Source organism: Dermacentor andersoni, chromosome 7 (assembly GCF_023375885.2).
Source record: "Dermacentor andersoni chromosome 7, qqDerAnde1_hic_scaffold, whole genome shotgun sequence".
NCBI classification, from domain to species: domain Eukaryota; kingdom Metazoa; phylum Arthropoda; class Arachnida; order Ixodida; family Ixodidae; genus Dermacentor; species Dermacentor andersoni.
This window is the reverse complement of record NC_092820.1, coordinates 63,259,653-63,381,820: the sequence shown is the minus strand read 5'-3', so window position 1 is coordinate 63,381,820 and position 122,168 is coordinate 63,259,653. Positions and strand designations below refer to the sequence as shown.

The following is a 122,168-nucleotide window of genomic DNA, read 5'->3' as shown; positions in this document are numbered from 1 at the left end:
CATTAACAGTTTCAACCGCAGCTGGTGCAATTAAAGCCTCTCCGTAGACGCGAAAGTAAACAACGCTAAAAAAACATAGGGTCAATTCCACTCGGAACAGGAAGCTGAAGCTACGTAAGTTCCGCTTGACGCCGAAAGCTGAGGAGGTGAGTGGGAGAGGAGCGTGGAGGAGGAGGGCAGGTTGGCGGTACTTAACCTGGCCGGCGGTGACGCGTGGATGTAGGGGCTTTATCCCAAACAAGTCTCTGTTCGTCACTGCCATTGCTACTGACAAAATTGGCGCCGTAACTAGCAACAAAACACACATACACAGCTCACAACGCCATGTTTGCAACTACTTCCCGTCATTCAATGCTAGAACTATATACGGAAACGCGGAGAGATGACATAAAAACATGGCCGCTGCTTCTGTACTGAAGTACAGTAACTGACGCACGATTCGGACATTCTGATCCGGCTGCACATATTCAAACGAAAACAGGTTCGTTGAGGGTAAAACAAAAACACAAACTTATGGACATAGTGCGCTCTTGGAAACAATGCTGCTGCATTGAACAGAACTATTCTTTATAGCTATCATGGTGGTAGAACTTCAGCCAACTGTACTTTTCATCTGTCTACACGGCTCCGTGGTAATGGAGCGGCTGTATGCGGCTTTTCCGTGCTCGGTTTGCTGCGCTGACATGCATTGGCGCGTTGCATCAACCGTGTTGCTGCTGTACAATATAGGGAAATGTGGCCTGTTGCAGACGTTGACTCGTACCGTTGCTGAGTGCACAAAAAGTATTGGGAGAAACGTGCCAAGCGTTTTAATGATTGCGTTTTGTTTGCTCCGAATTCGCATCTCGGCTGCAGAGATTGTTTGCTAAAATGCTCAGTTAATATATCTTCCGTTGGGGCAACACTCATTAAATTCTTTGGACGCTTTCTAGGCAACGACGGATTGCGCTGGATGGCTGTAATATGAGGAAAATGTTCGTACATCAGTCTGCGATTGAGCTTGATCCATGAATGCAACCAACCAAATTCGCACTGAGTAAACACGGCAAAAGGCCCTTCCTTGTTCCTACCATATAATAATAATAACCGTGCTTCTTATTTCTTGCCTCATGAAGAAGGCAGAAGTTCCAGAGGAGCATTATTTTATCATGTTATAAGCTAAACGTATGTCAAAACGGCTCCCCAATCCGTGAATGTGAGACCCATAAGAAACAACAAAAACACTTGCGGCGGCATGTGTCGGCAGCGGCATGCGACGGCAACGAGGTATATTTCTGCAGGACACATCTAGAGTCTGCGAAAAGCGCTAATTGTATATAATACTTGCTCAGTCGATGGTTGTACTTCCGGCAAGAATCGTCATTTTGCAGAACGTTCTTTTCCCGCGGCCTACTTCCGATATGCGGCTCTGCCGGCTCAATGAGTAATTTGCTCTCAGTCAAAATATGCGACTGAACACCCGTACAAGTGCTTATCAAGTGGATCAACCATGTGTGCACGCAGGTAACTTATCCTGCGCTTTGTTAATGTGTAAATTGCGAACTTCCCCTCCCTATATAATGTCTCCGTGGGGTCTCGATTAAAGGTTACTAAAATTCTATAGGTTACAATATAGAGGTTACATGCTGGCAGCAGATCAATGTAACTAATAAGCAGCACCCGTCTCACTCAGTTTCGTCATTGTAACCCTTAGCATGAGCAATATAATGAAAACATCAAAAGGACGGGCGAAGTAACCGTTATTTTATTCGTTACTCATGTTTATAGGTATACTTATAGGTCACCAATATTACAGTGTAGCGCGACAGCGGTGTCCCCGACGGCAACGACGCAAACGCGCCTCGAGCGTCCGTGTAATTTCTGTCGTAATAAAACAACATAGCTAGCCATCCAGCGGCGCCGTCCAGCATCGAGACAGGCGAGGCGAAGACGCGGTAGTCACGTGTTGAAATTTCGGAGGCAACAGCGTAAATACGAAAACTAGCTTATCTAATTCCCCCAGCAGAATTTTCCGGAGCTAGCCCGCGAACTTGAAACGTCCGTCGCTTTTGCGTGTTTTTGTGGCCTTGACCATATTCCGCTTTCAGTAAGACTGACGAGAAGTGTAATTTTCCAGTCTAACAAGCATTGCCTTTGTACGTTAGTGTTGCACTCGGCACGTGAGTTCGTTTTCTGCGCTGCGCTCCCATGGCGATGCGGCATTCTAGACCCTGGACGCCAGCATGGGACGTCGTGCTAGGCCACTGTTGGAATCTCAGCGCTGACGCCCGTTGTTGCAATCGGACCGCTGGCACGAGTTGTTGCAACTGGGTCGCAAGCCCCAAGGGTAGCGTTGGCCTGGCGGCCTGGGGCACAACTGGAAGCATCCGAAGGTCCTGGCAAAGCATGAGTCGACAGCTAACAGAACAACTTGTTTATTCTAGCATCGCAAAAGATCGGCCGGTCAGGTCGACCGAAGTGGAGAGATGGGAGAGCACGTTACTCAACAGAAGAAATCGGAGCCTCTCTCGGCGTCCGGGAGCAGCTGCTCTTATACTCTCGGAGTCGAGGGGAAGAAGGAACGCCTCGTCAGAGGCGCACTTGATGCGCGGCACGGACAGGCTGAGAGACACGTTGGGACGAGTGTAGCGACGTATCCGCCGGGCCGGCGCCGGTCATACCTCCTCGCTTCACACTTGGGGAGCTCCTATCGCCGGCTGCCGCGCTTTGACAAGCGTGGGCACCAACATGCACAAACACGCACACGCACACTTGAAGACACGTGGCATTGAAACATGCCTGGACGCGCTTGGCGGGGAGGCGTATCGGCGGCGCTGAACGGGCCAAAATGTCCGCCGCTTTGAACGAAGCCCCGGCGTCCGTTGCATCCGCGCCGGCTATACCGCGCGTTGTAGGCGAAACGTAACAGACCGCCCCGCCGGGGGAAGGAGATCCCGATGGTCAGGGGACTGCATCCGCTGTCCGGAGGGATGTCGCTCGATGATGCTCATAACCGAAGTCGGGCGTCCTTCGGCGTTTCTTGAGCGCAGCGCACAGAGAAGGCCTCGTTCTCTCGTTCAGTTTCCCACAGGACACTGCAAAGTGACTTCGGGAGAGTTGACATTTTTGTTCTCGTTCCCGGCAAGCGTTAGAACTACGCCGAAACTCAACCGCTCAGTCAGCAAGCACGAAACAACCCTCACCAAGTCCTGCCAGGCTCTTTCCCCTTTTATACCACTGCCTAGTTCCTTTCAGTAGTCTAGCAGCACTCAGAACGCGTCCACAAATTGGAAAATTGCACTAGAAAGCACATCATCACTTTGAAACACTAAACAAAAGCAATATGTTAAAGATCCTGCCTCAGGAAGAAAAACATCAGTAACAAACAACTCTGAGGCTGATTCCTACGTTAGGGGCTTCGACTTAAGCCATCGGCGTTACCGTTGGGACTCCCCTTTTTGTAACGCACTTCAAAGGAATATTGTTGCAAAGCGAGGCTCCAGCGCAGGAGGCGGCCATTTATGGAAGAGATGGTCTGCAGCCATTGGAGAGGGCAGTGATCCGTCTCGAAGCATGCGAAGCGGAGATCGCAGCGAGCGACCGTACACCAGCTCAGCTGGCGAAAACCCCGTAGCCGCATGCGGCGCGGTCTTTAATGCAAACCTCACCCCAGGCAGACACAGCTCCCAGTCAGTTTGCTGTTCAAACCACAATGCTCTCAACACGCGCTTCATGACGGAGTGGAGCTTCTCAACGGAATTCGACTGTGGGTGGTGCACTGAGCTGTGTAACAGCTTTACCCCGCACCTTTCGAGAAAGGCTGTCGTCAAAGCGCTCGTAAACACCGTGCCCTGATCTGACTGGATTTCCGCAGGAAAACCAACTCGCGCAAATATGGACAGTAGTGCATTGACTATCTCAACTGAGCTGAGTTCTTTAAGCGGCACTGCTTCAGGGAGCTTTGTCGCTGGGCAGATCACAGTCAAAATGTGTCTGTACCCCGTGGCTGTTACCGGCAGAGGTCCCACTATATCAATAACGAGCCGTCTGAAAGGCTCCGTAATGATAGGTACCAACTTCAACGGCGCCCTCGATTTGTCCCCTGGTTTGCCCACCCGCTGACAGGTGTCACATGTCCTCACAAAGTGGTCTGCGTCCCGAAAACACCCTGGCCAATAGTACTCTTGCAAGAAACGGTCCTTAGTTTTCTTAACTCCTAGGTGTCCGGACCACGAACCCCCATGCGACAAGCGCAACAGATCCTGACGGTAGCACTGAGGCACGGTCAGCTGATCGAACTCCACTCCCCTGCGGTCTAGATACTTCCGGTACAGGACCCCACCTCTTTCCACAAAACGAGAATTTTTCTTGGCGATACCTTCCTTGACAATGCAGCGTATGTTTTCTAGGCTGCCATCTTTTTTTTGCTCGGCTATCAAAGCCGACCGGCTGACTTTTAGCAACCTATCAAGTCCGTCTGACGTAGGCGCGATGAGCAAATCTGCAGATAGCTCTTCTAACTTTGCCTTATCGGGCATTTCCTCTCCGGTATCTGGTGCCTTCAACGCTACAGGCTCAATTTTATTCAGTTCGGACGTGCTCTGAATATCAGCTTGCTGCGCCTCTGATCCTTTCTCATTGTTCGACAACGTCGGCCCCGCAACTACCGCCTTTGCAGCGAGCTCCAGAACCTTCGATCTGGTTAAGGCCTGAACGCTAGCCTCACCAAACAAAAGCCCCTTCTCGCGCAGGAGGTGATCGGACCTGTTCGAAAATAGGTACGGGTACCGGGGGGGCAGCATAGATGACACTGCCGCCTCCGTCTCAAGTGCTCCGAAAGGTCCTTCAATAAGCACTTTTACGACGGGCAGACACACGCTATGAGCTTCCACGGCTTGCTTGATCCATGCGCACTCGCCCGTGAACATATCGGGTTCTACGTAAGAGGGGTGAACTACATCCATCGTAGCTGCGGAATCGCGAAGCACTCGGCACTCTTTCCCGTTCACGAGGAGGTCTCGCATGTAAGGCTCGAGAAGCTTCATGTTCTCGTCAGTGCTGCATAATGACAAAAACACGACTTTTGTTTTTGTTTCTGGACACTGCGCCGAAAAGTGACCCGGCTTCTGGCACGTATAACAAACGCGCGCTTGTCTCGTCTCGAACCGTTTTCTGCGTTCGGCTTCGGCTGCCGCCGTCTCCTTACGTTCGGTCGGACACTACGCCGAAAAGTGACCCGGCTTCTGGCACGTATAACACACGCGCGCTTGCCTCGCCTCGTACCGCTTTCTGCGTTCGGCTTCGGCTGCCGCCGTCTCCTTGCGTTCGGTCGGACTGCTTTCACTCGCATCCGCACTACGTGTGTCCCCCTTTGCTCTCATGGGCGTGAACTTCGGCCTCTCAAATTTGGAGCCAAATTCACCCTTCTGACCGTCCTTAGCTCCGCGAGCCCGACGCGTCACAAACTGCTCGGCTAGCTCAGCGGCTCTAGCCACCGTACTAACGTCTGGCCTATCCAAGACCCAGTACCGCACGTTCTCAGGTAACCGACTATAAAACTGTTCCAACCCGAAACACTGCAGAACTTTCTCGTGGTCACCAAACGCTTTCTCTTCTTTGAGCCACTCCTGCATGTTGGACATTAGCCTGTAGGCAAACTCTGTATATGACTCACTTCTGCCTTTCTCATTTTCCTGAAACTTCCGACGGAAAGCCTCCGCTGACAGCCTGTACTTTTTTAGCAGACTCGATTTCACTTGGTCGAAATCCTCTGCCTCCTCTCTCTTCAAGCGAGCGACTACGTCGGCCGCCTCGCCGGGTAACAAAGTGAGCAAGCGCTGTGGCCACGTTTCCCGAGAGAACCCCTGCTTCTCGCACGTTCGCTCAAAGTTAACCAGGAACAAACCAATGTCCTCTCCAAGTTTAAACGGCCGCATCAGGTCAGTCATTTTGAACGATACTCGTTCTCCTGCACCGTGTGCCTGACTTCCATTACGAGCGCGTTCCATCTCTATCTCGAGACGCTTCATTTCCAAAGCGTGTTGACGGTCGCGCTCTTCTTTTTCTTTCTGCTCTTTAAGTTCGCGCTCCTGTTTCTCTTTTTGCTCTCTAAGTTCGCGCTCCTGTCTCTCTTTTTGCTCTCTAAGTTCGCGCTCCTGTCTCTCTTTTTGCTCTTTAAGTTCGCGCTCATGTCTTTTTGCCCTCTCCTCAATGGTCTCAAGGCATTCCGACAGCTCGTCATCCTCAGCTTCTAACTCAAGAATAGCCCTTAGGAGTTCTGGTTTTCTGAGTTTGTCTGAGACATCCAGACCCAACTCTCTTGCAAGCTCCAGCAATGTCGGTTTGCGCAACGACTTCAAATCCATGGCTGCTCTGAATGCTGCTTTCTCTACTGCCTACTATTGTCTTGCCGCAAACTAACCCGGCAGCAACGACAACCACAATTACCAGCTCTGTTTCTGACACTAACAAAAGCCTGGCAAAACTCAGAAGAAGAAAGTCCCGCACTCACCAAACCTCGCAGCCAAGAATTCAGCGCAGTCGTTCCGCTGCAGGCAACCAATCATCACACAGGGCTCATTGCACTGCTCCCGGATGGTCGTTGTGCTGCTCAGCATACAGTCAACGGCATATCTTCGCTGCTGGCCTCCGTTGTCGCGATCTCACCGCTGGCGGACAGTTGTTGGAATCTCAGCGCTGACGCCCGTTGTTGCAATCGGACCGCTGGCACGAGTTGTTGCAACTGGGTCGCAAGCCCCAAGGGTAGCGTTGGCATGGCGGCCTGGGGCACAACTGGAAGCATCCGAAGGTCCTGGAAAAGCATGAGTCGACTGCTAACAGAACAACTTGTTTATTCTAGCATCGCAAAAGAGCGGCCGGTCAGGTCGACCGAAGTGGAGAGATGGGAGAGCACGTTACTCAACAGAAGAAATCGGAGCCTCTCTCGGCGTCCGGGAGCAGCTGCTCTTATACTCTCGGAGTCGAGGGGAAGAAGGAACGCCTCGTCAGAGGCGCACGTGATGCGCGGCACGGACAGGCTGAGAGACACGTTGGGACGAGTGTAGTGACGCATCCGCCGGGCCGGCGCCGGTCAGACCTCCTCGCTTCACACTTGGGGAGCTCCTCTCCCCGGCTGCCGCGCTTTGACAAGCGTGGGCACCAACATGCACACACACACACACGCACACTTGAAGACACGTGGCATTGAAACATGCCTGGACGCGCTTGGCGGGGAGGCGTATCGGCGGCGCTGAACGGGCCAAAATGTCCGCCGCTTTGAACGAAGCCCCGGCGTCCGTTGCTTCCGCGCCGGCTATACCGCGCGTTGTAGGTGAAACGTAACACCACACACCGCCGTAGGCGATTATACCGAGGCGGTTTGATCGGCGAACGTGAAACGATGGCCTAAGATTACGATACCATCTGCTTTAATGGGCGCAGGCAAATAAACAGCGACAAGCAGAACAACACCATACCAACAGTGATGCCAGCAAAAAATGGGACAGCGGCAAAGAAAGTAATATTGCGAACCAGCATTGATACCGGCAGCAAATGTCAGTAGACTCACTGTCACCAGACAAGTGTGAACTCGCCACAAGACACATAGATGCCGATGCATATCTTACTTGCAACATCGGCTCGGTGTATTCGCATTATGATTAACGAATCAAATGCTTTCAATTGAAGCTTTCTTGGCCTCTTCCTTCGACCTTTCCACTGCTGTCAATTGCTTTCTTGTCGGGAGGTTGTTAAGAGCACACGGCAGCGGAGGGAGAGGGAGTTAGAAAATTATGCGGATGCCACGGCACTGCGGCAATCTATGTAAGTGAAGCTTTATGTCCTGTTTGCTTTGATTGACGACAATTCGCGGTGATGTTGACAATATGCGAGATCCGTGAGGTGATGTTGCGAGCACCATTTGTCTTCGTCGTCGTAACTAAGTAAACAGGGCACACAGCGAGACATATTTGCTGTAGGCTTTGATGTGCGCTATTGGTCGCAGCCTGCGAATAGGTTAGCACTGTCATTTTTTTCTCACGCGGCACATCGGTGGCGCTTTTATGCGGCTTTGCATCTGCACGTCCGGCGTCACTTGTCCGCGTAGACAAACTTATACATGTTTATTTTTCAGAAGTAGCACGAACGTTCCGTAGCGCCACCTTGAATTTACATTTCCCCAATTTATCGGCAATGGTTGCCATACCTGGAAGTATCTTTTCCCTTATCGATGAAACCCCGAACGAGGCATGCTTTCTGACTGCGCCTCTCCCCTCTCTACCGCGCTCCTCCCTAGGTATGCAAGCTGCTACGAGTGACGAGGTCACGGCACTGCTGTCGAGGACGCGTCGGTTCTACCGATTCTCTGCTTCCTCTCGTTCCCTTCCGTCTACTATTTTACTTGCCTCCTCTCATGGAAGTCGTGCGTAGGTACAAATGTGAGCGCTGCAGCTTCTGCAATGCATCTTCGAAGGGGGGGGGGGGGGGGGGGGGCTAGCGCACGCGTAGTTACAGCCTTTCAGATGGCATTGTGGCGAATCCCGGGTAGTTGCGAACTGCATTGTCGTGACGGTCAGGGGGCTCCAGAAAGCATTGTTGCGGCGCGGAGAGAGCTCGTGGGAAAGGTCTAATAGACCCCAAGCGAGGCACGCTTTCTGACATCGCCTCTACCTCTGTCGCGCTCCTGCCAAGTAGATAAACGCGTTCACCAGCCGATGCGGCGTGCAGGACAGCACCAGCAGTGGACAAGTCGAAGGAAGAGGCAAAGAAAGCTTTACTTTAAAAGCGTGCCTCGTTCAAGGGGGAGCGTGGTTACAACGTCTTCTGGAGCTGCCTGGGAGTCGCCACATTTCCCTCTCCCCGCAAAAGCATTGTCGAAGCTGCAGCGGTTGCATTTGTGTTCACGTGCAACAGCGCGGAAAGGGAGTAGAGAGAGGAGGCAGAGAATCGGTCGAACTGGATGCCCTACTGAAACAGTCACCGACGCTGTCGCCAAACGAGCGAGCAACTTCGAAGTTCTATGGGATAGTTGTGATGCCGTTGCTGCTGTTACGGTAAGTGCACGGACCCGATTCTTCTGAACTAGTGCATAAATTGCAAGAAAAGGAGTGTCGAACTTAGCTCACAAGAGTGAACGTGTAGCAACAGAACTGTCGGAAACTCTCTGGCATTAGCCCATCGCGGGAAGAATAAAAAAAAAAAAAAAAAAAGCGAGAAAGTGTAATGTGTGAGTCTAGCGTTACTTCGAGACATTAATTGCTTATCTCAAGCTCTACAGGCGAATTTCTGATACTGTATATGGAGAAAAAAAAGCATATTATATGCCCCATATCTAACAATCCCACATGAACGTATGCGTGTCTAATATAAACACCTGCATCTTCCCATATGATTATATGAACGTATGTGGATTCCATATGAAAACATGGATATTCAGATATGTCTTATGACTGGCCCCATATGATATACGCGAACATAAGGGTTCTTATATGGGACCCCATACGTTCATATAGGGTTATTTGTTATTGCGCATACGGTTATTTTAGGTAGAGGTGCTTGGGCTTTAATGCTACGCGAACGTTACCTTTTGCTATATATCAAACGCTTAAATTGACCCTGCAATGCTTTTTGAGGTCCACCATCTACACTTATCCTTACGTGTGAAGAAACTAGGCGTTGTGTAATAATTAATGCAGACAAGCCAAAGTTATCGGTCGCGGAAACTTCAAAATTTGAGCAAAGTAACTCGACTAAAATTTTTGCGGCTCTGGACGTAGAACTGCGGTGCCAAATAGCAGCATGGCACTGATGTTACGTAGCGGAAGTAGAGGTGCCATGGTCGCCAAGCCTACTCGGCTTGTCGATGGCATCACGATAGCTTGCGAGATGTGGAGCCGAGCGGACACTTCTCGGAGGCCATGGCTTCCAAGATTACGCGCGCACAGGTTTTGCTCCGACTGTCTGCGACACCTCGTGCGAAGTAAAAAGAAAAAAAAAAGACTCGGTGCCCTTTTGTGAAGAAGGATGACCAGTGAAGCTGTGTATGTGGGCCCCTTAATGGCGAACTGCACCTTCGCCGCGGGTCGGCCCGCGGGATCTTCGGGATCGGCGCACGTATGGAGAGTGCTTAAGCACGCTTTACCTCTGCCGCGGGTCGGTTCGGCATTGCACTACCTTCAGGATTTTTTTCTATACGCGAATGCGATAGTGGGGAAGGTCGCACTTAACAGCTTCTCTCCAAGAACGCTCGTGTACTTAGGTTTAGGTACATGGTAAAAGAACCCCGGGTGGTAAAAATTATTCGGGGGCCCCTTTGCTACAGCGTCTCCCTTGGCTAGTGTTGTTTCGGGACCTTAAGCTCCACGTATGAATCAGCCAAGACGTCCACAGGCCATACTGCTATCAATAAAGTTCACCCCATAGCTTGGAGAATGAGCAATGAGTTAAGCACAACTGTGGGGCAAATCGCAGAGATACACCAACTGACAATCCCCTAAGGGGTAGATTGTGGCGGGCGAACCAAAAATGAAAGGCTGAGCCGAGTTTGTCGTAAGCTTTATTCTTCTTTTCCTCAGCACGATGTTTCGTAAAATTTGGTCCCTGCGAATCAGGCGGCCGCGGTGTTCCGCGGACAGGTGTCGTGCGAGACGACGCTGTTGAGAAGCAAACCGTGGAGCATAGCGTTGCGGAAGCACAGGGTTTCGCCGCCTCTTCGCAGTTGAGATTGCTGCGCAGAGAATGTGAAAAAAACAACAACACTTCATTTCTAATGTGGTCAAACATTTTTGTGCGCAAAGCCAGAGAGGCGTGTGTAGGCGTGCAGGTTGGATGATACAGACAACGGTATCGTACTGGGCGTTCATTATTCTGGTATTTTGCAGTATACCGATGCCTCCGATAATTTGTACATAGCGTTGATGGGAAAGTTAGCGCTTCTCAATGGTCAGTGGTGCCGCTCTATGAACACAACGACAGAGCTCATCCAGATATAGCATACGTACATAGGGGCTCTATATATTAAACGTGTTCACACGATAAACGACTTAATATATAGCGAATAGGCTTGCTGAATAAATTCAAAAATTTGCAGGCGTAAGGTGCGGGCAGTTAGCGTAAGGCAGGGTAACTGAAGATCGCTGGAACAGGCATTGCTTCCGCTGTGGACATAAATAGAATGATCATTATTATGGTGCGTGTAGGCCACACCAAGGCGAAAGCGGAAAAACTATCGCACACATTGTGTAAAATGCCAGCTTAGGCGACCCAAGATTTGTGCACGCAGAAAGAAGTCAGAACGGGGCATTGGGAGACGCGTATCGTCAGCGAGGAAAAGGAGTCCCGAGTGGCGCTCTTCGACCATGCACGGCTGGCTGTTAAGGCCAGTAGAGCCCAGGACTAGGGGCCCCACCCGCCTGCTTCCCCAATACAGTAGAGGGAGAGGGGGATACAAATAAAGGCGATAGAGTGCATTAGCACTCATTAGCAGTGCAAAATCATGGATAAGAGAGGGTTTGTCAGGGTGCTGAAGAAGTGAAATTCATGGGTTCGGATCAAAAGGAAGCTTGTGGTTCAACGACGAAAATAGAAATTTGATTCAGAGTCTATGTCGTGTGGTCTGCAGCTTGCAAAATCCGTCAGCGCGCATACATTTCAAGAAAACATGTCCAAAATTAGTGGCAAGTTATCGGTAATATGTAGGCAATGTTCAAAGTGTGTGGATTAATTACGACGTTAACAGTAAATTACGTATGCAAAGCCTCCGAAGCCTCATTAGTGTGTTTTACTTAATCCCGCTGCCCTTGCAAAAAGTTTGAACGCGACCGAGATCAAATTTGGCAAAAGTTCGGGTCAACATTGTATAGAGAATATTCTGGTGAAGTAAAACGTGTGAAGATGAATTCATGTTTTTATAAAGAAAATATTCACAAGTACGCGAATGCGTTATATAAGGGCAGATTTCAGACTGGCTAATCATATATGCGGCCAAAAGTTTAAAGTAGGTAATTTATTTACCGGCTACTGATATTGTTATTACAACCGGTCGAAACAAACAGCTTTGCTGGAAATTAGGTTGCGATTCGGCAAAGTTGCAGAATTTTTTCTTTTTTCATGAAAATACTCGTAAAACGAATAGCTCTAAATTCTTTAGTGGTTATCTTTATTGTTCTTTTGAGCGCTCTGCTCCGTGGAATGTTAAGGAAACAAAAATTCAGCAGGCTTGCTCTACCTCGAAGAATCACAGCTTAATTTCCAGAGAAGCTGTTTCTTTCGAGTAGTTGCAATAAGATATTCACTTGACAGTAATTAACCCCGTAATTTAAGTCGTTGCCCACATATGACAAGACGAATGGGAAGGAATGCAAACTGTTTAAGTAGGCATGAATGAGTAGCCTATTTGAAACCTTGCAGGAGTGCAACGCTTTCGAGCGCTTGTTAAAGAACTTCTTACAAAACCAGAAATCCAGCCGCATACATTTTCCTTCTCGAGAACACAGGTCATAGTGTCCCCACCACTCCTCAATTTTATTTAAATCTGAACTCAGTTTTGCGCTAATCGTTTTCTTAAGGCAGCAGGCTTAATTCTGCATTGCTGGTAATTAAAAAACATTTAAAACACTCCAGATTGCTTTGAGACGTATGTTGCGGCTGCAACCTTAAGTACAGACATCTTCAACTTCGCCTACACATTACCCACAACTGCCTCTAATTTTAAACAAACACGAACAACTGCCTTGTTTAGTTCGCCGAGGAAAACGGGGAAAGCAGCAACGAACGACGCTGAAATTAACGCATGATAAAAAAAAAGAAAGAGAAGAACTAGTGTTTAGTGACTATTTACAACGTTTTCAGTCAAGCCAGGAACGTGAATGTTTGGCCACACGTTACGATTAAACTGTCCCCCAATTTTTACTGAACTTGAAATTGGTGTCCTGCGTAGGGTAACAGTAGTATGATACCCTACAACGGTTGAACAAGAATTTTTTTGCAAAGGCTGTGATGAACCAGCACGGCAACATGCTTCACTAGCATCAACACGCTTCCTACTTGAACAAGATAACCTGCCTCGAATAGTTCACCGAAGATACCGGAAAATGAGAAGAAAATGAGTATTCAGGATTTATTGAAAAGATACAGAACTAAATTCTACACACTTCCAATTTTCGGTACCCGTCACGCATAGAGCGGCCCCGATTTCTTCTAAATATGAAATATATAGAGAAAATCGGGTCGGGGGCAGGTAAACTGTACAAACGTTTCACATGACGACTTTAAACAGACTGAAAACGAGTGTTTGGCAATCTTCAGTGAAACCCCTAAATAGCCGACACATTTGAATGTTTGCCTGCTTGTCACCCTTAATAACTGCTACAGTTCCTCAAAACATAAAGTTTGTTGGTGATTTAGTTTTTTAAAATTTTTATTCAGAAACCCACGAAAATAGTCATATTGTAGTGAAGAGGAGGACGGAGAAAACGCTCTTGTGTCGGCGATGCGCGCGATCAGCGTTTGTGTGCTGCCGGTGCAACTAGACTGTGCCTAGTGCCTTATAATAAATCCTCATATTACGATATAAAGTTTTCGAGCGCTTATATTTGCACTAAAAGGTTCGCTGTAAAAGAACTAAGGTCGAATTCACAAAGGTATTATTGCTATTTGCCATTGATCGGTCGCCTTCGCTTATATGTACAGCATCAGCTGGACTGATTTTTTTCGCTTACGAACATTTCTAGCGTAAGATGTTTTTGTGAGTACGGGCTTCTTTAAAGTAAAGAAGCATGCGTATTCGCAAATTGCGGGGTTCTGATGGTGAAGTTCACCATTGAAATCGGAGCGAAGCCCTGGCGGGGGTATTCTGTAAGAGTCCACCTAGTGGACTGTCCATTTCGGCCGCTGCTGATTGGCTAGGGCCGCTCGTCTCCTCCTCGCTCGTACCGCTGCGTCCAATCAGCAGCGGCCGAAATGGACAGTCCACTAGGTGGACTCTTACAGAATACCCCCACTGGTGTTACTGCAGCCTCGCATACCGGCAAAGCGGACCGCGAGGTCACCAGAGGTCACGACTTGATGAGGCGCGCGCGTACCATTCTGTTGAGCGAGCCCACGCACACGTAGCCCGCGTCGTCGTTCTCCGCCCTCTCCGGCGCCTGCTCCTTGTCGTGGGCCCACTTCTTGCCCGGCAGGGAGGCGGCCCACTTGCTGTGGTCCTCGGTGTTGTCGAAGGCCAGCGAGGCGTTGCTGGACGCCTGGTCGAAGCGCATCTGCAGCACGTCCAGCACCCGCGGTCCGCCGGCGCCGTTGCAGGCCGGCGGCAGCTTGCCGCCACGACCGTTGCGCCACGTCGAGGCCAGCACGTCCGTGCGCAGGGCGACGCCCACGGCCGCCTCGTAGACGTCTGCGAGCGGCCCAGGTCGCTACTGGTAGTGGTGACGCGTCGTCGAGCGGCTGTGGCACGCCGCTGTCTGAGTATCGCGGCGGTGGCTACGCGTGTATGCGTTGGCGGACTTGAGCGTCGATAACAAGTGTGGATCGCCGTCTGCGTGTCTCGCATTCTCCCAAGGAATCTTATAACGGCGCGCCTTTTACGCTTTTTCTGAGTAAGCTGTCATTTAAGAGAACAAAATTGAATTGCACCTGTAATGTGCTTCGAAAGTAACCAGTTAATTATTGAGGATATTTTGCATTATCTTTACTGATTTTGTCAGAAACAATGAGAATCCGCAATGCACGCTGTCAAAAGCCTCCAGACGACGTCTTTCTAGCGATGCTTTCTTTTTTATCCTACGCGCTTAACGGGTATAAACCGTTTGCATCCCCAGTCCAACAAAAAGTGCCCTAAAGTGCATAAAGCGCGTTTTAAACTTTACTGCTTCCGTTGGTGCTTGTGATTCTGAGGTGGTATCTTGGAGAGTGCAATGATAGGCGTGGTGTCACAAGTGGTTATGACACGCCACATTATTATGTTCCTGCATATGACCGCCAGGTTAACCAAGGACAACCCTGTTAGGACTCGCTTGTTGCTGGCCTTGATCGCTATGGTAAACATGCACGCAGCTACAACACACCAGCGTTGTCACCATGACGCGCTTTATCAATGACTGGGCTCTTTCAAGAGGTGAACATGACGTCAAGTGGGGCACGCCACGATGCCTACTTAACCCCCCCCCCCCCCTCCGACCCCTAATGCAAGCCCCCATTTTGAGTCCTTGAGTCCATACTACAGAACACCCCCAGAGTACGTCGTCTGTAGGCCTGTTTACAACCAGGTTACATGCCTCTATCTTTCGCACTCGTTCCTACCTTCGACGGTGGTGTACACTGTCATGCTTTTTGTCGCTTTTTTGACCGCCCTTCCGCCGTATCACGTCGTGCCGCACCGCCACCCACCCTGTTCGTAGTGGGCGTGCTTGGCGAAGCTGACGAACGTGGCGTTCCCCTGCGTGGTCAGCTTGGAGGTGAGCAGCCACGGCTGCGTGCGGATGAAGCTCTTCTGCAGCAGCAGCGCCAGCGGAGGGTGCGCGGCGAGGAGGCTCTGCGGGGCGTAGCTGTCGTAGATGTCCGGGTGCTGGAGCCGGAGGTGCGTGGCTGCGAAGCGAAAGAAAAAAAAAAAAAAGAAGAAACGTGCCTCGAAGGTGGCGCCTACACTTGTAGCAGGCGGCCAACTGGGCCTCGTAGGACAACTGTTAAACTCTTAGAGGCCAGGAGAAGTATAAATACGAATATATATACAGGGCGACCTCTTTTCTTTTTTGGGGTTATTAGAATTAAAAGAAAATAACCTTGGCATGCAGCACAATTCCCCCATTCCCCAGCATGTCCCCCATTTCCACCGAATGTAAACGCGGTAAATGATTTGTTATCGGAGGACACTTAAAACACGTATATGAGATGTTTGAGAGCACCTATAGTCGCATTAACAGCTTCACTGTAAAATAGCGCGTCTTCATGCAGATATGGCACAGAGGTGTACAAGTGAACTTGTTGACATGAAAAAAAAAAATAAAGAAAGAAAGATCGTTCGAGTGTTGGTTACGTGCAGCTTCCTCGTCTTGTAGTTTGGAGAGGAAACATGCAAAGAAAGAAAAAGAAAATCTCATGTCCCGGCTCATGAATTCATGCGACAAGTTCACCGGTGTTGTTGTACCCTCCGGGGATGTGCGGCCCTGCTCGCTTGCGAACGCGACGTATGTGCTGCTTGAAGGCTTTAAACGGACGATAAACAAGCCTAAGCTTCAACGCCAACTGTACATTTATGGCAAATACAGGCTAGCCTGTTATTGGCAGAACAAATGAAATCCGAAGATTCGCTTCTCCAATATTGCGCCATAACGACAGTATCCAAAATTACGAGGCTGACGTCACGAATCATGGCTTACTTTCGCATAATAGGGTCAGAAATATTTCCATATTTGGGAAAACAAAAAATTCAGTAAGTGGCTATGTTCAGTTATCGCTTGCTTTCGAAAACAGTTCGCTCATCTGTGTAGTGGTGATTGATGAAGTGACGCCGAATAGGCGCTGCTATAATTTACAACGTCACGGAAGAGTACTCAAAAGTGGCGTCGCTATGCCTGATTTTTTTTTGTGCTTGCGCCTTTTCTGCTTCGCCAAGCCACAGTTTAGTAACAGTTCTGATTTTACCACGGAGGAAGGAAACTCAGGAGAGGCCCTGATGTCACTCTTTGTGAAGCTAAAGTGAAGCCGGAAGTTGGCGTTGGTCATGGCGTTGCTCCGCCTATTGGGCCAGCTCTCCTCTCTTGTTTACATTTCTCGCGAAACCACGCCGCGCTGCGCGCAACCGGGCTGCTCGGACGCGCGTGCTCCGCAGCAATACTAAACAATCGTTAGCACGTTAGCATGATTCCGCCAAAGAGGGCAAAATTTCCCGCGGATATTCCTTCGTCCGTAGCCATTGCCGCGGCGCGGTACATTGCGTACAGCGTTGCATGCGCGTTCATTTCACGAACTTTAGTTCCTCCTGTCCCACCTGGCCACAGCAACATCCGGTGGAGCACGGTCCAGATTACGCAGCGCAACAAAACACGAGACCAACCCGAACCTGGCCGCACGGCACCTTTGCCACGGTACGAAACCTACGGAGCAACACGTGTGAGCGCACAGAACAATAACAAAGCCATCATTGTGGCCCGAAAGGCGTGGCCACTAGAGCAAAGAAAAAAAAAAACAGCAAGAAATGGACATCCTACTACGTCATTTCCTCCACACTTTTCTCCTAGCGCGCGGAGGGGGTAGGGCCTCTCCTCAGTTTCCTTCCTCCATGTATTTTATAGATCTGTTAACATCAGCATAGATAGATACGTGAACTGTACGGAAATTTTCAAGGCGTGCAAGAAAAAGAAAGGCCGAGATATAAAAGAAAAGGTGTTTTCCAGAGACATTCAAAAAAGAACATCCTAAGCTATTTTGGTCTGGCGATGTAAACATAGCAGCTGGCGAGATATGTGTCCTCCTGTGTGGCCATCTTGCGTGTCTTACAACCTCCGGAGGCAACACGTACCTATTGTGTCCAGCTGACTGGTCGGGAACGTGACGCACAGCGCCGTCTGGCCGTACTCGCGTCCGGTGTCGGGGAACACGTAGCGTCCGCTGTGCAAGGAGCCGGGAAACTCGGGCACGCTGTGGACCAGCCACACGCCCTGCTGCTCGTCGAACAGGATCACGCCTGCGGAGGAGCAAGGGAGACGCAGACTGGTCACGCGATCCTCGTCACACTTCCCGGCATTTTGACGAGCGGTGAAAGATACAAGGCTTTCGCATCTCGTCATGCACTTATTCACGTGCGGCGCAACATTTAGCTTGCCGCTCGGGCATAAGCCCAGATGGCACCGAAGTTAAATTTTGCCGGCATGTGAGGAGAGTTAAGGCAAATATTTGCGCATAACTAAATGCGTGTATATCACATGCAGCTTTTGGAAATATTTTGTTAATCAAGCGTTCGAAAGTGTCGGCCATTTTCAGCTATGCTTGCCAATGTGCCGAAATAACTCTACGTAACACACCGTGTCTATAAGTCATGCAAATCGGGATCGTGGTAAGTGTATCATGGGGCAAAACGTTTGCGCCCTTGGCTTAATTAAACGTGCTGTAATTAATTACTGAATTTTCGTTTCTTTCTTTCCCTATGCCTTAAACGGGGTTGTCGGTTTCCCCGTTGTCCTCAGTGAACTAAATGAGATACCTAGCTTTTATTGGTTTAATATTAGGGGCACGTTAGGGGTGACGTGTAGGCGAAGTTCGAAGTGGTTGGAAAAGTTACGGCCTTTGCAGTAGATCACGTATGCAAGCCATCGGAAGCGGTATAAGCGTGTTTCACGAACAACGCAGAGCTTATTCCGCTGCCCTGCGGGAACTTGGTATGTAACCGAGATCAAATTTAGTGAAAAGGAGGTAGGGGCGGGGGACCTTTGGCCATTGTTCAGGCGAAGTGAAATGTGTGTGGATGAACTATTGCCTTTGTGCTCGAAAGCGTTATATGCGGCCAGTGTTTGAAACATACCAGTCACGTACGGGCAACCTCTTAAAGTATGTGATATAATTACAGGCAACTGATATTCTTATTGCAGTTAATAAAAAAAAAAAAAATCAGCTTCGCAGAAAAATTGGGTTGTGATTCCGCAAGATCGCAGAATTGGTTGCATTTTTTACGCGTACTTTTTATTATATTTGATTCATTCTTAATCTAAGTGTAGACATTATTTCGCCTTTCGTAGGCATATGAAAAGTAATTAGGAGACCGTGAAAATTTGAGAAAACACGACAGTTTAGCTATCGCGAGCTTGCAAATGAGAGCAGGTTCCTATAACGTCATTTAAAGAAAGAAGTAGAACTAAATGACCGATGATTATAATTTTTAACCTGCCGCTCTCTGTAATACTAAATATACTACAGGACATCTTGGAAAGTTTTTTTTTTTCAGTGCAAGTAGCCCGCCAGAGCCTGAAACAGTACCAAGCTTCTTCGATAGCGCTACTACGTGTCACAATTATTTAGCTTCAGTTTATTCAAAATCATTGCATGATGTCAGGAGCACGGACAAAAAAAAAAAATCAATTTTGATGAATGGCTTGGAGAAGTGTGTGCCCTCGGTGGCATAAACTATGGTGCAACGTTTACGTGCATGCAAATTTACAACCTATGCAAACCGCTTATGTAAACCCAAGGCGAGCACAGTGTAACCGTTGCTATGAACGTGCGCGTAGGAAAGAAGAAAAAAATATAAACAAGCTACAATAGCATAAATCACGCTATATCATACATTGATGCAATGTTGCATCCTTTAGTGTCCACTTTAAATTTATTTTTTCGGTGCACCAACTGGGATGGCGTTGCCTCTCTGCAACTGCATGCTTCGGTTGCTCTCTATAGAAATTTCGCGCAGGTTATAATTCTCAAAGAGCGAGTCATTCTGCTACACGCTGTTGCCTCTAGAGTTCAATGCGCTGAGCCTATACTTTATCACACCTAATCTTGCCCAATCGGAAATAACTACTGCGCTTTTCTACGATGCATCCGAGTGGCAGCACCAAGCGCCACTAGTGGGATAGCTGGTTGCGCTGCTTATTTAAGAACCATGTCTCTAAAAATACGCCCTCGTTCTCTCACCAGTAACATTGCTACATTAGGGTCAGATACGTTTCGGCCGGCGATTGCGAATATATTTTCTCTCTGTTGTCATTTCATCGCTGACTAAGAGCGAGGAGAGCTTGATTCGTCGTCCTCGTTATTATTGAATTAAATGGCGAAAGGAGAATAGTTTAATTATGTGGTCCCTCACATTATTTAAATCTCGGTGGATATAAAGAAGCCTTGCTTCAGGTCAGTGTTGCGAAGCAAGCCGCCTTGCGTGCAGAGACAAAATTATTTCGCGGAGCGACTGCCCATGCACCGGCCTTAGCAACGGGTTGCCGCCATTGGCACATGCCAAGGCCGGGCGTTGGGCTAGCTGGCGCACCTTAAAGGATGTTTTTTTTTCTGTCGGCGCATTGGACACGGGTAACAGAATGGACGCACACAGCGATGTGTGTGTCCATTTTGTTGTTCTTCGTCTAATGCACTGAGAAAGGAACATCGATTACGGCATAGACGAGTTGCTGTGACGCGGCTTCACCTTTCGTGTGGCCATGGCTGTCGACCCTGGCGCCGTCAGTGCCAGTCGGAGGCTGGTCGTTGTACGTCGCGTATGCCAGGTTCTGCAGAAATGGGCATCAGCGAGGGAATGGTTACACATAAAAAACAACGCAATTATCATGGCTATGTCCGGCAGGCATTTCTTCTACATAGAGGGTGCTTCAGCACATACTTAAGTAGGCGTTAAAAGCAATGCAGTAGAACTGTTTTTTTTTTTTTCTGCGACACATTATGTGCGCTAGCAGAAGGGATTCAACGGTGAAATGTAATACAGAAATGAACTTTTACACCGAAGCCTTCAGTGAGACTAGAAGTGTCCGAAAACCTTATGGGCCAGTTTCGAGTGTCCTGAAAGAACTAAATCGTTTACCAAGCTTATAGTTGAAGTAGATAGGGGGCGTGCTAAGCGTCATGTACAGACAAATTTGGAAGAGCATGCGTCAATTTGGGGTTCAAATTTGTTATTAGCGGTTTTTTCCTGTCTGGAGGTGTTACATGAAACGGTTGCAAAGTTTCCGTGCTGTCCTGAGAGAACTAAACCCAGTAGCAATCTTATATTTGCAGAGAACGTAGGGGGTGACCTGCGTCGAAACTGTGAACTGCCTAACTTAATTACACCTTTTGAAGGAAGTTACTTGTACGAGCGTTCCAAAACTTTACATGCGCATGTTATCGACTGCGCAGGAAGCTTGCCCAATGTCTTAAAAGAACTCAATCAGCCACAAAGTTCACATTTTCAGGGAATGCGGAATATCTTGTGCATGACGCCTGCGCAAAGAGTGTCAGTTAATCACTACTTTTGCGAAACATTTGTTTAGCAAGCGTTTGAAAGTGCCACACGGCTGGTATCAGCTGTATTTTCCAATGTCCCGAGAGAGCGCTACGTCACACCAAGTTTACATTTCATGGACATGGGGCGCACGATAAGTGCAACGGCTAGAACAACTTTGACGTTTTAGGCTTAATTAGAAGCACTGTAATTACTGAACCCTCGGTTTTTTTTCCTATTTTCGTGTGTTATACAAGTTTGTTTAGTGGATTTCTCTGCTGCTCTCGGTGTACTGACGAGGCACTTTGTTTATATTTTGTGAGAAAAGGGGGCTTGTTAAGAGTAATGAGTGCGAAAAGTTCGAAGTGTTTGGGTTAATTGCAGCCTGGCAATAAATTGTGAATTTAAGCTATTCGGAGCGTTATGAGGCCGTTTTACGAGCGGCAGAAAGTTTAGCTCGCTGCCTTGAAATAACTACTAATGCCACCAAGATGGAACCTAGAAGAAGCAGAAGAAGAAGAAGAAGAATAAGAAGTGATAGATAGATAGATAGATAGATAGATAGATAGATAGATAGATAGATAGATAGATAGATAGATAGATAGATAGAGAGAGAGAGAGAGAGAGAGAGAGAGAGAGAGGAGAGAGAGGGAGCAGGGTCATATGGCTAATCGGTATGTGATGTTAAATACGTGTTGAATAAATACAACCTGAGTAAACAACTCCTTCGACAAGTGTTCGAAAACGTTATACGGCCATTTTATGATATACGTTTTCCAGTGCACCGTAAGAATGCCATGTTGCATCGCGCTTATATTTAGTAGAAATGGTGCGGACCTTAATTATGTGTAATCTATGACGAAACTGTAACCTTTCTGGCTTAATTAGCATAGTTGTAAATAATTACTGAACCCCCGTGTTTTCCTTAGTTTCATGCGTCATACGAGGGCCATATTAGGTTTCTCTGTTACCTTTCGTGAACTAAAACTGGCGCCTTATTTATACAGTGCGTCCTTTTGTCACCTCGAACGCTTAAACGAATAAACGAAATTGAATCGAGTTACACCACCACAGATAAATTATCTACCCAGGCGGACATCATTTGCGAGAAAAACCAAAGCAACCCATTTTCTAAGTAAACATACCACATCAAATAACTTCCTAGCTACCAACTTTACGGAACATGTTCATATTGAAAGTTGAAGAAAATTGTCACGAAAGTATAGTTCCGCTTTTCTGCATTGTCATGTAGACCGAAATAACGGGCGTAAAATTGTTCGTTCATTTTACGTGTTTACGTAGGTGGTATGGCGAAGCGCGGCTTACGGTACAACCCTCCTGTGACGGCGAAGGGTAGCGTAAAATGAGGCTGTCTCTTCACACGCGCTGATCTTCAATGACGCATTACGCGACTCCCGGTTGAGTCACTTCAGCTGCAGGAGCGAGGTGGACTGCCTTATCGCGTGATAAGGAGGAGCTTCATTTTACGCCGCCCCGTGTTACGTCACAGCGGGGTTGGAGAGAGAGCCCAGCTTCGCAGTCCCGTATGCATAGTGAGGGGGACTAACAAAAATTTACGCCAGTCATTTCGGTCTACGTATTCATTTCGAAATGTAGAAGCATCGAATGGGCCTTTTATGGGCCTTCCACTTTCCAGTGTAAGCAAGTACCATGAATTTTTCTAATTAAGTAGTAAGTAAATAAACTAATTATTCTAACGAATGAAGAAATTTATTTGCTTTTTCTTGCAAATGATGGGCTAATAATTCGTATGTAATGGTGTAATTTGAGTAAATATTGTAGGATTTAAAAATAAGCCTTCGAAGTAGAAAAGAACACACTGTATTTAATTAAATTTAGGGGCAGGTTATGGGCAATGTGTTGGCGGAGTTCAAAATGTGTGGATTGATTACAGTCTTAGCAATAAACTACGTATGCAAGTAATCCGGAGCGATGTAAGTGTGTTTTACGAACGGCTCAGAATTTAACCCGTTGCCTTGGGAAAACTACCAGAGCCACCGCGATGAAAGATAGGGAAAATGAGAGGGAACATTTCGGCAGGTCCGTATGCGAGGTCGAATGCGTGTGGATGAAATACAGCCTAAATTGTTCAAATGCGTTATATGCAGATATCATTTTACATGGGCGACTCATATGCGAGCAGTGTTTTAGAGTACGTAGTTTAATTTCAAGCAAATGAAATTTTTAATGCAACTGCTTGAAAAAAAAAGAGAAAGAACATTTTTCCTGGAGATCGGGTTGTAATTCTGCAAGGTCGCATAGGTCTGTTATCGTTTTTCCATTGACTACTGAATGGGTGCTGAAAGCATGTCTATTTGGTAGGCTTCTCTAGTCTAGGCTAATTGGTTGATTGATTGATTGATTGATTGTTTGATTGATTGATTATAACTGTGGAACAGGTACATTATGCCGCTGGCGTCTCCACAACGTTAAATTCTGATGAAGTATCAGGAGCTGGCAAAGTGAAATATTGGATCGAGTTAAATGTTTAGCATTTCGGCAAGCAAACGCTCCCTTGCAGATATGGCAGATATGGCGGCAAGCAAACGCTCCCACTCCCTTGAGATATGCGAAAAAAAAATATACCGAAGGTATAATAAGTATCACATTCTTTATTGTTTGTTTACACTTTTGTAAAAACTTTTGAACAACAACGAATCATCATAAGACATATTGTGGGGGTTTTTGATTCTTTTAACTAAGTTATTTTTGTATTTGGTATCGCAAATTTCCTCAAAAGGTGCATTGGAACACGATTTCGTGGACGCACGCGGCTACACTCGTCCTGGAATCAAATTCCTTTGTTGAAAGGAAGCGCAGCGCGTGTCTCTCGTCCCTTTTTTGTGTCTTCATGTGCTCGTCTATGTCTGACCAGCAAGCCGACATCGCCAGCGTCCCCGAATTTATAAAGTAATGTTAGGTGGATTTGGGGCGACGACCGATTAAGAACGTTAAGAGTTACTAGGTGGTTAAGAGCGATTAAAACTCTTTAAGAGAAGGCTGTCTGGATAATGCCGTAACCAGAAGTTTGCCCTCGTCTTTGTTTGCAGTGGAAATTAAATACGATTCAGTTGTGTTCGGACGAGGCTCTCCGAGAGGTTTGCTGACCGCGGATGCTGCAATGTTTAAATCTATTTCGTCAACTCTCCTCACCAGCGCGGACTTGTTGGTCGCGTAGAGCGGCGCCAGGGTGTTGGCCAGCGCTCCGGCGGCCTCGGCCACCGAGTGCTCGGAGCGCGGCCACCGAGACGTGGACGCCGGCGTCCGCGCGTCCACGTAGAAGTACTCCTCGCCGCCCCGCGGTGAGGTGGACGCCTTGTTGAAGGCCACCGAGGCGGCCCGGGACGCCTCCTTGGGCATTTTGTACATGAAGAACCTGTAGCCCAGCGGTGGAAGAGTAAGAAAAGAAGCACGGGCAGAATTTAGGCACAGTTAATTGTCAAAGCACGCCATGGTGCACTTGTAAGGTCGATAAGTGCATATTCTTAATGTAGGTATAGGGCCTCTGCGGAGAGAGAGAGCGAGAGAGAGAGAAACTTTATTTGGTTCCTTCAAGGATTTAGCGTCTCGAGGTCTCGGTCGTCTTGGGCGCCGGCGACTTGGAGCCTCTTCCGGCAAGGGTGGGCCCCTATTCCAGGGCTCCACTAAGCCTAGCTACCTCACTAGCGTGCTGCACTAAGGCCCTTTGGGCCGTGAGCTCGCAGCTGGTAAGCCGACTCTCCCATTGCTCCGCACTCGGGTTATTGTGTTGGTGGAATGATTTATTGTGTTTACATTCCCATGTGACATGATATAGTGTGGAAAAAGATTCGCACAAGTGACTGGCAGCCAGAGCGGCTAAATCTTTTTGGACGGCCAGCCCTGTTTTTTTTTTTTCGCTGAGACCTATAATTGCGTCAGATTCAACGCACATGCAGGAATTATACTGTATACAAGCAAGAATGTTCGCTTATTTTCCAGACGGCGAGCGGTATGGCGTGCTTAAAAAAAGGCTGTCTTCTTCGTACATATTTGCTTTATGTCATATGTTTAAGGATGAAACATGAATGTCTAGGGCAAATTTTATGGGCGATCCTGATATAATGGCTCAGCCAAAGATAATAGTTTAGATTCAAGTAACGAGACCTCTATTTTCAACCTAGCCCAGCATTTAATTTAGCGCGGCAATGTCATTTAGCTACGAGATGACTACGACTACCCCAGCTTTATTTCAGGGGTGATTGGGCAGGTACACTGCGTTTTTGTAGGTGGAGCTTGTTTTTATTTCTTACGTTGTCACCGACTGTAGTGTGCCTCAATTTATGGCGAAACCACAATGGTGCTGAGCGGAGTTCACTCATCGTCGACGGAAGTTCCCTCCAATCTCGAAGCTAGAAAACTGCTGTTGCTGTTGGTTATCTTGATTGATCAATTGCGTTTGTTTGGGGAAGGGCAGTTTCCGCTTTGACGGTCAGTTCCGGCAGAAACGCCTAATAAGATAGGATTTAGCTAAGTTGCAATTTTTTGACCAATGCGCCGTTGACAGGTTGCTCGTCTCATGCGTCGTGCTTCTCTCCCAGGCTGACAAAGCAGCCTTCGTTGTTGAATTTTGTGTACGCTGGTAATCATCATCATATCCTATCTTTATGTGCCTTGCAAGACGAAGGCTCCTCCCTGCGATCGCCAATAATTCCTGTCTTGCGCTAGTTGATTCGAACTTGCGCCTGCAAATTTCCTAATTTCATCACCCAACTTAGTTTTCTACCGTCCTCGGTTGAGCTTACCTTCTCTTGGTACCGATTCTATAACTCTAATGGTCCACCGGTTATCCACCCTACTCAGTACATAGGCTGCCCAGCAGCTTCATTTTTTGTTTCTCCTAATGTCAACTAGAATATCGGCTATCCGTGTTTTCTCTGTGATCCACACCACTCACTTCCTGTCTCTTACCGTTACGCCTAACCTTTTTCCTTCCATTACACTTTGCGCGGTCCTTGACTTGTTCTCGAGCATTTTTTTTACTTCCATGTTTCGGCGCCATATGTTAGCACCGGTAGAATCCAATGATGGTACACTTTCCTTTTCAACGACAGTAGTAAGCTCCCAGTCAGGATTCGGTAATGCCCGCTATATGCACTTCAACTCATTTGTATTCTGTATATTTCATTCGCATGATCAGGGTACCATATGAGTAATATACCTAGATAAATGTACTCCTGTACAGATTTTAGAGGCTAAATGTCGGTCTTGAATTCTTGTTCCCTCGCCCGGCTATAGGACAGTCATGATGTAAAGTGTTTAATTGCGCAAAGGGGGGATATGCGCAAAGAGAACCAGGAAATAGTATTGAGGTATCGATAGATAGATGAATTTCGGTTAGTAGATGTAACGTGGCTGTATAGAGGCCTAAAACCGATCGCTGTATAAATGCGTAAAAATATACTTACAGTAAAACTATGACACTGACTACAGGGAGGTAGGTGTTCTTTGTGTAGAGACGACATATACGCGTAAAAGATTCAATTAATGATTATTTTCACGCAGCACTGCTGCCTCACCGGGAGGTTATAGAACATTATGTTTGTCTTCTGCATATTAATCTTCAACCGCACTCTTACGCTTTTTCGGTTAAGGGGTTCAGTCGTTTGTTATAATTTGTCCCCAGTGTTGCTGCACAGGACAATGTCATCTTCAACCCGAAAGTTGCTGAGATATTCGCCGTTAGGCGTGAGATATCTCCTCACGCCTAAGCCTTCCCAGTCTAATAGTTTGGATACTTCTTCTAAGCATGTACTGAATAGCATCGGAGAGATTGTGTTTCCTTGCCTGACCCCTTCCTTATAGGTGACCTTTTGCTTTTCTTGTGGAGAACCAAGGTAGCTATGGAATCATTGTAAATATTTCCCAGTTATTCGCGTACGCGTCCGGTACTCCTTCATTACGCAATGCCTGTATGGCTGCTGGTATCTTAACTAAATCAAATGCCTCTTCATATTCTATTAAAATCGTGTAGAGAGGTTGATTGTACTCGACGGATTTCTCAGTTACCTGATTGATGACATGATTGTGATCCATTGTGGAATATCCGTTCCTGAAGCCATGCAGCGTGTTGGTTGATTGGAGCCGTTTTGCCTTAAGTCTGTTGGATATTATCTTCGTGATTATTTTATACAATATTGAAAGCAATGTAATGGGCCTATAATTTTCCAATTCTTTAACGTCTCACTTCTTATGTACTAGTATAATGTTCCCATTTTTACCAGTTCTCTGGCACACTAGAAGTCACGAGGCAGTGCGTATATAGGGCTACAAGATTTTCAAGCATGATCTCTCCCCACCTTTCATTCAATCGACTATTATTCCGTCTTCTACTGCCTTTTTCCTCCGTGTCATGTCTTGCAAGGACATTCTAACTTCATCGCTAGGTATAGAAGCAGCCTCTTCATCTTGTTCATCCCTACTTCCAATGAAGGTAGTCTGGCTCTTTTGGGTACTGCACAGGTCAGTATACAGGGTGTTCAAAATTAAGCTTTATGGTTTTCTTAAGATTAGTCATTGGGAGGCACACGAAGACCACCTGTGCAAATAAGTTATGTGACCAGGGGGACATAAAGCGAGATGATAATTATCGCTGGCGCGTGTGGTGTGGAGGGTGAAGGCATAGGCAAGGATGATAACTGTTCCCCTTCCCTTCTCCGCTGGCGAAATAAAAAATCGAAGAACTCGGAACCGCTGTCGTAACACGCGATCGCGCACCCTGTAACGATGGCGGCAGCTGGCATGCCGAGATAATGGCGCGAGCGGAGAAGTCGAAGGGCACAGTGCGCGTGCATAATGGTGACTAGACGAGCGGCATGGTCATTGCCTGGGCTACGCAAAAAGAAATGACTGCTGTTTTCCGAGTATTGCAAGTTTTATTGAAATCGAGAGCAACAACTGCACGGCACACCACGCTGTCATATCTTGATATCAGGCGGGAGGGGAAGGGGAACAGTTTTCATGGATGCCTATGCATTCACCCCGTTGTCAGACTACACGTCGCACGCAACAGCCGTGTCACATCAGGGAGGAGCTTTGCGCCGATCGTCACACTCTTGCGCGCGTAATCATGCGAACGACAGTGAAAAATTGGAGTCGGATATCTCGGAGCACAGACACGCTAGAAGAATTCTTCCAACTGATACTGTGTAGTAACACGGCTGCGTCTAAATGTTTAGTACGAACATACCCACCTTCTACAGTCAACAAAAAGATAATTAATAAATTTTTGTTAATTGTGCTGCTGAGAGCGATAATTATCATCTCATTTTGTGTCCCCCTGGCCACATAACTTATTTGCGGAGGCGGTGTTCGCGTGCCTCGGAGTGCCTAAATTTAAGAAAACCATAAAGGTTAATTTAGAACACCCGGTAGAATTCTTCAGCTGCTTTACTATATCATGGAAATTGTTGAGGACATTAGCCTGCTTTCAGTGCATACATCTTGCCTTGTCCTAGCCAAGTTATATTCTCTCTGATTTGATGAGTGTGGGCTGGTTATCTTGTGTTATTGGTTTTTCATCGGTGACATGGCTAATGACCACACGTTTTCAGTCTTCATCTTTAGTTTTGCGGAGGTCCGTGTGCCCAGGAGATAAATATCTGGCATAACGTAAGTATTCAAATCTCTAAATAGCCATGATTACATAAGCGAGGCACGTCATTTGGGCAATGAGCCACTTTCATGCGCACCAAAAACAGTGTGTGACATAATATAAAGCCTGCTCTGAGCCTTGACGTTTCATTTCCGTAATGTGAAGTGGTGGAGTGTAGGAATTATCGCGAATTATAAGCCATATGTTAAAGGGCGTTGCTAGCATCACGTTGCTTATTGAAAATGCTTGGCATATTTCCTCTCTCTTCTCTTTGAATATATTGAACTGGGGGGAAACATGGTTACACTTCCCCTCTCATAATTACATCGCCATGCCTGTCACGTTTGGAGTGGTTTATGCAAAATGCCGCGGCAAAATGGTCTGCTTTGCTTCGAGCAGCTTGCTCGTCGCACACGCATGGGCGAAAAAAAAAAGCCCCTTTTCCCCGATGGCGAAGCGTTGAAAGCGAGAGGAAAGTTTAATGGTTTCACTAAAGCGTCTTAGAACGCTGGCGTGATGAGGTGGGTGTCAGTGGCGTTGCAGGCGTCGCATCTCCGTGGTCCACGCGATGAAATCTAAGAAAGACCGTTGGATTTCGCCAGCGCTCAAAGAAAGGATTACACAAGTTTGAGCTCACCACCGTGCGCACGGATACTCAGCAGGAACGCTGATTTGTAAGCGCACAGCGCTCATGCCGGAGCCATTGCAGCCGGAACGCTGCCCTGTCTCCGGCTTAGCCGATTGAGCGGAGCCTGATGGTGCGCCCGCGTCACGTCGTCGCTTTTAATGCGTTGCCATTAGGAGTGCCAAAGTGGAAGAGAGGCAGTGAATGTCTGGAGGTGACGTGGTATATATATATATATATATATATATATATATATATATATATATATATATATATATATATATATATATATATATATATATATATATATATATATATTATATATATATATATATATTGCGCTGTGCGGTTGCGCTTTAAAACCACAGCGCTGCAAGTTTGCTTCAGAGACTTTCCTTTCCTTCCCACTTCTCCGCCCTTAAACTGGCTCTCTCAACTACTACACGCAGAGACAAAGCAACAGCGCGCGCATTAGATCCCATAGATGAGATGAATATTTACAATTATTATTAGGGTTATAATTATATTCGAGTGCTGATTGCCGTGCTATCGTTTGCTAACGAAGCTTTCCCTCAAGTCTAAATATTTTAAGGCAGTTTGTCGTGTGCGTATCATGGCTACGCACGCTTATATCGCATTCCGTTTCTCTACCACGGGTGCGCTTTAAAACCACGGCGCTGCAGTTTTTGCTTTCCTTTCCTTCCTTCTTCTCCGCCCTTAAACTGGCTCTCTTAACTACTACACGCAGAGACAAAGCAACAGCGCGCGCATGCGATCCCATTGATGAGATGAATATATATATATATATATACATATATATATATATATATATATATATATATATATATATATATATATATATATATATATATAGAAAACTATAAGTCATAGCTCTCGTAGTATAGCCCTCTGGGCCGTTTCCTTTTTTTTTTCTTTCGAAAGTAGTCCTATTAGGGTTATTATAATTACACGAAGGTATTTCGCCCTCGTCAGCAGCAGTCCTTGGGATAGTTATTCCGGCGGCTAGCTTCCCACGCTATGCGTGCCGCCATCGCACCTGGTTAAGCTTTTCCGAGACGCTAGAGTTATGCTTTGTCCGCGCAACCTTGAGCGATCGGAAAGCGCGTTTTCCCCTCTTGGCCGGCGGAGAGGGGAGGCTTTGTGTCCGGCCCGCAGAGCGCTCCCCATCTCAGTAAGGTGCCTGGTGGTGGTCCCGTGCAGACGATGCCCTCTCGGTGAGCGCATATTTCCCCCTCATCTTTTAAGAGGTTCAAAACTTACAAGCATTTGTCTCGCAAACCATATTTATTTCAAGGAAATTTTCCACGTCTCAATAATTTCTCTCGTCGTATTCGAGTGCTGATTGCCGTGTTATAGTCTGTTAACGAAGCTTTCCCTCAAGTCTAAATATTTTAAGGCAGTTTTCCTAGCCTCTAAAGCCGCTCGAATTCGCTCTTCTCCTCGAGCGGCCATTTTTCCTATCGACTATCGCGGACAACATGAGTCCCTTTCCACGTAAGTGTGAGGCTCGGTGCAGGAGCTGTGGCGCTTGAAAGTAGCCTGGGGCCTGACGAACCAACCGACTGAGCTATCTTTCCGGGCAACATCGAAGGCTCACGAGTTCAAATCACCTGTTATGTTCCTTTTTTTATCACCCCTTTTTCTTTCCTTTTTCTTTCTTTTAATGTCTTTTCCTTTATTTTATCACTGTACGGGAACCCTCCTAAAATAAAAAAAAAAGAAAGAAAGATATATATCTTCAAATATGTATGGCCTCACATGTGCAGGTCATAAATACCAGGTTCTCTAGCCGAGTGCCATCCATGCGGTATAACCGAGCTCAGATTAGTCCACCTTGACTGATCAAATAGGGCACCACTGTAGGTTAAATGAGGCGTACAACTCCTGCGGGACCCGCCGTGGTTGCTCAGTGGTTATGGTGTTAGACTGCTGAGCACGAGGTCGCGGGATCGGACCCCGACCACGGCGGCCGCATTTCGATGGGGGCGAAATGCGAAAACACCCGTGTACTTAGAATTAGGTGCACGTTAAAGAACCCCAGGTGGTCGAAATTTTCGGAGTCCTCCACTACGGCGTGCATAATCAGAAAGTGGTTTTGTCACGTAAAACCCCATAAATTAATTTTTAATTTAACTCCTACGGGGACGGTCTCCAGTGCAAGAGGACCGTGATTCAAATCCCGGTGCCGCGCAATTCTCCACCGGAAAATACAAAAAAAAACCGTGTGTTGAGAAAATTGCACAAACAGGCCTGGAGTGCGGCCTGATCCCGGTGACCAGAACCGGTAACGCACTCTCTCACCAGAGCAGGATTGGCCACCCTGGTGCAGTACTTGGCCACAACCTCCTATATGAATACAACAATCGAACCCCGGCCCTCAGTCCCCAGCAGCCGCGAAGCAACTGACCACGGCGGCGGTCAGATCTGTGACGCTGCAGAGGGTGCTAAGAATACCTGGCTCCGGACAGGCCGCCATTGGAATCTGAACCTGGCAACGTTTAACGTTAGAACGCTATCTAGTGAGGCGAGTCTAGCAGTGGTATTGGAGGAATTAGAGGGTAGTAAATGGGATATAATAGGGCTCAGTGAGGTTAGGAGGACAAAAGAAGCATATACAGTGCTAAAAAGCGGGCATGTACTGTGTTACCGGGGCTTAGCGGAGAGACGAGAACTAGGAGTCGGATTCCTGATTAATAAGGAAATAGCTGGTAACATACAGGAATTCTATAGCATTAACGAGAGGGTGGCATGTCTTGTTGTGAAACTTAATAAGAGGTACAAAATGAAGGTTGTACAGGTCTACGCTCCTACATCTAGTCATGATGACCAGGAAGTCGAAAGCTTTTATGAAGACGTAGAATCGGCGATGGGTAAAGTCAAAACAAAATACACTATACTGATGGGCGACTTCAATGCCAGGGTAGGCAAGAAGCAGGCTGGAGACAAGTCAGTGGGGGAATATGGCATAGGCTCTAGGAATAGCAGAGGAGAATTATTAGTAGAGTTTGCAGAACAGAATAATATGCGGATAATGAATACCTTTTTCCGCAAGCGGGTTAGTCGAAAGTGGACGTGGAGGAGCCCGAATGGTGCGACTAGAAATGAAATCGACTTCATACTCTGCGCGAACCCTGGCATCATTCAAGATGTAGACGTGCTCGGCAAGGTACGCTGCAGTGACCACAGGATGGTAAGAACTCGAATTAGCCTAGACTTGAGGAGGGAACGAAAGAAACTGGTACACAAGAAGCCAATCAATGAGTTAGCGGTAAGAGGGAAACTAGAGGAATTCCGGATCAAACTACAGAACAGGTATTCGGCTTTAACTCAGGAAGAGGACCTTACTGTTGAAGCAATGAACGGCAATCTCATGGGCATCATTAAGGAGTGCGCAATAGAAGTCGGTGGTAACGCCGTTAGACAGGAAACCAGTAAGCTATCGCAGGAGACGAAAGATCTGATCAAGAAACGTCAATGTATGAAAGCCTCTAATCCTACAGCTAGAATAGAACTGGCATAACTTTCTAAGTTAATCAACAAGCGTAAGACAGCGGACATCAGGAACTATAATATGGATAGAATTGAACAGGCTCTCAGGAACGGAGGAAGCCTAAAAACAGTGAAGAAGAAACTAGAAATAGGCAAGAATCAGATGTGTGCGTTAAGAGACAAAGCCGGCAATATCGTTACTAATATGGATGAGATAGTTCAAGTGGCTGAGGAGTTCTATAGAGATTTATACAGTACCAGTGGCACCGACGACGATAGTGGAAGAGAGAATAGCCTAGAGGAATTCCAAATCCCACAGGTAACGCCAGAAGAAGTAAAGAAAGCCTTAGGAGCTATGCAAAGGGGGAAGGCAGCTGGGGAGGATCAGGTAACAGCAGAATTGTTGAAGGATGGTGGTCAGATTGTTCTAGAGAAACTGGCCACCCTGTATACGCAATGCCTCATAACCTCGAGCGTACCGGAATCTTGGAAGAACGCTAACATAATCCTAATCCATAAAAAAGGGGACGCCAAAGACTTGAAAAATTATAGAGCGATCAGCTTACTGTCCGTTGCCTACAAAGTATTTACTAAGGTAATCGCAAATAGAATCAGGAACACCTTAGACTTCTGTCAACCAAAGGACCAGGCAGGATTCCGTAAAGGCTACTCAACAATAGACCATATTCACACTATCAATCAAGTGATAGAGAAATGTGCAGAATATAACCAACCCTTATATGTAGCTTTCATTGATTACGAGAAAGCGTTTGATTCAGTCGAAACCTCAGCAGTCATGGAGGCATTATGGAATCAGGGTGTAGATGAGCCATATGTAAAAATACTGGAAGATATCTATAGCGGCTCCACAGCCACCGTAGTCCTCCACAAAGAAAGCAACAAAATCCCTATAAAGAAAGGCGTCAGACAGGGAGATACGATATCTCCAATGCTATTCACAGCATGTTTACAGGAGGTATTCAGAGGCCTGGAGTGGGAAGAATTGGGGATAAAAGTTGATGGAGAATACCTTAGCAACTTGCGATTCGCTGATGATATTGCCTTGCTTAGTAACTCAGGAGACCAATTGCAATGCATGCTCACTGACCTGGAGAGGCAAAGCAGTAGGGTGGGTCTGAAAATTAATCTGCAGAAAACTAAAGTATTGTTTAACAGTCGCGGAAGAGAACAGCAGTTTACGATAGGTAGCGAAGCACTGGAAGTGGTAAGGGAATACATCTACTTAGGGCAGGTAGTGACCGCGGATCCGGATCATGAGACGGAAATAACCAGAAGAATAAGAATGGGTTGGGGTGCGTTTGGCAGGCATTCTCAAATCATGAACAGCAGGTTGCCACTATCCCTCAAAAGGAAAGTGTACAACAGCTGTGTTTTACCAGTACTCACATGCATATGGGGCAGAAACCTGGAGGCTTACGAAAAGGGTTCTGCTGAAATTGAGGACGACGCAACGAGCTATGGAAAGAAGAATGATGGGTGTAACGTTAAGGGATAAGAAAAGAGCAGATTGGGTGAGGCAACAAACGCGGGTAAACGACATCTTAGTTGAAATCAAGAAAAAGAAATGGGCATGGGCCGGACATGTAATGAGGAGGGAAGATAACCGATGGTCACTAAGAGTTACGGACTGGATTCCAAGGGAAGGGAAGCGTAGCAGGGGGCGGCAGAAAGTTAGGTGGGCGGATGACATTAAGACGTTTGCAGGGACAACATGGCCACAATTAGTACATGACCGGGGTAGTTGGAGAAGTATGGGAGAGGCCTTTGCCCTGCAGTGGGCGTAACTAGGCTGATGATGATGATGATGATATATATATATATATATATATATATATAGTCCAACGGACAGCGGTCTGCTCCGGATCACCGTCAGTTTCACTTGGCTCCTCGAAGAGGCAAGCCGTGTGTCGAGTGTGCTCCTGAACAACACTTTGGAATGTGGCAAACGCGTTCAAGTCATGGATGCGTCACCTCAAAGCGGCGCGACGTAATGATGACGAGATTTCTCTCGCATGTACTGCTAAATTACCACTGAAATTATTTAGCCAAAAGTACTTCGCGTCTCTGGTGGCCTTCCAAAGCTTTACGCGCGGCCTACGGATGCGTCGTCGACAGGACAGCACGACAACGCCGACGCGAACGGCGATGCTGCAGATGCGCCTCGAATGTCCCCATAGTAACTGCCGTAACAAAACGCACGCGAGCATTTGCATGTCTACTAAAAGTTGGACATGGCAGATTCAGTTAATGTTCACGCAATATGTGCGATTTCCTTTGTGCTAAAAAAAAAAGAAAACGTGTTGAGAGCATGCACTTGTCCCTCCAGGTGTCTTTCACGTCAGTGTCAGTTTTTTGGTCTTTTTCTGAAGGTAGGTAGGTAATTATTAAAAATTTGACATTGTGATTGCGCATCAGTGACGCATTATTAAAGTAGAAAATTAACGAAGAACAGACGGATTGTATTGTACGGTATAAGACGCAGAACTCTTTTTGCCCTGGTTTTAACTATCTTGCCCTTAGCGACAACACTAAATGTTTGATTGTGGCACTTCGGAGCGTTCAACCCTCTCTTCTTTCTTGCTTGTTTTTACTGGGCGCATCAGTTTCGTAGCTTTCTAGGACACGGTCAACGTTAACACTGAAGATGTCTCTGCTTTCGCCAGCAGATTTCCAGTACGCGCCTGGCGTCCAGCCAAGTCACTGAAGAAGCTTACTAGGCACACTTCCTTGATTTAAAGTAACGACACAGTATATAGACCAGCGGGTATGTCCTCACTTAATTATCCATGCCATAACAAGGTTGAGAATGAGCAGATTAAGACCGAACGCCTTTGTCGCATGGCTTTATTCTGCTTAACGATCTTGACTACTTATACCTGGAAATGGGCCGACAGGTTTTCAGAGGACGAGGGCCAAGTGTCTACTGCAAGTTGAGCGTGGACGCGAATTCCACTGCTCTTTGTTGTTCAGGTGTTCGGGGTGTTCGGCAATAAAGCCAAGCTGTCTTTGCCTACTCCTGCGGGGTTTTATGCCAGTATGCACGTAAGTGACGTTTTTCGCCGAACTTGGGGCCACTGCGTATGTGGCACTGTGTATGGGACCATGCGTGGCAGGTACCTAAGGATGGACACGTGCCATTGTGACGCTAAGGGAATGACAGGATTAAACGTTATTCAGATATGTTTCGTAGTGCTCTGTGCCCCATAAACCTCTCATGAACATTTTTTTGCCCCCACAGGCGTCTTACATCGCCTTCGTTCTCGTAACGCAGACCGCCAACAGCCACAGCCAACGAGGCCACACGCGTGGCATCCGCTACTGCTGCTGCCTCGCCAACACGAGCGAAAAAAAAATTAAATTACGGGGTTTTACGTGCCAAAACCACTTTCTGATTATGAGGCACGCCGTAGTGGGGGACTCCGGAAATTTGGACCGCCTGGGGTTCTTTAACGTGCACCTAAATCTAAGTACACGGGTGTTTTCGCATTTCGCCCCCATCGAAATGCGGCCGCCGTGGCCGGGATTCCATCCCGCGACCTCGTGCTCAGCAGCCCAACACCATAGCCGCTGAGTAACCACGCCGGGTCAACACGAGCGAGCTTCCCCTCATTTACATTCCATGATTGCGTTGGATATGCGTGGTCTTAATACTGGTTATTAAATTTCATCTCCAAAGGTCACCTCTCGCTGAAAAACACCGCCGAACTCGCGGGACACATTCCCCAAACCTGACGGGCGACTGCACCCTTTGGGAAATAATTAGGAGATCAAATTTTGCACGTAAACATTCTTTTTTTTATTCACACTATGGGTGGTTCTCGCGGTAATTGCAGCTCTTAAACTTTCTTTTAGTTTCCGGTCAACACGAGATTATGCTCAACACGACAAACGGGCGGTTTGCTAAAGCAAAAGTGACATTTGAGTCAAGTTGGGTTGCTTGAACTTTGGTGAACAGCGCCACACGGACGCGCACAAGAGCTGAAGGAGTGACGGGGCCGACGCTCGGATTGCTGTGCGTGTAGCTGCGGATCCCCGCTTTGAGTAGTCTTTCATCATGCACCGTCGCAGTAATTGAACTGTGAAGGAAATAGTCGAGGCTTACTATATATGGAAAGAAAAATAAATGCAAAAGGCCATCCTTCGGTGTCAATACCATGCAATGAAATACATTTTCTGGACAACGCTTTGAATGAACCGTTTTAACTATCGCGTTCTTTGCTTCTTTTTGTGTCCCTGTGTTGCATTGTTATATTTTTCTGACCTTTGTTTTTATTGTCTACCTTGTATACGCTCCCCCCTTATGTAATACCGCGACAGGGGCCTTTAAGGGACAATAAATGATGATGATGATGGTCCGGCCTTATCTTTGCGCGCGCTATCTTGGCATGAAGGTTGTAAGAGCAAGCGGCCAAAAATGGTTTCACACTTGCATCGCGCCCACAGAGCTTGTATGACTTGCTTGTGTTTAAAAGTTCGTTTTCATTTCAATAAAGTTCTGAGCTGCGAGTTCAGCGCCTGTCCCGCCACTTCCTTTGCTCTTGTTCGTGTCTGTATTGGGCTGTTTAGCCAAGATGTACATAAAGTCTTGTTCGTATTCATTCACTTGCGGCACGGTTTCTGCATTCCATGCGTCGGTTGCCAAAATAAGACGGGATAGCTGCCAAAATTTGGCATGATTCTCTTGTGGCCATTCCTAGAAGCGTTCTAGTGCGCTCTGTTCGTCGTATTTTCCTGTGAATTGTTGCTTCACAATTCGCACCTCTAGCACAAATCACCAGACACCCATTCAGACGGAGCGCGTTCGTCAAAGACATCGACAACCTTGCGACTGTACTGGCATAGTTCCTAGCTTGTATCAGATGTTGCGAATGACCTTGCTACTAATTCCTGCACGAATGTTGGGAAAAATGTTTAACAAGATAGGAAGGCGGCTTGCTTTGTGTGGAACTTCTGCGTATTTTGTTTATGTATGTTCTTAAAGCGTGAATAGTTTTGAGGTTAACCGTGCTCGTGTTTTGTTGTTTTCGTGTTATCGTGTACATATATTATGTATTTTCACGTAGTTCTTTATTGAAATATATTCCTGAGGTAGCATACTGCATTGAAAGGCTTTGTATAGTTTTCTTGCTCCAGGCAAGTAGGACTCGGGTGGCGGTGGTGGTGTTGTTGTCAACGCACCAGGTGGGGTTAGCCTTGCATACATAGCCGGCAATTGTTCCACCTGAGCCTAACCACGAGTTGAGATCAGGGATGTGTCACAAGGTGTCGAGGAGCGCCGTGTCTCGCAGGAAAGCAATCAGCAATTGTTGCACTCTCTTCCCGATTGCCGCAGGCCCCCGGGGGAAGATGACGTCTTCAAAGGTCCTGTGTGTAAGACCGCTCTTTTGCAGGCTGTCTACCATCAGTTTTATTTCTGTGTCGGACTGCGAGCATAATCAAATTAAATGTTCTATGTCGCCCATATCACCACAGAAAGTACAGAGCGGGCAAGCGCAACGTCCAGCATCAAATAACCAAGCCGGGGTGGGGTGTACGTGGAGTCAGTTCTAATGAGGTACAACTGTTTCGTTTCCTCGCGAGTAAGTCCATCGATCACACAGGCTTGGTGAAAAGTCTCGTGGATCGCCCTAAAGTGATTGCGGATTGCGTCCCTAGAGTTCTGAAAAAATCTTTGGCACCCTCACTTTTGGGACGCATGTCAGCGCTAGGTGTGCAAGAGCGTCAGCTTTTTTTTTTGTTCCCTTCGTCGTGCAAGTAGTGTTTATTTTCCTGGGCGTCGCCATCGGCAGCATGCTACCGTGGCGATGCGCGATTGATAGTGTTGTAGCTGCATCAGCGCAAAGAGTCAACGCACTTCGTCGCATCATGACAGGTGCTGTAAGCAGGACTTAGTCAGGTGTCCATACACGCTGCTTGCCTGACCTATTTTGTTTGGGATTTACCGTGAACTAGAATTAAAAAAATTCAGGGGATGCTTAGTTATCCATTCGTAGATGAAAGCGAAAGCATTGCGACCACCGCGTGATGCCTATGATTTTTCAGTCGTCTTAATTTAGCTTCGCCTTAGTTAACACCAGAGGTCGTGGGTTCGACTCCCACCAAAAGTCGAGGATTTGACTCGAACCAAAGTCGTGGATTCAAGTGTCTTAACACTTAATTAAATGTTTCTTAATCAACTTCACCTTAATTAACAATACAATTTTTGGTTTCGACTTTTACCAGTAGTCGTGAATTAGAGTGCCGTAATGAACTATACATTAATTGAACCTGCCTTAATTCGCCTTACTTGATGTCATGAACTGTCTCGATTGGCTCACTTGACTTCTTGGACCATTGTGACGAGGCCAGCGCTAACAACGCCAGCTTTCCCGTCTCATGAGCCATATAATTATTTCTATTTCGCATTAATAAGCAAACAACAAACAAACGACCCGAACCTTTTTTTTTTCGACCGCGTGAGTACAGTACTTACGCTGAAATTAAACTTCTTTGGTCGATTGGGGCATAGACCTGTCTCACTTCATGTAAACTTAACATCACGAAATGTAAATCGTAAAATGTACGAGCTCTTTACTCAAATTCTTAACAACGGTATGATCAAAACATCATTTAAGAAAAAGAAAGGTTTTCATGTCCTGCTGAAAATTGCGAACGTTCAACTCACTGTTAGTGCTTTATTTTAGGCGTAGTCGTATCGTTTATTCGCCTCTTCCTTTTCTTCATGCAGCAAGGACTACGTTCTCTTTGTGCGAAACTCCTGTCGACTGTCGCGGGAGCAGAAATAAAAAAAAAACGCAATGTTTCTGAAATATACGTTCACTGAAAAGAATGCAGGGCGTGCGTCTGTACAGCCCTACGCTCTTGTTCCGGCGATAGATTTCACCCGTTACTCTGTCTACGCCTGCAGGTAATAGATTATTCAATCATTGGCCTTATCGCTCAACATAGGGTGTAATATGAAGTCGGACAGCCGTGAGGCGTTGCCTTAGAAACAGCTGTGTGCGATAATGTTTTTGTAGCACCATCCCGCCCCGACAGACGATGCCAGCACCAAAAATTCCAAAGGAAAATTTAAATGGAAGAACACTGAACGCGGACATGCGCCTTGTATTGTACACAGATATGATCGCGACAATGGTAGATAAAATTTCACGCGGTAATGACGACGGGAAGGGAGATTATCTGCTCTGTTGGAAGTCAGAGCTCCAACAGAGCAGTTAATCGCCCCCTCACGTCGCCTAGGCCCCATCCACGAAAAAAAGGAGCCTGCAAAGACACGTCAATCGGCTGACACACAACGCTACCTAAAAAAAACGAAGACTAAGCCCACTTCTCGAAACGCTGGCTCCCGCTTTTACCTTGTTCTCGTTTTGCTCATAGTCTTGAATTTTCATCTTCCGCCATCGTGTTTTCCCTGAATTCGTGTTTTCGGTCATATTATTTGAAAATGCCAGTGCGTCTGTAGCCTAATGCAATACAACCTCCAGGCCACTTCACAGTGATGAATTCGAAATTTCAGTGTCTCCTCAATTGGGCCACGCGGAGATGAGCGGTGTATTAAGCCGATAAGATATGGTAATCGAATAGCCACTTCAGTATTGCGTTCTGCGTGGAATAAAAACAAGATAGAAGAAAACTATACAAAACGAAGCGTTATTTGTTCGACTCCTAGCACGCAAGGCAATATCATCAGGCTACGCTGAGGTTAACTAAGGTACACCTAATGCGTAATGACTGTTGAGGCTGTAGAAAAACTACGAAGAATATAGAGCTGCTGTTACCGGCGGATTGCTACGTATAGTTGTCGGGGCAAACCGTTTTCATTCACTGCACACGCATCGCTTGTGTACGTTTAGCACACGTTGAGTATGTTTTTCCTGATTTCCTCTTGTCTGCGTTTCTATACTCGTCTCCGAGTGCTCCGGGAGAGCCGTTAGCTATCAGGAAGTTTGTTCGGCACAGATAACGCCGTTGGCACTACTGCAAGCGTCACGAGATAGAACTGTCGATAAGAAGGCGTCACGCGGGTCAAACGGAGGAAGCTGAACCGCCACCCGTAGTCACTTAGCGTATATGTATATTTATAGACAATGGCCTGATGGAATATAGAAAAAGAAGAGTTTTCATTCATATGGTATATATATATATATATATATATATATATATATATATGGCAACGCCCCAGCTCATGCGCGAAGAAGTCGAAGAACATGGAAGGTGATGATTGCTATGTACAAATGAAAACGACGAAGTGCGTTAATAGGGCTTACAATATATATATATATATATATGTATATATATATATATATATATATATATATATAGCCATCATCACCTTCCATGTTCTTCGACTTCTTCGCGCATGAGCTGGGGCGTTGCCTTTTTTGGGAATAAAGCGCTGGGCCACTTGATCGGTCTCGGTATTATAAAGTGGTGGAAGTACGTCAAGACCCCGACGTCCTCTCGCGTTCCCGTTCTCCCTGGAGCTCCGTTCCGGTCGCCGCCTGCGCCCGGCTACCCCTGCAACGATGGACACTTCCAACCCCGGCCCTTCCGGTGCCTGTAACCCTACCACACAGACGACCTCGCCTGCGGCGCCCTCTTGGACTGTGACGAGCCCTCAGCGCGATACCCCGGTCCTTGCGGGACTCCGCGGTGATGACGTCGACGATTGGATCGACCACTACGACCGCGTGAGTACTTGCAGCAAGTGGAACGAGTGAGTGAGTGAGTAAATAAACTTTATCGTAGGTCCGGCGAGGACGCAAACTCGTCGCGCACACCCAGAAATTGAGGCACGTCGCATTCTACTTGACCGGTGTTGCCAAGACGTGGTATTTCAACCGCGAATCCGACATCGCGGATTGGTCCACGTTTACGTCCAAGCTGCGGCAGATCTTCGCTTCCTCGTCTGGCCGTGCAGAAGTCGCCAAACAGAAGCTGGAAACGCGCCTCCAACTTCCACAAGAGTCTTACACCTCATACATAGAGGATGTCTTGGCTCTGTGCCGCCGTGCGAATCCTACCATGACGGAAGCCGAACGCGTTCGCCACATCTTAAAAGGCATTGGGTCTGTCGCGTTCAGCGCCTTAATTGTGAAAAATCCGGCTTCTGTCCATGACATCACTTCCACGTGTCAACGCCTAGACGAGCTGCAGTCTATTCGTCGTCCACATGACAGCAGCGATCCTCAGGTTCCCCATTCTACAGATCTACGTGCTCTTATCCGCACCATCATCCGCGAAGAGCTTCAACTACAAGACCTAAGGCGTCCACCTGCTGCCTGCGCCCCAACCACCACCTTCAACTTGCGCGAGGTCGTCAAGCAAGAGTTGACAGCGATGACTACACCCACGACGCATCTTGCTCCGGCAGCGCGCCCCACACCTACCTACGCGGATGTTGCTTCGCTACCCACCCCTTGTAGCAAGTTGTAGCAAGTAGGTGACGCCCCCTCGGCCATAATCTTGGTTCACCCGCCAAGCTCGGCGGCCTGCTATAGCTCGGCAGGCAACAGTGGTCACCCGAGCCACAATAAACACCGACGAGCACGGCAGCTCGCCGGTCAGTAATCTTTCAGCACCACCACGCTGAGAAGCCCTCCTTTGTTAACGCCCCGGGTGGATCGTGACACTGCCGACGAAGGTGGGACCCTCGTGACTCTAGCGACGAAGCTGGCGACGAGTACCTACGGAGCGTCGCACGCCGCCGCGAGCGGCGAAACACCGCCCCCCGTTGCTGTCGCCATGCCGCTGTACGGAAGGCTCGAGCCGTTCGAGGGAGATGGGTCCGCCTGGCAAATTTACGAGGAGCAAGTCCACGTGTTCTTCCGGGCAAACGACACACCCGAGGCCAAACAGCGGGACATTTTCCTGGCCAGCTGCGGGACCCGCGTCTTCAGCCTCTTGCTCGACCTTCTGAAGCCAGCCACGCCGCACGTTAAGACGCTGGGTGAGCTGCTTGCCATACTGCGCTCGCATTTTAACCCAGCACCGTCCACACTAATGGAGCGTTTCCGCTTCAACAACCGGAGCCGCCGGGAAGGAGAGACCCTCGGGCAATTCGTTGCTGCGCTACGAGGGTTAGCGAGTGCCTGCGCCTTCGGGGACCAACTGGGCTCGCTGCTCCGGGACCGTTTCGTCTGCGGAATCAACAACCCCGCCATGCAGACGCGACTCCTGGAGCTTCCCGACCCGTCGCTGGACGACGCCGTGAAGGCAGCGCTGGCAATGGAAGCTGCCGCCAAGGACGCCGGCAAGCTTTCCCGTGCGACTGGCTCACCGTCGGCGGAAGCGGCGGTCAACAAATTCGCGACAAAGGGCAGTACCTGCGGTCGCTGTGGTGGTGCCCACTCCCCTTCACAGTGGCAGTTCTCTCAAGCACAATGCTTTACGTGCGGGAAAACTGTGCACCTGGCACGTGTATGCCGAAGTGGGAGGACGAACAGCAAGCAGCAGCCTGATTCAAGCCCAGGTACAACACAAGCCCGCGGCCAGGGTAGCCGTCGCAAGGGTACGCGGCGGAGGCATGCGGCAGCAAGCTCAAGCTCTTCCGCGGCCAGGCTCCACGTCGTGGCCGAGGACCCGCCGATTTTCGACATGTGGCACACAGGCTTTGTACCGTCGTCTGTGCCGCCATACATGCTGACCGTCGAAATCTGCGGGCACCCCATTTCCATGGAGCTGGACACGGGGGCCAGCGTGTCTGTAATGGCCGGGAAGCTCTTCAAGCGGACTTTCCCCGGCGTGTCCGTTGAGGCTTCGGGCGTGATGCTGCGCAGCTATTCCGGGCAACTCTCCCAGGTCCAGGGTCAGGCACAGGTCAGCGTTCGCTTTGGCGACAGGGAGGCAACCCTTCCCCTTTACTTAACGAAGGGGTCGTCGCCGACGCTGCTGGGCCGAAACTGGATTCATGCATTGGGCGTTCGTCTGCCACAGTACCAGAAAGCCAGCCTGCATGTGGTGCAAGACGTCCCCAGCCTCCTGACCCAGTTCAAGTCCCTGTTCCAGCCAGGGGTGGGCACATTTGCCGGCACGACGGCTGGCATCTATGTACCTGAGGGAGCCCGGCCACGTTTTTTCAAGCCTCGCGCACTGCCGTTCGCCCTGAAGGACGGGGTTACCCAGGAGCTGCAACGGTTGCAGCGAGAGGGCATCCTGGTGCCCGTAAAGACATATGAATGGGCCGCTCCCATCGTGCCAGTCCTCAAGCGAGATGGCAGTGTCAGAATCTGCGGGGATTTCAAAGTTACCATCAACCCCGTCGCTACCGTCGAGAAGTACCCGCTGCCCCGAATTGAAGATCTCTGGTCAGCATTGTCCGGTGGACAGAAGTTTACCAAGCTCGACCTAACAGTTGTTTACCAGCAGCTGGTGCTCCAGGATGCCTCCCGGAAGTATGTCACTATATCAACAACTTTGGGACTCTTTCAGTACACGCGCTTACCGTTTGGCGTGGCCTCAGCCCCAGCCATATTCCAGAGGGAGATGGACAACCTCTTCAGGGGCATGAGGCACGTGGCGGTGTACTTGGACGACATCCTGGTTACTGGCAGCGACGGCGGGGACCACCTGCAGCACCTGCACAACGTCTTGGCACGACTACAGGACGCCGGCCTCAAGCTCAAGCTGGAAAAGTGTGTTTTCCTGGCCCCCAGCGTTGAGTACTTGGGACATATAATTTCCCAGGCAGGCCTAGCCCCGGCTCCCCGCAAAGTTGATGCGGTGCTCAAGGCACCTAAGCCCCAGAACAAGAAGGAGCTTCAGAGCTACCTGGGCCTCATCAACTTCTACAGGAGTTTTCTGCCGAACCTGTCGCAGCATCTACAGCCGCTCCATCTTCTGCTTCGAGATGGTCAGCAATGGGTCTGGAAGAAGGAGCAGGACCAGGCCTTCCAGCGCAGCAAGGAGCTAATCACCAAGGCTCCAGTGCTGGTGCATTTCGATCCTGCTAAGCCTGTAGTCCTTACCGTAGATGCGTCGCCGTACGGTGTGGGAGCCGTCCTGGCACACCGGGACAAAGATGGCCAGGAACACCCTGTGTCGTTTGCTTCCCGACGGCTTCATGCTGCAGAACAACGTTACAGCCAGCTGGACAAGGAAGGTTTGGCCCTCATGTTCGGTGTCGAACGCTTCCACCAGTACCTTTGGGGCCGGAAGTTCGAGGCGGTCACAGACCACAAGCCGCTGTTGGGGCTGCTGGGGCCTGACAAGGCAGTTCCTGTGCAGGCATCGCCTCGAGTGGTACGCTGGGCCTTGAGGCTGGCAGCTTACAGCTACCAGCTGGTTTACCGTCCGGGAAAGGACCTGGGACCTGCTGATGCCCTGAGCCGCCTGCCCCTGCCAGAAGTGCCTGATGCTGTTCCAGAACCTGCTGAAGTGTTCATGCTGGAACACGCGTACCCGGAGGTGCTCTCCAGATCTGCGGTATCTCAAGCGACCAGCCGGGACCCAGTCCTGTCTCAGGTGGTCAAGGCGGTGTCCCGTGGAGAGGAATTGGTGCAGCAGGCCTATAGCCACAAAGCCGCTGAGCTGAGCTTGCAGCAGGGCTGCCTACTGTTGGGTTCGAGGGTGGTGATCCCACAAAGTCTCCGGTCCAGGGTTCTGCAGTTGCTGCACGCGGGTCATCCAGGGATAGAAAAGACTAAGATGGTGGCCCGGTCCCATGTTTGGTGGCCTGGCCTGGACCAAAACATCGCGCAGATTCGTCGAGAGTATGAGAATCTACGCACTGAGTTTGAGGCGTCGTCGGTGTCCAGCGAGCAGGCTCAGCCAATCAACCGGGAGATGCAGCACATTATAACGAGCCTGCAGAGCCGCAACAGGCAGCTCAAGAGCGAGGTCTCCCGCAGTAAGCGCAAGCTGCGCAAGGCTCAATCAGAGAAGCAGAAGCTGGCTGCTGACCAAGGGTGCCGTCCCGGGCCTTTGCCAGAGTCGGGAGCTCCAGTTGTCGCCAGGAACTTCCGTCCTGGCCCACCCTGGTCTGCCGGACAGGTGGTGTCTCCTGCCAGCGCCTCATCGCTGCTCGTCCGCATGCCAGATGGGGCCATGTGGCATAGACACGCCGACCATGTCAGACCTCGCCTCGGGACCTGGCTAGCACCCTCAACTGCCACCGAGTTCCAGCCCGCAGGAGGACTAGCGGCAGCACCAGTCGCTTCTAGCGGAGTACCACCTACCTCGGAGGCGGCAACCGTAGCCAGTGGTGCGGCACCCGTGGGACCGGTGTCAAGCCCGGCACCACTCGCAAGGCCGACCACTACGGATCCCCCGGATGGAGCAAGGCTGGCTCAGGCAGCACCCGGCGTTGCCACAGCCGACCCGTCAACACCGGTGCCCAGGCGGAGTACTCGACGGCGGAGGCCACCAGATTGTTACTCGCCTGGGTAGCAGGCACCGTCGACCCAGCTAGGGTAGAGGCAGAGCCTCATAGTGTGAACTTGGACATTTGTTTGAACTTGGACGTTTGTTTTTTTATTTAACAAACAAACTGGGGGTGAGGGGTTGTAGCAAGTAGGTGACGCCCCCTCGGCCATAATCTTGGTTCACCCGCCAAGCTCGGCGGCCTGCTATAGCTCGGCAGGCAACAGTGGTCACCCGAGCCACAATAAACACCGACGAGCACGGCAGCTCGCCGGTCAATAATCTTTCAGCACCACCACGTTGAGAAGCCCTCCTTTGTTCACGACCCGGGGTGGATCGTGACACCCCTACCGTGACTTCTGTGCCTATTGACGTTTCCTATGACCATTTGGCTTCGATGGGAACCAGAGCACTTGCTGCGCCATCGTACCCTCAGTGGCGTCCACCTCGTCCTGTTTGTCTTTACTGTGGTATACGCGGCCATATATCTTGCTTCTGCCGCCGTCGCCAACAGGATGAAAGACGAGGCTATGCAGAGCACGAGAGAGACCGCACTCGCCGACCAGATATCCCGAATCGTACTCGTTCCCTCAACGCCGTTCTCCGTCTCCTCCAGCTGCTCCCAATCTGCCTCATAGTTCCCGTTCGGCCAGACGTCGTTCTCCATCGCCTTACCGGCGCTCTACATCACCGCTTCGCCCCACTTCCCATCTTGTCGACCAGCACTCGGAGAACTAACTGTTGCAGTTTTTGGAGGGGAAACTGCTTCTTATCGGTCTTCAAGAATTCCTCCTGTTTGCCCGGCTAACGTGCTTTCTGTAACTGTCGAAGGTGTTCCCGCATCAGCTCTCATCGATACCGGTGCCGCCGTTTCTGTTCTTCGTAGTGATCTGTGTTCCCGGCTCCGGAAAGTCAAAACGCCTTTTCTTGGACCTATTTTGCGTGGTGCTAATAATGCATTCATACACCCCGACGGATAGTGTACTGCTCGTGTTCTCATCGATGGCATACGCCACCATATTGAGTTTCTCATCCTTCCAACATGTATCCATGAACTTATACTGGGTTGGGACTTCCTACATTCTGCTTCAGCCGTCATTTCATGTTGAGACGAAGTTGTCCATATCACGGATACAGCGCTTGCACCTGTTACGGACTCTTCACCTTCATGCGTGAACTTGGCCATTGCTGCAGACTACGTCCTGCGTCCTGGTCACGAAGACGTTGTAGCCGTAACATCTAGTCAGGTCGCCGACGGAGACGCGCAATCGCCCCTTCTTCCCGCTGTACTTTCCGCGGAATTCTCATTGCCACCTGTCTCGTCCGGTTTTCACGTGGCCGCGCCCTTCTGTCTGCTTGCAAGACGACCCCAGATCCAGTGATGCTGCCCAAAGGGATGACTGTGGCAACCCTCGCTGACACTCAACCTATCTCTATAGTTACGCTTTGCCCTTCCTCATCGCCAGCACCAACATCAGGTTTGGAGGCTTCTTTCCCTCCTCCAGCCGTTCTTGGTTCTGACCTAACAGCCGCGCAGTCCGAGGCCTTAATGGTGGTCTTGGCAAAGCACAAAGCCTGTTTCGATAGCTGTTGCCCTGTGTTGAGCCAAACTTCTGCGGCTACACACCGCATCGAAATCGATGGTTCCGCTGTAATACGACGATGCCCCTATCGTGTATCGCCGTCCGAACGCAAGATGATTGAACAACAGGTTGCTGACATGCTTGCGCGGAACATACGACCTTCATCTAGCCCATCGGCTTCTCCGGTGGTTATGGTAAAGAAAAAAGATGGCTCCATTCGCTTTTGCGTCGATTATCGAGCGCTCAATAAGATCACACGCAAGGACGTATATCCAATACCTCGAATTGACGACGCTTTGGACACACTACAAGGGGCGGAGTATTTCTCCAGCATTGATCTTCGATCAGGATATTGGCAAATTCCGATGAACGAGACTCAGAAAGAAAACACCGCATTCGCTACACCAGACGGACTTTATGAATTTAACGTGATGCCTTTTGGCCTTTGTAACGCTCCTGCAACATTGGAACGCATGATAGACAACGTACTTCGTGGTCTAAAATGGAAGACCTGCCTCTGTTATCTGGACGATATTGTCATCTTTTCGTCTGATTTCAGCCAACATCTTCATCGATTCGACGAGGTTCTCAGGTGCCTTGCAAATGCTGGTCTCCAGATCAATACAGAAAATGCAAATTTGCAAGCAAGACCATAAATGTATTGGGCCACGTCATCTCAAAAAATGGCATCCAGCCAGACCCTGAAAATATTATTGCTGTTCTTTAGTTTCCTCGCCCCCAGCAACAGAAAGATTACGCAGTTTCCTCGGCTTGGCGTCGTATTTTCGTCAGTTTATAAGCAACTTCGCTGTAATAGCAGCTCCTCTACACAAGCTACTGGTTACCGGTGCCTCTTTCACATGCACTAGCGACTGCGAGTCGGCTTTTCAAGCTCTTAAGTGACATCTTACTTCCGGACCAGTGCTTCGCCACTTCGATAATCGAGCCCCCACCATACTCCATACTGATGCAAGCGCACAAGGTATTGGCGCAGTACTTCTGCAACGTAATGCAGCCTCTAAAGAGCGAATCATAGCATATGCCAGCCGAACACTTTCTCCAGCTGAGCGGAACTACACCATTACAGAGCAAGAGTGCCTTGCTATCGTTTGGTCGATTCAGAAATTTCGCCCATACCTTTACGGCCGCCACTTCACCATCGTCACCGACCATCATGCTCTGTGTTGGTTGTCATCAATGAAAAACATGTCAGGACACTTAGGACGCTGGATACTCCGCTTGCAGGAATGACTTTACAATAACGTACAAGTCTGGAAAAAGTCATGATGCAGACGCATTGTCTCGCTGCCCACTCTCGCTCTCTCCCGGTAACGCGCCGGCGTCTTCCGCACCACGTCGTTCCGATGCTACGCCTGCCTCACACCAGCTCTCGATAACGCCCCTGGACCAAGTTACGCTTCCATCACGGTCTGATTTCGTGTCGCTTCAGTGGGCCGACTCCTACTGTCGAACCACCCAACAGCCGCTTGCGACGCCAACTTCAACAATTCCGCCTTCAGGATGGCGTGCTGCATCGCTACGTTTACCACCCAACAGGTCACCGGTGGGTCCTAGTTCTACCTCGCTGCCTTCGCCTGCGAGTATTAGATGCACTTCACGACGACGTATCGGCTGGCCACTTAGGCTTCCACAAGACATACGACCGCATCAAGACCCGCTGTTTCTGGCCTGGCCTATCCACAACGGTGGCCAAATACATTGCCTCTTGTGCGTCTTGTCAGCACCGCAAACGCTCGACATCCCCTCCTGCCGGTTTATTACAACCTCTCCGTTGCCCGGACGCACCTTTTGAATTTGTTGGCATTGATTTGTATGGTCCCTTGCCGTTGACATCCTCCGGTCACCGTTGGATTGTGACCTCGGTTGACCATTTAACAAGATATGCCGAGACTGCCCCTCTGCGATCCGGTACCGCTTCTGAGGTCGCCGACTTTTTCTTGCGCTCCATCGTCTTGCGCCACGGGGCTCCTCGCGTTCTTCTCAGTGACCGTGACAAGGCGTTCATTTCCCAAGTTCTCGAGGAAGTTCTTCGGGCCGCTAATACCGTCCACAAATTTACTTCTAGCTATCATCCGCAAAGCAACGGCCTTGCTGAGCGCTTTCACCGTACGCTGTCTGACATGATTTCCATGTACATCCGTCCTGACCACACTGACTGGGATAAAATTCTTCCTTTTGTGACATTCGCATGTAATACTGCTATTCAACGGACTACCGGCTACAGCCCTTTCTTCCTTGTATATGGACGATCTCCTTCCACCATATTCGACAGATAACTCTTTTTCGCACCTTCTTCGCCTAACGCGTCGCTTCCAGAAGATTTTGCTGCCCGAGTTGCACAATCGCCCAGCAAAGCACAGGAGCTACCCAAGCTGAGCGCAAACGTCACTGCGAAAAGAAACGCCGTGACGTACGTTTTCACCCTGGAGACCAAGTCCTGCTTTGCATTCCAGTCCGCACTCCAGGCCTCTGTGAGAAGTTGCTTCAACGCTACGTTGGTCCATACACCGTTGTGCAACAAACATCTGCAGTGAACTATCTCGTTCGCCCAGTACACTCCGTCACTGACCGGCGCCGCCGGAATGCCGAAATTGTTCATGTCTCGCGGATGAAGCCCTTCACTCCCCGTTTAGATAACCTCTAATCTGCGGCCAGGCTGGCCGCTTTCATGACGGGGGGAAGTTAGTATAAGCACTATTAACGTACTTCGTCGTTTTCATTTGTACATAGCCATCATCATCTTCCCTGTTCTTCGAGTTCTTCGCGCATTAGCTGGGTCTTTGCCTTTTTTGGGAATAACCAGCGCTGGACAACTTGTTCGGTCTCGGTATTCTGTGTATATATATATATATATATATATATATATATATATATATATATATATATATATATATACTCCGAAATTTCAGTTTGACCACACCCAAATTTCAGTGGGTCCACTCCCAAATTTAACTTGGCCCACCCCCAGATTTCAAGTTAGCTCACCTCCAAATTTAAGTTAACCCACGTCCAAATTTCAAGTTGGCCGGCTCCGATATTTTAGTTCGCCCACCAGCAAAGTTCGAGTTAGCCCACGCCAAGTTTTCAGTGGCCCACCCTACATTTAAAGTAGGCCCAACCCTAAATTTAATTAGTAAATAATTCAGGGGTTTTACGTGCCATAACCATGATTTAATTATGAGGCACGCCTTTGTGGGGGACTCCGGATTAATTTTGGTCACCAAGGGATCTTTAACATGCTCCCGATGCATCGGGTACGGGCGTTTTTCCATTTTGCTTCCATCGAAATGCGGCCGTCGCTGCCGGGATTCGATCCCGCGATCTCGTGGTTAGCGGCGCAACACCATAGCCAGCCAAATTTAAGTTGCCCGACTTCCAAATTACTAGTAGGCCCACCCCCAAATTTCAAGTTGCCCCAACAAAAAATGTCAAGTTCACCCATCCCAAATTTCAAGTTGGCCCAGGCCCAAATTTAAATTGGCCCGCTTCCTAATTTAATTTTGCCCACCCCCAAATTTTAGTTGGCCCACCACACATTTAAAATTGGCCAACCCCAAAATTTCAGCTGGCCCATCTTCAAATTTCAAGCTTACCCAACCCAGAATTTCAAGTTGCCCACCCCCGAGTTTAAATTGGCCCAAGTCAGCGCAGTGTAGGCAGTCTCTCGCAGTCCTTGTCCTTCGCACTGTACATCTTTTACCCTACTATAAGCTTTTCCATGCATTTTCTAAGGAGCGCTGTGCATCTCTATGGATATTGTTCTTTATCGCTTATAATGCTATCAGTCATATACATTTACACCGTTATAACTATTAAATGTTTTAACTTTGCAAATTACGTATCTTTGTGCACATACCAGGCATTACAATTTCCGCGGGACGCTGCTGGGGTACTCGCCAATGAATGCTCACGCATTAACGCAATGCTTTAATGCATTGCGTTAATTTCGAGGGATACTCTACAAAGCTACACGTGAAGAAATAAACCTTGTCAATCTGTTGCTTTGGGATGTTATATCAATTCATCGAAGAGTTTCAGTTGCTCGATTTTTAAGTACGTATTTGTTCCTTTTTTTCTTTTTTTCCTGTTGTGATTGTGTGTGAGTGTTTTCAGCTGCACCCTTTTTTATTTGCGCAATTCCTACGCCTAGAAGTATAAAAACGGGAGATTGTCCAGGAGGCGTGCTTCTTTGGACTTCTCCATGTGAGCCCCAGTTGACTTTACCCTGCCGTAGTGTGCGAGTGGGGATCGATACTTTTTAACGGATGGGATGCGTGTTTAATGACCGCTGCAAGGTATCCCGAATGTAGACAATGTACAGCTCTGGTGTTAAATCAAGCGATTGTATAACCCTGCTTCTCCTGCAAACACGATATACTGTGACCTCGATACTCATGCCAACTACGCTGCATGTCATGGCAACAAAACAAATTCATATGACCATTTTATCGACTTAAGGAACAAAGCTTGACCAGATGTCTTAATTACAGCAAGCACATTATTATTGCCGCGGAGTGAGTGTATGCGAGCATGAGCTATGAACGAGTCCGGTAACATCCTAGTCCTTCTAAATGCGGCATTAGGGCGGCCTGTTTGATTTTCTTGTATTATTTGCATCAGGTGAATGAACATTGAATTGCACTTTTGGACCTGACTGGCCAGCCTATCACCACAACTGACAGAGCTTCGAGGTTGGAGTATACCCCAGCGTGGAACGTAGATGGAAGAAAACACAAGGGATTTCTGAGAAGCCTGTTCCACCTCTACGATTTGTCGATCAATTCATCTTGACTTTGCCATGCACTAGCCTCCTGGGTAGTTCAGTATATGTAGATTTATGATTTCAGAAATGTAGTGGCGCCAGGTTTTACCTCCGAACCAGGAGAAATTTTCCATGAACTGCGAAGCACTCTGTTGCAGAATCCAAATGGGTTTAAGTACATGCTGCGCTAAGATACTTATAGTAGTGACGTGTGAAGTAGCTGGTACATTGTTAAAATAATTATAATAGCGCCTGTGGTGTGTCTTCATGTCCTTGTTATTTTCGCGCCATTGCATCTATTATACTATGTGATGTATGACATTCCTTCCGAGCACATTTATGTTTGTTTATTTGAAGTCGTAAAAAGAAAGAACGTCAGCGCGGCCGCAGACGTCTACTGAACATGTGGACTCCACGTAGCAACCCAGAAATTTAGTTGACAAGCAGTTGGCGAACAAGGAAAACGTCAAAGGGGAGCCAAGAGAAATTTGACAGTACTTGCCTTCATTGAGGCAAATCGGCCTGTCCCAATGTTAGCCGCGAGCTTATGCTTCCATTATTCGAACAGTGCTGATAAAGTGAGCTTCGTCCTGCGACCATTTTGTGTTCCTTAGATTAACACGAGCTCAGCTGTTTTAGAAGTAGTCCTCCCCACGACTTTAAAGGAAAATCATGCTGATTACACAATCAGCTCGCCGTTTGTAATGGTAAACACTGTCATCCTTTGGTGGGTTACCTGGGTACACATCGTGCGACTCGATGAAATTTCTTTTTTCATGTAGCAACTTCTCTTGGTTGTGTTTACTTTTGTCCATCTTCAGTCGCCTAACCGCACTATGCGGTGCTGCGGGCTTTCTTATGTGGATAATTACATTCTCTAGATGTGAACATTGGATATAAAGACATGTTTTATTTGACTGCAGTTGATAGTCATCAGACAGACGGTCTCTAATGGCTTCGTTGGAACTGTATATACCACGACTCTAGCTTGAAACTGCGCGACATTTGTGGCCCGAGCAATACCGCTAATTGCGCGTTGCATGCCAACGAAAGCGATTCTAAATTTCTTTTAGAACTACGGTTCTTAATGAGACTTTGTGAGTAGAATGAGTGCGTGTGGACGTATGTGCAGTTTGTGTGCTTGTATTTAAACTTGCGTACCATAACTTTCACCAAACAGCTGGAGTACCACGCCGAGCCGTTAGCTAGGCGAATATCTCCAGCACTGAATCAAGATGGCATCTCTAGGTGTCGCAAGTGAGCTGGATATGTAATATTCAAAGGAAAGACGCAACTGGTATTCAAAATGGGGCAACAAGTCAAGACGCAGCTTAGAAACTCTGACACAAAGCCGCCTGTAACGCAGTGGGGCGCTGCGCTGCTAGTGTAACATTTTGGGGGCATTTTAAAGTCGCACAGGAAGCTTGCTCTCCCGTACGCACGAACAATGAAAGACGCTGCTCGGAGAGGGTAATGCGCTCACCACTCAACATCCTCGTTTCGCTCATCCTTGCAGGACGCGGCGTCCACGGCGGTTTTCGAGAGATACACCAGCAGCAGGGCAGCGAGCACCGGCACCGAAATCCGCGCGCCAACCACGAAGGAGGCAGTGCTTCTGGGCCGGCCCGTGGCGTCCATCGCGTAGCTGCCCGCACAGGGATGGGTGCGCGCGGATGCGTTCGCCTCGCCTTTGCAGAGGAGCCCGTTTATCGTGCGGCGACTTCGTGCGGTCGACTCGCGATAGAAAATCGAGTGTCCCCGCGCCGAAACCGTGCCCGACACCCAGCGTCAGATAACGGTGAGATAAGCGCTCTACGAGGAAGGGGGGTTTCCCTAGTTACCATCCGAAGGGTCGACGGTACGCGAAGACGTTGGAGCTGACGTGTCGTCACCGAATGTTTACGGGAATGGCCCTTCCGGTCAAGTAAGCGTCTCTATTGCTAGCCCTTAAGATACGCGCACCCAAGTGCGGTCAAAGACCCACGGAAGCGGGACGCTTTCACCCTTCTCGCTGACATCTTAGATTAAAGAAGTGCGATGCACGAACCGTTACACGCCTCGTACAAGTCGCGAAGGCCAAGGTCTCGGGAGCGTCTCGAGCGAAACAAATTCCGGGCCGACACTCACGAGGCCGTCCGCTCTTAAGTACTAGAATACGGTAATCGTGACAGACAAAGGAAAGGTGTCGAAGGCGGCGACCAGTAGCAAGAAGTCCTTGCAAAGGATTTCCTTTGACAACAAGCTTTTCGCTCGGAGTCTAAGCTGGCACTCTCAAGTTGTGCAAAAATTACGCTCGAAACTGGCCGGTTAAAAAGCTTCTGCGGTTTCCTCGCGGGTGGAAAGTAAAGGGCAACACGTCGTGGTAGCTCAGTGGCTAAGCGTTCTGCATTTCAGCACGAGATCACTGGTTCGAGGCCCGACTGCGGGGCCACATTCAGATGCGCAAGAAATACATGGACGCACGTGTACTGAGCTTTTGCGGCACGTTAGAAAGCCTCAGGTTGTCAAAATTATGTAGGCCACTACTGCGCGTGTCGCTCCTAGTCACCGTTTTGCTTTGAGAAGATAACGCTCACGAATAATCTTAGGATAAAGTAAAGGGCAGGACAAGGAAAGAGTGAAAAGAATACTATGGCTCTATTTCGGTGTCTTCTGCGTTTCTTTGCGTTGCTTGACAGCCTTCTCCATACTTAAATCGCCCATTATTTATTGTAAGTGAGGGATCTCTTTTCGCACATGATTGGCGCTGATCATAGGTCGGTGAAATAGGTGGATGCTCACTCACCCCAGTATTTTCTCACGCTCTGTACTCAGTTACATTGACGTGTGCTCATACCCGCCGGTATTCGTTCACGTTTCTGCTCACGCCCACTTGCACTCACCAATACCCACTCGTGCTCATAATCTCTTCCATTACCACTTACCTGCTGCACACCCTCTCTCTCATAGTAGAGTCCCCTTCCACTCACCCGCACTCACTCACATACATACCCATGTGCGCTCACACTCGCCTGTAGTAACTCACGTCGTCTACCTACATCGACTTAAAATCACCGTCAGTGACTTGCTTTCGCATTCACGGTAACCGACTCTCACTCCTTGTCGTACACACTCGCTTTCATACACCCGTCCACTCGCGCCTTTCTTCACTCACTGATGCTGTAGCTAAAGCCCTGTGAAATGAGTGGGGAGAGCGCGTGAGTCAAGGGAGTGCCGTGAGCGAGTATGGCGACGTAAGTACGTGCGCAAACCACAAACAGGAAAGAAAATACATCCACACGGGTAGATGTTTACGTTACAAGGCGTGTTGGTGTACGCCCCCTCGTAGCAAAGCTATAAATCACTTGAGCAGTCACTAAGTATCCGAGTTTAGGACACTTAGAGTAGAAATGCTAGGGCTGCTGCAGTTCTCATCCGCCGCGGCGACTTAGTTGCTGTGCCGTTGTACTGCTAAGCTGAAGGCCGCGTGTTCGATGTCCGACCGCGGTGGTGACATTTGAATATGGGACAGAAACACAACTACGAGCGTTAACGTTAAGGAGCCCCAAGTGATCAAAGTTCGTTTCGGGGTTGCTCACTACGGCTTCCCTCGTGTTCCTCTGTACAGTTCCCCGAAGCATAGCCCCACGATTCACTTTAATTTCAATTGTTGCTGTTCTGTTTCTCGGTAACTACGAAGATTCGAGCACAAGGTTTTTTTTACCTGCATTTGAGTATAACCTCGTGCGGAGCAAACAAAGTTGCGTCAGAGTGAGAAACATAGAAGCGCATAGTTCTTTTCTCGTTTATTCAGTGAACGGCGTTAGCCATGTAGTTTTCGCAAAAATTACGAGAGTCCGGTTCTAATGTATACGAGGACTGCATGTATACATATGGGGGTTTATCCGACGTGAGAGCGGCGGGCAGTACGTGGATTTGACTAAACATCGTCCTTATGACATTTCACGAGTTTGTGACTTTGCAAATTGATCACCTTAAGCGAACTATCCTGCTTTAAGTGCAGCACTTTGTAATAAATCTGCCCGTGCGCAGTGATCACCTTCATGCGATAGAAATTTGAAAGCTGAAGCTTGTTAGACAACGGAGTTCGAAGCCAGAAGTACGAAGAATAAACAAATTCATGTGCTGAAACATCATAAACGTGACAGGTGAACAACAGCAGCGCTATATTTCCCTGTTGTGACGTTAGCAATAAATTCTGTGGTTTTGGTAAATCATGGAACGATGAGTGCATTTTTGTCAACCTTTACATAGCCGCCTATGCCCTTTCTGAACGAGTGTTGCACAGCTGACGTAGCAGAAGTGTTTTTTTCTGAGTTTTGGTTTTGAGTAGGGAACTGATGGCTAAATCACTTCGGAGGGGCAACACTCAATTACAGGTAGCAACTGCTCTTTGGTGGATTAAATCAGTAAGAGCGGACGAGGAAGAAGTTTGGTACGTCACTGACTTTCTGATGAAAACACGATCAGAGGAGAAATACCGATACAAGGTTCCCGGCTTTACTCTTGTATCGCAGAGTTGATGTATAGGTTAATGCAATGTACACGTCTGTTTCACGTTCGACGACAATTGTTTGTACCGCACGACATTCTTAAAATGAGAGTGGGACAAGTTAACGCGTGACATCATAGAGACATTCCTTTATTGAAAACGAGGGAGCTAAATGTGCTAACACTCCATCAATTCATTTGTCGCAGAGCGAATTTGGTTTCCTAAAAGGGTATGTTTATTAACAAAAAAGAAAATATTGCCACAAGCTATGCGTAGCAAGCCACGTGCTAATGGTTATCGGCAACGGTAATTTTCACGCTATTGGGTGGATTTCGAACATATGTGTGGGCCACTTCCCATGTGAACTTAGCTGGAAGTTGGTGTTCGTGGTGTGCCTTTCATATGCCTTCGTGTCCTCATCCTTCTCGAGCCATAACATTTGAGGGCACTACGTACCTACTAGCCCAAGCATCAGTACTACTTGGAAAGATTCTTTTTTATTTTCGTGTAATCCTTTTTTTTTCTGAGCGTAGTTTGGACATGTCGATGAAAAATAAGCATTTCCTTCCGGCATTTTGATTTCTGGTGCTTAAAGAGTTTAAAGCGCTGAGATTTGCACGGAAGACCAATAGACAGGGCTTGTTGGAAATTTCCTTGAAACTGAGAAGCAGCATTCCATGCCGCAGATCGATAGTACTTTATTTCACACATTAACATCGATACTAAAGTTTGTCGCCAGTTTATGTGCGCGCCTTCAGCACGCCTGCTGAGCCACCATAGGTAGCAGTGCGAAGTACATTGATGTGCCTGAACTTTGTATTTGTGGATTCCAATTCCTTTCTGGTGGTGAGTAGCTTATTGCTGATCGCAATAGTCGTTTCGAACAGATCGAGACTAAGAGCGGCATCAATTAAACTGAGCGACGCACAAAGTCAGAACAGCCATGGTGTCCTCTTCCGCTGGTAATTGCGTAATGGAATGAATTTCTTCACCAATGACTTACTCTGCTCAAAGTAAACATTCCGAGTTTATTGAGCAGCACAGTTGCACCCGCCCCTCAAAAAAAAAAAAAAAAAAAGAACAGAAAATTGATTTGTGGAGGGTTGTACTGCCGATAATTTCCAGATGATTTTCGCATGAATGCTGAAGCAACAACTTTGCCGCTAGTAATGTCAGCATGAAACGCTTTACGTAAGCGCTTTCTAGATCGCGCTATTGCCTTTCAAAGCAGTGAAGTGAGATATCGTAGTTTTGGGGCGTCAAGGTATTGTGCTGCACTAACGACGTTAATATGGATCGTTTTCGTAAGTTGATCCCAGTAATGATAATCTTCATGTGGTTATCACGATGGTTGTTTACCTATAAATTGAGTTTTAAAAATGGATGGTGCGTAAAGTGGTTCCGAACCTGGTATTCTCACTTCAGAAAATAACATTTTTTAGCGAAGCGTACCACCGTATTATATTGTTTTACTTGCTTTAGTATGATAGAGGAAGTAAATAACTAGGAGTGCGCATGGCTCAGCGCGATTGAAGCCATATGAGGCGGTCCAACACGTGATTTGACAACCTGCTCGGTTGTAAAAGCTACGATTGGCAGACGAGCCAAACAATTGAGTGCAATGATTAAAAACTTCTAGGAACGAAACATTTTCAGCGAATACGCTGAGTCTCGGAGGTCTCGTGTTGGGCTGACTATTCGAGGGAGGAATTGATGGAAATGACGGTGGCTTGCCAAGGCTGGCTGCGTAATGTGATGCTCCTTCCTAAATTATTTCCTCCCTCCATAGTCAGCACCTATAGATAAGAATACCAACAAGGATAGATATAAGCTGTGACCTTTGAATGCACCATGCAACACTTTTGGAACATGGTATATAAATCATACTAGATGCGAGACACTGCTGCCGGGAGCAGCTTCGCCAAATATTACTATCTTGCACTCAGCAGAGAACGTACCATATCTCTGTAAAAATGACAGGCGGTGTCCTACAGTTTGTTCTAACCTCCGCCATCCTAACTGAATCCTACGTCTTCTGTAACGACATTAACACACTTAGCGCACAAACGGTTTCACTGATACTCTGGTTAAAAGCCGGCTATCGGCAGCGGATCCGCACCCTATGTCTCTGACAGAGCGAGGACGTCCCTTATTATTATTTTTTTTCATCACGTGATTTGCTTTGATGTCATGAGCGTAAATGTGATGTAAATGTGATATATACCATGTATAGGTATATATGGGACCCTATGGAGGTATATTTTGGAATACCTTATGACTGCATATTGCTACTGATATTTATGATTATCGTTATAAATAATTGGTAATATTGTGTATAAATTGGGGATAAGGGTTAATGGAGAATACCTTAGTAACTTGCGATTCTCCGATGATATTGCCTTGCTTAGTAACTCAGGCGACCAATTGCACTGCATAATCACTGGCTTGGACAGGCAAAGCAGAAGGGTGGGTCTAAAAATTAATGTGCAGAAATCTAATGTTTAACAGTCTCGGAAGAGACCAGCAGTTTACGATAGGTAGCGAGGCACTGGAAGTCGTAAGGCAATACATCTACTTAGGGCAGGTAGTAACCGCAGATCCGGATCATGAGACTGAAATAATCAGAAGAATAAGAATGGGGCTAGGGTGCGTTTGGCAGGCATTCTCGGATCATGAACAGCAGGTTGCCATTATCCCTCAAGAGAAAAGTGTATAACAGCTGTGTCTTACCAGTACTCACTTACGGGGCAGAAACCTGGAGGCTTACGAAAAGTGTTCTACTTAAATTGAGGACGACGCAACGATGATGGGTGTAACGTTAAGGGATAAGAAGAAAGCGTATTGGGTGAGGGAACAAACGCGAGGTAATGACATCTTAATTGAAATCGAGAAAAAGAAATGGACATGGGCACGACATGTGATGAGGAGGGAAGATAACTGATTGTCATTAAGGTTTACGGACTGGATTCCAAGAGAAGGGAAGCGTAGCAAGGGGCGGGAGAAAGTTAGGCGAGCGGAGGAAATTAAGAAGTTTGCAGGGACAACATGGCCACAATTAGCGCATGACCGGGGTAGTTGGAGAAGTATGGGAGAGGCCTTTGCCCCGCAGTGGGCGCAGCCAGCCAGGCTGATGATGATGATGATATATAATTGGTACTGAAGAGGTGTAAGAGTAAATAAGGTTAAAAAAAGTCCAATGAGAATACTTGCGATGAAATTACATCTTGTTAATCATCAATACAATTAATTGAAGGTAATTAAGAATAATGAGGCTCATTAAACCTAATTTATGCTAAATTATTTGGCTAATCAGATTAAGGTTAAATCAATAAAGCCTAACAAGAATAAGGACACTTGATTTTATTTCTATCTAATTAAGTAAGAGTTCGACGTAATAGTTCTGCGGAAATCAGCAAGGTGGAGAAAAGTAAATAATAAAGGGAAAACGAGACATCCATTCAATCATGGCAATTCCTATAAGCTCGACTTCGCCCTGTCATCTGCTAGCCACCTAGTTAGCTCAGATGGTAAGATGGCTGCCCAGTAAAGGCGGTAGTCCCTAGTTTGAGTCCCAGACCAGGACGATTTTTTCTTGAACTGCAAGACTTTTTCTATCGAGGAACCCGTATATCAGTTTTCTTTGTAGCAATTGCTACGATTAGGTGGACGTCTTGTTTAGCCTTTATTAAATAAGCTCAATAGTTAATCACTATACAAGGATATCCATCACATCCTTAACTTTAGTAATAAACGGCACCTATACATAGTGCCGTTGTTCCTTGTTCCCCTTGTTCCCTTCCGTACTTCCTTGTTTACACCAAAGCGATCATATTTATGGTCTACTCAGCAGTATGAACAGACTAGCCCAGCAACATGTACTTATGTTTAAATAATCAAGCCTAATTAACGTATTAATGAGGCTTATATAGTTACCACAGCCAAAGTTCGACCTGTGTGCATTGCTATCTCCCAGACCGCTCCGAATCAGGTGAGGTTTATTTCACGCTACGTAGGAAGCTGGGAGCCAGAGCTGCGTGCTGCAAAAGGTATGCATAAACTCCACTGGAGTTAGAATCTAAGAATGCATAAGCATACGCCACATTTCAGTTGGCCCACCCACAATTTTAAGTTGACCCACACCGAAATTTCAAGTTGACTCACCCCTAACTTTCAGTCGGCTCGCCCCAGATTTTCAGTCGGTTCACCCCCAAACTTATGTTGACCCAAGCCCCAAATTTAGTTTGGCCCACACCCGCCAACAAATTTAAGTTGACCCACCTCTGCTATTAGCTTCCCAGGCATTTTCTATGGAACCGTAGGTATCCGTGTGGGCTTTCTAATCAATTTTGTTTCGTATTTGTTGTTCATTATTGTTTATGAAGCTACCGATCTACATTTACACTGTTATAACGATTAAATGTATTCGCAAATTACGCATTCTTATACAGATGCAAGGCATTACACTTTTCGCGCCACTGACAGATTTTTCGGGGTACTCTCTAGAAAATTCTTACGCACTAAAATACGCTGAAAGTACCTATCACCTAGCACATCCACGTTAGTTTCCAGTGCGATAGCATACCGAGTGCGGATTGCCAACAGACAACGCTGCGCTGCAGGCCCCGCCACTTGCGCATCCATCTGGCGTAGGAATCCAGCAGGCGCTTGCCCGTCACCCGTGCCTGTTTATTCTGGTCGCCAAAAGAAGACGCCACAAGCGGATGTGGTTCCTCTTGCTGCCACTTTACGGCGCTCTAAGCAGCCTCCGCACAGCACAGGCCACGAGCTATATAGCGTGTTCCCTTTCATAAAGGACCCTGCTGCAATTCGTGCTGCAATTCCACAAGAACGATATGCAAAGATTATACGCCCGCCGCAGCACATAAAAGTATGTTTGACCATGCAGTTGACCTTCATTAACTTCTGTTTTGCCAATAGGGCAATATTTTTAATGAACTTTTGTCATTGGTTGAACGAATGAGCTGCATGTCCTTCCGTACAATATTTAACGCAGGAGACAAATGATCTCCCGGTCATTCCAGCGAGTACGGATTATGTTCGACAAATGTACGCGAAATAATCAGGGGAGCTGGATATGAGAAAATTGTATCTAACCACGACATAAAGCAGGAAAGAAAAACAGAACAAGAAGGCGTGAACTCGTAAAGTTGGCAATTTGGTACTCGAAGGTAATCGATCGGTGTGGAAGGCAGGAGACATTTTCTACAGTGGAACGTGGTGAAATGGGTGGTGGTTGATGAAAAAGCGCGCGGAATGTCAATACATAAGATAACGAGGCATGAAGTGTTTCTATGGCAGACTTAACAAAATTTGACAAATACAGTTACGAATAAGAACGCGGTAGTAAGCGCTTTCTTTTCTCAGCAACCACAGGTAAACGCTCACTGCGTGCTGGCTAACACTAGAAAGCACCGGTGTCGTAATTCACGTGCGTCCGTTTTACACGAACTTCGCCAGACGAAGCGCCATCGGGTCCTCAAATTTCAGAAGGAAAAGAACACATCAAAACATAAAATGAAATAAAAGGCCACCAGCGTGGAGTACACGCACAGGAGGTCGCGATGGTTCCTTTGGGTCCTGCGCAAATGCCACCGAGCTGAGTCCGTATTCTTCGATGCGACATTGCCGGGACCCAAGGGAGAGCGACCAGTCTAGCGGTAGACGTTCCCGCGCGCTTCAGTTCTTTGCGGCGGCGTTGTCGGCTGTTGAGGGGGCCTGCTGGCTTGTGCCCGGCGGCATACTGTCGACGCTCACTGCCGGGAGCATTGGTTCTTTGGACGGCGACGAAGCCTGATGCTGCAATCCCTGCGCGAGCACTTCTCCCTGCACTTCGGGCAGTTCGACGTCCTTGGTCTCGGGCAGCCAGTGGATGGCCAGCCCGCAGACCAGGAGGCCTACTGCCACAGCCACGAGGGCCGAGGTGACGTGAGCGACTTGCGCGCGGTCCACCAGGAACTGGGCGGCGCCCTGTCCGAGGCATCCCGTTGCGGCCGCCGTGTGCACGGCAGTGGCCCTGACGGCGCTCGGGAAGCACTCGTACGTCTGCAGCTTGGCCACCAGCAAGCACAGCTGGATCACAGCTAACAGCAGGTCCACCAGGTACTGCACAAACGCGTGTCAAGACGTTTTATGACAGAGAAATGGAAGATCACGTCCTCGTGACGCCTGCGGCAGAAAGGATGTGCCACATCCGCCGCCAAAGTCTGTGAGTGCTGGCGCTGGCTAACACTCCCAGGGTTGTACTAGGAAAACAAGGAATCGAGAAAGTGGATGGGGAAACGACGCCGCGGTAGCTGAATTGGTGGAGCATCGCACGCGAAATGCGAAGGTTGTGGGATCGTTCCCCACCTGCGGCAAGTTGTTTTTGTCATACACATTCATTTCCATTAATTTATCGTGTCTTTATTTCATTTATTAAGCACATTTCCCCTATGTTGTCCTTGGTGTCAGTGTTTGTTGGCTTCTCGTGTACAGCATAGAATTTATATACGGACGGTTATACAAATTCAGTCACGGGAGCTTCTTTTTCCTGTTTTGATAATGATTTTTTAAAGAAGTACCTGAAAGAACGCTAACGCTGTGCCATGACGACTCCGAATGTATCGCGTGCGCCACAGTTCATCATCCGCCTGTTTTATGCGACCTCGAATTACCCATGTCCTGCGCCAATCAATTACAACTATCGTCCGCGAATTTCCTAATTCCATCGCTCCACCTAGTCTTCGGCCGTCCTCGACTGCGTTTCCCTTCTCTTGGTATACATTCTGTGACCATAATGGTCCAACGCTTATCTAACCGGCGCATTACATGACCTGCCCAGCTCCATTTTTTTCTATCGATGCCAATTAGAATATCGTCTATACCCGTTTACTCTCTGATCCAAACCGCTCTCTTTCTGTCTGTTAAGGTTATGCCTAGCATTCTTCGTTCCATCGCTTTTTTCGCGGTCCTTAACTTGTTCTCAAACTTCTATGTGAGTCTCCGAGTCTGTGTCCCATATGTCAGCACAGGTAAAATGCACTGATTGTATACCTTCCTTTTTAATGATAACTGTAAGCTTCTAGTCAGGAGCTCACGATGTCTGCTGTATGCGATTCAACCTATTTCTATTACTCTGTGAATTTCCTTCTCTTGGTCAGGGTTTCCTGTGATTAGTTGACCTAGGTAAACGTACTCCTTCACAGACTCTAGAGGCTGACTTGCGATCCTGAACTCTTGTTCCCTTGCCCGGTTGTTCATCATTATCTTCTGCATATTATTCTTAAACCCCACTCTTACACTTTCCCCATTAATGTCCTCAATCATTTGTTGTAACTCGTCTACAGTGTTGCTGAATAGAACAATGTCATCGGCAAACCGAAGGTTGCTGAGGTATTCGCCGTCGATTCTTATTCCTAAACCTTCCCAGTTTCATAGTTTGAATACTTCTTCCAAGCACGCAGTGAATAGCATGGGAGAGATTGTGTCTCTATGTCTGGCACCTTTCTTTATAGGTATCTTCCTGCTTTTCTTGAGTAGAATTAATGTAGCTGTAGAATCTCTGTAGATATTTTGCAAGGTATTTACGTTAGTGTTCTGTACTCATTGATTACACAATGCCGCTATGACTGCTGGTAGCTCTACTGAATCAAATGCTTTTTCGTAATCTATGAAAGCCATATAGAGAGGCGTATTGAACCTGCGAATTCTCGATAACCTGATTAATGACATGGAAGTGATCCATTGTAGAGTATCCCTTCCTGAAGCCAGCCTGTTCCCTTGGCTGACTAAGTGCAGTGTTGCCCTTATTCTATTGAATATTATTTTGGTAAATATTTTATATAATACTGGGAGTAAGTTAATGGGCCTATGAATTTTCAATTCTTTAACGTCTCCCTTTTTGTGTATTAGTATAATATTTGCATTATTCCAGTTTTCTGGGACCCTTGCAGGCGATAGACACTTCGTATAGAGAGCCGCCAGTTCTAGCATTATGTCTCCTCCATCTTTGATCAAATCGACTGTTATTCCATCTTCTCCTGCCACTTTTCCCCGTTTCATGTCTTGCAAGGCCCTTCTGACCTCATCTATATTTACAGGAGGAGTTTCTGTATCCTGTTCATTATTGTTTCGAATGGAGTACTCCCGAGTCTTCTGGGTGCTGTACAGGTCAGTATAGAATTCTTCCGCTGCTTTTATTACACCTTCGAGATTGCTGATGATATTACCCTGTTTATCTTTCAGTTCATACACCTTGGTTTGTCCTATACCAAGTTTCTTTCTCACCGATTTCAGGCTGCGTCCATTTTTTACGGCTTCTTCAGTCTTTCTCACACTATAATTTCGAATTTCACTTACTTTCGCGTTGTTGATCAGTTTTGACAGTTTAGCGAATTCTATCTTAACGCTTGAGTTGTACGCTTTCTTTCTTAATCGTTTCTTTATTAACCCCTTTGCTACTTGGCAGAGCTTGCCTACTGGTTGCCTTCGTGCCTTGCCTCCCACTTCAATTGCTGCCTGTGAAGCCAGCCTCGTTACGGCTTCATTCATTACCTCTATGTCATCATGATCATCTCTCTGTTCTAAGGGTGCTTATTTGTTTGCAAGTACCAGCCTACATTTGTCGGCTTTTACATTTACTGCCTCTAAGTTCACCTGTTTCTTCTTGACCAATTTTACTCTTTCTCTGTTCAAATTTAGGTCAATCCTAGCCCTCACTGACCTATGATCACTGCGCTTTACCTTACTCATCACTTCTACATCCTCCTCTATGCTGGGATCGGCTGAAAGTATGAAATCAACCTCATTTCTTGTTTCACCATTAGGGCTTTTCCAGGTCCACTTTCTGTTGCTGCGTTTCCTGAAAAAGGTGGTCATTATTCTCAGCTTATTCGTTTCTGCGAATTCTACCAGCATCTCTCCTCTAGAGTTTCTAGAATCGACGCCGTAGTTGCCATTTGCCTGTTCACCCGCCTACTTTTCGCACACTTTTTCATTGAAGTCGCCCATTACTTCTGTACACTGAGTTTGCACTTTTCTTATTGCTAATTCAACATCTTCGTAAAACTGATCTACCTCCTCATCGTAGTGACTTGATGTTGGAGCGTAGGCTTGTACTACTTTTAATCTATACTTCTTATTAGGTTTGGTTACGACTACTGCTACCCTATCTCTAATGCTGTAGAATTCGTCAATGTTGCCCGCTATGTCCTTATGAATTAAAAATCCTACCCCGTATGCTTCTTATCAGGGAGACTTCTGTAGCAGAGGGCATGGCCGTTATTTAGCAATGTATAAGCTTCACCAGTTCTTCTAATCTCACTAAGGCCGATGATATCTCAAACAATGCCTGATAGTTCCTCAAAGAGTCCTGCTAAGCTCGCCTCACTCGACAGAGTTCGGCTGTGAAAGGTTGACTGGGTCAGTTTCCATTGGCGGCCTGTCCGCGGGTCCAGAGATTCTTAGCACCCTCTGCTGCGTTACATGTCTGGCCGCCGCCTTGGTCACGTGCTCCGCATCTGCTGGGGACTGAGGGCCATTGCTTAATTCTAAATATAATCAGGGAGGTTTTGGCCGAATACTGCACCAGGGAGGCCAATTCCTGTTCTGGTGAGGGAGTTTCTTTGTTCAAGCTAGTGGGCCTTCCTAATTTGATGGCACCTGGATTAGTATAGCCCCAATCGCTCTCAACATCGTTCGCCGGCGTCAGGCGTCACTCCAAGCCTGCAGATGTAGTACACTGGAGATGTCAAATTCAGATACACCATAGCCCCCCCTCCCCCTAAAAAAAGAAGAAAATACGGGGGGGGGGGGGATTTGAACTTCCGACTACCGCAACCGAGCATTCGACATAGCGCAGTAAGATAATTCCGCAGGCTGCTAGGCTACCTTGTCGCCGAAAAGTGTGGTCCAGAGGGCCCTAAGTGCCTAAGAGATCCGCTGATTTGTCCAGCCTTTGCGGGTGTTGCTATAGGTTGCACGCTATAGTCTCAATTCTCGATGGTCCTTACCTCTTGTTTCCCGAATCTGACGCATGCATGCGGCCTTGAACGCTCCTAGGTACATGAGATATTTTTATACTACCTCTCTCTTCATACTATTTGAGTCGTATGAAGAGATAAAGAAAAATGTGCTGTCATATTACAGTCTGCAATGTGTGAATAATTACTTTGCAAGTTTGTCAACTTATGTTATTAGTCCAATAAAAATAACCTGTTGTTACTCTTAATAACTTGTTGCCTTTGCAGTGGCTATGAATTCGGCCCCACAAGGCTCCAAGAACCAGCCCTCATGCTCTGCTGCCACCAGCCGTTGCTCATCCATGTCCTCGTACGAAATAAATTTGATCTAGAAGCTCGTGCATCTTGAATCTTTTTCCACTTGCAGATTTGCTGCTATGAAGCAGCTGTTAAGTTTGCGGTATGAATCGTAAAAATAAGCTTTGCATAAAACGTGCGCATGTGAGCATTTGAAATGCGTTTAAATTTACGTGTCTGCACCGCATATATCGAAAACGTGCAACTGCTGTAAACGACGTTTAGTGATGAATGACGGTCATGGCTACCGGTCACTGACATAAGTGCTGGCTCAATAGTTTTCTTGGCGACATTCATTATTCGTTTCGTTTCGGCAGCCAAAATGTGCTCACATAATTGTCCACCACACGTGTGTGAAGTTTTCTTTAAATACCCTTTGAAACATTTCTTCCCTTCCGCCTCCGCGAGAAAACTTCATATGCATGCTGAAAAACATTGCGCCGCTTTTTGTTGCAAGGTAATGCGCGTTTGCACGCGAACTTTTGAGCTGTTCGAGCCACGGGCGTAGTCAGGACATTAATTCGAGGGATCGAGGGAGGTCCTATTCCTTATATGTACATTCATGCGTGTGTTTCTATATGTACGCACAAACTGAAAATTTCGGAGCGTTGGCACCTCTCCTGCTACGCCAAGCGTTTGAGCTTGGCCTGCATTGAAAAGTGTCATCTTGCTCAGCGCTTGCGAACAGTTGCCGCATGTAGCTCGCGACCAGCAGACAAACAACAAATGGAACTCCGCGCGACATTAGCCTCCTGCAAGCGCGAGGAGTGGCTCCGCTGCAGAGCTGGAACATAAAGCGAACCTATGCGCAACTCTGCTCCCTGCGGGAGTGTATACAGGGACACTACTTCGCACTGGCGAACAGCACAGCGAACGGCAGAAGTCAGAGCACTGGCATGTGAAGCAGACGACGGAACGAAAGCGCTTGCGGTGCTTACAGTGATTTTGCACTTCAGGTCTTAAGGCCTGACATACCGGAAAACGAATTTTCGTGTCTGCTTTTGAGGAGGGTACGAGGTAGACTTGTACGAGGTAGGCCACATTGCTGGCACCGGGTACTATATAAAACAAAATGCTAGTGTAAATTGCGATGCAAATACACCCCGCCTACAGAGCTCGGCGCGGTAAGCTAAGGCGTGGAGGTCCAGAATTTATATTCCAGATATTATTTGCTGTGCGCGATGAGATTGTCGCCTACTTAACCGTGTAAATTAAGTAAGAGCACAAAAATTTCACCGACGAGGTATGAAAAATGAATGAAATACATACCATTGAGTATGTATCATGCGGCCGCTATGTGTGTGACACTGGATATATGCCCCAGGAGACAGCGGGCATCTGCTGCTTATCAATGAACCTTTTTTGACGTCAACTTGGGTCACTGCAAGTATGACGACTTCGCACTTACACGGTGACATTCACGTAATGCGATTTTTCTTCCAAATGAGGGTTGACGTTGACGTCGACGTCGTGGTTTGTTTTTTTCGACTCTCAAAAGGCGCCTTATTGCGAAATGTTACCTTCAGCATGGAATTTGTGCTCTTTAAGGGCTTTGCATGGGAGATACTGAGATAAAAGGCTTTCGCTGCTGCAGAACCGGTGCACTAGGACTGCTGTGATTTTCTCGTTAATCAGGCTGTGACGAAGTATTTCTAGAAAACTACATAGATTACCAGAGTGACTGCAGTCGTTATGAGCGATAACACATAGGCTTGCGCGTGTTTCACTTAGCTCCAATGGCCATGTGAGAACTTTCCCGATCTCTTCCATAGACGGTGTGTTCGAACCGCCAACGCAACACACACAGCAGCGAGATGTTCAAACTGTACGCATGTTTCTGGGAGGCCGACCCCAACTACAGTCGAGCACCTAGAATGGAATGACCCCTAAGGAATAACTCTGCCCTGTTCTTGTGTGAGCTGTACGATGCACGACCTTTACAATTAGGTGACCTGCATGATAATAATAACAACTATATTATGGTGTTTTACGTGCCAAAACCACGATCTTATTATGAGGCACACCGTATAGTGGGGGTCTCCGGGAACTTGGACCACCTGGGGTTCTTCCATGTTCACCCAAACCTAAGTACCACGAGTGTTTTCGCATTTCGTCCCCATCGAAGTGCGGCCGCCGTGGCAACGATTCGATCCCGCAACGCCGTGATTAGCAGCCCAACACCACAGCCACTAAGCGACCGCGGCGGGTTGACCTGTGTAACGAAGGATTTCGGACGCCCCAAGCACTTGGTCCTAAAGGCGTTCTTCTTCGTTGACACGGCTGGCACGTATACGTCAAGTCCCACACAACACGAGCTAGAGCACTTGTGTGCGCCCGAGCTTCCATTCGGCCACTAGAATTAATGACTTTCTTCCTTGTGTCACGATAGGGAACGTGTCAGTTTGTCCCGCTCTCGCCTCGTGGCAGCTAGCGCTCTGGGACACTGTGTTAGCCTGCACCCCCCGCCCTTCGGGGTCCGCTTTCGTTCCCCAGTCTTTTCACCGTAGCTGCACGCTACGAAGATGCTGAGAGACATCGTTCCGCTTTCTGGTCTGGCCCAGCTTGTACTGTGTCTTTCAGAAGTGAAAAATTCGCCAGCTATTACGATACTCCCTAATGCGAAATATAGGCGCGTTTTCATTTCGCGATATATTGGCTGGCGCGGGCAATCTCTCTCGTGCGGCCAAATGCAAACGGAGCGAAGTGTGGCGCGAGTGCATCGCTATTCGAGAAATCGCGAGAGGCAGTGCGTGGATAACGCTCGGGTGCGTCATCAATAAATGACAACATGTCATTGTCGCTAATTCCAATGTCATCTGTAACGCACACTAACTCAACATGTTTCGCGCTGCGTAATAACTTCATTCTGCCCAAAGTGCGCACTACTTAGGCAAACAGACAGTTCACTTTGCAGCCATATCATCGCGGAAAATATTACCATTTTGCATAAAACTCCGTATAGCCCATTAATTCTGCCATGAATTGAAAATTGTTTTTGTTGTGTGATATGTATGCGACACAGTGGACTCTATAAGCCGATTTTCGTTTTAAACTTGCCATTCTTATGTACTTCAACATGTTAAGTTTTTTATCTATTTCCTTTTTCTTCTTCTTCCTTCTCCTCTATATTAGTTTGATCTAGTTTCACAATATTACTTACTCCCGATACATTGTTGTCTATTAATATCTTCATTTATTTATATCTGCATTTCATTACTTGTCATTTTTCTCATTGTACTGATTCAGATGCTGTTCCTGCCATTGTAAGTTTTACGTTAACCATAAACAGGAGGTCCCAATTCAGTCCTTACTATGCGACCTCCTTCTGTATACCTCTATCTTTTAAGTATTTTTGTGAAATAATAAAGATTGATTGATTGATTGATTGATCTTACTAGATTCCATTCACCGATGATAAGTGCCCAGAGCTCTAGAGTGCCTAGAGGCCTGTTGGCACCCACAGAAGGTGGCTAGACGCCCACGAAACAGGAGCCAACCTCTGAAACCTCTGAAAAGTAATTGGCTCGGTGTCGTCCTGTGCACAAAACTTAGAAAACAGCATCAGTCACTGGACGCGTGACGATACAGTTCGCCGCCAAGAACTGTGACACGAAGAAGACAATACGCAGGCGGCGCACGATAGATTTAGCGTCGTCAATACTGCCTTCCTGTAGATGGCCTTTCCACGCAGCACGCCGGAAGTTTTAAGATTTTTTTTTGTCTTCTATTATTTTAACGAGCGCTGCTTCGCAAAGCGCGCCTATATCGCTTCCTGAGTGAGACGCTGACGAGGATGCGCGAGTAGCGCGTCAGGTTGAATGCGACTAGGGAGCCTACATTACCTCTCTTCATGACGGTCATGTAGGCGCCCTATATGCGACGGGAATATGCTCGCCATGCCCTGGAGGCGGCGTTGGATGTTGTGGAGCACTGGTGCTTGGTGAGAGCTTGTTGGCGCAACCCACCGCCCCGTTCTAAAGACGCTCATAACATACATACATACATACATACATACATACATACATACATACATACATACATACATACATACATACATACATACATACATACATACATACATACATATATACATACATACATACATCCGTCCGTCCGTCCAGTGTTGGGGAGCAGTGTTGAGGAGCAGTTGGCGGTGACAGATTTTGTGGCGCATGGACATGTTTTACCAGGGCTCCGTGGTGGCGACGAAATCGTGTTTTTTGTGCATGCTTTGAGCTTGCTTTTGTTATTGATTTGCTGATTTTTTTAACCTTTAAATAAAAATTGGGTAGTTTTCTGTTTTTTCTCTTTTTTTAGTGTGCACGGGTGTGTTTCGTGTATATTTAGTTTTGCAGGATAGTCAGACCGTCCTTTCGCGCACGTGCTTCAACACGTGCAACCGGGTGGGACGTGAATTCTTTATAGCCTTGAAATAGTACCTTGGAAATGGAAAGACTAATACCTATTAGTAGTTTTACTGTGAGTGCTTTGGTATCGGGAATATTGCTTTGGTAGGAAAGTGAGAGCGTGGCCGCGTGGTTGAACGCGTGTGCACACGTGTCATACCATAAAGGGACACTAAAGTGAAAAATGATTCCTACTGCATCAGTAAATTACCGTTCTACAACACCAAAAACACCACTCTTGCAACGCCAAGACGTTCGGTAAGCCAGAAAAAGCGCAAGAACGAAATACGAGTGGCGACGCCTACTTAAGTTCCCGCACCTGGGGGCTGTGACGTCTTGGATTTTGATGGCATCTTGTAGGGCCTACTAATTATATATAGCGGTACAGATTGACTACATTGTGTTCTAAAGGAGCCAAATATTAAACATGCCACGTTTCTGGAACTTTATTCAGCCAACGCGGCCCAAATGCGAAAACATACTTTGGAATCCCTGACGTCACGCTGACGTACCGGCGCTGGGGTTTCTGCGCGAAATTCAAATACTGATACTTGGACCTCCATTTTCTCATCTAATAATCAAACTACTTTTTGGAATGACTGCCTGCAGGGTTCTCAATCAATGCTTCATTAGTCTAAATTGATTTATTGTTTCGCTTTAGTGTCCCTTTAAGTCTGTGCAACATTGATTGCTTTTAAAACACTGGTGAGAATTACTTTGTGGCATTTTAAGGATTTAGATTCCGTGCGTATTGGTTTTTACTAGAATACACCTGCTCTGAGAGCTTCGGCATTCGCACTAAAAAAGAAGTGAAATACATGGCAAAAAAGACGGGAAAGCGTGCAGTGTTCGGGAGGTCCCTCAAGGCAGACGAGGCGACTGATGAGAATGGAGAGGGAATCGAGTCAGTCGGCAGATACGGTGATGTCGATGCTAGGCTGAAGAAAATGGAGGCTTTCCAGGGTGAGCTTGTGAATCAGGTCGAAGAGCTCAAAAATGAGCTAAATATGGCGCGTGATGCATGGAAGGTGGTGGAAAAAGGACTTAAAGCAGCTCAGGAAAAGCTGAACAGGGCCGCCATTGTGAAGGAGAATGGTCGTGACAATGGAACGCAGTCTCCTGACGTGACAGGAGAGGAAGTGCCAGCAAAGCACGTGGAATGCGTGCAACGTGGGGAGGGGTTAGCTGGAAAGAGGGGGAGAGGCTGCCACACTCACAAAAAAGCACGAATGCAGGCGTCAATGCCCCTTGTCAAGTCCGAATCACACGGAAAAGGATGACTAAGGGAAGCAGGGAGAGGCCTCGGCAGCAGGGGAGAGTGAAATGGTGATTATCGCCGGCAACTCAAACCTGCCTAGGCGCTCAGAAGCAATTGTGGAGAGGGTGAAAGGCGATAAAGCAGTGGCGGTAGGGACATTTCCAGGGCGCACACTGGGTTCTGTCATGGAGCGAGAAGATTTTGTAAAGAAAAAGCGAATACTGGATACGTATAAGAGATAGTACAGAACCATGTAGTACACCTGATCCTATGCTAGAGAACAAGGTATAACCGCTAGTGATTACTAGGTGTGAGCGATTGGTTAGAAACCGTTTAGACAACAATTATTTTAGGTCAGTTAGATTACAGTGCAGATTACAAAGACTTAGTTCGTAGAGAAAAAGCTTGTGACATGCCTTATTGCGTGTTTTCACAAATTTAGAAAACCGCAGTTGGCAGGTGGCCTGTCTAACACATTGTGCACTGTGAATAAGGTTTGATGAAATTTACTGATTGAAACTCCTTGAGTCGGAAATTATGATGGTCTGTCGATAAGTATATCAAATTCTCGTAATTTTATTTCTAGGTGCCGAAGACTTAATTGAAAGATAGTCGAGATGGTATGATGATGCATTGTGCATCTTCAAGTGAGTCGCCATAACTGCAAGTCAATTAGACATTGATATAGGGTGCAGAAATAAATAGCGCTATTCAAGTTGCGTTTGTTCACAAGCGATAGTGAACGTCTGGTTTAAAATGCATGAACAAGTTTGTTATTGATCGGAAGGATTAAGACCGAGGGAGATCGATTTCTTCCGCAGCTCGTCGACGTTCCCTTCGGATATGATACGGCCTTCAACAAACCAACACTGTGAAGTGAAATATAGTCACAGTCAGTAAGCAGGGGTTGTACTTGCAGGCCAGTGTTCATGGTTTCTTCCTTGTCCCCCACTTCAATTGGACAGAACTCACAAAAAGAAAACGCCTACACAATGCTTACATTGTTACCGAAGGCGATAATAAAGTTTTTTGCTGGGCTAGTTTGTTCACGCTGATAAATGAGTACTGGTAAACGCAATTTCAAGACGGGACAAGAGAAGACATTGACGCAAGGGGCAAGCGCTACTCGCAACAAATTTCAGAAAGCCGATGAAATGCCTTGGTGACCCAACAATCATGCGGTTGCCAGCTTTATTAGGGGTGTGCCAATTTCAGAATAGTGAAAAAACAAATATTATCGTACTTGATTTGGTCCTCGAAACGAATCCTCATTATTCCATTGGGTCCTTGAATCAATAGTCAATATTTGCAAACTGTGTTCACGATGGAACGGGAAGCTGAAGCAAAAAATGCGGTATTTTTCCTTGCATCCCCAGTGGATATAAGTACGCTGCATCGCTCAGTCAGCTATACGTTTCCGGCTAAACACGATCACCCACACCAAAATCTTCCTTAGACGAGAGATTAGGCGCCGTGGGTATTGTTCGGTTCCATATGATAATTCATGACCACGTATTCTCCTAAGGAACCAGAGTTTGTGAACAATCTGCCTAGTTATTCCTTTTGAGCTTTTGATAACGCGTGCTTTATGTGGGGCTTTGTAACGACAGAAGCCTCTCATTGCTGTTAATACCAGGACGTTAAAATTGCTCGATGTTATTGGGTATAAGGCTGTAGAATGTTAGCAAACTAGTCGAAAATTTTTCGATATTTGAATCTCTTCTCTTTTGGCGCTCTTCGATTCGTATTCGATTCGGTCTGTGAAATTGCACTTCGCACAACCCTACACCTTTATGTGTGCTAATCGGGGGTCGCTATCATTGCACCGCGAATCTCCATTCCGACGCCAACGGATAGAGCGAGACGGAGAGAGGCGGTCTCACCTCGGCGATGAGCGTGTTCTCGTAGTAGGCGGCGGCTCCTGCTGTGGCCGCAACCACGGACGCCACCATCAGAGCCACGTGGAGGCTCGTGCAGCGGGGCCACCTGGTGACCAGCGGGTAGCCCGTGGCGTACACGGGCACCAGCAGCAGGAGCACAAGCGCCAGGTGCAGCATGCCCGTCGTCGATCTAGGTCGCACCAGGGCAATCGAGTACACGGTGAAGGAGCACCAGAACCACACCACCGACAGCGCCACGGTGCGGGCGCGCAGCTCCGGATGCAGCAGCACATCGGAGAGCCGAAATGGCATGCCCGCCTGTCACGTGGGAGGTGGGGTATCGTCGAGGGGGAAAGCGCGATCGCCAAGGCGCCTTACCTTAAATGGTTACGGCATAACAGTAAACTGCGATGGCAAGGGCGCTTCTCATTAGAAAGCTCTAGCCTAACGAAAAACCACTATCAGCAAGCTAACGGGAGATTAGTTTCAGAGGGGGCTATGAAGAATAAGCTGCCTTGAATTAGCTTTAGCACAGCGAAAACCAGCCATCACGAAACTGCCTTAGAGAGTTGTAGCACAACAAAAAACTGATACCGATCCTATGGCACGTCACTGGTCGTATCGCAATGCGAAAGCGGGGTCACCACGCAGATGTGCTTAGAACTTGAGCATAACTGAAAAATACGATCGCCGTGCTGCCTCTTTCGAGAGCTCCGAGATCATAGAACGCTGAAGTAAACCCAAGCGCAAATTAAAACAAAGATAAATGGAGACTGGACGGAGGCTAAGACAGGACAGCATCGTAATTTTTATTCTGTTTTAGTACGCAGATATGCAACTAGGTCATTTCTCTCAAGTGCTTTTTCTTTAAAGCCGGTTGTAACGCACAGTATATATAAAGAAAGAAGAGACTGGAGCTGCTTCGAGGACGGCTAACCTGCATGGGCTTGACGACCTCGGCGTAGTGGACCAGGCGCCAGACGTCGCCGAGCTGGACGCCGTTCTCCTGGGCGAGCCGTGTCAGCACCGCGGTCAGGGCGTCGTAGCGGCCCACGGCGAGCAGCCAGCGGGGGGACTCGGCCACCGCGTGGAAGGCGAGCGACAGCAGGATCATGCTCAGGACGAGCGTGACCCGCGCCACGCGCAGGTCCATGCGCTGCAGCCACGGGCACAGCGACGCGGCGTGCATCAGCGGGGCGCCCGTCTCCGCGGCCGCAATGTAGAGCGTCCGGTAGGCCGACGACGAGCTCTGCGCGCACGGGCCCGCAGAATCTGTAGCTCGTTTTCTCAAACTTAAAGAGAGCCTATAGAGAAAAATATTAGGTCGAGCTAGATTGAACCATCTTGTAATAAGTATGGTTCCGTCAATCGTAGCGAAAACAGAGCTTTTGTAAGCGAGAAAAAAGACATATTGGGTTTTACGTGCCAAAAGCACGATCTGATTATGAGGCACGCCGTAGTGGGGGACTCCTTAAATTTGGACCAACTGGGGTTCTTTAATGTGCACCTAAATCTAAATACACGGGCGTTTTTGCATTTAGCATATATATACATATATATTTATATATATATATATATATACATATATATATATGTATATATATATATATATATATATATATATATATATATATATATATATATATATATATATATATATATATATTGTAAGTCTGTCTGTGTGAACGAGAAGAAAAGGGGTTAACTGAGGGGCGCAATTTATATTAATCACATCATAAGAAGCCAACACACAAAGACACCACGGAGAACCCAGGGGAAATAACTCGTGCTTACTAGTTGAATTCAGTAAATGATCAATAAATGAAATTGAAAGTGGATGAAAAAACAACTTGCCACGGATGGGGAGTGGTCCCACGTCTTCGCATTACGCCTAAGCGTGCGCACGTAATGATACCAAGTCGCTTAATCACCGCCTAGAACGAAATTCCGCCCGTGGCAGGTTATAATGTCGTTGTCCTCATCGTCTCTTCAATCACGATAGGCCGGCTCTTCGTCAAGGATATAACTTCTGTGACGAAGTGAAGCTTTAATTTTAATTACATTACAGGCCTGGCCACCTTGTAAAGGAAGTTTAACGTTTGCTGGCGTCCGTTACAATTGTTTAGGTCAATGGGTAAACCACTGAAAGGCACCGAGTGGAGGCCCTCCATGTTAACTTCTGGGTGAGCTGTGCGAGAACGGGACACGAGAGAAAACAAACACGAGCGCAGCATATGCCGTCCATATGTTTACTGACAAATTGAAACGATGCTTCTGTGGCTTGGCAACGACGGCCGCTTCCGATCTTGATGCCTGGGAACGTTCTATGGACGATTTAAGTATTTCAGCCTCAATTGCCCGAGCCCGAGCAATAATGAACCGCTGCGCTTCATAGAAGACCCAGACGGGAGAATCGTTGCATTGAGTAACCACTGACTTGAGCGCAATGTGTTAGTGTGTTACAGCAGCGTCCTTATTCCCTTCAGCACGCTCAGCGACTGGGTTTTAGGTGTTGCTGCTTATGTCTTTGCAGGAAAACCAGAGAAGATGACCGACGAAAATTTCTGAAAGCAATTGTTAGTGAATATAGACTACTTGTGAGAGCTGGAGATGATTTACTGAAAGAACAAGGCCGACTTAATTGTTTTATTTATGACATTTGTGCAATGGTAATAAAGGTTAATGATGGTAACAAGAGTAATAAATAAAAGTAAATGTAATGCAAGAATAATCGTTTACATTGTAGTAATTGCTGAATTACTTTCCTGGAGGAGTGTTTGATCACTGGAATAAAACAAATTCTGAAGTGATTGCAATTAAAATCTCTTACTTTGACAGTCTGGCTCATTCAGATGCACGTAATATAATATTTTCCTCTCACTCAAAAGATTAGGATGAGAAAGGATTAAGAACACTCACTATCGTGCTTACTTTAATCATTTGTCCGATTCACAGAAGTTGATGCATTCGCAGCACCTTCCTGCCAGTGACGGGGCTGGTATGTCGGGCCGTCGTCAAGCTGCTCAGCGCTACATGCCACCTCATTCATTTTTTAGAAAGGAAGTTAAGATAAATTAACTTTACAATTTTACGTGCCCGACGCCACAATGTGACTACGAGGCCACCTCGTATATTTGGCCACCTGGTGTTCTTTAGGTGGAAGTACACGAGCTTTTTTTATTTTTCAATTTCACCCCCACCTAGATGTGGTTGCCACGGCCCGGATCGAAGCTGCAATATCGAGCTCAGCGGTGCGACGACAGGCATAGCCACGGGGCCGCCACCACGGACGCGGGTCGCGAGGGAAGTCGATTAGCGCGTTCAGGCAAGCGCGCACCTCGAACAGCAGCACGGAGGTGAGCACGTGGACGGCGGTCGCGGACAGGGCGACGAGCGCGTGGGCGGCCACGAACGAGGTGAACGAGTCGGCCGCCGTCGCCATGAACACCGACAGCATGGAGAGCAGCAGCCCGCCGAACACCACGGGCCGGCGGCCGGCGCGGTCGGCCAGCTGCCCCAGCAGCGGGGCGCCCAGCACGCCGCCCACCGTGTAGTACGCGTGCGTCATCGGCACGTACGACGCGCGCTCGCACACCAGGTCCCACCTGCAGACACACGCCGCGTGGTGGCGCCACAGTGAGGGAAAGGCTATGATAATTCAAGGGGAAGCTCATTACTTTTCGAAGCGAGATCGGTATGCCTTAAAACACGCACCTATAAAGCGAGATATAAGAAGGAAGAAGAAGCATCTGCTTGCTGCGGCAAAGCTAGGGAAACGACGGAGCATGTTTTATTAGAATGTGAAGACATCTACCCAGCGGTCGATTTAGGCACCACTGGCCTCATTGAAGCCGTTGGGTTCAGTGGGAGAAGTGGTAAAGCAAACATGTCCGTAATAGACATTAGTAAGAGGCGATTGGAGGATTGGTGGAAGAAAAGTAGGGAAACGACAAAAGACGGAGACGTACAAAAGCACAGTTCGCAATAGGGGATCAGAAAATTTGGGCGTGGTAGTTCATAGTTTTTTTTTCATTGTTTAACCTAGGTAGGACATTAGGCAGTATAATAGCTAGAGCTTGGTAGCGCAACCCACCGCCCCGTTCCAAAGGGGACGCTCATGACATCCATCCATCCATCCATCCGGCTAAAACCCCTTAAACTTCGTAAAGTACTGCCACGCTTTGAAGAATGCCGCCTCCAACTCGCGCGCTCTTGCATAGGTCGACGCCGCGTCGCTATTGGCCTAATCGCATCACGTGGGCCCTCGCGCCATGCATCAGCGCCACTTTTTGCTCGAGAAGCGTCTAAGGAGTGGCGAGGAGCGCATGTCGGCGGCGTTGCTACGCTCGAGCTGCGTAGGTGGCGCCACGGTCGAGGAGGGAGCGTAAAAGAGAGGAGAAACGAGGAGGAGTGAAGGCGGAGGAGGAGCATGTCGCTACTTTACGAAGTTTAAGGGGCTTTAGGAAAGGTCGACAGGTCATAGCGCGAGTACTGCATTTTCGACCTCTCACTTCTTTAGGGTGCAAAGTGAACGTCCTGAAACTGAAATTTAAATATACAATACCAATTTTTTTTCGATACAAGAAGCATTACGAGAAACTGTGTTGTCAAACTCCACCGGTTAGTTTTTAGTCCTGCTTCATATATAAAATGTATTTCTTTTTCGAGCCATGCTTGTCGTGAGCATGTTTTTTGTGTGTTTAGGTAAGGTGTCACGGCTAGATCCCCTTTCACCATTTTCTTGTTGTGTGATACATCAGTATTCTGCGCATCAAACGACACAACGGGAGTGCAGTAAAAGTTGATGCAGATCTGACGAACATCTTCAAATACATTTGAAGCGAAGCTGTCGGGAAGGGGTTGATCAAACGCCATAAATTTGCCCATTTCATTTCTGCGCCTTTGGCGCAAAGGCAGCTGGCGCACACGCATTTTTCAATTCAATTCAATTCAATTGAATTCTTTATTCAACATCATGAGGATGTTGGGTGCGTCGACAAAAATCCAGAACAAAGGCTTGACAGTGGTCGACGCACCCTACAATGACTTAGAAACAGTATCAGAGTGTATCATATGGCATGTGTAAAACATTCACAATAGTAACATTGGCACAAATGAAACAGCATTTTAACATTACAGGCAAAACAAAAACAAGGGTAAAGCACTATGACAAAAGTTTCAGCGGTACATAATAAGTTTACATCAATTCACAGCGCGTTATTTAACGTCTGTGGAAGAATGTAGCAAAGCATTTGGCGACCATAATTCGTTCGCGTTTTAGGCACAAACCACGTGAAGCCAGTGTGGGTAGCATACTTAAGTTCCTTGCATTCCAAAATTGCCAGGTCTAACATAAACGTATTATTCTGTCTTATACTTGTTTACCGCCTTAATGTAAATTTTCATTCAGTTGGGGGAAGGGGCTGATGCCAAGTGACGCAAAGATCGGTGCGGTATATTCAAATCTCGAGGAATCAACAATATTTCGAACAATTCCCTTCTGAAGCATGTGTGGCCATTCGATATTAGTAAATGACGTGGTGCCCCAGACGACTGAAGAAAACAGTGCATTGTGCAGCATTTGCTTAACATGCTTCGGTAGGAAATATCGCAGTCGGGACACGATACCAACAACCTTTGACAACTTGCCCCTGACCATTTCAACGTGCTCGTTCCACGATAAATTTTCGTTAAAGAAAACACCCATACTTTTGACCACGGGAACTATTTGAATGGACGACGAACCCATCTTTACGCAGCACTGTGGAGTATAAGCAATCTTGTTTCGAGGCCTAAATAATACAGCATTACTTTTTTTCGTGTTTATGATTAGCGAGTTCGATTCAGACCATTCATTCATTCATATAGATGTAGGACCATTTGCTCTCGCGAACCCGTGCCACGCAATCTGACACACGCGGTAGTCACCTAAAGGGGCTCGTTGCCGTTGGCGCGATGAAATTGCACGAACGATTGTGGCCTAACGGTTAGAGCTACGGGCTGCTGCGCTGGCGGCGGACCAAGGTTTGAACCCAGCGTCGGCCTTGTACTTTCATATTTTTATTATGTATGAGCTTTTGAACAAGACAGCAGCTGCACCCAGCAGTCGTGGCCAGGCAAATTCGTGTAGGGTTCGCGAGAGAAGTTTCACTTTAAAGCTCGTCTCGGCGCTCGTCCTGTGCTCTCTAGTGTTTGTGCCAGTCGCGCTGCGCTTCAACCAAGCGTAAACCAAATCAGCCGAATCAAGGCTTTAGTGCAGTGTATGAGCTCCTCTGATGTGCAAGTGAGAGGGAGAGTGAGGCGAGGAGAGCGTACTCACTTGGACACCACCGTGTTGGTGTCGGGCGGCAGGTCGTAGTCCCACGCGTCGCAGGGCACCTCCAAGCGCGAACCGTTGAACACGATGGTGCTGAGATCGTACATGGCGCACAGGCTGTGGTGCCGGTTGCCGTGCGAGTCCTCCACAATTGGTACGCTTACGTTGAGCCACTGTTCGCGCGTCAGGTGGGCGAACAGCGCGGGCGGCTTGCACCAGTGGTCCACGGGTTGCGTCAGCACGTGCACAGACCAGTTGTGGAACAGCAACTGGCGGGGACGGGACAAGAAAAGCGGGCGAAGATGCAACAGCTTTGTGCTCGCTCTAGACGTGTGCAGCTTCCGACGAAGTCGCCTTAATGGGACAGTAAATAAAACCACTGAATCTGTGTAGCATTGTTAAACACTCTAGTTTTCCTTGTTTTGTAGAAAACTTATGACGAACCAACCATGGTTGCTATCCAAGAATGCATTCAGAAGGCATTGTCACGTCGTTATGTGTGGCACTGTGCTGCCTTATGTGTTATGAGTGGCACCACCCTTAAACCCTTTCTCAAGTGCGAGACACGCGGTGCGAGTCATGCGCGCGATCCGTCGTGCAACCATTCACACCAACAGCCGCACCCGAAAGACTTCCAACAAGTTTCGACAGCATGCGGCGGCGGATCGCAAACGGCACGCGCGACCAACTCGCTAGATGTGGTCGCACCCATAGAGTTAATATGAGAAAAATAGAGAAAAAGCTCCCCATAGCGCCCATGCGCTGACATCGGTATCTGCAAGGGCGCCGTTATGTTGCCGCTCTGTGCAGGCGCGCTGGCGCAACGATGAGATGCCATTTAGACGAGACGCACAAATCAGCGCGGTCCCGAGCCTCCATCAGTACGGTGCCGCCATCTAGTTCAGCAGTCAGATCGTGGTCGTGGCACATAAAACCCCGTAATCTAATGCTTCTTTTAAAACTTCAGCTGTCTGCAAAGGCGCATGAATGAACCGTACATTCTTCATCCAAATTTTATGATTAGTCATCTGATCTTTTTGAAAAAAATATACGCATTGAACTTTAATTGTGGCCTACATGCACGTACTACGTGTAAATGCTTCTTTTTGCATAATATTTTGAATGTATATAGTTCTAAAAGGATGTAGGACGCGTACGCTTCGCCTTTAAGAGTCGAACGCGCTAGCGTTCGAAGATCCCTGACTGCTTATCACGCTTCTCGGCAACTGGAGCGTATTTGACCGTAATGTTTACCGGGAAACGCTGGCCGCGAGCGTTATGCACGAAGGCGGGCTTCCTGGTAGAAACGCAGCCTCTTGCGTGGGCCGCAATGCGGCGGAGGCGAGCGCCATCTGGAGGTATTGCAAAGAACCGGGCGCGCCGCTCCCTGGCCCCCGAAATACTCACATGCCGGCGCGCGCAAATGGCGGACGCCGTGGCCGGTGGGTGAATGCGGTTTTCTCGTATAGTCAAATTACAGTCCGACGCTATCATGTGTGTAGGTTGTGTGCAAGTCGTACTTTAGAATTTTTATAAGTATTCTTGCTTGACAAATTTGATTATTTCAGCAGCTTCCTTGCACCACATGGAGGGCCTGAGTATGGGTGGTTCGAAAATTTATTTGCCGAAGCGGCGTCCCACGCCGGCGCTGGATCTCCCGCGACACGGGGCCGTTAACGCATTAAAAAGTGAATCGTAGCTACAGCGCGGCGCCTTTGTGGTTGCAACTTTTTTCGCCGAGCTTTTCCCCGAGATTTGGTATACTAACGCTATGGTGGCGCAGGGTCGCACGACTGCCACGTCAGGCGGTCCGCGGCAGCCAATGTCAGCACTGGTAGCGGTCAGGTCATGGCCATGTGGCAGACCCGGCAGGCGAGGCCGGCATGCAAGTTCCTTGCCGCTCCAATCAACCCGGTGCTTTTCTTTTAATGCGTTGGCATTAGGAGTCTCAGAGTGGCAAAAAATTACGCAGAAACACCACTTGAGTTGTCAAAGTATGGGTAAGCATTCTGCCACGTGCTCATCTCCATACAGCCCGGTGTCATTATTGATCTTATATAAAGCTTTAGTGACCAGTATGAGCCGTTATCAACGTTTTCGGTCCTTATCGGATACATTATCGGACTGAATGCGACCCCGATAAACCTTCATCGGTCGTTACCAACCTTATCGCAATAGATCCGATCCTTATCAACCCTTATCTGTCCTATCAACCTTATCAGAATTGCTCCGACGATTATAAGCCCTTCGCTCTTTCATACCTCATCCATCCGCGTCGAACCATTATCAACCGTGATGAGACCCATATAACTCCTCATCACTCCTAATCATACTTGCGAACTAATTTACTGGTTATCCGTCTCTTTTCTACGATGCAAAGCACACGAGCCCTCGAGATCGAATGCATTTCGGTCGGTGAAGGAGTGCCACAACGGAAGGTGCATCGAAACGCATAGGGAATGTGGCATGTTTGGCAATTAATTTTCGGAAAATCGGACTCTTTCTAATGCCTGCAATGCTCCAAGTAGGGCCTACATGTTGTCGTAGAGATGCATTTTATTCCACCATCAGCAAATCTGTCAAGATAGCCTTCATAGAATCTGTTCTCCTTTGACATAGTTTTTGTACCGCCAATACAACACATTCATGTGGTTTAGATATATTCACCTTCTGCAAGTGTGAGAGTTTAGCCCGATGATAACAAACTACGCTTCTGAGCGTGGAGTTGTAGGTTAGAAATACACCATTACCAGCGTTCTTCCTTTCGAATGTTTTCTTTTAGATATTATTCTGTGGTTTTTAATGGAGCGCTTCGTGTTACGCATTACAGGCGCACAAATTGACGGAGATTTCCTGGGTGAGTCGGCTAAGAATGCTTACGCATTAAAAGTGTGTGCGTGTAAGTGTGGCAAGCCGGTCACACGCCCAGGCAGTACACCCAGGCTGGCCGCAGCATGGCCATATCATGGCTAACTCTGGCACAAATATGGGTCAAATACTCTCAGCGCTACCCGTGCCAGCAGTGCCCAAGTGCTAGTATGCCATCAAAGGGCCTGTTTTGGCTCGCAATTAGCAGCGCCAATAGAAGTAGATAGCTGGCTCTGCCGTTTTTTGCCATTCTAGCGTCCCACATTGCCTACTGGCAGTGGCGGTATTGGTCAATAGCTAGCTTTTTTGCCGCTTTTAACCAATTTAGCGCCGCGCCCTACCCACTCGCGTGGTCATATTCGCAGATTGGGATCTACGTCGGCGATGCCATTATTTGCTACGATTTTGAATTGTGGAAATGAGAGCTGAAATTTTGCACGGTAGTAAGACCCAAGATGCAATGATCTGCTATAAAGTCACCAAATTATGCTACGTAGTGTCAGTATTGTTCCTGAAATACATTGATGCAGCTTGTCGCTCCCATTCCCAGTCCGGCATGACGCCTATAAAGATATGTGTATGATGGCGTAGGGGATTGAGGGGGCTGGCAGAAGCACTTGGAAGAGGCTGAGAGGGTTGAGCAGGGTGTTACCTATTCTGGACATTCATTCTGACTTACGGTATCTTGACTTGCCTTACACAAGACATTCAAATCACCACACAATTTTTTAAATGTAGTTCCCACAACTGAAGTAGTTTCCGCTTTCATGAGCTTTGAAAGAGACGAAATCTCAATATACATGGGGCTTACGGATTCAACCTATAAAATACGCAATTGACAAAATTTTCCTGTTTGCTGCACATCTCCAACGTAACTATTTCTGGAGCAATATTTCTGCGCAAAATGCAGCCCACGAGTGTTTATTTCATTTAAAAAAGGTGACAGAAATGATCTGTGCAACTACAGTCGGGTATAAATTCTGCCTGTGCATTCTAAAGTGTTCGAGAGAGTCATATTAAAGCACCTTTCATCTTTTCTTGACTGATATAATCTTTGTTCTGCAGCGCAATATGGGTGCCGAAATAAAAAATCTACTGAGCTAGCACTACTTACCCGAAATAGTATACATTAGAAAACCCGAGCTTATTCTTGGGCATAATTTGGACTTTACGAAAGCGTTCGATTGCACAAATCAACAGGTTTTTCTTAAATAACTCAACCGCTATGGCATCCAAGGTGTAGCTTCTTCACTGATCTAACATATCTGCAACATAGAATAGAATTCGTTCAAATCGCTAGTTACCGCTCCACTGAAGAGCAGGTTATCACTGGCGTCCTACAATGTAGCATTCTTGGCCCGTTCCTTTTTATTATTTGCGCAAATGAAATAGTGAACACACATGATTCAGGTAAATACCATTTCTACGCTAATGACATCACTTAACTTTTTACAGTTCATTCAGGCTTATAACTTTTCAGGCATGCTAATAAAAGTGTCATTAATCGAAAACTGGTCATACAATAAAAATTTAAAACCAAATGTTAGTAAAAGTAAAGCGTTATGCTCAAACTAACGAACAAAAACTGAGTTGCCACAGTCTTAGTTAATAATTAAGAAATGAATTTGTTCAGTCTCTTAAGACTGTAGGCGCTTGCTTCTCACGGCATATGACATGGGACGTGTAGTTGAATATTTAACCAACAATTTATCACGTACCGTCGGTTTTATGCGACTATACTGCGCTTCGTTTCCTACATCAATCAATGTTCTGCTGTAGAGTTATTTATTTTCTTGCCCTTTAATTATGGATTGCTTGTATGTGCGACCACCGCTGCAGAAAATATAAATGAACAATTTTTATAGAAGCGATTTATTCGACTAATTTCCAATATTCCTTACCGCTCGCACAAAGAACCGTTGTAGCAAAAGCTTCACATTGGTGCCTGTTAAGTCACTGCACAATTTTAGAATCTCGTGCTTTTACAAGTTTGGATTAAGTAACAAAGATCGCACCTTCACTGACATCACAAAGTTCACAGAGAAAGCACCAAAATATAGAAGACACCATACTGAGCATTGGTATGTTAGCACTTGCCGCACAAATTGTACCACACAAATGCTTCAGTTAAGGTTGCCCAAACCTCTATATGCACTCTGAAAACTATGTAATACATCCCGAAATTATTTTCCTTAAGGTTCTACGGGAATTATAGGTGTAAACATGCTCACGTTTTCCACTTACAGTTCTCCCTCAGAGAAGCTTCTACATTCATCTTCAGCCCATTTTATTTGACTTTCGACTTTGTTTCATTTTCGCATCTTCGCTGTCTGATTATTCAAACTTCAGCGGATCTACCACCCACTCATACTAGGCATATGTGCGTTTCCCTTTTCTTGCTGTGTGCTGATCCGAAAGTTTGGTGTTGTTGTAGTAGGTAGTATTCAAGCTGTATTTCATGCTTTCATATTTCATTCATGCTCACTGCTATATACTGCTGCCAAAAAGCCACCCCGTCAAAGCGTTGTATGCAGCAGCTGTTATGCGGCTGTTCCTTCCTTTAGATGAAGCAAAATAAGCATGACGACTGGAGATCGCATTGTCATATTTCACCACCTTGTCAGCTCTGAATGGTTCATAGAGCTGCTAGGGCCTTTTTGTTTGAAAACGAAAATATGCGGGGTTAGACAGTGTTCAGTAGAGCAACTCAATTCTCCGTGCACGCATTTATCTTGATGACCTGGATAAACGACGTCCTTGTCAGTTCGAGTCGGTTGCTATCACTGTGTCATCTTCCAAGGCGCCGCGCCCATCGGGGAACTCATTCTGTCCAGTCGTACGTCTGTTGACACGTGATCTACCCTTGGTTGGCCTCGGACATTATCTTTACTCTGCCCATAGGTTTCTCTGTGCTGGTTGTCCCACTTATTTTATCTCTTGGCATCTACCGCACTGTCCATTTTCAGGTAAGACGAAACGAGAATGTCGGCGTGACACATTTCTAATGAAAATGTGCTGTGCAGATGCAATTTCACAAGAGACCACACTACCTGCCTGCGTAATAAAGTCTGCCAAAGTGATTGCGAGCCATGCTTGTTGGTGTGAGCGCATAATACGGGCACACAGTCCATAGAAATGTCGAAGACCAGAAGACGTTATTGTTAAAAATAATAAGAATATAAAAATATTGACTGCTACGTAATCTATTTACAGCCATTCTCCTGACGACACCAGAGTTCCCCGAAGACTTGAGCAATTACACCTTCTCCGGGGAAGAAAAAAATGTGTGAGTGGGCGTGATTGTGTCTTTGAGGCGGCAGCAGTTCCCGGGTACTGATGCCTCCTTAGTCACTGCAAATTGTAGCAATAACATTCGAATAGGTGCACGCGCATCTGGTCATTGTTTTAATGAGAAGTATTTTTGGCTCAGGCACTTTGCCGTAGGCAGGTTTTTGTCTTGCCTTGTTTCAACGTCGTCAACACCACCACCACCAACAAAAAAACACTCAGGTGTCTGATGGCGAAATGAAACCTTTGGCGCTCAGTACAGCAGCCCAATTGTCTAGCCATTAGGCCCCGATGATTTTTTTATATTTTTGGTCGCGGACGAGCGCACGTCAAGCAAAAATACAGAGAAAAAAAAACACAACATACATAGCAAATCATTATGAACTGAATATAACAAATCAATATACAGTATGAACCATGAATTCAGGTGGACTTGCATTGTCGTTTAATATTCTTCGAGCGTTGTCTGTCTGTGGATCACAGCATGCATTCGCATAGAAACAGCCGGGTAGGTCGCGTGCCCGGTTCACAGTGAAATTCTTTGAAGAGGGTGTGACGAGAGGCAGTGCAGACAAGTTAACATTGTGAAGTCCTAGAGCTGTCAAGCCATACGATGTATGTTACCGCAGACATATTATGCCACATGAATTTAGCGAATGTCCATGTTTAGCGTCCCCAGTAACACGTCACAAAAATGTACCCCCTCCCACAAGTCAAGAAAAACAGGGTGAATATAGTCACCAGTTTAAAAAAGAGAACCGTTTCTAAACGTACACAGAAACCAGGTTCCTTTAAAAATGTACCAGCGACAATGCTTCAGCACAAAGTTTCAAGAAAACGAATTCCGCTCCCTGACTAATCTGCATTCATTTCAATCGTTTTAGCACGTACTTGCCCTGGCCTGTACTGCCCATGTCTCTATACATAGGGACAAGCAATATTGCATGACGTACATCTCGACTCTACTTTTTAGTAGCACTAAACAAATATTCGGTCGAACACTTTACAGGCGAAAAATTATACGCTCGCCACTACTTATTTTAAGCAACTGCGAGTCGTGCCCAACGCGCTATTGGTGTCTGCTACACACCTGTGTAATGCACACTTGAGCCTCACATGGAAACTAGTTGCCAAAAAGTGTACGTTACACTACGGAAGGAACAAACTGATTTACCACCTGTTACATCTGTAAGGTGCCTTGTGGTGGTCTCGTACGGACGATGCCCTCTCGGTGAGCGCAAATTTCCCCTCATCTTTTAAGAGGTTCAATACTTACAAGCATTTGTCTCGCAAACCATATTTATTTCAAGGAAATTTTCCACGTCTCAATAATTTCTCTCGTCGTATTCGAGTTCTGATTGCCGTGTTATAGTTTGTTTACGAAGCTTTCCCTCAAGTCTAAATATTTTAAGGCAGTTTGTCGTGTGCGTATCATGGCCACGCACGCTTATATCGCCTTCCGTTTCTCTACCACGGGTGCGCTTTAAAACCACGGCGCTGCAGTTTTTGCTTTCCTTTCCTTCCTTCTTCTCCGCCCTTACACTGGCTCTCTTAACTACTACACGCAGAGACAAAGCAACAGCGCGCGCATATAATCCCATAGATGAGATGAATATATATATATATATATAGAGAGAGAGAACTATCAGTCATAGCTCTCGTAGTATAGCCCTCTGGGCCGTTTCCTTTTCTTTTTTTCTTTTTTTTTTCTTTTTTCTTTCGAAAGTAGTCCTATTAGGGTTATTATAATTACACGAAGGTATTTCGCCCTCGTCAGCAGCAGTCCTTGAGATTGTTATTCTGCCGGCTAGCTTCCCACGCTATGCGTGCCGCCATCGAACCTGGTTAAGCTTCTCCTAGACGCTAGAGCTACACTATATTCGCGCAACCTTGAGCGATCGGAAAGCGCGTTTCCCCCTCTTGGCCGGCGGGGACGGGAGGCTTCGTTCCGGCCGCGAAGCTCCCCACGTCTCAGTAAGGTGCCTTGTGGTGGTCTCGTACGGACGATGCCCTCTCGGTGAGCGCAAATTTCCCCTCATCTTTTAAGAGGTTCAATACTTACAAGCATTTGTCTCGCAAACCATATTTATTTCAAGGAAATTTTCCACGTCTCAATAATTTCTCTCGTCGTATTCGAGTTCTGATTGCCGTGTTATAGTTTGTTAACGAAGCTTTCCCTCAAGTCTAAATATTTTAAGGCAGTTTGTCGTGTGCGTATCATGGCCACGCACGCTTATATCGCCTTCCGTTTCTCTACCACGGGTGCGTTTTAAAAACACGGCGCTGCAATTTTGCTTCATAGACTTTCCTTTCCTTCCTTCTTCTCCGCCCTTAAACTGGCTCTCTTAACTACTACACGCAGAGACAAAGCAACAGCGCGCGCATTAGATCCCATAGATGAGATGAATATTTACAATTATTATTAGGGTTATAATTATATTCGAGTGCTGATCGCCGTGTGATCGTTTGTTACCGAAGCTTTCCCTCAAGTCTAAATATTTTAAGGCAGTTTGTCGTGTGCGTATCATGGCTACGCACGCTTATATCGCCTTCCGTTTCTCTACCACGGGTGCGCTTTAAAACCACGGCGCTGCAGTTTTTGTTTTCCTTTCCTTCCTTCTTCTCCGCCCTTAAACTGGCTCTGTTAACTACTACACGCAGAGACAAAGCAACAGCGCGCGCATACAATCCCATATATGAGATGAATATATATATATATATATATATATATATATATATATATATATATATAGAGAGAGAGAGAGAGAGAACTATCATTCATAGCTCTCGTAGTATAGCCTTCTGGGCCGTTTCCTTTTCTTTTTTTTTCTTTTTTCTTTCGAAAGTAGTCCTATTAGGGTTATTATAATTACACGAAGGTATTTCGCCCTCGTCAGCAGCAGTCCTTGAGATTGTTATTCTGGCGGCTAGCTTCCCACGCTATGCGTGCCGCCATCGCACCTGGTTAAGCTTCTCCTAGACGCTAGAGTTACACTATGTTCGCGCAACCTTGAGCGATCGGAAAGTGCGTTTCCCCCTCTTGGCCGGCGGGAACGGGAGGCTTCGTTCCGGCCGCGAAGCTCCCCACGTCTTAGTAAGGTGCCTTGTGGTGGTCTCGTACGGACGATGCCCTCTCGGTGAGCGCAAATTTCCCCTCATCTTTTAATAGGTTCAATACTTACAAGCATTTGTCTCGCAAACCATATTTATTTCAAGGAAATTTTCCACGTCTCAATAATTTCTCTCGTCGTATTCGAGTTCTGATTGCCGTGTTATAGTTTGTTAACGAAGCTTTCCCTCAACTCTAAATATTTTAAGGCAGTTTTCCTTGTCTCTAAAGCCGCTCGAGTTCGCTCTTCTCCTCGGGCAGCCATTTTTCCAAGAAAGTATGCCTTCCAACCACTCGCGACTATCGACTATCGGACAAAACCGACTATCGCGGACAACATGAGTCCCTTTGCACGTAAGTGTGAGGCTCGGAGCAGGAGCTGTGGCGCTTGAAAGTAGCCTGGGGCCTGACGAACCAACCGACTGAGCTATCTTTTCGGGCAACATCGAAGGGTCACGAGTTCAAATCGCCTGTTATGTTCCTTTTTTTTCGCCCCTTTTTCTTTCTTTTTTTTCTTTCTTTTAATGTCTTTTCCTTTATTTTATCGCTGTACGGGAACCCTCCTAAATTAAAAAAAAAAGAAAGATATATATCTTCAAATATGTATGACCTCACATGTGCAGGTCATAAATACCAGGTTCTCTAGCCGAGTGCCATCCGTGCGGTATATCCGAGCTCAGATTGGTACACCTTGACTGATCAAATAGGGCACCACTGTATATTAAATGAGGCGTACAACTCCTGCGGGACCCGCCGTGGTTACTCAGTGGCTATGGTGTTAGACTGCTGAGCACGAGGTCGCGGGATCGGATCCCGGCCACGGCGGCCGCATTTCGATGGGGGCGAAATGCGAAAACACCCGTGTACTTAGATTTAGGTGCACGTTAAAGAACCCCAGCTGGGCGAAATTTCCGGAGTCCTCCACTACGGCGTGCCTCATAATCAGAAAGTGGTTTTGTCACGTAAAAGCCCACAATTTATTTTAAATTTAACTCCTGCGCGGACGGTACAGTATCCGCCTCCCGTGCAAGAGGACCGTGATTCAAATCCAGGACCGCAGAATTCTCCACCGGAAAATACAAAAAAAAAAACAGTGTGTTGAGAAAATTGCACAAACAGGCCTGGAGTGCGGCCTGATCCCGGTGACCAGAACCGGTAACGCACTCTCTCACCAGAGCAGGATTGGCCACCCTGGTGCAGTACTTGGCCACGACCTCCTATATGAACCCAACAATCAAACCCCGGCCCTCAGTCCCCAGCAGCTGCGAAGCAACTGACCACGGCGGCGGTCAGACCTGCGACGCTGCAGAGGGTGGTAAGAATCCCTGGCTCCGGACAGGCCGCCATTGGAATATGAACCTGGCAACGTTTAACGCTAGAACGTTATCTAGTGAGGCGAGTCTAGCAGTCCTATTGGAGGAATTAGAGGGCAGTAAATGGGATATAATAGGGCTCAGTGAAGTTAGGAGGCCAAAAGAAGCATATACAGTGCTAAAAAGCGGGCACGTCCTGTGCTACCGGGGCATAGCAGAGACGCGAGAACTAGGAGTCGGATTCCTGATTAATAAGAACATAGCTGGTAACATACAGGAATTCTATAGCATTAACGAGAGGGTTGCATGTCTTGTTGTGAAACTTAATAAGAGGTACAAAATGAAGGTTGTACAGGTCTACGCTCCTACATTTAGTCATGATGACCAGGAAGTCGAAAGCTTCTATGAAGACGTGGAATCGGCGATGGGTAAAGTCAAAACAATATACAGTATACTTATGGGCGATTTCAATGCCAGGGTAGGCAAGAAGCAGGCCGGAGACAAGTCAGTGGGGGAATATGGCATAGGCTCTAGGAATAGCAGAGGAGAGTTATTAGTAGAGTTTGCAGAACAGAATAATATGCGGATAATGAATACCTTTTTCCGCAAGCGGGTTAGCCGAAAGTGGACGTGGAGGAGCCCGAATGGTGAGACTAGAAATGAAATCGACTTCATACTCTGCGCGAACCCTGGCATCATACAATATGTAGACGTGCTCGGCAAGGTGCGCTGCAGTGACCATAGGATGGTAAGAACTCGAATTAGCCTTGACTTGAGGAGGGAACGGAAGAAACTGGTACATAAGAAGCCAATCAATGAGTTAGCGGTAAGAGGGAAACTAGAGGAATTCCGGATGAAGCTACAGAACAGGTATTCGGCTTTAACCCAGGAAGAGGACCATAGTGTCGGTGGTAACTCCGTTAAACAGGAAACCAGTAAGCTATCGCAGGAGACGAAAGATCTGATCAAAAAACGCCAATGTATGAAAGCCTCTAACCCTACAGGTAGAATAGAGCTGGCAGAACTTTCTAAGTTAATCAACAAGCGTAAGACAGCGGACATAAGGACCTATAATATGCATAGAATTGAACAGGCTCTCAGGAACGGAGGAAACCTAAAAGCAGTGAAGAAGAAACTAGGAATAGGCAAGAATCAGATGTGTGCGTTAAGAGACAAAGCGGGCAATATCGTTACTAATATGGATGAGATAGTTCAAGTGGCTGAAGAGTTTTATAGAGATTTATACAGTACCAGTAACACCCATGACGATAAGGTGAGAGAGAATAGGCTAGAGGAACTTGAAATCCCACAAGTAACACCGGAAGAGGTAAAGAACGCCTTGGGAGCTATGCAAAGGGGGAAGGCAGCTGGGGAGGATCAGGTAACAGCAGATTTGTTGAAGGATGGTGGGAACACTGTCCTAGAAAGATCGACCGCCCTATATACACAATGCCTCATGACCTCAAACGTACCGGAATCTTGGAAGAACGCTAACATAATCCTAATCCATAAGAAAGGGGACGCCAAAGACTTGAAAAATTATAGACCGATCAGCTTACTGTCCGTTGCCTACAAAGTATTTACTAAGGTAATCGCAAATAGAATCAGGAATACCTTAGACTTCTTTCAACCAAAGGACCAGGCAGGATTCCGTAAAGGCTACTCAACAATACACCATATTCACACTATCAATCACGTGATAGAGAAATGTGCGGAATATAACCAACCCTTATATATAGCCTTCATTGATTACGAAAAAGCATTTGATTCAGTCGAAACCTCAGCAGTCATGAAGGCACTACGGAATCAGGGTGTAGATGAGCCATATGTAAAGATACTGGAAGATATTTATAGCGGTTCCACAGCCACCGTAATCCTCCACAAAGAAAGCAACAAAATCCCATTAAAGAAAGGCGTCAGACAGGGAGATGCGATATCTCCAATGCTATTCACAGCATGTTTACAGGAGGTATTCAGAGACCTGGAGTGGGAAGAATTGTGGATAAAGGTTGATGGAGAATACCTTAGCAACTTGCGTTTCGCTGATGATATTGCCTTGCTTAGTAACTCAGGAGACCAATTGCAATGCACGCTCACTGACCTGGAGAGGCAAAGCAGAAGGGTGGGTCTGAAAATTAATCTACAGAAAACTGAAGTAATGTTTAACAGTCTCGGAAGAAAACAGCAGTTTACGATAGGTAGCGAGGCACTGGAAGTGGTAAGGGAATACATCTACTTATGGCAGGTAGTGACCACGGACCCGGATCATGAGAGTGAAATAATCAGAAGAATAAGAATGGGCTGGGGTGCGTTTGGCAGGCATTCTCGAATCATGAACAGCAGGTTGCCGCTATCCCTCAAGAGGAAAGTGTATAACAGCTGTGTCTTACCAGTACTCACGTACGGGGCAGAAACCTGGAGGCTTACGAAAAGGGTTCTGCTGAAATTGAGGACGACGCAACGAGCTATGGAAAGAAGAATGAAAGGTGTAACGGTAAGGAAAAAGAAAAGAGCAGATTGGGTGAGGGAACAAACGCGGGTAAATGACATCTTAGTTGAAATCAAGAAAAAGAAATGGGCATGGGCCGGACATGTAATGAGGAGGGAAGATAACCGATGGTCACTAAGAGTTACGGACTGGATTCCAAGGGAAGGGAAGCGTAGCAGGGGGCGGCAGAAAGTTATGTGGGCGGATGACATTAAGACGTTTGCAGGGACAACATGGCCACAATTAGTACATGACCGGGGTAGCTGGAGAAGTATGGGAGAGGCCTTTGCCCTGCAGTGGGCGTAACTAGGCTGATGATGATGATGATGACAAGGACAGGTGAGAGAAACCCATACTCGATACCTACACACGTCAAAATAGATTTGTGCGATCCATCCATCTTTTGCGCATTAACGAGGGGGCAGCGCAGTAATTGCCTTGCGTACCAGATCGTCGACACAACGAGTAGGTTACGCTCGGTAGCCCTGGCAAATATACAGCGACGTTCCACCCCCTTTATCAATTCGATTTAGCTTTAATTGCTGCTGTTTCATCTTACCCATATCTGTAGTTTTTTTGGTAGCCTCGAACGGGACAGCCAAGAAATTCCACAGAAGTTCTAACCCACTTTATGATGGCGAAAGTGCCCGAGTTTGATGGCCGTTCGCCATGCCAGAGCCCCCGCCACTTCTGTTGTTTACATACTTATGACGTCGCGAAGCTTTACACAATACTAATCGTTCTTTGGTTGCTCTGTTTTTCAATGTAACATACGGAAATATCGTCTGCATATGGCAAAAGCTTAACTTCAGTCACTTTTATACGAAAGCCATAAATGGACTGATTTGCAGTAATGCCCATTGACGGTGTTCTGACACACACACACACACACACACACACACACACACACACACACACACACACACACACACACACACACACACACACACACACACGCACACGCACACGCACACGCACACACACACACACACACACACATATATATATATATATATATGTAATGAAGAAAAAGAGTACGACGTAAGTTGAATATGCACAGTATATTTGACTGGTCGTTCCGGCTGATAGACCAGCCTTTGACAAAGGCCGGTCCACCAGCCAATACGTCAGTCAAGTATACTGTGCTCATTCAACGTACCTCACACTCTTATTCGTCATTTTACTACCGGGGCCAGCGTGATTTCCTCAGCCATATATATATATATATGTATATATATATATATATATATATATATATATATATATATATATACATATATATACTAACAATAGCGGATTGAGAGGACATCCCTGCTGCGCAAAGTGTTTTACTTTAATGCGGGAGCACTCAGTGCCTGATTGACTAATCATAACCTGGTGCAGTTAGGATGCGCCATTATCATCTCCTCACTAATGATGGCGCCTCGATTATTATTCACCACTTTGAAACAAAATATCGTAATTAACATTGTCGAAAGCTTTATCGAGGGCTATCGCAGGGCGCACACTATGCTATAGAAGTTAAGGCGACGTCAGCGCCATCCAGTAATTATTACAAGAAGCCGAGCGCTAGAAGAAGGCTACTGAAGACGAATGAGAGATGCTCAACCATTGTCATTACACGTGTTCAAGACTACGGTCCTCCGCAACTTGAAAGGCGCGGGAGCCGGCACTCATGTTGAGCGGGCATTAGCCAACCATGGCCGCTTCTGGCGCGACCACGCTCTTCAGGATTCTCCGCTGTTGTAGAATCGTTAGAGTTACTGAGAGAAATAGAACCGTCGACTGCCAGGTCGTAAGTCCCAATTCTCGCAACATAGTTGGATTTCCGTTGTTGTAAATTTCTCGGAAATGATTTTGGAATTCCCGGGACGGTACCTACTGGCTTAAACACGACCAGGGAAGTCAGTTATCATTGCAAATTATTGTCCCTGCAAATGTTAAAAAGCTGTCAGTGCAAACATTTCACGCTCTTTCGGGCTTTATTGTCATCTGTCTTGTGTTCATCTGATCATTGCTTTCCTGCCGATAACGGTGTGTCTCGGTGATACACTAAGGCAATTCGTGACTTGAAACCACCTGGAGCGCACAGCTAAAAAAAAATACGAATTGAACGCAAGAGGACTATTGTTTTGATAAAAGACAAAAGCCCAAAATTTTACTTAGAATGTAGGAAAAAAGATAAAGTTGACTTAAAGCAAGAGCGCTAGTAGCGAGGTCTTTCGAAAACATATCCAGCTACAAGGATTACATGAAACTTTGTAGCAGTGAACTGATCCTAATGGTGAGGCAGATAATTAAGGTGGTGCAAATAACTGACGCTGTATCACTGCCGGGACTTTTACACCAGCAGGTAAGCAGAGCAGCAGTCGCTTATGGTTGTAAAAGCACATTAGTCCTTCTTTGAGACAGATTTGCCCGATATCTGCTCCAGCGCTCCTACCACCGTGCTGACGTAAGAAATGGCAAGGGAGGGGGGCCTATTAGAAGTCACGAAATTTCCGTCAAACCCTTTGACGCCCATGACCAGAATGCCTGAGAAATGCACGATATAAATATTGCCGAGATCTGTAAACCTTTCCAAAATTAACACACTTACCCCTTCTAGCTAAGATAAGGTCTCAAGCCGCCAGCATCATGAAAACAGCATTTACGGTTGTTCTCGTTATTTATTTATTTATTTCTTGTACACCAAGGTGAAATTTTTTTTAGGAGTTCAGAATCTTGTTTTGGGGCGTCGAAAATTGAAGCATATGTAATTTAACCAAACATTAAAAATTCACACCAGACCTCACTCTCCAGTCTGGTCCAAATGACTCGTAATATTTTTATCCTGCACCGCTGTGCGTCAGATATGGAATGAAAGGCTGTTTTCATGTTTTATTTTATTTAGGCTAAAACGCCTGATTGCTTGTCTACTGCTTCTCTTCGTTTTCATTTTACCCGAACGTCTCACGCGTATTCGAGTTGTTAGATTCTTATGTTCCTCTAACATATCAGTTAGACCGACTCGTAATCGCTGGATAGGACTGGTTCAAAAGCGCTTTTCGGTCATAAATTAACACGCAATGGGAGCTCTCGCGCTCACCATGACGAGGGACAGGTGGGCGCAGAAGAGGACCCTGAGCTGGAAGCGGCCGTGGCCGAGCAGCTCAAGGAGGTCCAGGTACTCCTGGCGCAGCTTGCCAGGCGGGAGGCAGCGGGCTTGCTCCACGGCCGACACGCTCGTGTCCATCGGGGTGCCCTCGGGCACGTTCATCGCCGGTCTGAGGCGGCAGCCGAGTCTCCTGGCGCTGGACACAAGTCGAGGAATTTGGGGATCACTGGCGATCTCTCATGGCATCTCCGTTGGGACGGAGCGGTGACAGTCACCTGGTCCGCTTGAGCTAATCAGATATAACTACCTGTACTGCAGTCGAGCATTTCTACACTCTCTCGTACTAAAAGCATATCTGTAACTATATTCTAAAATCTCCTATGCCATTTACGAGACCGACTCCATCTCTTGAAAGGGTAGCGGTTTGGGCTAGTTGGTATAGTGTGATTACTGGGCAGAATGGTACTGCAGTTCAAATACGCTTGCGATCACCTCGGCTTTCCTTTCGTCCATGACTGCTCTAAACGCCTTCGACTTGTTCTCACCGCTGAACCCGATCTTTGCCCGTTACTTCTGCGACGCAGGAAACAGAAAAAATAACACTGGCTGTTTTTCAGCTTTTGGCATGTCACCGATCACAGAGGCAATCATTTAGGATATTGTCCTGGCGAAATATATGCTAGCCCCGCACGCCTCATGAGCACTGCCGTTTTCCGAAAACGTTTTCCAAGCTGCGGGCAATGTAGAAGCATGTGAACTTTGATGTTGAGGGATATCGCCCATATTTGGAGGTTCTTGTGCGTAGAGAAAAAATAATTTGCCAAGCTTTACGGTTGCGATGAAAGTGTTCCAATGGCCTGACGTACTTCAATTACTCCACTTCCAGTTCGCTGCAACAGTGCGCTTGAAAATGACGATAATTCCATGTTAATAACTCTGTCACGAAATTAAACCCAAGATTAGATTCAAGTCTGCTGATCAGCCAGCGGCGCGCCTCTTTGGGCCGTGACTAGGTCGTTTCACTGAACTGCGAACAAATTCGCTTGTGAGGCGAATGCATTCCCGAGCGCGGTGTATATATTTATTTTTGTCCGGGCATGGTTAGCTTGAAATGATTTTAATACAAGTCTTACCCAGCGAGACTGATTTCCGTCGATCATTTCCCTTCCAATCAATTCACGACCTACCTAGCGGTAAATACTTTTTCGTCAGCGCCGAGACTACACGGCGGAAGCAATAGGTACGAGTCGAAGAACGCTGTTTATTATCACCTTTCAGTTGCTGTTGTGGGTCAAGAGAGATGTTCCATGATGAATTTTTTTCTTGCTTTTATTTTTTACACGCAACGGGTGACTCATCGGCTGCAGCGTTCTGATCCGCAGCACGAGGCTGCGGGTTCAATTCAGGACAGCGTGCCACAAACGCTCACATACTGGGGCACGGTGAACAAATCCGGCGGTTCCGAGTTGCACCGAACAAAAACAGCGCGAACATCAGAAGGCAGACAGAAAAATTGATAGGACAAGCGCTGTTTGGTAAAAGTTAGTGTGCACGCTTCTCGCGGCGTTGCCCATAACCAAGCCATGCCTTTAGCACCTAAAGCACCATCAATGATGGTATTAGGAACCCCTTATAGCGAAAGATAAAAACGGAGGAAAATTTTTATTTTCCATCAACATCTGAAAAATAGACTAACAATAAGGTTGCTCGGCGAAATTAGAAGATATTTAGCTGAAAATTTTCGAGCAATAAATTTTTCGCCCATCGGTAACACAAGAACACAGGATCGAAGCCAGCTTCATCCCAAGCTACGTACGCCTTTCGTATGGAATTTGTAGAGACAGTTCTCGTGGGAAGTAAAAGATGCACATTGCGTGTACCTTATATTATGTGTGTGATACCAAAAGTCGTGTGATACCAAAATCACAATAATAAAAGCCGAACCTCGGAAAGAAATTTTTCTTTTCTGGTATGTTGCCTGAATCCAAATCTTGTCCATAAAGAGTTAAGGTGAAGCTTCCTATCCGGAGCTTGAGGGTTTTCAATATGGAGTGGTTGGGCTGTATAAAGGGGCCTTAGGGCAACCAAGAGGAGGAGGAGTATGGAGCGGAGACTGCGACAAGTGGAGATGGGGGCATTATGTGCAGAGCCTCAGTGGTTGCGTCAGGGATGACGTCGTATCCACCATGGTGGATTCAGACTGCAGCGCTCGGTGGCGTCCTTGCAGGACGGAAACGAGATAGAAGGGAACATTATATCACGCTGCCCATCTTTGGAAGCCAACTCTCGGTGAAGCCATCACATTACTTTTCTGAAAGTCTCTGAAAGTCGTACGAACATGTGACCCTGTTCGGTGGACTGGGCCTAGTGTGCTTGGTTCCCTGTAGGTTTTAACCAAGGAGGTTATAGGGCAAGATAAAACTGTACATAAACGATATCGCAAGCAAATATCGTAGACTTGATTCCCCATCCAACCTAATGCAAGTAAACTGTATTTCTACTCTAGAAGCCCGCTGAAAGTTTAGTCGCCTTTCATTTCTTTATAATTGTATGTTTGGTAACATAAAAACAGATCTGCCTGTCAGTATAAAACCCCTAACAACACGACGCACACGGCATGGCCATGAATTTGCACTAACCCCAATCTTTGCCCGATCGAAATCTTTCAAATTCAGTTATTTTCCTAGAACTGTGGAAGATTGGAATTCATTGCCGTCTGATATTCTTGGTTCCAATAATTTTCTCGCTGACTTGGAGTGTCACCTTCTCTCTTAAACTTTTTTCTTTTTCCTTTTTTTTCTTTCTTGATTTTTGTTGTCTGCTGTTTTGTACATTCACGTCGGATGTACCCCACACCTGCTTGGGCCACCACATTGGCCTGCAGTATCTTGAAATAAATAAATAAAAATAAACAATAGTGAGGAAGCGCTTTGCGCACAATTCCCCGAGTTAATCATCCTCCTTGGTTAATCGTGGTTTACTTTACCAGACAGATATTTATCAACGTGTATCTCTGCATTACAGGTTTTAGTGTGAAATATGAATTATCTTACATAGTGTACTGGGAAGATCGTCATCAATATTCGGAAGAAATTATTATTTTTGTTGGGAACAACCAGCTTTTACTTTCTAATTAGCCTAGCATTACAATAACACAGCCAAATCATTTAACCTGTAAGCGGGGAACAGAAAGGCTTCACCTTTCCTGGTAAGAAGCTACGGGAGCTTCCACTCCAGCAGTTTCTCTTTAACCTCTTTGGTTTAAGCTGATATGCACTTGTTCTGGAGTGCCTTGCGAACGCCTCGCTGCACAGTTTCTCCCGATGAGTTCACACAACAGCAGTCGCCTATATTGCAACGTATGCATTTTTAGTCTCTTTGCAACGCCCGAGTGTGGCAGCGGCGCCTTGTGGCCGCATCCATTGTGCTTTCGAAAGAGCGTGCACAGAGTGCGGCACTGGAAGAAACTAAAGGTCATCGCGATACGATTACGTGTTGGGCCGACTCTACTGGCTTCAGGTGCAGTATGCAATGCTCCCTTCATATTTTTTTCCCCTTCCTCCTTGCTAGCGTCAGAAGGAAAGCACCGCAGTGGCGTGTGTTACATGGACGCTTCGGGTTGTCGGCCAGAGTAACACTAGAACGATGGCCTCGAATGGGGCGGCCGGTCCATCGATCGAGAGTGATGCAGCACATGACGCTACTTTAGGGCAAAGACTTGAATCTCAACGATGGCGAGAGGTGGCCAGACAGCCCAACAACGAGCAGTTTCACTTACATTGACAATCATGTTAGCTGGTCATTGCGCAGTTTTTGTAATACTTACTCTGCGACCTTCTCTACATGCCTCATAACAACAAATACCGTTTTCTATCGTGGCTGCTTTCTCTTCAGTATACAGTACATCAAGGTGCTTCTACATAGGTTCTCGGTTGTTTTTAAACCGATTTGCGACTTTGTATATTTACGTTATGCTGCATTTTCCCTCATTTCTAGTTTTGTGGTCTGCTTCCAAAAGGAGATATATGAGGCTTCAAATCGCAGCAAGTAATTTAAAAGGAGGGATTGCAATCAACAAGAACAGTCAAAAGCTGTACATAATGATATTTCGCAGTTTAACATGTCTGTCGATCGTATTGTGATTAACTGCATCACGCAAGGTGCGTCATCAATTTACACGTCAAAGTGCCTTGTGCGAACAGTACTGGAATCGGACCCACTGCCTCAGTGTTGTGTGGATTTTATCGAAGTAAGTTTCAGTTTCCATAAGTTTCAATCATGAAGCGCTCCTTGCAGGCAGCCATGTGTAAAACTTCATTGCGTTATCCCACCGTAAAAGCGTCAGAGTTGAATGGGCCGCTCGGTAAAGCTTCGTTCTTTTATTCGCCTGTGAGCCCTCGCCTCCGGACTCGCCGGCGAAATAACATTTTGTTTAGAACTCATTGTTGCGCCATGCTATTGCGGCTATACTATAGCACAGCGGGAAAATTTTCCGATCTTGGCGTCTTGAACAACAGCCCTTACCTTGTTGGACGAGTGGGTCAGGCGCCTCCTCCCGACCAAAAGTCCGGCAGCCACAGTCGGGACGACCAGTTGTTTTGCTGCGAGGCACGTCGTCCACTCGTGCGTTAAGATGCCGTCAGCGGCCGCTTTCCGCGCTGTTTTCTTCAGAACGCTTTCTTGCGAGACGGGAGGAACGATCGGACGAGGCGATCCGAAGGGATGCTTCTTCTTCTTCTGCTTACTCTCCCGCCGCGCGCGCTTGTTATCGCTGTGCTATGGGGAACGGACCATGAGCCGGATGGATTTTGAAGAAGACGTTTGCCACTGCTTAGGAAACAACGTAAATATTTATGGAAGAATAAAGAAACGAAAAAAGAAATCTTCGCATTCCATACATGTCTGGGAATCGGTTATGAGTGAAGCTTGTTTTAATGTTCACTAAAATTCCTTTGAACGGAGATAAGCGAAAGCTTAACTTTCTTTCTTAACTTCTATCTGGTTCGAGGCTCCTCGCTCAATGCACATTCTGGTTTCCTTCTGTTCACTTCATTTCTTTCTTTACATACCGCTGTTTTTGATGCCTACTTCTTCACTCCTTGTCCCTATTCGGGCCCGTACCCAGTGGCATATATCCATTCCCGGGGATTGGCCAAGTATGTTTGCGCGCCCAGTCTGACATTGCCCAGTCCGACTTACCTGGTGGACCAAATTGCCTATTCTGGCACATACCAGATGGCCCATATGCAGTTGGCCAAGTTGTATAATAGGCAAGATAGCAGGAGCCAGCGCACAAGATGTTGGGGAAGAGACAAAAAGATAAGGCTTTCTCTAATAACATGTTGTGGAGAAATTAAAAAAAAATTTTCTTGAAATAGTTTGAAATTGATTAACGACTGAGCGAGCGTTCAAGTGACATTGTCCGAGAGGAGGAGGGGCCTAGAGAAAGAATGTCAGAAAATTAAAAAATGCACTCGTACTTGTCTAAACTTTGCTCCTTAAATGTATTTCCTCACAGACGCGGAATGACGCAGAGTAAAAAAAAACAATAATAACGCAGAACTCATCTCGCAATGAATGTCAATGGTAATGCCATTAGTATTCGAGTAATGCAGAGACGTGCCGTATTTCTGAAGTCAAGCATGTTTAACATCCGTAGTTGTCATTCTGAGACTCGTTGCTTTGGTTATATGTGGCATAATCTCGTATCCTCCCATGATGCTATATGGCACGCTTGCCACAGTAACGCTTAACCATGGTAGCATGACGATGACTGCATGAAGCCGACGCACAAATGACTGTTGAATCACAAAGACGGAATGATGTCGATGGAATGACAAAGGCGGTATAACGATAACAGCGTGATGACAACGAGATGACTATTCTTTGAAATGTGACGTTGGTATAATGACGACAGTCTGACGGCGCTGACATGAGGGTAATTAGATTGCGACGAGCGCATAACGACGATGGCCTTACGACGACAGGATGACAAAGCTGGAACGATGATGTTGGTGTGACGAGGACGGCATGCTGATGACGGTATGGCAACGGATGTATCATGGCGATTCTCTGAAGACGACGCTATGACGACGATACCATGACAACGGTGCCATAAACACGATTGAATCACGACAACACATCTACGACAGAATGACGAAGGAGGAGTGACGCCGATTGTAAGAGTTGTCGGACGATCCCACCGCTGTCAACCAGATGTAGGAGTCGTCGGACGATCTCGCCGCTGCCACCATTTGAAGGAGTTGAATGTCGTAGAGAGGAACTCGGTGAACAGGATTTATTTACATTATTTACACCTTAGGCAAGACATACATCGACAGTCTAGCGTGACTCCCAAATGGTGCCCGCAAGACTAGCATACAGCAAACAGCTTACGAGCACACAGCTCACGAGTACATTTCTAGCACGACAACGAGCACGCTCTAGCAGCCGGCAAACGCTGCTTATAAGCACTTGGTCCCCCTTTGATTCCAAGCGGACGGAAACGTTCGTCCAGTCATCGTTCGAAGTCACCGTTCGACGTCACCGTAGACCAGCCCTTTTGGAGGAGGATGAGGGCTGTCGACTTGGAGGAGGATGAGGGCTGACATACACGTGCTGCACACACACAAATGTAATGGTCCGGAGCCGACGTCAGAGGGGCTTCGTAGAACTCCTTCACTCGCAACGGCGACGAGGCTAGAGCGTAACGGTGGCGGTTTCAGCACAAAGCCTGCTTCGTCGAACTCCTTCACTCGCAACGGCGACGAGGCTAGAGGTTGGTGGTTTCAGCACAAAGCCTGCTTCGTCGAACTCCTACACTCGCAACGGCGACGAGGCTAGAGGTTGGCGGCGGCATTCCAAGATGAGGTCAACTGGCTGGCAAACTTGCACTGCAGCTGGCCGTTCTTAACAGCGCCTCCATGGCCCGGAAAATCTCGACTGTCCAGTGCTGGCAACCGCTGGGCAGGAAGGGAATGGCTGGCGAGCAAGACGATGGCTTTGCTCTCTGCAACCCCTGCGCACTTTGAATGCCTTGAACCATCTCACAATAACTGGAACAGAAGAGTCGACCCGGCAACACAATACCGCTCAGCGCTCAAACGCCCGGAATTAACTGTTAACCTACCAGGCTTCCTATCACAATTTCCATGCAAGCCGCTCAACTGGGAATCCCAAATTTTGCCCCAAAATTCCGTGCCGCCAAAGCAAGCGTTCACGTTCCTCTTGAGTTCGACGAAACCCGACCGTCGCGCTGCACAAGAGTAAAGGTTTACGCAGAATTAAACCGAAGGCTCTCAACTACCAATACCCGACCATAACTTCACGAACAGTCTGTTCTTACCCTATCACAGTGGCGCACTTATCTCACGTACTGTTGCCTCTGAACAGTCTGGCCAACTCCACGGGTACGTAAATACAATCGCGCTAGCTTTGTGGTCCCTATTCCGAACACGTGCTTGCGTCATACACAAAGTTATCATCACGCTTACTCACATGTGTTCCTTTAGTCCACACAGGACACGTTTCTTAAACGAGCAACTAAACTTGCGTAACTCACGCGCACCGCAGAACCCTTAAAAATGCGTCTGCTAATAACTCGTTCTACGCACGCTCACTAGCGAAGTCAGAATACGGCTGCCCTCCACACACACGAGCAACCCAGTCATAAATCTGCTTCCTTCCGTCCACACAGGACACGCGCTAATGGACCTAATAGTTCTTAGTACAAATCAGGCACTCACTGAAAACCTACGCGCTTAACCTTCGAAAAAAATAAAAAGAACACATAAAAAAAGAAGGTTACCTAAAACACACGCGCGTTACCATAGGCCTCTCAACGATAACCTTGACACTCAGGTTACTGACACACTCAAAAAAAAAGAAAGCCTATCTACTTATTAAGGAACCCCTCGCGATACTGCATGTTTACAAAAAACGCGTCTTTCAAATCTCCGAGCTTCTCAAACAAAACACAAACAAAGCTCATACTTTTACTTATTGAAAGAAATCCTAGTCTCAAATCGCGAAACTTTGCAAATGTTCAAAAATAAAACAAAACAACACGTTTTCCTTCTACAGAAGCTCTCTTGGCTTCCCGTGCCAAACGTTTACGTCTGACTCATACTTTGAGCCGTACTCGAGGAGGTCGCGGTTTGAAAGCTATTCTGGCTACCGAGGAACAACAAAATTGCTGACTGACTATCAGCTGCCCCAAGACGTTACAGTCCCCTGCCAATTTGCGTCCTGGCGCCCCGTTTTCATCACGACCTCGATTGACCGCGTCGCTACTCCCCACCTGGTCTTGTCTTGCCACCTTGCGCTTCTTTGCCACACTCTGAGCTTCGAAAAGAACGACGGAACGACGAGGAATTTAATTGCCCCGTGCCCTTTGTCCGCGTCCGTGCAGAACATGCTTCTCGGTCTCCTTTTGACCGGTGGCTCGAACGTCTTTGATGCGCCAACATTATCAACGACGACCGCACCTTTCTTTTCTCCGCGCCCTGCCTTTTCGCGCCTGTCGCCGTCTTTGGCTTCGCTACATTAGCCACCGCATTCCGATCTTTACGGCGCTTCTTTCTGCGGCGCTTTCTCTTTGAATTCTCTTTCATGCCGTCATCTCGCGCCTCGTGCTGGCCGTTACACATCTCGTCTGCCCGGATCGGTCTCTTACCCGCACAGTCTTAATGATCATTAACTAAATCATTCCTCTCTTGGCTACTTAGACTGGCGGAGAGCAGCATCGATCCCTGAACAATGCAGTTGTTCTCTCGTGAGCTACGAAGCTCGCCACCTCGAGAACTACTCTCAACTGCATCGTCCAGCTGGCACTTCTCTTCGGCACGCAGATCTGGCTCGACATGGGTGCTCGCGTCTGTCGGGTCAACAGTACTCTTTACTTCGCTAGCAACCTCGCTAACATTACAAGCGACGCACACGCGCGGTAACTGTGCCAATTTGTTCGCAGCTGGCCTAGCTGTCTCTACAGTCCTCTGTTGGCAGAGCACCTCGTCGCTCTCACTCTGGCCTTTAACGGCCTCTGCTGCCACTAAGGCATTGTTAGCTGCTAGCACTTCGAGTTCACTTATGAACGTGCTGCTAATCTCGCAGGTGCTGCTACTTCTCTCGGCTTTTGAGCAAAATCTGCTTTCTACTTCCTCCCACTTTCGCTGCGTCCAGCCTACAGATTTCTCAAGCCGCTGTTGGCTTTGCTCGATTTCCTGCTCCAAACCTTGAATCTCTTCGTTCAATGCATCAATGTACTGCCTCGTTACTTCTGTTAGGCCTTCTTCCTGAGAAATTCTTTTCAGTTCCTGCCTAGCCTTTTCCTGTTCTTGCTTACGTTCTTCCTGCTCTTGCCTAATTGCTTCCTGTTCCCGTTTTTGTTTAGAATTCGTTTACTCATTTGTTCTATGTATTTCGAATCATTGTTACTTTCTAGAATTGTCTTACGAATTTCTGCTTCCTTCAAGTCCTCCTCTACGTCTACCTCGATCTCCTCACACAACCACAACAGGTCAGCTCTCGTCAAACACATAAGGACCATGGTCGCTACTTTAAGCTTTGGCTCTGCTGTCACGCAATACTTGTTGCGATACCCACGCAAATCAGAATACAAGTAAAAGATCCCAGCGAATCAAATCCAAAAACACAGAGAAATTGAAGCCTGGTAAATCTTACAGCCAAAACCAAACGCTTACTCACTGAAGCAGCACCATATCACCAGTCCTTCTCCGACGTACCCAGTCAGTTTCAAGAGGTGGTCAATCTCACGTCGCCTCCAACTTGATCAGGATACCGGTCGGTCACCATGTGCCAACGTCCGTCAGCTGCCGTTGCTGTCGCCGAGTCGTAGGCCGATTTAGGAGCCGTAGACCGATCTAGGAGCCGTAGGCCGATCTCACCGCGACCATTCAGTTGTCAGATTTGGCAGTCGTAGCTGTAGGAAGGAGTTTGACTCTTCGTCGGGACTTAGGAGAGCAGGATTTATTTACATTATTTACATCTTAGACAAGACATACATCGACAGTCTAGCGTGACTCCCAAATGGAGCCCGCAAGACTAACATACAGCACACAGCTCACGAGTACATTTCTAGCACGACAACGAGCACGCTCTAGCAGCCGGCAAACGCTGCTTATAAGCACTTGGTCCCCCCTTGATTCCAAGCGGACGGGAACATTCGTCCAGTCATCGTTCGACGTCACCGTTCGACGTCACCGTAGACTAGCCCTTTTGGAGGAGGATGAGGGCTGTCGACTTGAAGGAGGATGAGGGCTTACATACACGTTCCGCACACACACACACAGGTGTAATGGTCCGGAGCCGACGTCAAAGGTGCTTCGTAGAACTCCTTCACTCGCAACGGCGACGAGGCTAGAGCGTAACGGTGGCGGTTTCAGCACAAAGCCTGCTTCGTCGAACTCCTTCACTCGCAACGGCGACGAGGCTAGAGGTTGGCGGCGGCATTCCAAGATGAGGTCACAACCGCTGGCGTAACTGGCTGGCAAACTTGCACTGCAGCTGGCCGTTCTTAACACGATTGAACGATGAAGGTAGTTTGATTAAAGCGGCAGAACGTCATTGGAATGATGCAACTGAGGCGATGACCATAGTAAAACGACAGGGCGAGGGCATGCTGACAGTGGTATGACGGCGAATGTGTTAAGACGATGGTTTGACGAGAGTTGGATGACGAAGCTAAAATGATGAAGATAGAAGCACAGCATGGCGTCACGTCCATGGTATGACGACGATGGCAAGGCAACGTTAGGAGGACAATCAGATGACAACCATTGTATGATGGCAATGGCTTAATGGCGATTGTATCACGAATGATGTGAACGACGATGGCCTGACGATGAAGGCATGATCAAACGCAATATATCTCTCCCGGTTTGCAAACAGCGTGACATCACGCTGTGCCCCTGCCATCCGAAGCACCTATACAAAGTGGGCGCCCGTTGTCCAAAAAGTTTTTTTTATTCGGTTTAACGTGGCAAAACCACTTTCTGATGATGAGGCATGCCTTAGTGGAGGACTCCAGAAATTTCGACTACCTGGGGTTCTTTAACGTGTACCTAAACATAAGTGCACGGGTGCTCTCGCATTTCGCCCCCACAGAAATGCTGCCGCCGAGGCCGGTATTCGATCCCGCGATCTCGTGGTCAGCAGCCCAACACCATAGCCGCTGAGCAACCACGGCGGGCTCAAAAAAGCTCGTGTGACCTGTTCTCTATGCATAAGAGCGCTTGCTGCTTGTATATCAGCTGCCGCGATCGTAATTCCGACATAATGCCGTATTTTCTATAGTGACAGAATCTACCAACTGTGCTGTCGAAGTATAATCGTGCCCGTTTTACTGGCACAACAACGTAGCATTGTTGCCGAGCGTATGGTTCCCTTAAGTTAGCGTGTAGTGATTTCGTAAGAATGTGCCTATTCCGTAGATCGAGCAGCCACAAAAATTTGTTACTCTTCCAAAGAGTACATTTCATCGCAGAAAATGAAAATCTTTACAATGTCGAAATGATACTTCGTTTAAATGACTGTTATTCAAACGAAATATTGAATTCCATTGTCGCGAAGGTGCTAATTTGAGCCCTATTTGCACTGTAGTGCTAAGCGATATATAAGAGGAACACCGTCTACAACTATCATCCATGCCCGTTACGGCGATTTAGTGCAGCCGTGCCCAGCGGTGGTGCCTAAATTCAGATGAGAGAGGGATGCCAAAAACACTTGCTACCGTGCATCAGGAGCACGGTAATATGCTGCAGGTGGTCAAAATTAATCCGGAGCCTTTTTCTCACAGTGTTTTTCTTACAGTGTCATGAGAGATCGCATGGACACAGCGGCCGCTTCGGCTGCTTCGGAATCGTCGAAGCGAGCTGAAAACTAAAGTTTAATGTCCCACCTTACAAACAGATACATATCCGAACCCGGTGACCTACCACCGCTACTACCCAGGCCTTTACACGGATAGATGTAGATTCTGTCAAGAAAGGACGGACCTACAACATATGGTTTGGGCTTGTCCTCGGACACCCACACAGAATAAAATAAACAGGACGAGAGAGCAGTGGGAGACCGCGTTGCTCAGCTGTGCACCGGAAGAGCAACTCAAGGCAATCCAGCAGGCCGATGATGCCGCCAGGGCCCAAGGGCCGTCATCTAGGTAGAGAGGCCTAGGTCTCAACTCTACTGTGCACAAATAAACTTTATTCCTTCTTCCACCTGCGCCACGGTTCTGATTAAGTGTTAAGGCTTTCCCGCCTCGGGGGGGTGTCTGCTTGACAACATTTCAAAGTACTATAATAGGTAGTGGCTGCCTTTGGAGGCGTGCAGCATGGTAGGCTGCTGCTCAGTGCTGTTGTGCCGGACGTACGCAACGAAGCCCGGTGTAGCCGCAGGGCAAGAGCTGCGTGAAGCTTGGCTGGCGAAGCCATCGGCTGCAACTCGGGTATGCAGTAAGCACAGACGCGGGGAATATTTCTGCTACGGCGCCGGGACTGCGCGATGTTCGGTGAGTAGCAGATGACGCGCATTGAGACGCTCGCCCGCACCCGCTTCACGGCTAATGGCATGACGGTTTGGTCTATGAACTTGTTGATGCTAGATACTGGCAAGTTCACTGGAACGGAAAAGGAGTGGTAAGAAGCACATTAAATAAAGGCATGGCATATGGTCATGTTTGTGTTATGAATTAATGGACTCGTTTACGAAAAAGAAGCAGATTGCAACCACACGCTGAGAAGATCGATGAACATTCGGTGCGACGCAACTTGAGAAATAATATTGAAACGTCCAAGAATTTAGAAGACAAGAAAAGATTGAATCGTCGCGACGGAACATCACAGTCGCCGTAGGCCTCGAAGTCCCTATAAAAAATTATTCTTGAACAGTTCTGATAGCGTCCACGCAACAATGGTTGCTAGTATGCTGTCAAATGCTCACATGCTGCGGCCTAAAGCTCACGGCACGGTGCGAAAACACGCTCACAGCGAAAGCAATACGTTCTGCGCCGACATGCATGCAGACGTGCAGTAGGTCGCTGCGAACCCGTGCGATCGCTGCATTGAGGCTTCACTCTGTTATGCCCTATTTGGTTGTACAGACAGCCCACTATAATAACATATTTCACATAGCCTACTCTTAGCGTTTGCCTAGCTTTCACGCAAGAAGCCGGTTCGGGAGACTCCATCGCGGCGACCGCGCGCAGTGGCGTTCACTGTACGTATTCGGTAAAGAGATAGCGTCTGTAAACGATTCTGTGTTTTCAGTTTGCCCAAGATTACGATATCGACAGTCAAAAACTTCCTTCGATTTGAGAGCACCTACATAAATATCCAGGAGGGCTGCCGCGTGTTGTTCTTATTGAGCGCCGTAAGCCAAATCTATGAGGAGCGCGCCGTGTGATTCCTCATACTACGCAAGGGGGCGCTTCCGACAGATGGCGACTCCGTAACTCGTCACCAATAGTTGCACGTAGCTGCGGTCTGCTACGTACAGCCTAGATACCGCGGCGGCAGCGGGATGCGGCCACGAGGCTGCTGGCTAAGCACACTGCGGCTCGGTAGGCGCCAAAAGCGGAAGTAGTGGCGTCTACGTTGACATCCAAAATCAAATTTGAGCTGCCCGCGACGGTGAGGTTCAGTAGGCGGAACGTTATCGGCCCGCCCAGCGTCGACCGTAGGCCTTCTCAGTGCAAAGCATTGAAGAAGGAACGGAAGCACCGCGAAGGGTGTGTTTGATTGCCAATAGCTACGCTTCTACTGGACGAATTGAAGTACCTTTTGGAGCAAAGCATTTTTGAAATAGCATATTGTAACGTGCAATGCTATCCCCTTGCAGCGCTCTGAACCGCGCTTCGTGCGAAAGAACCGTGCGCGCGGACTGTGGCGAAGTGAGCGGCCGCGGTTCTAGGCATCGGCTTCAAAGTGCGTCGGCATCTTTGGAGATAGCACACTGAAAGTAAGTGCCGTCATCCTTGATAAGCTATAGGCTCGACGCACGGTTGAGAGCGCTGCAATACGATAGCGCACGAGCGCAGCAAAGCACGTGGTTGCATTTCATATTTCGCGGGCTTTCTTTAAACTGGCAAAAAAAAAAAAATATCACCAACGTCGTTTCTGAACCCCTCTCCACAACGCAACCAAACGCACTTGGCCCTAAATAATAAGAATTTTGCAAAATTGATCTTAGATAAATAACCAGTAAAGCGGAATATAAAAAAAAATACTCTAAGGAGTGCCACATGACGCCAAACCACATGCCGTTGGTTTTATTCATCATCATCATCATCATAATCATCAGCCTGGTTACGCCCACTGCAGGGCAAAGGCCTCTCCCATACTTCTCCAACAACCCCGGTCATGTACTAATTATGGCCATGTTGTCCCTGCAAACTTCTTAATCTCATCCGCCCACCTAACTTTCTGCCGCCCCCTGCTACGCTTCCCTTCCCTTGGATTCCAGTCCGTAACCCTTAATGACCATCGGTTATCTTTCCTCCTCATTACATGTCCTGCCCATGCCCATTTCTATTTCTTGATTTCAACTAAGATGTCATTAACTCGCGTTTGTTCCCTCACCCAATCTGCTCTTTTCTTATCCCTTAACGTTACACCCATCATTCTTCTTTCCATAGCTCGTTGCGTCGTCCTCAAGTTAAGTAGAACCCTTTTCGTAAGCCTCCACGTTTCTGCCCCGTAGGTGAGTACTGGTAAGACACAGCTATTATACACTTTTCTCTTGAGGGATAATGGCGACCTGTTGTTCATGATCTGAGAATGCCTGCCAAACGCACCCCAGCCCATTCTTATTCTTCTGATTATTTCACTCTCATGATCCGGATCAGCAGTCACTACCTGTCCTAAGTAGATGTATTCCCTTACCACTTCCAGTGCCTCGCTACCTATCGTAAACTGCTGGTCTCTTCCGAGACTGTTAAACATTAGATTTCTGCAGATAAATTTTTAGACCCACCCTTCTGCTTTGCCTGTCCAAGCCAGTGAGCATGCATTGCAATTGGTCCCCTGAGTTACTAAGCAAGGCAATATCATCAGCGAAGCGCAAGTTACTAAGGTATTCTCCATTAACTTTTATCCCCAATTCTTCCCAATCAAGGTCTCTGAATACCTCCTGTAAACACGCTGTGAATAGCATTGGGGAGATCGTATCTCCTTGCCTGACGCCTTTCTTTATTGGGATTTTGTTGCTTTCTTTGTAGAGGACTACGGTGGCTGTGGAGCCGCTATAGATATCTTTCAGTATATTTACATACGGCTCGTCTAACCCTGATTCCGTAATGCCTCCATGAATGCTGAGGTTTCGACAGAATCAAACGCTTTCCCGTAATCAATGAAAGCTATATATAAGGGTTGGTTATATTCCACACATTTCTCTATCACCTGAGTGATAGTGTGAATATGGTCTATTGTTGAGTAGCCTTTACGGAATCCTGCCTGGTCCTTTGCTTGACAGAAGTCTAAGGTGTTACTGATTCTATTTGCTATTACCTTAGTAAATAGTTAGTAGGCAACTGACAGTAAGCTGAATTGTCTATAATTTTTCAAGTCTTTGGCGTCCCCTTTCTTATGGATTAGGATTATGTTAGCGTTCTTCCAAGATTCCGGTACGCTCGAGGTCATGAGGCATTGCTTATACAGGGTGGCCAGTTTCTCTAGAACTATCTGCCCACCATCCTTTAAAAAATCTGCTGTTACCTCATCCTCCCTAGCTGCCTTCCCCCTTTGCATAGCTCCCAAGGCTTTCTTTACTTCTTCCTGCGTTACCTGTGGGATTTCAAATTCCTCTAGACTATTCTCTCTTCTATTATCGTCGGGGGTGGCACTGGTACTGTATAAATCTCTATAGAACTCCTCAGCCACTTGAACTATCTCATCCATATTAGTAATGATATTGCCGGCTTTGTCTCTTAACGCACACATCTGATTCTTGCCAATTCCTAGTTTCTTCTTCACTGCTTTTAGGCTTCCTTCATTCAACTGCGGTTAACCTGTTTTTTTTTTAACTCTTCAAGTCACGTTAAACACCCTGTATAGATAGCTATATAATATCACGCTTTACGTGGCGCCATCGGGCAAAGAAAAGGTTGTTTCACATCCGCCCAACTTCGCTCTGAGTGGCGCTGGCTAACGCTCCTGGGGGTAGATGTAGAAAACTTAAACACCCAAGTTAGTGGACGGTTTGATAGCCGTCCACGTAACCTAACTGGCAGTGCAACGCACGCGTATTGTGGAGGTTGTGGATTCCGCTCCCACGGGCGACATATTATCGTTTAGTCCCCTTTCATTTCCCTCTCTTTATTTCTTTCTAAATTTTAGTTTCATTCACAGCTAATTTCCCCGATTCTTTCATTGTCTATTGGCTTTATGTGGTCCTGATTAACAACATCGAGCCTCTCGGTTTCCCTTCTTCTCTAGGTAGATATACATAGGTTATATAGATAGGTTTGAAACACCTGAAGTAGACAAAGGATGCTAATCACATTAAAATATCAGTTGTCGCATTGTATCCACAAAATGAGCACTGGGAGATCGCCAGACCTGCATACCCTGTGCCGATAAACGTAGGATAGAGAGAGAGCAAATGATCACGGAAAAGTGGGGAGGTTAACCAGGACTGAGCCCGGTTGGCTACCCTACACCGGGGAAAGGGAAAAGGGGACGGAAAGATTAAAAAAAGAAGAGAAAGTCTACTGGGTATATCGTTCGGTCACTCAGTCCGGATCACAGACGCTGACTCAGTCCAGTAGCTTTCAAATATCGCAGCAGCGCTTTCGTGGCCTTTTGTAGCTGCGATATGCGAGGCCATGGTCCCAAGATCTAACTGATTGAGAGCTGTGCAGAGGTCATGTCCTTCGTTTTCAAAAGATGGGCAGTAGCACAGAAGATGTTCTATAGTTTCCTCGACACCGCAGGCATTGCAGTCGGCGCTATCAGCCATTCAAATCAAAAACGTATATGCATCGGTTAATTCGATGCCCAAGCGTAAGCGGCACAGCATTGTTTCCTCATTTCGCGGAAGCCCTGGTAACAGCCACAGTTGCATAGAGGGGTCGAGGGAATGCAATCAAACTTGGGCGAATTCAGGTGTGTGCCACTTCTCTAATATCATACGGTGAGCTAGCTTGCTTAGGTGTTGGGCTGCGTCGGTCCGCGATAAAGGTACAGAAACAAGGGTTGCTCGTTCGTGTTTTCCTAGCAGCTTCGTCAGCGAGGTCGTTGCCGGAGATACCGCAATGGCCAGGCAGGCACTGAAACACGATGTCGTGTCCTTTCGCTATCATACGATGGTGCATTTCTCGTATCTCCGACACTAGTTGTTCACAGGACTCGCGACGAAAAGATGACAGAAGACATTGTAAGGCCGCTTTCGAATCGCAGAATATTGCCCACCGATTAGAGGGTTGCTTGTTAATGCAATCAACGGCACCTCGGAGGGCAACAAGCTCCGACCCGGTCGATGTTGTCAAGTGAGAAATCTTGTATCGGATGCTAATTGATCGTGATGGTATAACCACTGCGCCAGTGGAGCTGGTCTGAGTGGAAGAGCCATCAGTATATGTGTGGACTCGGTCAATGTAGAAAGTGTTCAAACAATCCAAAGCTGCGTGCTTCAGGGCCAAGGTAGGCAGGTCGGTCTTCCTTCTTACCCCTGGAACCGTAAGGATAGGATTCGACAACGTGATCCCATGAAACTGTCTTAATTTTTAAAGTGTCTAATTCTGACAATAACTCCAATTTTGATAGTGTCTTCAAGATGAAAGTGACTTGAATTTCAAAGTAACATCAAATTTCAAATAGACGAAATTTCCTGCAGCACGTCATCTGAGCAATATTCAAGGTGAAAATTAAAACAAAAATGCGTGCTTTTACGTTCCATAACCACGATATAATTTGGACGCACGCCGTAATCAAATTATTTCCCTGGATTAATTTTGACCTCGTTGTGTTCTTCAATGCACGGTACACGAGCGTACCATGAACAAACACATAACACATAAGGCACAAACACATAACTTCGTCTTTCGTTGCTTTTCTTCAGTTTGTTTTTTTCGGTTTTTTCTCTTTTTTATACTTCAGATAGACTGACGTTTCAACACGGATCCATAGAATAGCGTTTGGGCAACAGTGTCCATCGCTCCGGCGCATTATTTTGGTCAACAGCATAACTTCGTTATTTGTTTCGTCTTTTTGTTTCATTTGTTTTTATCTTTTGGTTTTCTTTATTTTTTCTGTTCTTGTTTTCTCTTCTCTTTTTTCTTTTTTACTGTTCGTTTTTAGTTACTTATTTTCACCTATGCACTGACGTTTCGACACGAGGGTCCCACGAGTGACAAGAGTAGTTCAAGGCCGGGTTACAGGTCTCCGAGCCCACTGAGGCATGTGAAATTGAGCTCAGACCCTTTTGCACTCACTAGGATCGGCCCACATGATAATTTGTTTTTGTCAACATCTCGGACACATGTTCTTCCATATATATATATATCGAACCCACAGACAGCTTCACTGCTAAAAAAAAAAAAAAAAAAAAAAAAAAACAAAACGAGAAGGACAAGTAACTCACAGAAAAACAAACAGCGCTGACTCGGAAGCACCAATAAATATTGTGGTTAATTGATGCCTTAGATTTCCATAGTTTTTCGTAGGCCATTATATTAGAGATCAATAAATATATGCGTATATGTGGCCAAACATGTAGCCTGTTTTCGTGCTGCCGTAAGCGCTGTAGCGAAGAAGGAGAAGCTGTCAAATTTAGCCCACCAGCTAAGGAAACGCTCGCGGCTTCATTGCATACAGCAACGCTTGCGGCATATTTATTCGCGGATTCAACGCTGCAGGCTGCAAGTACGAAACTACACTGACGCTTCGCGGAGTGCGTCAGGGATCGACGCAGGCCCGTTCGCAGCTTGCCACCGAGTCGAATCGGTTCGACCCGACGAGGCAGCGGTGCCTGCTGAGTTCGTGACCGGACGCGCTGACGCAGCGGGCGGCTCCGTTCGCCGGCATGCTGGCGAAGTACGGGTACTTCAGCTGCGGCGGCGTGCACGAGGCCGCGTCGGGAGCGTCGCAGCGTCGTCGGCCGCCCCCTCTCTGCCGATGGAGACACGCCTCGTCGCACTCGAGGCGGGTGCGGAACACCCGCTCGTCCTGCAGCGGGCAGTTGCCCAGCGGGAAGTTCCACTCGGCGCAGGCAGTGCCGTCGTAGTACCACCACGTGTCCGACGCGTCCTGCCTGTGCGCAGTGTGGCGAGGCTAAGTAAGGCAACTGTAGGTACCAGCAGCATCAATTGAAACGAGAACCTGAAGATAACCGATAAGAGTTGCCGGTTACGTGTAATTGCTTGGATCTTCAGCGTGTATTCGCTCTGTGTATAGCCTGTTTTTAAGCGTGCGAGTAGTCTGCAGTGTGCGTTTTACAGTATCGATTAAGCCACTATTGCAATGCATGGTGAGTATTCAATGGCCACGACGTGTTCGGCTATTTTCGGAATTCTCACCTTCTGAATTTATGCTCATAATAGAATGAATTACGACCATTTGCATCCTTAATTCTAAATGATGCCACCTTGACGAATGTAAACAGGGGCACGAAAATCAATGCGTTCACCACTCTACACCTTCAGCTCAAGATAGAAACACTGTTCGTTTTCCAGAATACGGAGTTGCTTCTTTGCACCATGAAATGAGCCATATCATAAAAATTAGATATGCAGGGAATTGTTATGATATGGCTCATTTCAAGCTATTACGATGTCGCTTATTTATTTACTTGGTTTAATTTTTGCTCGAGTTGTATTCATAATTGCTCCTTACGTGTACCTAGCTTTGTATATTATGCATGGTATGTAATAGTGTGGCTTACTTCTTTGTTTTGTGGCACACAGTCGGTAATTCACCGTGCTGCACGAACTACCATTAAGCACGCTGTGCTTAGGGAGCACAGAAAATAAAAAATCAGGAACCAAATGAAGATGAATAAACTTTTATTTGAATTGATTTGATCGTGGTCAAAAATTTTGAACTTAAAGCGACAAATGACGAGAAGCTTTTGTTCTCTGTCGAAGTGCCCATGTTGGCAACCTATACATGATGCACTATTGCGCAGGTGTGAGCGTAAACAATTCAGCTGTGTTAATTATTGATAACTGTTACTTTCTGTTTAGCAGGATGACGAGCTGCATGATTTAGCAGGATGACGAGATTTGGAAGAAGTTTATGGGAACCACGAGTTCAACTGTTTCGTCGTTTCAGGCTCGCTAAAACTAAATATGGCTAGAATGAAGACCTTTTATTGAGTGTATGTTCCTGTTGCAGCCTATTATTTTTTAAGTTGCTTTCGCCTTAGATTGTGGCAATATATGGCTGCTTGATCCCGGCGCCGCACCAAACGTACATCACTGTTCCATCATGTCGCCACTCCTGCACCGTATCCAGTTCCTTGGCTGTCGATGTTTGCTACCACCGTCTGCAAAACGCTATACTGCTTGCCATCAAAGAGGATCCCCATTCTCCAGTGAGTCAGTTACCCTTTGAATCCCTGTACTCGCTTACCGCGAACGGCGCTTAAGAACTCCCACTCCTTGATAAGTGAACCTCCGGCACACCTAGAAGCCTTTCAAAGAACTGTAAATTCCTAGACAGCGCCAAGAGGTTCCCCCAATTTTGAGCATTCGGCTCGTGTGTAGTAGCAGCATTCATTGGTAGGCAGGACAGCGCAAGCACAGCATTTGGCGATAGCTCAGCAGTGGGGCGCTTGCCGAGTTCGCCTTTATTCCTGACAGACTTTTCGCGAAAGTGCTTTAGGAAATAGCTCATCTCGCTGAGACTACGCATGCAGTAGAGTGAGAACACGAGTTGGGGGAAGGAAGAGCGTGCCGCATTGCGCTTGCGCCGCCATTCCAGACACTGTATTTCGAATAACGCCGGCTTTTACTGCAACAAACGGTTGTCAGCTAGGGAATAGACAACGAGTCAGTACCTGGCTGGATTATAATGTAGTTACTTGAGTTTTTTTAAAAGCACTTATTCACATCTCTAGCAGAGTATAGACAGCTCAACAATTGCACGCTTTGTGATCGACGCTTTGTGATCGAGAATTCTTGGCAGCGGTCGAGCTTCTCAGGGCAGCCTACTTTTATGTGTTTCGCAAGATGTTTATGGTTTTCTTTAAACAATAATTCGAAGGGTGATACGAACGCAAGCGGACATAATAAATTTAACGATTGAGCACATTTCCGCTACACGTTACTAAATTACGGTTGTGTAAAAGTTGTTTTAGTATACTACACGTCTGTACCATTGCTCCATTAGGATTATCACACTGCAGCGTGCTTTAACAGCAGCATTGGTTCTTGAACACTGAACCTTCCGTGGAGCGCTCACCAAGAGCAAGTGGCGAAGAGAGTGGCCTCGTAGCAACGGTCGTGGGGCCTCCCGTTGTCGACGTGCACGCAGCTGGCCAGGCAGCTGTCCATGCTGGCGAACCTGTTGGCGCCGTGGTTGCACACGTGCACGCTGCCAGCCTCCGTCGAAGTGCAGGCGCGCAAGGTGGCGCTGTAGTAGACCTCGTTGCGGCCTTCGTGGCAGTAGGTGTAGAAGTGGTGGCCGCACCGGTGCGAGAGCTGCTGAATGAGAGAGCCCGATACATCCTTTTATGGGAGCAGCAGATGTTCGCCCCGTCATATGACTAGCATCGTACCTCAGATGACAAAGTTGATACGTGGGTTAACCCGCGTGTGCATAGTATAAACCACGCACACAATATACAGTCAAGAAAGAAGCACGAGCGGAGGAATATAAGCAATTGGAGGGTTTGGTTCGGGACAGTGTCCAGCGGAAGTACCAACAGCTGAAAGCGTGTGAATGCGTTGCAGATGCTAGCTGCGCAGTTCCACCAAGCACTGCTGTGCCATCTATACGGAAGCTGGACAACAGGACTAGAGAAGAGATATTTGTCGCAGTAAATGCGAAAACGTGATCGGTGAGATCGTTCCGTGTGTCTCTGTCGAGCGAGCCCGCCAACGCCATCTCGGAACTCCTCGGTAAAATCAGAGCCCCGATAATGTGCGGCTTTGTATAGCGCCTCCTGTTTCGCTGCTCGTCGATGTCACGTGCAATTCTCTAGCACTTTCCATGACCCACAATAAGTAGGCGCCATCAATAGCGCCCTGCTTGTTATCGATGGGAGGCTATAATGCATATTATTCTGATTCTTTGACACATGGCATCTGACTGTGGTTCAGCGAAATTTGTCGTATGTTTGCGCCTTATTCAATTCAGTGATCACCGCATGGCTGCCATCGCGTCCCATCATGTTTTTAGCATACGTCAGCTGCAAATCACCTGATGCCGCGGTGGGCTATAGCGGCAAAATAAAAGGAGGGAGACAGACAATGCGCTGCTTTGCGATACATTAACAAAGAAGCTGGTCAGTGCCTTTATTGCTACGTGTCCGTTTGCTGTTTCATAGTAGTCGTAGAGCAGCGTTTTCTCTGAAATCTGCATATTGCGCTCACACTTGTGCGCAGATGTTCCATGGATACAACAATTCATATATGCGATATATCGTGCTATACCTTTTTACTTATTAGCGAATGGAGGTAAGGGCGTAAATATACCTAAATACCGAGACACATCCGTAAGTTAAAACAATAAGCTAGGTGTCATATGCGCCAGCTAATTTAGAAGGCGCTTCTCAAATCATCATCATCATGGCAACGGCATGGTGGGTTTGGACCATGTTCCAAGTGCGTATAATCATAAGTGAAGGCTCAAGACCAAGGTGGAGCAGTAGGCGTCTCTGATGGTGGTCTTGCAAAACGTGCATCTAGATTGCACTCTGTGCCCCTTAGAGAAAGAAATGGTAGGTCATTTAGCAGCAGATAATGTTCCACATGAGATAGCATGAAAACTGTAAACGGTAGTGCTGAGTTCTTCGGTAGAAGTTCTGGCTTTCCAGTCCACCTGTATAATTCCTAGCCGAGTTCGATAACTGTGATTGCAGTCGCATCATTTTTACACAAGCTACACGGATAATTCTTAATGGACCCGCCGTGGTTGCTCAGTGGCTATGGTGTTGGGCTGCTGAGCACGGGGTCGCGGAATCGAATCCCGGCCACGGCGGCCGCATTTCGATGGGGGCGAAATGCGAAAACACCCGTGTACTTAGATTTAGGTGCACGTTAAAGAACCCCAGGTGGTCAAAATTTCCGGAGTCCCGAACTACGGCGTGCCTCGTAAACAGAAAGTGGTTTTAGCACGTAAAACCCCATAATTTTTTTATTTAATTCTTAATGATGAATTGCTTTTAAATTCTGCGCAGCTGTCGCGCAGTAATCTGGCAGAAAGTTACGCTTCCTGCCAAACTTACGCTTTCAATTACCATGTACTTAATTGCCAACTTTCTTTATCTCTTCGTCGATTTTGTGTCCACGCTTTCCAGGTAGAGATGCTTGTGCACTTTATCCGCTCGTTTACCTTCGTCAGCATATGAAGCCTTCCCATAGAATTTGTGTGTCCAGAAAAAAAATTGTTGAAGAATTCTGTTTTTATTTATTCTTGCATGGGGTTTAGTGTACGTCGCATTTCCGAATATGGGCATTAGTGCACATTTATAGCGTATGCAATTGCGCTAAATTTTTGTAATTACGGCGTTTTCTGTAATTATCTGTTTGACGCGTCCACGCGTTCGTGTATGTCAATGAAGGTTTCAATAGTGTCAAGGTTCGAGCTAATATGAACGGGCAAAGAACGCGAGCTTCCTGAAGCCACCCTTATCCAAGCCATCGACACTGCATGCCGCCGGTGCGTTACTTCTTAGCGATGCTTTCATGCCTCGATATTGAGAACGAATCTCAAGACATGGCCGAGATAACGCCCGAATATTCGTGTCTGTAGATGAGATGAAGGTTAGCGAAAGTGTCCAACACTAGTCACTGCCTGCGAAGGGGGCAAACGGTTTAGACATGGCACCCGTTTAGCCTTAAGCGAACAGGTTCGGTGCAGCCATATCGAGCGATGACGTAGTTTCCGTTCCATTCAGATACCGGAAGTGGCGGAAAATGTAGGCAAAAACCACTTCTGTTGTAAAATAAATTTCTGCCACGGCGACTGTTTGTAAGAGTAGATGCAAGCGGGTCGAGATGATGCGCATTTTAATAGCCAGAGCGACTCCCTTTAATGTCGCACGAACGAAAAAAAAAAACATTAAATTGCCTTCTACTTTGCAAAAACAGAGTGCAAGTTATATGAGGGCCTTAGAGCTAATTATATCACACTGGGCTTGCCCCTTCACTCACCGTCTTGTTTTGGGCTTGGGGCCATGGCAGGCGGGGTGGTTCCGATCTCGGAGCAGGTCGCAGACTTCGCGTAATGTTGTGCGCCTAAGAAATGGGGCGGAATGTCGCTGCGGGTCTCCGGTCCTGCGGCACGATAATCGGCCTCAGAGGGATGGCGATACTTCTCGAGCCGATGTTCTCCATCCCACGCGGCATCGGCGTGGTTGGCCACGGCCCGATGTCCGAGTCCTGCAGGTCCATGGTCAGCGCCATGGTCAGCGCCACGGTCAGTATGGCAGCCACCAGCATGCCGACGCCGATGTTGCGCAGCCAGGAGAGCCCCGAAGTGCCACTGTCATCTGCAGGTGGCGCTGCTTGGAAGATGCCATCTGAGGAAGGCTGATCGAAGGCTTCAGACCAGCCGCTCCCGAATGGTGAGCTTGAGCAGTATGGACTGCGCCGCGGGGAAGTGACATAAGCAGATAAGCAAAAGAGAAAAGAGATTTGTACTTCTAGTGATTATGAGATGGTAGAGTGCTCCTGCGAAGTAAGGAGCTACGAAATATTTTTGCTTTATTGTCGCCATAAGATTGGTATTGCCTTTTCAGAGCGCATTCTCTGTC

General features: G+C 47.3%; 2 protein-coding genes and 2 long non-coding RNA genes across 4 annotated transcripts; 2 read left to right on the top strand and 2 right to left on the bottom strand.

Moving 5' to 3' along the window:
* Positions 1-10,514: 10,514 nt before the first annotated feature.
* LOC126534382 (deoxyribonuclease-2-alpha-like) lies at positions 10,515-54,170 on the bottom strand. The gene is made up of 7 exons (XM_050181656.2): positions 53,891-54,170; positions 24,065-24,287; positions 20,102-20,183; positions 17,492-17,656; positions 15,361-15,558; positions 14,058-14,368; positions 10,515-10,702 (listed from the first exon to the last, which is right to left on the bottom strand). The coding sequence occupies exons 1-7, from the start codon at positions 54,043-54,045 to the stop codon at positions 10,583-10,585; spliced, it is 1,254 nt and encodes a 417-aa protein (XP_050037613.2). The 5' UTR covers positions 54,046-54,170; the 3' UTR covers positions 10,515-10,582.
* A 10,333-nt stretch (positions 54,171-64,503) lies between these two features.
* Positions 64,504-67,259, top strand: LOC140219272 (uncharacterized). Its single transcript, XR_011895420.1, has 2 exons — positions 64,504-65,068; positions 67,147-67,259. It is a non-coding gene; the product is annotated as an uncharacterized lncRNA (long non-coding RNA).
* Positions 67,260-72,526: 5,267 nt separating this feature from the next.
* On the bottom strand, positions 72,527-84,300 carry LOC126534849 (organic cation transporter protein-like). Its single transcript, XM_072289465.1, has 6 exons — positions 84,289-84,300; positions 81,079-81,344; positions 78,097-78,364; positions 75,697-76,008; positions 74,763-75,077; positions 72,527-72,559 (listed from the first exon to the last, which is right to left on the bottom strand). The coding sequence occupies exons 1-6, from the start codon at positions 84,298-84,300 to the stop codon at positions 72,527-72,529; spliced, it is 1,206 nt and encodes a 401-aa protein (XP_072145566.1).
* Positions 84,301-86,829: 2,529 nt separating this feature from the next.
* On the top strand, positions 86,830-87,023 carry LOC140219271 (uncharacterized). The gene is made up of 2 exons (XR_011895419.1): positions 86,830-86,909; positions 86,967-87,023. It is a non-coding gene; the product is annotated as an uncharacterized lncRNA (long non-coding RNA).
* Positions 87,024-122,168: the final 35,145 nt, after the last annotated feature.

Bases quoted from the DNA above. Each gene is read 5' to 3' on its own strand.
- LOC126534382 (XM_050181656.2), bottom strand. From the start codon at position 54,045: ATGGACGCCACGGGCCGGCCCAGAAGCACTGCCTCCTTCGTGGTTGGC. The intron at 24,288-53,890 runs GTGAGCGCATTA...GCTGGGCTACAG, and splicing joins CGAAACGAGGATGTTGAGTG to GTTCTTCATGTACAAAATGC. The intron at 14,369-15,360 runs GTGGGTGGCGGT...GGCCGCTCGCAG, and splicing joins GCACGCCCACTACGAACAGG to ACGTCTACGAGGCGGCCGTG.
- LOC126534849 (XM_072289465.1), bottom strand. The intron at 76,009-78,096 runs GTGCGCGCTTGC...CCGTGCGCGCAG, and splicing joins CCTCCGTGCTGCTGTTCGAG to AGCTCGTCGTCGGCCTACCG. The intron at 72,560-74,762 runs GTGAGACCGCCT...CATTTTCTTCAG, and splicing joins AGAACACGCTCATCGCCGAG to CCTAGCATCGACATCACCGT.